The sequence below is a fragment of the Panicum virgatum genome, chromosome 5N (assembly GCF_016808335.1).
Source record: "Panicum virgatum strain AP13 chromosome 5N, P.virgatum_v5, whole genome shotgun sequence".
NCBI lineage: Eukaryota > Viridiplantae > Streptophyta > Magnoliopsida > Poales > Poaceae > Panicum > Panicum virgatum.
Window position 1 is genome coordinate 63,278,029 of NC_053149.1, and position 138,088 is coordinate 63,416,116.

Genomic DNA, 138,088 nt, shown 5'->3' on the forward strand with positions numbered 1-138,088 from the left:
GTCGATGATAGCAGCTTGGGATGGAGGCGCAGGTGGAGGAAGCAGAAGGGGGAAGCGATGGAGTGGCAGCCCGGGGCGGCGAGTCACCTTTGCTGGTGTCTTTGTCCTTGTCCTTGGCCTCCGGCTCGACGCGGTGGTCAGTGGCAGCGGCGTCCCTTCGGGACGGCGGGGGTCAGTAGATCAAGCTGCAAAAAAGGTTAATGGAGACAAGCCGTGGAGTAGAAGTTCACCGGCTATCTTCGTTGGAGCCGGAGAGAAGCGCCATCTTGCGACTTGAGAGCTATTGCAGAGGGAGGGACGGAGGGTCTGCGAGCGGGTGGCGCACAGTGAGATGCGAGTGGCTGGAGCTGCGATCTGATGCCGATGCTAGAGAAGGCGGGGCGCAGCTTCCTGCGGTCCTGAGATGCAAAGCCGGGAGCCTGGGACGTCTTCAGAGTTCAGAGAGGCAGGGTAGCTAGTGCTGCTGCTTGCTACTAGTACGGACTCCTGCCTATAGCAGCAGCGTGCAGATGCACGCGAGCGAGGAGGGAGGCTGGGAGGGGGCAGCCCGCAGCCGGCCAGTGGGGCGCCGCCGCCGCCGCAACTGCCTGGGGGCTGGGGATGGGTGGGGAGCGAATGGATTAGGTTTAGGGTTTGGGATGGCTAGTGTGTGTTATATACTCTCTATATTGGGCCAGGCTGTATTGGGCTGCAAAATGGGTTGATGTACAGGCTCATATAACTATTGGCTCGGGTAAAAAAAGACCCACGGGTTCACGGGTTCGGGTTTTACGATCCCAAACCCGTGCCCGCAAACCCGATGGGTCTAACTTTTCGCCCATTAATAGACCCGCGGGTCGAATAAGTGACCCAAACCCGTACCCTAATAGAGTAAAAACTCATCGGGTTTCGGGTAGCCGTTGCCAACCCTAGCAGCAGCGCCCACAGCCAACTGCCCAGCATTAAACGCAACGAGGGCCCATCGAAAAAAGAGCGCTTCTGGGGACTCAGCCCAGCACACCAGCGAGCACCAATAAAAAAGAGGCACGCCGCTTAAGGAGAATCAAACCGCCCCCCGCTGGCATCGGCCCGCAAAGAACTGGCCCATCGAGCTACGAAAGATTATTGTAAATGTTCACCCGCAGCTCTATTTAATAAGGGCACAGGAGAAAAAATACCCTCTAATTAATCAACCTTTGGTAAGCACAATTATGTCTTAAACGACAACTAATTCAAATATGGAAGGAGTATATGTTAGCAAATTTAATATTCATGACACTCCTATAACATGGCACCATATTCTATGGAAGCCAAAGATCTTGTGCAAATTTTGGAAACTTGAACAGAGGCCACCGAATCCCCATCCGAGGGCACCGATCGGATGAAATTTGCATCTAGCGCCCGCCCCTCACCCCTTCTGGCCTGCGATTTTTTCAAAAAAACCCCGCCATCCGTTCCGTTCCGTCCGTCACGAGCCTTCCGTCTCCCTCCGTCCCGATCGAATCGGTCCTAGGCGCCACCGCTGGAGGTCCAGCAGCGCCGCCGTTCGAGTGCCTGCCCTAGGCGCCGCCGGCCTCGTATGAGCTCCAGCTGCGCCGCCCCTCCGTTCGTCTCCGTCTGGGCCTCGCGCAGGGCGTCGCGCTTCGTCTCCCCCAGACGCCGCCGTCTAGGGCTTCCTCCGCCGCCCTCCACTGCCTCCTCGGGTCGCCGGCGCCCTCCACCGCCTCCCTCGTGTCACCACCACCTCCCTCGGGTCGCCGCCCCCCTCCGTCACCTGGGCGCTGCCTTGGCTGCAACAGGTAAGTTGACTATGATTTGTTTTACAGTAAGGCCCAAGTCTGAATTTGCTCATTACAAATTTGGATTGCTTGCCCAGTTAGAGCTATATTGTGCTTAAAATTGAATAGACTTGGGCAAATTCAGATATGACAATCAAGGCTGTATGTAATATATTTCTAACATGCTAAGAGGACTCTTATCTTGCCAAAAATTCGTGTGTAATTTTCATTAAACTGAATAGGGTTCAGTGCTATCTTGCACTGTCAAAATTTGAAGTACTGTAAATGTGTTGAACTAGTTGTGATGGCTCAAATATGGAAAACTATTTAGGTACACTTATTTATAGCTTCCAGGCCATCAAACTTTTTTTTTATTTGGTAAATCTGATAGTTACTTGCATTGTTGTGCACATGATTAGATCTTTTATAGCCATTATAATACTCGTTCTGTGTACTGAAAGTAATATCATTTTTGTGAAATAATGTAGTAGGTGAAGTTTTTCTGTCATAACATTATTGACAGAATGCTGGACCTAGTTTGAGAGCTTAATTGTGAAGGGAGCTAGTGGACCTAGAAGCATAGGGTTATGATTAGGATTTGAAATTGCATTTGCAGATCACTGGTCTGGGGCTCTTGGCCTTAGAGCACTATTTATGAATGTTTAGCAGTGATGTCGTGTCCATCAAACTATGATCGAAGCATGTTAACTAGATCCATTTTCATGATACATGGTTGTGTATATTTTTTTTACAATTTACATGCTACCATCTATTGAAAATTTGCTCTTTACAAATTTGGATTGCTTGCCCAGTCTGAAGTTGACTATATTGTGCTTAAAATTGATTGTCATATCTGGAGCATGACCATGTGCATAATAGGAACAAGGTCAGCATACATCAATGCTGCAAAGCTAGCTCTTGCAGATGCCGGGATTCCATAGTGCTTGGGTATGTGTGTTATAATCCTTTGCTTGGTAAGATGCCTAACTACTTTTTTCATATCTTTGATAGGCTAAGAACCGTGTGGTACAACAGAACTCAAAGTAATTCTAACGTGCTATATCAGATCTGAATTACTTAGAAGATAGTGCTGGAGGTCCAGATGTCACAGTTGGTATTCTTGTGAAAATGGACCAAGTTGACTCTTCTGGAGGTAAAAATTTCTGCATAATGATTGAAAGTTTGCTAGTTGAAAACATCTGTGTTTGAGCTCTGTCTTGTAGGTCCGACTACAGGTTTATCATTTATGAAATTGTTTCTGATGGCATATTTCATATGACAACCTTCAAATACTGATGTTCTTTTTTGGTGGTAATTGCAGTGGATGCCTCCAAGGATGGAACAAGTCCATGATGAGGCAGTCGAACAATATTTCTCCATGGAAGAATATCAAGTCCAAGCTTTGATTGAAGGCTCCAGCAACTGTTTAGGTTGAACTGTGTTGAGTCCATTTGTACAAAAAAGAATTGATGAGCTTGAATAGTATTATGTAATTTGAAATTATATAGCTTGAATTGTACTCTATCATCTCAAAATATGTAATGGAATTGTGTTCTGTCATTTGATAATGAGATTGACTCAAGTGCAAACCAAATTCTTTTTTGTTGTTTGTTGTGACAGTTTGAGTGAATTTAGATACAGGGACATAATGACTGTTTAAAAACATTATGCATAATTCTCATCATGAGGGGGAGACAATATAACAGGATGCTAATTGGCTAACAGAATTTGAATTTTGTCCTGTCATGTTAAAGGACACAGTACCAACCAAACTATATGAACAATAGAAAAAGAACAGCTGTATATTGGTGTCCAACAGTACCATCCACCTAGCACCAATAAGCTTACAGCAGATTCAAATATCAGCCAACAATATTGTTTGGGCAATTGCGCGCATCATGATCAACTACTTGCTTACATTTCCTACACTTGAGTTTCTTCTTACCCTTACTTCCACTTCTGGATGAATGGACGTTAGCAATGATCAGATTAATTGCACGTTAGCAATGATCAGATTAATTTTGAACAAAAAAAATAATGCCAGCATGAATGGCTGCCACTACCAACGCCGAAGTTCACGTGGCTGACGGCCGCCGGCTCCATGGCGAACGGCCGCTCCATGGCGGCGAGGAGCTCCATGGCGGACGGGTGGCTTTGAATGACGAGAGCGTCGAGGGCAGCGCTGTTAGGTGGATGGCTCCATGTCTGTTGGGCGGCGGCATTGTTGTAGTTGCAAGCCGGCGACTATTCTTTGCGACGAGGCTGTCGGAGTTGGCGCCGATTCCCGAAGACGCAGCTCCAAACTCCATCGCGTCGCCGGCGGCATGACCACGGGCCGTGCGAGAAAGGACATGGGCGACGTGGTCCCGCTGCTAGAGGGCGGCGGCGATCCATTCTAGTGCCATTCAGCCACGGGCGGCGGCGACCCGTGCGTATTTCCCCTAGGGCTCGCACGGACATGCCCAGGAACCGGGCTTCGATCGATTTCGATCGGGACCGATCGCCCAGACGGAGGGCGACGGAACGGCAACGGACGGAACGGAAGCTAACGGATGGAGGGGGTGTGTGCAAAAATCGCAGGTCAGGTAACTCGCAAAAATGGGCTCCTGCTCACAAAACTGGGTAATAGCCATCGCAGCTGCACGATCCCAGACGCTCAAAATCTCAGCACCCTCAGTGTGCACCTCCCAAGGGTCTGACGGAAAGAGACCGAGGCGTGCCGGAACTCGCAGGCGAGCCTCCCAACCAGAGATGGCCCCCTCGGAAGACACGCGACCGTAGTACTGGGGAGGCTCGGTGTGGCCAAACTCCTGGAGCACCTCCCACAGCAACACGGGAAGGCCCTCACGGTGAAGACAAGTGGAACGCACCCACCCGTCCTCGTCAAAGTGGAAGTCCGACAAGGCTGCCATCTGCGAAAAACGCCGACAACGGTAAGGAACATTCCCAAAAGAAAATACGAACTCATAACTTATAAAACGGTAAATACTTACAACACTCTGGAAAAACAAAACTCTTTTAATTTCAAACTTCCAACAAAAGTTCACAACCCAAATCACTCGCTAACCCACTATTATAATGCAATGAATGGTATTATGCATGATCGTCCTACGTCACCCTTCCAACAAAATTTGCCGACAATAATAGGGCAATATACGTGATCTTTCGGTGGCAACATACGCTCTCAATTATATAATCGATTTCTACACGCCTTAACTTACGCGTTCGTTTGTTAGTGTACCTGCAGAAAGCACATGATATACAGATATATGCATATATCCACGACTGGACCCTTCGTGCCAGCACACACGAACTGCCCCCATGTGTCCTACGCTACATGGGTAACGCATATGCAGTTGCCCACATATTCACACATACATCACCATCCACTATAGAGATGGCGCCCATGCGTTCAACGCTGCATGGACAGCGCTGCATACGTTACCGAGGCAACGTATTCACTTCCCGTACAAATCGCCTTACGGGACATCCAAGGGTACACGTGTCCCAAGGTACACGGTCATAACCAATCGCATGACAGATTTACATCTCGTAACATTGCCTTACGAGATGGCCGTGATTGCAATCACACGGCGGGAAGTCCGCACTCCATATCAGGCGGCAGATAGCGACAGGCTCATTTGAATGGAGCCTTATCACCTCCTCGTATGCTCATCATACGGGACTCGCGCACGTATGAAACACGTGGGCTATTCTAAGGACTACCAAGAATGCTCACCTTGCTTACCTCAGCGTAGGTGCGTCGTTACAACATTAAGTAAGGGTTGTGCAAGAAATTAAGGTTTAACAAAAAGAATTGTGCTGGAAGTCAGTGAATATAAATATTGCCACCAATTTATAAATAACCAAGTACTATATAGGGCTTAATACGGATTTAATCTTAAAACGCGACTGAAACAATTTTCTTTATAACCCAGAAATTCGTTTTTACTTCTGAGAGTCTAGAAAATAGTCACATCCATACCACCCCTGGTGTATTTCGGCTCTGATACCAGCTGTGACAGAACCGCCAAATTAAAACTCAAATTAAGCTAAATGGCCATCATTTGAACACATCAGGCACATTTGGCTTAACGGTTTAACTTGACAGTCCTTTCGAAACCGACAGTCCGATCGAAACAAACACCAGTAGTCCCACGCGAAGGTGAGCGCAGGCAGTACAAACATGACGAGCACATAAAAATATGATTACAATACCGAGTATAGTACATTAAGTTCTACAGACCTAGTTTAATTACACATGTATTATACAAGAGCAACTTTATTTTAAAACAAAGTCCAATATAGAAACCTGACGTCTATAATACACGAAGTGCCGTATCGAATCACACACTCAGCCCACGGGTGTGTGATTTGGAAACTAGCCATGACTAAGCATCTGGTCCGGCCACCTCCCAACCATCCGCGCCAAGCTGTATAAACTTAGCACAACAAGGGCAGAAGTCGATCCCATCCTGACCTGAAATAGTTTGAGCCACAACCCTGAGTATACTAATACTCCGCAAGACTTACCCGACTATGGGTATACATAGCCCATTATCTAGACATGCACGGCTTTCTGGCTGTAGGTTGTTTTGCGGAAAAGCAATTAAGAGTGAGTCCTTACTTTCATTATTTTAGCTCAAGATTAATAAGGAGTACCTATTTTCTAAGGTTTGCACTTCTAAAACAATCAGTGTGGAAAAACAATTGATTAGGTACAACTATACCGATCATCTCAATCACTTCCATGTTCTTACTACGATGTGACTCGGGGATCAAGGTGCTCATGTCCGCGAGCGACTGACGGCGAATCGATCCGATTTAACCTTGCAAGGTGGACCTAACCAACACGGCACGTATTTGCCCCGTCGGACTATACATACCAACCATTCCCCTCCCCGCCTCGAACTACAGAACCGCCCCACCTACATATAGTCAGCCGGGCTCAACGAGAGACCACCAAAAGTAAACATATGCATCCCAATTCTCCGCGACTACCCGACTCGCCCTAAGGGGTGGTGATGAAGTTCTGTACTTTCGAAACAAGGCAGTACTCGACTTACCGGTTTCGACTACCTCCTACTCCCGGTATGCGGTTAGTACAAATCAAACCTGATCAGCAGGGCCGACAACGGTACGGTCCTTAACCGACACAGACGGGGCTAGACAGTTCCCGTCCGGTCTCCAAATCTTTTCCTTTCCTCCATATTCCAACAATCCATAATCAAATCTTAAAGACATCCTATACCTCGCGAGTAACAGGACATTACTCGACTTCTACCGAATCCTATTTTAGCATGGCATGGATAACGACATATACATACTAGTATTCCGACCAATGGAACCTAGGAATTATGCAACTAAGGTTTCATCCAACGCCTAGAAACTTAATGCATAAGTAAGTAAATACATAAATAACATTTCATGAGTTAAAATATTAGGTTATGCTCCGGGGCTTGCCTGCGGGCTGCTGCTCAGTGCTGGTGTCAACTGGGCCTTGGGCCGGGTCGTCACGAAACGCCTGCGGGGCTGGCTCCGTCTGCTCCTGCGGCTCCGCTATCACCTCGTATACGACTTCCTCGGTCGCGGATTCTATATGTATGCATATGAAACAATGAGTAACTGTCATGCATATGATACAACGAGTAAATGCTAACATGACTTTGCCACTAGAGGATAAACATTAAACAAATTAACAATTTACATAAAAGGATGCAAATATATTGATAAATAACTTTAACCCTAAGTGCTAGGAACAATTAGAAGCTAAATTATCAATTAGAGCATGACTTCTTATAAAACAAAATATGACTAGCAAAGACATTATTATTTGCCTCTTATAATTTGCATAAAAAAATCTACATGTAAAATAAGTATTATTATACCTATACACATAATTAAGTTTGGTCACATATTATATTAATATACTAAACTATGTCCTATGTGTATGAAAATTTTATGGTGGATCACTCATGTTTAAAGTAAGCTACTGCAAAAATTTCACAATTTTTAGATTAACAGATCTAGAGAAACTAATTAAGCAATACTAAACACAATCTAAATTTTTGCAGGGGTAAAAAGCTCATTTTGCCACTGTGGATATTTTTCCTCTATAGATCTTACTTTAACAAATCCAACAAAATTTATTTCATATTTTTAGCATTTTTCCTTGAATTTATATGGACTATACAAATTACAGCCGAAATAAAACACAAAATAAAGAAATCCCTTTAACCCCTGACCCGTGGGCCCCTTTGGTCATTGAAACAAAACAGAGGGGGGGCGACCCGGCCAGGCGAGCACGCCATGGCGCGCGCTCGCCGGCGCAGGGAGGGGGCGAGGCCCGCGGCGGCAGGGCCGACGGCGGCCTGCGCGGTAGCGCAGCGGCAGCGGCGCGTGGGGCCCGCGCGCGACCCTAGGCAGCGGGGTGGCTAGCGCGCGGCGGTGCCCTAGCGGCGGCACGGGGCAGAGGAGGCGGCGGCGCGGCTCGTGCCGGCGGCGGCGAGGCCAGGCGGCGGCGGAGCGGCGCGGGGTGAGCAGAAGAGGGCTCGGACGGGCCTGGTGCGCGCGCAAACGGGGCGGAAGGCGGCGCAGAGGCGGCTCGCAGCGCATGGCGGCGACGGCGCAGTTCGGCCGGCGGCGACGTGGTCGAAATCGAGCGTGGAAACTTGGTGAACGTGGAAAAGTAAGGGGAGCATGAGCTTCAGTGCATCACCTAGGGTCGATTTGAGCCGTCAAGTGAAGAAATCGATGATCGGACGAGGGAGTTCGACGGCGACCAGAGCTCCGAGCGGCTTCAATGGCGGGCGGCCGGGGATTTACTGATTTCCGACGAGATGGGGCTCGGGGCTAGGTTTGGCGGGGTTGGGAAGGAAGCTAGGAAGGTTATCGAGCTTCGGTTGCGGTGGATTTGGAATCCGTGGAGCGGAGCTCGCGAATCGGCTGGAGACAGTGAGCTTGCTCACTCGCCGTTCATGGCGACCAGGGAAGGAGAAGGAGAGGGGAGCGAGGCGTAAACGGGAGTGAGGGCAGGTGGCGAGCTCGGGAGACGTCGTGGGCGACTTGGCGGCGTCACCGACGGCCGGGAAACCGGGATCGGCGTCCACGACGGCAAGCACAACAGTGGGGAGCTTCGGGAGAGCTCGGGCCATTACTGCGACGTGCAGAACAGGAAGAAGTATGGGAGAGGGGAGGGAGAGACTGACATGTGGGGGCCACGTGTAAGAAAATTTGTTTATTTGAATTCAAATTTTAGGATTGTTACAAAGACCCGACGATTACGCGCCTTCCAAATATTCCACGCCGTAGAACCCAGCCGATTTATACCGGGGCAGAACCAAGGCGACGCCCATGGGCTAGGCTTTTAACCCCCGCAGCCGTAGGGGCAGAGCTAGCTCGGCAGGCGGCCATAGGCAGGGATCGAAATGGCGAGGCACATTGGGAAATGGAGACGCGCCACAGATTGGGAGTGCATGCGGCTGGCTGCCTGTGTTTTGCTGGGGACATGCATGCACGGCGAGGCAGACCAGACGGAGACGGGGATATTGAGAATCTCGCTTCCCGTTTCCCCGTGTAATCTGAGCGAGGGGAGCCGGGATCCGGGAGCCCTTGACGACGCCGCGCCAGGCCATGCCATGCCATTTACTCCTCAGCAAGACTAATGATTTAATCTATTTATGTAAAAACTTTTGCAGCTCATTTTTTAGTCCAATTGTATAATAATTTAGTTTTTCATCATAAATATATGGCTTACTTGTCTATCCCACAAAATTTCTTAATTCTTATGTCAAAATTGGCTGTAAACTAACAACACACTTTCCCTATCTCCTTTTCTCTTTTCTCCACCTCAACATTCAGTCTGCTTTTAGCCCACTATAAGAGCAAGTATCATAGTTGGCTGTAAACCGGCTAAATGATGAGGTAGAGGAGAGAAAATGATAGAGAGGAGAAGCGGAATGTAAGCTTACAGCCGGCTTGAGCACAAGAACCAAGAAAATATGTGAAAAAGACAAGTGAGCCATGTATTAATTGTGAAGAGCTAACTATTATATAGTGGATGAGAAAAGACTGTAAAGATCCATATTGTTAACTTATTAGCTATATTATTAGCTTTGCTCTAATACTTATACTTGCTCTCACAGCTCGCAAGCCATGGCGGTGGCCGGGCACAGAGCTAGGCGCTGCAAAATGTCGCTTGCCGCGTTGGGAATTGCCATGGCGTGGGCGTGGGCGTGGGCGTGGGCGTGCCGTAGAGCGGGGGTAGAGTAGGGGCTTCCCGCGCCTGCGCCAATCGCCACCGGACGGCCAAAATTTCTGTGCGCAATGCATCGCATCGATCTGACCGGGGAGTGCATGGATTGGATTGACTTTTGCTCGGGGGTCACGGCAAGATCCGAGCAAAAGATTTGCTCGCTCGCGGCGAGGAACGGAGGGAAGGACCGGATCGCCCTCGCTCATCCGAATTGAAAACGCCGCCTGCGCTGCGTGCCTGCCCCGGTTGGGAAACGAGACGGCGAGACGCCGTGTGATTTGGCGGGCGTGAACAGCACGGGCCAGGTAAAACAGGCCAGGCATTCGCCTGCAGCTCAGGAGTAGTATGCGACAGGAACCGTAAGATCCAAAGCCCGTGTGCAGTGCTAGACGACGATGAGAGGCGACAGGACATGAGAGAGGCGTCCCGGTCAACACCCTAAAATTCCGGACTTGCGTGCAGCGAGCGCGATGGTGCGTGTGCCGCGGCCGGCCCGTGGCCACGAACGGCTCGGTCAGATACTCAGATCAAATAACACAGTGGAACAGGGGGACCTCTTGGGCCCGACATTCTGAATGGGTGGGAGGAGGGACACGAGAAGCGTACGTACAACCAAGTTTTTAGGGTCCGTATTTTAACTTATGATTATGAATTCATTGGCATCATACAAAACCACGCTACTTCCAGAGTGGCACACCTCACCCAGTCTCGGCTCAAATTTTGGTCCAGATCAAGCCCATGGTCCACCAAAACCCATACAAATTGGGCCTGGGGACATGGGAGTTCGATTTTGCCGCAACAGCTTGGTGTAATGATTTTGCACAAAATGGGCCTCGGAGCATAGCACAGCAGACAATCATGCCACGCTAAGCCACTGAACAGAGCAGTTAGCGTCAGTAATCTGAGCAAGATGTGTCACTTGCTAGTGTGCTCTCTTGACTAGACTCTCTAATTGATAGTGTGATTCTTACTAGGCAAAATGGGCACGTTAGTGTATTTACCCATCTAAGGTCTTATTGTTAGTGTGCTCTAGTTGATTAGTTTCGAATTCATAGATTGGGCAACATTAGTGCTAGGTTAAGAACTTGGTAGAATTTGAAAAGGTCCTAATTCAACCTCCTTCTTGTGCCACAATCTTTTCACAGGATTAGATGTCCACGTGTTTCTCAATAAGTGCTAGCAAATATTTCCTCATCTGACAGATGAGTTCTGAACCCAGATTTTGAATGTGGACTTCTGAGTCGTCATCCTAGCCTCATGTCATTATACAATCTGGTATTCTATATGAGATGGACTGAAGCCTAACCATGTGATCGTGTTGACTAAACTAACCAAAGACAGATCCTATAGAAATTTCCTAACTTATGCCTTTGCTGGTCAACTTGAGTAGGCCTTAATAAAAGGACAAGTTGATATAGAATAATGGCATTGCTCTATTGCCTCAAGCTCGTTTGTTGATACAGAATAAGTGCACCTACCTCCACCCCAAGAGTCTCTCCAAATAGCTTCTTCTCCCCCTTTTGGAAAAGTTGCCACACTCATTTGTTCTTCACTACCCCCTCAGAGCAATATGGCTCCTGCCGGTCCACTGGTGTTCGCAGGGAAATCGGTGGCAAGTTCGGTCATCAAGGAGGTTGTCACCAAGGCCTTCAAGTACCTCGATGGATACTTTAGTGCTGGAAGTATGGAGGAGATGAAGAACAAGATAGAGGAACGGATGCCACAGATCCAAGCCGTGCTTGATGTTGTCAGCCCAGATCACATCAAAGACCAAAGTGAAGCACTGGATCGGTGGTTCTGGAAGCTGAGTGTGGGACCGAAGCCGGCGACCAGAGGGGGGTGAATGGGAGCCGATCAAAATTTCTTCGAAATTCGAATCGTCGGCCTATGTCCCAAAATCGCCCAAGCCCTCAAGCATTCTGACCAAAGTTTGGAGTAGCTATTGAAAAGCTAACCCAACACAAAAGGCCTCGAACGAGCGAGCAAAACCACGAAGCAAAACGGAAGCGAATCGGGAAAACTGCAGAACTGATCTGCCTGGACCGGTCTGACTGGTGCGCTGGACCGGTCTGACCGGTCGTGCCTACCGGTCTGACCGGTAGTACCCAGAAAACCCCCGAGAAATTTGATTCAAACGTTGAATCTCGAGCAAACGACCACGAAAATCGGTGAAATTTGGGGGATTGCTTCGCCCCTACCCCGTGAACATATCCCCAAAAGATCTCGTCCTAAAGATCAACGATTCTTGAGAATTCGAGAGGAGATCAAAAGGGTTGGGGTTTTCTCTAAAACTCAAGAACTCGAATTCGAAAGAGCTCGTGATTCCAGAGGGTGCAGGACAGGGCTAGATGCACGGGAATCACAGCTAAGAACTCGTAGCCTCCTCTCAATCAAGTGTGCCAAAAACAAAATCGAAAATCCATTGCACAAGGCACAAAACCAGGGGATTAAATCGAATCAAAAGCCCAGAGGGCACGAGGAGGATAGGGCCTCCTTTCCCAATCAAATCCCTTACAAGGTTTCAACAATCCATGGACAAAATCAACTCAAACGAGAGGAACAGAGGGAGGGAGACGCAGGGGCGGCGGCCTGGAGAAACAGAGAGTCCGCGAACAGATTACAAAAGCCGCTCTTAACCTAACACAAGTGAAGGGGTATTTATACCCGCGGGACCGGTCAGACCGGTACGCTGGACCGGTCAGACCGGTGGGTTAGACCAGTCAGACCGGTGCCAGGGACCGGTCAGACCGGTTGGCCTGCAGCACCCCCTGTACATGATCTCATCCGACGGCCGAGGTTCTTTCTTCGAAACGAAGTCTTCTCCGCGATGCCGCCGTCTTGATGAAGATCCAGTCCGCGGTTTTGGAGGGTCCGCGAAACCCGGGTAGATGGCCGGTTTTGAGAAAACCGCCAAAACCTCACGCGCGGGAAGATTCCCGCCTCCACGTCGTGGCCCTAGACGCCGTTCCCGCCTCGGCCTTCTGACGGCCCTAGACGCCGCCCGACGCCCGTCAGCTCCTCGCCCGCAGTGAGACCCTAGACGCCGTCGACGCCCGTCGCCTCCGTCAGTCCCGAGACCGACGCCCGTGCCTCCACGACTTGGCGTCTTCAACCGCCGTCCGCCTCCTTGTTTTTGTGGCGCAAACCAAGAAACCCGCTGTAGCAGCACCGTCCAAATTAAACCGGCTTAAATGCACTAACCATCATCTTAATACTTAATCAAGTTACTGTGCACTTAAAACGGTGTAACCTGACAGGCTGTCGGGTAAAATCCCGATTAAACTACTGTATTCCAGGATCACAATTGCACTTAGACCCGTACGAAGACGAGCACAGGTGTTACCAGCAACAGAAATCTTCAAATTAATTTACAACACAGGTTTTACATAAAAGTCTTAAATACAAACAACAGAGTTCAAACGCACAGCGGAAGTTTAAAACTGAGTTCGAAATACAAAACGATATCTACGACGACGATAAAAGGTGAGCTCCACATCCTGCCCACCGATGTGACGCCAACCTGCCCAATCTTCACGGGGAAGACGGGGCCCACTCGACGGTCCAACCTGGAGGAAGCGGCTGTCCAATCCAGGACGCACAGATCTCCTCGAAGTCCGCCGGGACACAACCTGCTCAGAGGGGTTACAACAACAACCCTGAGTATACTAATACTCAGCAAGGCTTACCCGACTCTGGGTATACTTAGCCCATTACTTAGACATGCAAGGCTTTTTGGTTCTGGAGCTCTTTTGCTGAAAGGCTGCTAGAAGTGAATCCTTACTTTCAATACTTTAGCTCCGTTTAGTATCTCAAGTATTAACTAAGTTTGCCTAATCATCTAGAGCACACATGGTAGATTAGAGTAAACCTTCAGAACAACAGGTAAAGCATTCCATCGCTACCTTTCAATACTTATTCCACTTCTTACTACGATGTGACGCAGTGACCAAGGTTCTCTTAACCGAGAGAAACGGCGAATCGATCCGATTTAACCTTGCAAGGTGGACCTAACTCACACGACACATGTAAACCCCGCCGGGCCATGCGCGTCAACTGTTTCCACATTACCACGGCATCTGAACTACGCCTGCTAAAACCCAGGTGATGGGCCCCTCGCGGTGAACTCCCGGAGAACCCGGAGGCGGCATCCTATCCAACACCCGCCAACTCCCACGCCCAGCGTAGCATGGCGGAATTCAAATCACCGCTGTAATGTGGTACACAGCTTACCGGTTTCGACTACCTCCTACTTCCGGTATGTGGTTAGTACTGTTCAAACTCGGTCATCAGGGCCAACAACGGTACGGTCCTCAATCGACACAGGCGGGAGTTCATTTTCTCACATAAACCAACTCATTTCCGCCCGGTCTCCAATTCTTTTTACTCATCAACGTATTTCTAAGCCAAAGCTAAGGGATCAAGATCCTAAACTTGCGAGTGACAGCAATCACTCGACTTCTACCGAAATCCTATTTAGCAAAGCATTTCTATCGACACCTGCATACTAGTATAGGCCCACGGTACCTAGGGAAAACATGCATACTATGGTTCCATTCAACTCCTAGAACATAAATGCACAATACTTAAATAAACATTGAATAATTTTAAATTACGGTTATGCTCCGGGGCTTGCCTTGCAGGTCAGCGGGGTTAACAAAGTCTGCTGGAGCGTGCTCAACGACGACCTCCTGCTGCTCTCCTGCTCGTGGCTCCTGGACCGGCTCAGCAACTAGCTCGTGGACAGCGTCGGTCGTGGCGTCTACACGAATAAAATATGTCATGCAACAGATAGGACACAGAGCAATGCATAAGAGCTTACGATGTGAAAACAAGGTTTAAACATTTAGCCTGAAGTGTTTCCTTCGAAAACAACTACTAAAACGACTTAGGTTAGCATGGATTAATAGGAATTTGCTTTGCATGCACGAAACAAATAACCAGATCAACGCGAAAGCAGTAGGCATGCCTCACAAAAATTTTCCAACATAAGCTACTGCTATCAAAGCAATTAACTAACCCTAGCCAGGAAAAAGAACATAAATAGATCTACCCAAAAGTGCACATCACTAGCACCTGCAATTTTTACAGTGGATTACACGTACCAAGAGTAAGCCACTGCAAATTTTTCATAATTTTTAGAGCTATAGAACAAGTGGTACAAAATAAACTAGGTTAAACACAAATTGAATTTTTCATCAGAGAAAAAATGACAATTCACGTGAACCAGTATTTTTCCTCTGAAGATCATTATTTTAGAAACCTAACAAAATTGGTTTGGCATTTTTCGCATTTTTCTGTGATTTTATACACAATTATGAACTTTCAGCCGAATTTAGAATAAAAACATAAATTGGAAAACATAAAAGAGGGGGGGCTGACAGCCGGGCCCCACTTGCCAGGGAGCCCAGCTCGCCCCCTCCTCTGCTTTGCGCCGCACGCCATAGGGCGCGGCCGGCAGGCCGCGGCGGCACTCCCCTCCGGCGGGGCCGGCCGGCGGCTAGCGGCGGGGCCCTACGGCCGGGACGGGCAGGCGGCCGGGACGGGCAGGCGGCCCCCGGGGCGCACGGCGGGGCCCCCGCGCACGCACAGGACGGCCCCGCGACCGCGCGGCGGCGACCCTGGCTGGGGGCGGCGGCGGCTAGCGGCGGCGCCGAGCCGTTCCGGCTCCGGCGGCGCAAGGCTGCCGCGGCAAGGGGCGGCGCGAGCTACGGGGAGGCCGAGCGGCCCTAGGGCGCGCGGAGGTGGCGCCCAGGGAGGAGCAGAGAGCTCCGGCGGCGTGCACAGTGAGGGTGGCGGCGCGTTCGCGGCGGCGCGGCGGCGCTTCGACGGCGGCGGCCGCGGATTAGGCCGGGGAAAGGGTCAGGAAGAGAGAGGAGAGCGCGGTGGAGCTCACCAGGGGCTCGATTTGGGCGGAGAAGACCTCGGAGAGGGAGCTCGACGGCGCGGGGTGGAGTTCGGGGCGACGGCAATGGCGGACGAAGTTCTGCAGCTCGATTTCGGCCGGGGAAACGACTCGAGCAGGCACGGGATGGAACGGAGTGAGGTCGGGGCGAGGTTGCGCAGCTTGGGGTGCGACGAATCGAGGCGGGACGGCGAGCCGTGGCCGGCGCGACGAACGGCGGCGACTCGAGCTCGTGCTCTGCGCAACAACTCGGGAAAGGGATAGGGATGGACTGAACGGAAGCTTCCAGGCCAGTGCTAGGTGAAGAGCGGCGTCAGGGCGCGATTGCCGACGCGTGGCGTCGCTCGCCGGCGACCAGACGCCGGTATGGCGTCGGGGCGGCACAGTGCCGAGCACAGGAGATGCACTGTTTCTTCGTTTAAATGATTTTTGCTCGAGTTCGAACAGTTGAAACTCCAAATTTCGTATGGGAACATGAAATTTGGCCAAAATAGAAGTTGTAGAGGATTAAAAGATCTACAACTTTCGTTTTGGGCGGAAGTTGATTTGGAGCTCAGATCAAGGACAAAAACGAGATCGAACACGGCTAACTAGATGTTTACTAAGCGAACGCGATTAGCGTTAACGACGAATTTGAGTCCACGATTAGCGAGATAAATCGTGATTAGCAGGACGATTAACACAGGGGTGTTACAGCCTTCCCCCCTTAAAAGAATCTCGTCCCGAGATTCAAGCATGAGAAAATTCAACAGGCGGAAAGGGTTCGGAGATGTAGTACCTGGATGAGCGTTTAAAAACTCCGGATACTTGGATTTCAGAAATTCTTCCTTCTCCCAAGTCGCTTCATCTTCGGAGTGATTACTCCATTGAACTTTGTAGAATCGGTTGGTTGTGCGACGAGTAACTCGATCCTTGCGATCGATAATCTTGATAGGATGCTCAGAATAAGTGAGATCAGACTCTAATTGAATCGAGTCACTTTCAACAGCTTCCGTCGGAATTCTAAGGCACAGTCTGAGTTGTGACACATGGAAGATGTCATGAACTGCAGAAAGATTCGCTGGAAGATCCAACCGATAAGCCACAGGACCGCATCGTTCCACAATTGGATATGGACCGATGTAGCGGGGAGCTAACTTTCCTTTTATTCCAAACCTTTGCACGCCTTTCCAAGGTGATACTTTCAGATAGACGTGATCACCGACCTTAAAGACGAGTGGATCTCTTCTTTTATCTGCATAGCTCTTCTGTCGAGATTGTGCAATCTTTAAGTTGGCTTGGATAAGGCGGACTTGTTCTTCGGCCTCTTGAACCATGTCGGGCCCAAAGATTGTTCTTTCCCCAGTTTCAGACCAATTCAGAGGTGTACGACATCGACGACCGTATAAGGCTTCAAATGGAGCCATTTTGATGCTTTCTTGATAACTATTGTTATAAGAAAATTCAGCTAATGGCAAACATTGATCCCATTTCTGTGGATAGGTCAAGACACATGCACGAAGCATATCTTCCAGAATCTGATTAATTCTCTCTGTTTGGCCATCTGTTTGAGGGTGGTAAGCAGAGCTGCGAATCACCCGAGTTCCTAAGCAAGTATGCAATTGTTCCCAGAAGCGAGCAGTGAATTGGCTACCACGATCAGAGATGATAGTCTTGGGTATACCATGCAGGCATAAGATACGCTCAACATATAACTCCGCATATCTTTTTGTGGAATAACGAGTACTAACTGGCAGAAAATGTGCTGACTTGGTTAACCTGTCGACCACAACCCAAATAGAATCGTATCCCTTTTGAGTTCGAGGCAGGCCAACTATAAAGTCCATACTAATGTCTTCCCATTTCCATTCAGGAATACTCAAGGGTTGAAGAGTCCCAGCGGGTCTGAGATGACTGGCTTTAACCCTCCGACAGATATCACATTCTGACACATACTTGGCTATTTCCCTTTTCATCCGAGTCCACCAAAATCGTTGCTTCAGATCTTGGTACATCTTGTTGCTACCCGGATGAATTGATAGTCGTGAAGTATGGGCTTCATCAAGGATCTGTTTTCTAAGCTCAAAATTCTTAGGCACCACTAATCGGTTCTTGAACCATAATACATTCTCAGTATCATGGTGGAAGCAATTCACTTTAGGGTCTCCTTCTGATAGTCTTCTCTGAATTTCCTTCACCCCTTTATCTAGCTTTTGTGCCGCTATGATGAGATCACGAAGAGTAGGAGTAAGCTCTAGATGAGCCAATGTGCCATGTGGTACAATACTTAAGTTCAGCTTTTCCATTTCAAAGCAAAGAGATTCGCTTAATGGTATAGCTGAGATGCAATGACAGTGAGCTTTGCGACTTAGCGCATCAGCAACTACATTTGCCTTGCCAGGATGATAATGCACTTCGAGCTCATAATCTTTAATCAACTCAAGCCATCTTCTTTGACGCATGTTCAAATCAGCTTGAGTGAACAGATATTTGAGGCTCTTGTGATCGGTATAGATGTTGCACAATGAACCTAAAAGATAGTGTCGCCAGATCTTCAGTGAATGGACCACAGCTGCTAATTCAAGATCATGAGTGGGATAGTTTTCTTCGTGACGCTTGAGCGATCGAGATGCATAAGCAATCACTCGGTTCTCCTGCATCAGAACACAGCCAAGTCCTGTGCCTGAGGCATCACAGTAGACATCGAATGGTTTTGTAGTATCTGGTTGGGCCAAGATTGGAGCAGAAGTGAGAAGTGTCTTCAATTTCTGGAAAGCTTCCTCACATTGATTACTCCAATAGAACTTGACACCCTTTTTCAGAAGTTCAGTCATCGGCTTCGCAATTCGGGAGAATTCTGGAATAAATCGTCGATAATACCCAGCTAAACCCAAGAAACTGCGGATTTCAGGAACTGAAGTGGGAGCTTCCCAATCGAGTACATCCTGTACTTTACTGGGATCCACAGAGATGCCCTCAGCAGATATGACGTGACCGAGGAATGGTACTTCCTTCAGCCAGAAGTCACACTTGCTGAATTTGGCATAAAGTTGGTGCTCTCTCAGACGCTGAAGTACTATATGAAGATGCTGGGTATGTTCTTCCTCATTCTTGGAGTAGATCAAGATGTCATCAATGAAGACCACGACGAACTTGTCTAACTCCGGCATAAATACAGAATTCATGAGGTACATGAAATAAGCGGGAGCATTAGTTAATCCGAAGGACATCACCAAATACTCATATAACCCATAACGAGTAGAAAATGCTGTTTTTGGTATATCCACCGGTCTGATTTTTATCTGATGATAGCCAGATCGAAGATCTATTTTTGAGAATACCTTAGCTCCGGCTAGTTGATCAAAAAGAATATCAATACGAGGAAGTGGATATTTGTTTTTGATGGTCACTGCATTCAGAGGTCGGTAATCCACACATAGCCTCAGCCCGTGATCTTTCTTCTTTACGAACAGAGGCGGGCAACCCCAAGGTGAGGTGCTCGGTCGGATATAGCCTTTATCCAGCAACTCTTGTAACTGGATTTTTAATTCAGCTAACTCATTCGGAGTCATTCGATATGGCCTTCAAGATATAGGCGCTGTGCCAGGTTGTAACTCAATGACAAACTCAATATCCCGATCGGGAGGCATGCCTGGCAAGTCCTCCGGAAACACATCGGGGTATTCACAAACCACTGGAATTACCTCTAGGATTTTTCCCTCAAGATGGTATATGACAGTGGCTGGAATTGCATGCTGGGAAAGATGGATTTCCATAGAACCATACATGGAAGAGTTGAACTGAAGGATACGAGAAGAGGTATTGATGATAACGCCATGCTTCTTCATCCAATTCATTCCAAGTATGATATCTATCCCTTGACTTGGAAGGACAATGGGAGTGAGTGGAAAATTTTTCCCACCCAAGGTAAGGGGAACATTTCGAACTACTTGGCCAGCATTTAACCGGGTGCTAGGTGTCTGAATAACGTAGGGTTTCTCTAGGCATGTTACTTGTAAGTGAAGTCGTGTCACACAGGCTTCACTGATAAAGTTATGAGATGCTCCAGAATCAAATAGCACAGTAACGGGGCAGTGATTAACGGAGAACGTACCCGCCATCACTTGAGTGCCCTCCGGGACTTCCTCCAAAGTGGTGTAGTTCACACGACCAGTCTTGGCAGGTACAACCTTCTTTTTATGATCCTTCTGGCTGGAACTTTGACTCAGTGCTGGAGTCTTGTAGATATTCTGCCGAGGTGGCAGACGGCAGTCTCGTGCAAAGTGCCCCAGGTTACCACAATTGTAACAAGGGTAGTTGTTGGGGCGTGGAGCTTGTAGCATTAGCGGCCTCTGCTGTTGTGTCGGGAAACGAGGTACCCACGGCTGCTGTTGCTGGGGTGGCCTAGCGACCCAACGGCCCTGCTGTGGAGGACGGTTTGAAGCCTGCTGATTCCCTGTCTGAACCAGCTTGTACCTCTGGGGTGCATTGCTGGAGGATCCAGCAGGTGCTTTTCTCTTCTTATCAGCTTTGTGTGCCAGCGTGGCATCTTCCTGCGTGATGGCCTTATTAACCAGATCAGTAAAGTTATTGCACGTGGTGAGAGCTAGCTTGTCCTGAAGTTTTGTGCTGAGTCCCCTTCTGAAGCAATCCTGCTTCTTCTCATCAGTATCCACATGAAAACCGCCGTACTGAGATAGCTGATTGAAGGTTTGAGCATATTACAGCACGGTGTTAGTCCCTTGTTTCAGGGCTAGGAACTCTGCCATCTTTCGCCTCATTAAGCTCATAGGGATGTGGTGAGCTTTAAACGCTGCCACAAACTCATCCCAAGTGAGACGTGTACCAGCGGGAAGTAGAGCCTTATGATTGACCCACCATATTTTCGCAGGTCCTCGCAGCTGTTGCGCTGCAAAGGCGGCTTTGTCCATCTCTGTGCAATTGAGGATGCTGAACTTATCCTCAATGGTGCGAATCCAGGCATCAGCCTCAAGGGGATCATCGGCCTTATGGAACAGAGGTGGCTGGGTGGCCAGAAATCCGACATAGTCAGTTTCTGCTGGTGCTAGCGGGGGAGCATGTCGACCTCTGCCGGCATTGACTTGGGCTTGCACCAGTTGCCTTATTAACTCCGTCTGCTCGTTGCGGTCAGCGATAAGAGCTGCAACGGCTTGAGCCAAAGAGGGAGGTTGCTGGGGCAGTGCCTCGTGATTGTCATTGTCATGATTATCACCCATCTGCAAAAAGAATCATTCCCCTGGTTAGCCATTTCGCTAGCAAGACTAATCCATGCAAGTAAAGAATGTGCATATATAATATGAACACACGGCATGAATCATTTCTCTCGCGAGATGGTTCACCAAGGGAATTAAAATTTACTTGCTTTGGTTGAAAATGCATCAACACAACAAGTTTCGTCCAACGTAGCTCTAACGTATGCAAAACTGAACCTCGCGCAACAATGTTTCAGATTCGAAGACGATCCAAACACAACTCAAATCTGAAAATTCACACACTGACAGAAAAGATCATTACGGAAGTAAAATTTACAATAAGCAGCCACGCTGCTTCAGCTGGAACAAGGTTCAGTACAACCCAAGCCGTGCTACGGCAACAAACTAACATGGGAGAAGGGTTCACAAACGACCCTACAACACACCCCTACGGGGTCTTACACGACCCGGCTACACACCACACTAGCGAGGGGTTATCCTACATGACTCAAACTACTGAGCCACAAAAGAATTCTCAACCCAAGGTTAGCCTAAAGCTCTATGTTGGTCATCCTACCCAACTATCCTACAGTAAGGCTACACTGCAAGGGGAGAATCAACACTATCCATCCACGTCCTCACGGAGTCCCAGGTCCCGACTCGACTCCAAACACTCCCTCGATCTCCTCAGGGTCCTCTTCCTCTTCTTCTTCTTCTGGCTCCTCCTCTGCTGCATCAGCCTCCATCTCTGCTGCTGCCTGCACCTGAGCCTGGGCGTCCTCAATCCACTCCTGGGCCTGCTGAAGCTGCCCCTCAAGGTGCTGCACCATCTGAGTCCTGTTCTCTAACTCCTCCTGCAACTCCTGAATCCTGATCTTCCTTGCTCTAGACTTGGCCTTCAGGGTCTTGATCTTGTCCTGGGTACCAAGCATGTGCTGCTCATGGAGGTGAGCCTCTCGAGCCTTGCTCCTGCATATCGCATTCTCCTCACGAAGCTGCTCATACATGTTGCTCAAAGCTGAGGAGTAGCTGAACGAGAGTGCTGTCCTGACGCTGTAGTCGGGCATCATGATGTTCAGGTTGCGGTTAACCCGATCTGCATAGGCCTGAGTGGTCTCATCCCTCAGAGGAAACACACTGTAAGGAGTATCTATCACCTCTGCATTATGCTTTTCTGAGAACTCCTCAATGGCCCTCCTAGCTGCAATCTCCCAGGAGTCTGCCAGCTTCCTACCATAGACAGTGAGCTGCCACGAGTCCCAGTCCAAGCGAGCGGGGCAAGCAGGAATCTTTACAACCATCTGACAGCGCTCGGTGCCCAGCAAGCTAGACTCGTGTCCGGAGTACTGTGGGGGCTCAGTGTAGTCAAACGCCCTGAGCATCTGCCACAGCAGACGAGGAAAGTGGCCGGTGTGGAGGGCACTGGAATGCGCCCAACCCTCAGCGTCCACGATCACGTGCGTGAAGCTAGCCATCTGTAAGAACACATAGCGCTAACGTAAGTGACAGTTTTCAAAAGAAACAGGTTTAAACTTGGCAACGCAACACAAATAAATTTTTAAGAACACATAGTAAAAACATGGTGATCCAAATAAATTTTTGTGAAGTGCTACCGAAGGTAACAAAAATAAACAACAACTCAGGAATGCAAGATGCAGGATGCATGCCACGTTCTAGCGTTTCTCACCCAAACAAATACCAGAATATGGTATACGAGAACAATCGGTGGCACATTTACGTACTCTCCCTATATATAGACTAGTCGTTCCTACGATCAAGGATTTTATAACGCGCTTACGTGGTTAGTTTCCTGCAGAAGAACACAGAGACAGGTATAAATATCCATTTCTGGACCCTTCGTGCCAGCACACACGAACGGCCCCCATGTGTCCTACGCCACACGGGTAACGCATATGCAGTTTCCCACATATTCACACATACATTACCATCCACTATAGAGATGGCACCCAGACGTTCGACGCTGAATGGGCAGCGCTGCATACGTCATAACAACGTATTCGCTTCCCGTACACTCGCCTTACGGGACATCCAAGGGTAGACGTGTCCCAAGGGTCACGGTCATGGCCAACCGCATGACAGGTTTACATCTCGTAACATTGCCTTACGAAATGGCCGTGATCACAATCACACGACATGAAATCCGCACTCCATATCAGGCGGCAGATAGCGACAGGCTCATTTGAATCGAGCCTTATCACCTCCTCGTATGCTCAACATACGGGACCCGCGCACGTATGAAACACGTGGGCTATTCTAAGGACTACCAGAATGCTTACCTTGCTTACCTCAGCGTAGGTGCGTCGTTACCGAAATAAGGTTTAACAAAAAGTAAAAGCTGGAAGTGCTGGAATAAAATAGATACTTAGTTGCCACCTAACTTATAAAACATAATTAGGGCATACGAACTATCTGTTCTATTCCTTAGCGCATCTAGCGTCAACTTTTCGAAAAACCCAAAATCGTTGCAAGATAAACACCCCAGTGCAATTTAGAGCTCTGATGCCAGCTGTAGCAGCACCGTCCAAATTAAACCGGCTTAAATGCACTAACCATCATCTTAATACTTAATCAAGTTACTGTGCACTTAAAACGGTGTAACCTGACAGGCTGTCGGGTAAAATCCCGATTAAACTACTGTATTCCAGGATCACAATTGCACTTAGACCCGTACGAAGACGAGCACAGGTGTTACCAGCAACAGAAATCTTCAAATTAATTTACAACACAGGTTTTACATAAAAGTCTTAAATACAAACAACAGAGTTCAAACGCACAGCGGAAGTTTAAAACTGAGTTCGAAATACAAAACGATATCTACGACGACGATAAAAGGTGAGCTCCACATCCTGCCCACCGATGTGACGCCAACCTGCCCAATCTTCACGGGGAAGACGGGGCCCACTCGACGGTCCAACCTGGAGGAAGCGGCTGTCCAATCCAGGACGCACAGATCTCCTCGAAGTCCGCCGGGACACAACCTGCTCAGAGGGGTTACAACAACAACCCTGAGTATACTAATACTCAGCAAGGCTTACCCGACTCTGGGTATACTTAGCCCATTACTTAGACATGCAAGGCTTTTTGGTTCTGGAGCTCTTTTGCTGAAAGGCTGCTAGAAGTGAATCCTTACTTTCAATACTTTAGCTCCGTTTAGTATCTCAAGTATTAACTAAGTTTGCCTAATCATCTAGAGCACACATGGTAGATTAGAGTAAACCTTCAGAACAACAGGTAAAGCATTCCATCGCTACCTTTCAATACTTATTCCACTTCTTACTACGATGTGACGCAGTGACCAAGGTTCTCTTAACCGAGAGAAACGGCGAATCGATCCGATTTAACCTTGCAAGGTGGACCTAACTCACACGACACATGTAAACCCCGCCGGGCCATGCGCGTCAACTGTTTCCACATTACCACGGCATCTGAACTACGCCTGCTAAAACCCAGGTGATGGGCCCCTCGCGGTGAACTCCCGGAGAACCCGGAGGCGGCATCCTATCCAACACCCGCCAACTCCCACGCCCAGCGTAGCATGGCGGAATTCAAATCACCGCTGTAATGTGGTACACAGCTTACCGGTTTCGACTACCTCCTACTTCCGGTATGTGGTTAGTACTGTTCAAACTCGGTCATCAGGGCCAACAACGGTACGGTCCTCAATCGACACAGGCGGGAGTTCATTTTCTCACATAAACCAACTCATTTCCGCCCGGTCTCCAATTCTTTTTACTCATCAACGTATTTCTAAGCCAAAGCTAAGGGATCAAGATCCTAAACTTGCGAGTGACAGCAATCACTCGACTTCTACCGAAATCCTATTTAGCAAAGCATTTCTATCGACACCTGCATACTAGTATAGGCCCACGGTACCTAGGGAAAACATGCATACTATGGTTCCATTCAACTCCTAGAACATAAATGCACAATACTTAAATAAACATTGAATAATTTTAAATTACGGTTATGCTCCGGGGCTTGCCTTGCAGGTCAGCGGGGTTAACAAAGTCTGCTGGAGCGTGCTCAACGACGACCTCCTGCTGCTCTCCTGCTCGTGGCTCCTGGACCGGCTCAGCAACTAGCTCGTGGACAGCGTCGGTCGTGGCGTCTACACGAATAAAATATGTCATGCAACAGATAGGACACAGAGCAATGCATAAGAGCTTACGATGTGAAAACAAGGTTTAAACATTTAGCCTGAAGTGTTTCCTTCGAAAACAACTACTAAAACGACTTAGGTTAGCATGGATTAACAGGAATTTGCTTTGCATGCACGAAACAAATAACCAGATCAACGCGAAAGCAGTAGGCATGCCTCACAAAAATTTTCCAACATAAGCTACTGCTATCAAAGCAATTAACTAACCCTAGCCAGGAAAAAGAACATAAATAGATCTACCCAAAAGTGCACATCACTAGCACCTGCAATTTTTACAGTGGATTACACGTACCAAGAGTAAGCCACTGCAAATTTTTCATAATTTTTAGAGCTATAGAACAAGTGGTACAAAATAAACTAGGTTAAACACAAATTGAATTTTTCATCAGAGAAAAAATGACAATTCACGTGAACCAGTATTTTTCCTCTGAAGATCATTATTTTAGAAACCTAACAAAATTGGTTTGGCATTTTTCGCATTTTTCTGTGATTTTATACACAATTATGAACTTTCAGCCGAATTTAGAATAAAAACATAAATTGGAAAACATAAAAGAGGGGGGGGCTGACAGCCGGGCCCCACTTGCCAGGGAGCCCAGCTCGCCCCCTCCTCTGCTTTGCGCCGCACGCCATAGGGCGCGGCCGGCAGGCCGCGGCGGCACTCCCCTCCGGCGGGGCCGGCCGGCGGCTAGCGGCGGGGCCCTACGGCCGGGACGGGCAGGCGGCCGGGACGGGCAGGCGGCCCCCGGGGCGCACGGCGGGGCCCCCGCGCACGCACAGGACGGCCCCGCGACCGCGCGGCGGCGACCCTGGCTGGGGGCGGCGGCGGCTAGCGGCGGCGCCGAGCCGTTCCGGCTCCGGCGGCGCAAGGCTGCCGCGGCAAGGGGCGGCGCGAGCTACGGGGAGGCCGAGCGGCCCTAGGGCGCGCGGAGGTGGCGCCCAGGGAGGAGCAGAGAGCTCCGGCGGCGTGCACAGTGAGGGTGGCGGCGCGTTCGCGGCGGCGCGGCGGCGCTTCGACGGCGGCGGCCGCGGATTAGGCCGGGGAAAGGGTCAGGAAGAGAGAGGAGAGCGCGGTGGAGCTCACCAGGGGCTCGATTTGGGCGGAGAAGACCTCGGAGAGGGAGCTCGACGGCGCGGGGTGGAGTTCGGGGCGACGGCAATGGCGGACGAAGTTCTGCAGCTCGATTTCGGCCGGGGAAACGACTCGAGCAGGCACGGGATGGAACGGAGTGAGGTCGGGGCGAGGTTGCGCAGCTTGGGGTGCGACGAATCGAGGCGGGACGGCGAGCCGTGGCCGGCGCGACGAACGGCGGCGACTCGAGCTCGTGCTCTGCGCAACAACTCGGGAAAGGGATAGGGATGGACTGAACGGAAGCTTCCAGGCCAGTGCTAGGTGAAGAGCGGCGTCAGGGCGCGATTGCCGACGCGTGGCGTCGCTCGCCGGCGACCAGACGCCGGTATGGCGTCGGGGCGGCACAGTGCCGAGCACAGGAGATGCACTGTTTCTTCGTTTAAATGATTTTTGCTCGAGTTCGAACAGTTGAAACTCCAAATTTCGTATGGGAACATGAAATTTGGCCAAAATAGAAGTTGTAGAGGATTAAAAGATCTACAACTTTCGTTTTGGGCGGAAGTTGATTTGGAGCTCAGATCAAGGACAAAAACGAGATCGAACACGGCTAACTAGATGTTTACTAAGCGAACGCGATTAGCGTTAACGACGAATTTGAGTCCACGATTAGCGAGATAAATCGTGATTAGCAGGACGATTAACACAGGGGTGTTACACCCGTCTTCCGTCGCCGCTTGCGCCCTCGATCCAGGAGTGGACGCCACAGCTGCCGCCCGGTCCGAGCTCCGGTCCCGGCTGCCCTTCACCGCCGTCCACCGCACGGTCCATCGGCCACAGCACCTCCACGGCAGCTCCCCGTCGACACTCGACGCCCGTGTACCTACAATCCAAAGACCAAGCGCACGATCACACCGCACGGTTAACAATTCACTCATCACAAACAGGATAGAGTACTCAGCATTCCTCACTGAGGGATGCCGTTGAGGAAGCTGAGGATGCTATTGATGAGCTCGAGTACTATGAGCTTGAAAAGAAGGCCAAGGATCGCAAGGTTAGTGACTGGGGTTCTCCATTTACTAAGGTGAAACATAAAGTTGTCAAATCTGTAAAGTCTGTAAGTGTTGTGGATAAGACCTTGAAACAGTTTACTCACCGTGACTCACTTAAGAGACTGAAAAAAGCTATGGAGAGTTTGGATAAGGCTTCTGCAGGTACAACAAAATTTCTAGAAGTTGTAAAATGCCTCAAGGAAGCTACTTCCAGCAGTCCAAAACAGGAAGAATTAATGAACAATGATCGGCAGACAGGTTCAATATCAACTGTAACAAAACTTTTTGGGAGAGAAAATGAGAAGAAGTTTATAATTGAATGGCTGACCAAGGAGACATCAGTTGAAGAAGATGAAATTATGATTAGCACTAACCATATTCCCATCCTTTCTCTAGTTGGTCATGGTGGTATGGGGAAGACTACTTTGGTACAGAGCATATGTGAAGAAGGTGATGTTGTTAAGGATTTTGAGATAATATGGGTTACTATATCTACTAGCTTTGACGCAACGTCTGTGACAAGGAAAATACTAGAATCTGTAAACAGGAAAACCCCTAAGGTTGGTAGTTTGGAACCACTACAGCAACTTCTAAAGGATAATCTGAAGTCTCGTAAGTTTTTACTTATTTTGGATGATGTGTGGGAAGAAGAGAAAAGAAATGAGTGGGAAAAGCTATTTGCACCTATGAGAACAGGGAAGCGTGGGAGCAAAATTCTATTGACAACCAGAATGGCATCAGTTGCTTATGTTGTTGCAAAAGTGATGGGAGTTGGAATAGAGTGCTTGACACTAGAAGGACTTGAAGAAGATGATAATTTTGAGCTCTTCAATCACCATGTGTTTGCTGGACTGGATTCACATGGTTACGAGCACTTGAAATATACTGGAGAACGAATTGCAAAGAAACTAGGAGGATGTCCCTTGGTAACAAAGGTTGTCGGAGGCCATTTGCAAGGAAATATGTCTTTTGAGTTCTGGGATAGATTCTTACACGAAGGTTTGGAAGGTTTTAAAGGAAATGCTGAAGATATTATGAAAGTGCTAAGATTGAGCTACTACCACTTACCAACGGAACTTCAGATTTGCTTCCGGTACTGTAGCATATTTCCACAGGGCTATTGCATCACAAAGAAAGAACTAGTGCTGATGTGGATAGGTTCAGGGTTAATCTCGACCACTGGGAATGAAACAAAAAGGATCGAGGACATTGGAGAAAATTACTTGTTCCAATTGACTAGAAAATCTTTCTTTGACGTAAAAAGTAGACTATACCATACTACATTTAGTCCAATAAATGTAGAATACTATGTCATGCATGACTTGATGTATGAATTGGCCGAGTATGTGTCTTCTGGTGAATGCAAAAGAATAACTTCTCTTGCCAGGGTTGAAGATGTGAAGGATACAATCCGTCACTTGTGGATAGATAAAGTTAGTGGTTCATATGTTGACAAGGTCAAGAAAGTTGCAAATTTTAAGAATCTGCGCACCCTTATCATCGAAGAGTGTATTTCAAAGTCTGTCTACAAAAAGATGAAATGCTCATTTAACATCACTATAGAAAACTTAAGTGCCTTGCGGCTACTACAGTTGAAGTGTTATGATCGATTCGATATCCCTAGGAGAGCAGGTAAACTAAAACACCTGCGTTACATTTCCCTCAACAAAATATCATTAGAGAGCATACAAAGGGGTTTCAAGTTGTATCACTTGATGGTACTCAGGGGTTACTGTGATCTGTTGTTGACGACAAAGCAAGTGAGAAGTTTGGCGAACCTTGATCGCCTGAGATATTTGGACTATGGTGTAGGTAGCTTTCAAGAGGTCCCTGTGAGCAGACTCACTTCCCTTCAAGAGTTGAATAACTACTGGGTACAAGGAAACGAAGGCAAAAAAATAAGTGCAATTGGGAACTTAACAGATCTCCGTGAGTTAAAACTGCAAGGGCTTGAGAATATAGATAACAGTGAAGAAGCTGCGAAAGCAAGATTAAGGGAAAAAGAATCTCTCTTTTCATTATCTCTGGGGTGGTCAGCATCTACTGGCGTACAAGATAGGAAAGATGACTTGGTACTTGATCAGCTTGAACCACAGGCTAATATTAGTAAATTGGAAATTTTGGGCTACGAGGGTTTCAGACTTCCATTTTGGATGGAAAACCTTTCAATTAGAAAGTTGATATCACTCACATTGATAAGATGTATACATTTGGAACATCTCCCTTCACTTGCAGAGTTAGTACTATTAAAAAATCTTGCACTGATGATACTTCCTAAGCTACAACAGATTGGCCGAGCCTAAGGCCCCTACGACCAGTTGGCCGGCTGGGGCTGGCGGCACCCCCGCGGCGCGGGTTCGAGTCCTGGGGGACGCGAATTTCCGATGCCGCGGGGTAAAAAACCCTCCTCGCTGGTGGGCCAGGGTTCGGGGGGTTTCTCGGTCGGGTTAAGAGCCGAGGCAGTCGCTTCCTCTTAATGAAACACGGGTGGGGACCGTTTCAACCCCCCCGATCGAGTTTTTACAACAGATTGGCCGATCTTCTCATATGTCTAGTACTAGCTACATGGAGTTGTTACTACCCTCGAGTCTTGAAACTCTGGTTGTAAAACATTGCCAAGGACTAAGGGAATTGCCTATTCTTCCTTCTAGCTTGGTGTATCTGAAAATAATTGATGTTGGGCTAACCAAACTCCCAGTGATAGGCACGTTCTGCAACGAGACCATTGAGACCAAATCATCCAAATGTCTTGACATCCAAGTCTGCAGTTGCCCAAGTTTGACGTCACTTGAAGGAAGTCTTATTGATCAAAAGGAGTACTCAAAGATTTTTCGTGACATACACATCAGCAATTGTGGACATTTGCAGTCTTTGTCTTCAACATTTGAACAAATGAATGGGCTTAGACGACTTTACATCCAAAGCTGTCCAATGTTGACGATACTGAGAGACACCGAAGATAAGCTTCTGCCATCATCACTTACTGATCTCACTATTTGGGATTGTGGAGACATGGAACGTCCACTACTTGGGTCACTGCAACAACTCACCAATGTCTCCTCATTGCAGCTTATACACTGCTCAAGACTGGTATCCCTTCCTTCAGCAGACGTGTTTAAAAATCTCAGATCTCTTAAGGACATTTATATAGCCAACTGTGAAAATTTGTCATCTTTGGGTGGGCTTGGATCCATTCCATCCCTCTGCTTGTTGAGCATAGCCAGTTGCAGCTACCTTGAAGAGGCTGTGTCTTCCCCAAGACCAGAAGGATCTGCTTCAGAAGATGACCATCTGGTGTTGCACAAAAACTCCCTGACAATCAACGAACTTAAAATTGATCTCCCATCCCTTCTGCTTGTTGAGCCGCTTAAGAATCTATGTCACACCCGAAAACTAGAAATTGAAGATGGAACGGAGATGAAGAGCTTACCTGAGCAATGGCTGCTACAGAACAAATCGTCCCTCCAATACTTATGTATATGCAAAGCTGAGTCATTGGAATCACTCCAACCGTGCATGCAAGATCTGTCCTCTCTTGAGCAATTGCACCTATTTGGTGCTAGAAAACTTCGATCACTTCCGTATCTCCCCTCCTCCCTGCAGTACCTTGGTATCAAGGAATGTGATTCAGAGCTGGAGGAGAAAAGTAGAGAGAATGGAAGCCCTGAATGGAATAAGATTTCCATCATTCCCCGCGTGCAAATAGGTATCTCTGTCAATCCACTCCCATCATCTAGTGTTTTTACATGTTTTCTGTCCAGTTTGTGAATTCCTTTCATTTACAGCTTACTGATCACTCTCCTTTACTTGAGAATGCTTGTCACGTCACTACTCTTGCTTTATTAACAGTTACTAGTTTCTTGCACTATTTTGTTGTCCAATTTCTATTTTGTCTATGAAAACACTTCATTTGTACTTGTTGCTGATTTTTCTGTTGAAATTCACTGGTTATGGTTTTACTAACTTATGATTAGGAAAGTCATGCTTCATCTTGGGCAAAAAATGCAGAAAGAGGACTTACAAAAGACTAAGGTACGATCAATTACTTGACGGTTGACACAAAATAATTAAATTTCCCCTCCTTTTTACTCTTAGTGCAGGTGCTTTTAAATACCTTCCTTTTCTTGATTCCTTCTCAATTCTTTCCTTTGATAACTATGAAACAGCTGTAGTGAGTATGAGAAATGCCATAGGCACCGCTAGTCAAAATCTATTGATTTATATCATTGCCAAAAAATACATGCATTAATCGTGAAGAAAAGGATTTGTTGACCAAATAATATTATATGAGGACATCACAATACTAAGGTTTCTTCTACTTAGTGATTTGCTAAATATGAAATATCGTTAGTCCTTTCTGTAGCATTAACCTTGTAATGGCTGCCACTACAGTACTCCAAAATAACCTTCTAGGAGGTAATACAGGTAACCTGTAAATTACTGTTGTTTTATAGAAGGATAAATTGACAAGACATCAGTGTAACCAATCATATAGAGCTATGAGACATAGATCATAGTACACTGTTAACTTTTTTGTGTGTGGGTCACAACAAGCACACTGCTGAAGTACAATCCTTCTCATATTTCTGTTTCCATTGTGTATATTTGTTAAGAGAACTTGAACAGTCCCAACTTCTTGCTACCACGAACTTTTTTGGTAAATAAAACAACTCCGTGAAATTTAAAAAAAAACTTTTCTGTTACCAGGTTTGAGGACTACAACCGCCTTGTTCGGCTGGCGGATTCAGCCGGATTCAGCCAGCCACAACAGTATTTTTCTCTCACGCAAAATCAGCCCAGCCACCAGCCAACCAGCCAGCCAACAGTATTTTCCTCTCACGCGAAATCAGCCAGCCATCCAGCCAGCCAGCCAGCCGAACAAGGCATAGTCAGCATTGCACTGGTGGCAGAAGCCGAGCTGTCTGGGAAGAACTACTTCATAGCCTATTTTTGTATTATGGGGGCGAAAGATTAGGAAATGCTTCAGAGTTACCTAAAGGTCTTGCACTCTCTGGATAACGTATTCAACAATTGACTACAACAAAAAAAAATTATCCAGCTTTCTGATGTAATTTCATCTTCTGTCATGGCAGATCCTCTCCCATTGCCAATGAGACAGTATATCCAAGTCCACTTCCATGGTTGTGGAGACGCAGATTCATGTGATTTGGTAACACATGATCTTTTTTTCCCCTTCCGGCACAAGGTCATGTTCTGCCAGGAGATAGTTCCTGCATTTAAGATAGGGGGCATGTAGTATTCTTTAGGTGAATGCAGTTCTGCACTATGAACTGCAACCTAGTAAGTGGCATTGCCTATGTCCCTGTTGAGGACTCCATTCAGTAACTACTGCGATTCGGTTTTCAATTGTTGCACTCTGCCCCCTCCTCTAAATGAGGCATAGTTAGCAGCTGGAGATTGCAGTCTTTCCATGGTGAGCGATAGGATAATAGCATATACGTCGATGTAGTATAAATCCGGCAGCTTTTTTTTTGTCCCAATAAATAAACAAATAATTGGCTAGCTTGTTTCGTTTTGTTTGTACTTGACTGATGGCCTGGTGACTGCTGCATTTGCAATTGAAAGTGCTAGGGCACTCTGGACGAGTGACGGTTAATTATTCGACATCACCACCGGCGCCGCAATATAATTTATCTGTATTTTTCATCGAAATATGAAGTATTGCATATCATTCTTAATACAGTATCTTCGGATGTGAGCCCAACTCGGAGGCAACAGCTTGGGGGAATGATTTTGCACAAAATGGGACTCGTAGCATAGCACAGAACACAATCTTGCCACGCTAAGCTACTGGACAGAGCAGTTAGCGTCAGTAATCTGAGCAAGCAAATTAGATTTATCCCATGCAGGCTTCAATAATACAAGCAATTAAGCAAACGGAACACTGCTGCATTTCTTTACCAGCCATGAGTCAGCCTTGGTTGAGCTCAATCCTGGCCGAACTTAGGCCAAGGAATCAGCCACGAGCCCACAAGCACGTTCGCCCCGTTTAGTTTGCAGCGTGCTAGTGAATAATGACAGTTTAACTGCTAATTACAGTGTCAAATAAAGACAGTTTACAAAACCAACTTCAGAACCCCGCGCTAGTGACTCTGAAAAATCTAATGAGACTTTTGACCGCGCGATTAGAAAATGGTTACTATAACATAACTAAAAAATCAGCAATTAATTAACATCATTAGATTCGTCACAAAAAATTACACCCTTTCCTAAATTTTTTTTGCAAATAGACTTCATTCAGTCCTTCATGCGAGAAAGATTCTCTTCTAGCACTAGGATTGTAGCGCCAAACCAAACAAGGGCAACATACGTGTATGCAGGGGCGGATCTAGCGGTGGGTCAGGGGGGGCTCGAGCCTCCCCTACCGCCAGCGCAGCCATGGAGCCCCTCCATGAATTTTTGGTGCTAAATACAAGCTCTAGGGGAGGCTGGAGGAGTGGAGGTCAGTCCTGCTGGAGGTTGAAGACGACCTCGCGTCAGGCTCCTCACGAGTTGGGCCCAGAAATAGAGTATGGCGGCCCAGCAAAGTGAAGCCCAAGGCCCAACCGGCCAACAGCACATAGCAATTAGCAAACCATATCCTGTTTCGGTGTTTCCTGTCCACGGCATCACCATCCATCTCCATCGTGCGACTCGCAGGGCGGCGGCCGGCGCAGGCGCACACCAGATCGCGGGCTCTGGTGCTCGGCGCCTGGTGCCTGGCGCAGGCAAGGCCGGCGGCCGGCAGGCAAGGCGCACGCGCACCGCGCACGCAGCCAAGCAGAAGCAGGCCCAGGGGCCAGGCCAGGGGCGAGCAGGCGGCGGCAGGATTGGGCGGAGAGGCGGCCTGCGCGGCAAACGGTAGGCGGCCTGCGCGCAGCGCTGCTGAGCGGCTGGGCCGGCGCTCGCCCGCGTAGGCGTCCGCGGTGCGCAGCGCTTCCGCCTGCAGGGGCCAGCGCCCAGCGGCCAACTGAGCCGGCCAGGTATGATTCAATTTTCGATTTCTATTTTTCTTGATCTATGATTCAATTTTTATTTCAACGATTCAATATTTGCTTGGTATGACAGATTTCAGAATGTCGAAAAGAACTATACAATCATACTTTTCAAGTTCAAGTGCTTCAACTCCACACACTAATGAGAGCACATCTGAACCAAAGAAATCTAGAGCGGAGTTTTGTCATTCAGATTTAATTGGGGATCCTGGAAAACGCAAACCTATTGATGATTATCAACCTGAAATTAGAGATCAAGTAAGGAGGGCATATGCTTTGAATGGTCCAACTCAACCTCGTGATCTTGTATTTCCTCGTAAATGGATGAGTGGTGAATTTAGATCTTTTCAGAAGACTTGGTTTGATGAATTTGATTGGCTAGAGTATAGTGAGTACAAAGGTGCAGCTTATTGCTTGTATTGCTATCTCTTCTTTAATTCGTCAAAGCCTGAAAAATTTGGTAGTTCGGTCTTTGCACATCAAGGTTATGTGAATTGGAAGAAAGCTAAGGATATTTTTAATAAGCACAATGTTTGCAAGACTCATGTAGAAGCTAGGCAAAAGTGTGAAGACTTTATGAACCAAAGGACAAATGTGGGTAGAAAATTAGTTCAAGTGGGTAAAGAGGAAGAAAAACGCTATGAGATTCGTTTGACAACTTCTTTAGATGTTGCAAGATTTCTCATAATGCAAGGGGATGCTTTCCGTGGACATGATGAGTCTTCTACTTCGCTTAACAAGGGTACATTTAGAGAAATGGTTGATTGGTACAAAGATAAGGTTGAGATAGTGAAGGCGGCATATGAAAAAGGTTACAAAAATTGCCAAATGTTATCTCCTTATGTGCAGAAAGATCTTACAAAAGCTTGTGCAGAGGAAGTCATGAGTGTCATTATGGATGAGATTCGTGGTAGAAAATTCTCAGTGCTTATTGATGAGTCTCGAGATGTATCAATAAAGGAGCAAATTGCAGTGATTCTAAGGTTAGTAGTTGCATTTTTTTGCTTACGTTATTACCTCTATTTCTATAGTTTTACTAACACACGATGAAATATGGCATGCAGGTTTGTGAATGATGAAGGGAAAGTGATGGAGAGATTTCTTGGACTTCAGCATGTTGAGAGTTGTACAGCTATTGCATTGAAAGAGGCTTTGGTCCGTATGCTTTCAAGTCGTAAGTTATCAATCTCTATGCTTCGTGGGCAAGGGTATGATGGAGCTTCTAATATGAGAGGTGAATTTAATGGGGTGCAGAAATTGATTCGTGATGAGAATACTTATGCTTTCTATGTGCATTGTTTTGCCCATCAATTGCAACTAGTGGTTGTTTCTGTCTCAACTTCTAGTGCAGATATTGCAGATTTCTTTAATTATGTTCCTTTAATAGTCAACACTGTGGGTGCATCTTGTATGAGAAAGGATGTTTTGCTTGCAAAGCATCATGATGTGTTGCTAGAAAAGATTGAGAATGGTGAGATTATGACCGGAAGAGGTTTAAACCAGGAAAGTGGTCTAGCTAGACCTGGAGACACCAGATGGGGTTCACATCTTAAAACTTTGCTTCGCATTTTGGTGATGTGGGAGGCTATCATAGATGTCCTTGAGATAGTCAAGAAAGATTCTGTTAAACCAGCATGTACTGGTGGAGCTTTAGGTTTAATTGGAAAAATGGAGAGCTTTGATTTTGTGTTCATCATGCATTTGATGATAGAATTGTTGGGCATGACAGATATTTTGTCACGCGCTTTGCAAAGGAAAGACCAAGACATAGTTGAAGCTATGCATTTGATAACGGATGTGAAAGATATCTTGCAGGATATAAGAGAAAATGGATGGGAGCCATTACTCAAAAAAGTGAAAACTTTCTGTGAGAAGAATGAGATTGAAGTGCCGGATATGGATGAGGAAATAAATATCAGAGGGACATCTAGACGTAGGAAGCAAAAGGTAACAAACATGCATTACTATCATGTTGAGATTTTTCTTGTCGCCATTGATGCCATCTTGACTGAGTTGAACCATCGATTTAGTGAAATCAGTTCAGAGTTATTAGTATGTATGGCTTGTTTTAACCCAAGGAACTCCTTCTCTAATTTCAATGTGGATAAACTTATGAGACTTGCTGAAATTTATGCTGAGGATTTTGATATTGGTGAGCTTGCTCTTTTGCCAAATCAACTTAAATCCTTCGTCAACCGTGCTAGAAGAACTCAAGAGTTCCTTGGATGTTCTGAACTTGGAAAAATTGCTGAAATTATGGTCAAGACTACGATGAACACATCTTATCAATTAGTTTATCATCTCATTGAGCTAACCTTGATACTACCAGTGGCAACTGCTTCAGTAGAGAGGATATTTTCAGCCATGTCCCTTATAAAGACAGATTTGCATAGTAAAATGGGTGATGAATGGCTCAATGACTTGATGATATGCTATAATGAGAAGGAGATATTTAGAAAGATTGAAAATGAAAAGATCAAAAAAAAGTTTGAAGAGATGAAGAACCGTCGTATGTTAATGCCTAAAAAATTGATGGTACGCTCTGTTCTATTCTAAATTCATAATTTGAAGGTTCATATATGTTTGACTAATCAATTGTATCTATTTCTGTAGATTGCTTCTTCGGATGAATAATGGGTGTCACCGTCACGCCCGTCGTCTATTAGTCTCGTACTTTGGCTTTTCGGTATGGATAAACTGCATTTTTATTTTTTCATGATGTATTTTTAAATTTTCATCCGTCATTGATGTTTCAATATCATATTGCTTCAAACAATTATATTTCTCTTTTGTGGGGTGTCTTAATGGAGCTACAAGTTATTGTAGCGTGTTTTTCAGCCCCTCCTAAAATTTTTTCTGGATCCGCCACTGCGTGTATGAAAAACCTCTTTGTGGACTAGTGAGTCAACAATAAGTCAATAACCTCAGATCCCCAGTGTACAGTGATCGACATCTATGCAATCTGCTGGAAGTAGATCTGCCTTCTTGGTTTATACCGCACAAACATGACCGAGAAGCACCAGAGGATTCAGCACTAACGCTACCAGCAAGTGCCACACTGCAGCAGGCAAATTGGTGGCTGGTACATTCTAACCGATTTGGCATGCACGAGCAATACAATAAACTGAATTCCACCAAATTAATAAGAGCGCTCAACAAATAATCCTTGTGATAATAGTTTCCAAAACTTCACAGGTTCACTCAGAACAAGCACTGGGTTGTTCTAGAGGCCAAAACATGCCAAGCTAGAAAATTTCTATCCGCAGGGACTAATGAAGCACGTAACAAAGGATTACACAGGATCATGATTGTGCAAAATCTATTTCTTCTTGTCCGCAGCACCACCACCAGACCTGCAAACCATTACAAAAGTTCAGCTTATTTATGTCCATTGAGAAAATGGAAAGAATCTTGAGAATCTTCATATTTCCATTTTCCAACCGCAAAATTCAACAGCATTCAATAATTAAGTATAAGAGAGCCAATAACAAGTAAAATTCAACAGCATTCAATCACCGATACATGCAAAGCAAATGTGTTTAGTCACCCCAGTACCAGAAACAAAATAAACTTATCACTTCATTTTGCTTTACATAATAAGATTTACTGAAAATCCATTGGTTGAAGCAGCTGAAATTGAAACATAAATTTGTGGTGAGTCAGCTATTAGCTTGACTGCCATGGCATGATAACAACCATATTGGTATTGCCTAAAAACGTATCTTTCCTTGAATGCTACCTAAAAGAGCTAAAGAATCCATCGCAGACTCATGACACAGCAGAATGAAATTAAGCACAGTATAAAATGGCAAAGAGAATGTGTCTCACCTCATCTTCCTGAGGACATTAGCCATCTCCTCTCTCTTCTTCTTTGCTCTCTTGTGAGTACCAAGCTTTCTCTTGGCCACCTTCAGGGCACGCTTGTCCTTCCCAACCTTCAGAAGCTCAGTGATACGCTTCTCATAGGGGGCAAATCCAGCAACCTCCCTAATCAAGCTTCTGACGAAAGTCACCCTCTTAGTAGCTTTCTGAAATAATCCGACCAAGACAAATGCTGAAGAACAGGATGCAAAACTAATAAAAACAGGAAGAAGTCTTTAACAACACAGATAGGAGAATAAAACAGCAGGGCCTAAAAAATTTCATCAAAATACCATCAACTGAAGCAGTAAGATGCATTTAGCGAGATGTTTTTAGAAAAAAAAAACAAAACGAGATTTAACTTCAACGTTATGTCTCACCAATAGATATCTGCCGCCAGGACTAGCTATTTAAAGTAATAAAATCCCCCAGATTGCCAAAGGTGAGATGAGGCATGACAATCAATATAAATGGTGGATCTGCTTGTTACTGTACAACAATGCTCTTTTCCACGAGCCTAGAAATGTTTCAAACCATTGCTTTATCCAAGGTTATTAGCACGATAAAACGTTGAAACGAATGGAGGGTAGATTTTAATGAAACGATGGACGTTTTAACGTTTAAACGTCCGTTTCACATGAACGTTTTCTCGTGAAAACGTCGTTTTCACGTCGTGAAAACGTCGTTTTAATAACAGGGGCTTTATCACGCCTAAAGCAACATATCTACTAGACCAACAAATTCTGATAATTAAACAGTATACTCGCATTATGCCTCAGTTCTATAACCCATAATGTTACGGCTAAGGTAAAATTTCTGCTTCCGATTCATGTGTCAAATACAATGAACTGAAAAGATGCATTTAGTGAGAAGTTTTAGAAACAAAATCAAATTGTGATTAAGCTTCCACGTTATGTCTCACCAATTAATATCTGCCTCCAGGACTAGCAACTTGGAGTATTGAAACCTCTAGATTGCCAAAGGTGAGATGAAGCATGAGGACCAACAAACACAAACAGCAAAACTGTTTTCAAAATGGAAAAAGTCTATATCACACCCTCACCTATGGGGGTTGGACTACATAACCCCACAACCTATGAAATGGTCTATATCACCCCCTGAACTTTTCAAAACCGGTCAAATTACCCTCTAAAGCAGTTTTAAAAAATCATAGTTAATCACAGAAAAATCATAAAATGAAAAACTCAATTGTGTTGGACTCCAAATGAGTAGATCTACACAGTGAACATATAGATCTAAAGCTATAGAAAAAAAATACTAAAGCATACCATATTATATGTTCACTGTATAGATCTACTCATTCGGAGTCTAACACAATTGAATTTTCCATTTTATGATTTTTTTTGTGATTTACTATGATTTTTCAAAACCGCTTTAGGGGGTAATTTGACCGGTTTTGAAAAATTCAGAGGGTAATATACACCGTTTCATAAGTTAGGGTGTTATATAGTCCACTCCCCATAGGTGAGGGGGTGATATAGACTTTTTCCTTTTCAAAAAGGAGGATTACTTGTAACAGTAAGGAAATCTGGTATCTTCTCATTTATCCACAAAGGCAATACCCCCGTTTGACATAACGATTGATCACACAATGCACACTCACATAACACGAAATATAACCAATGATGTTCGACCTACAGTAATAGTTCGCTCCAAACGAGCAAAACCAAGTAAATCGCTAGGGCACTTACTCAAGCAAATCAAACATAAGACCCCGCAATAATAACGGGTAGTTCAACACAGATCTACACAAGACGCTCAGCGCATCTTCGTTACAGGTAATGTTAGCTTCTTTAGGTTGGATCAAACCCGCACTTGAGATCACAAAGCGAAAGTAGTGAGAGAGATCGGAAGTTTAGGAGCGGAGATTCTTACCCCCTTGCGGTCAGACGGGCGAAGCGGCAACTCGCGCTTGGTGACGACGTGCCCCTTGTTGATGCCGACGAAGAGACCTGACTTGGCCTGCGTCGGCGCCATGGTCGGCTTCGCGCTCGCGCCGCTGACCTGCGACGAACAATGTAACAAACCAAATCAAATTAAACGCAACAGGGTGAGAGATTTGTAGTTTTGGAATGGGACTTGGGATGGGAGGCGGCGCTTGATGAGGAAACCTGGAATTGGTGCGAGTAAGCAAAACGCTACGCCGCCGGCTGAGTCCGTCGAGAAACCCTAGGGCAAGAGGTGTGGGATTATTATATATACGGTAAGATTTCATCTTGGGATACTAATGGGCCAGACCGGGCTTAGTGGGCTCGTTTCGCATATGCCTATGTTGGCATGTTGCTTTTTTGCTTGTCCTGTCCTTTGTGGAGATTTTTCTTTATTTTCTTTCTTTGACTCTACTCTATATATTTTCCTCGTGATTTATGTGCAACGGATTTTAGGGGCAACCATCCGTTAGGTATTCATACACTTTCATTCAACTCAGCGGGGAATTCACGGGAGAAGTTAGTTTGATTCAAAATATATTTAAAAAGTGTAAATGGGAACTACATTTTCCATATAAAATTTAAAATATTCAGTTGGATGATTCTCAACTACAGCTGTAAACTCGCATTGGCGGTAGGCAAGCTCTCATCTGAAAAATAACACATTGGATGTTCTAACTAGGACTAGAGATAGCCTCCAAAATCTAGTTTTTGCCTTATTAGTTGGTGTCGACTTGCAAGTACAAGTGTTTTACAACAGTTTTATAGTGCACCACCCTCATTCCAAAATTTAATAATTTTTACTTGTTTAGAAATCATATTTTTAGATTTGTTCAAATTTATAGGGAAATATATTAAGATCTAGAATATCAAATAAAATGCACAATTAAGGAATATTTTTTTTATCATAGCACTTTTTATGATTGATGTGATTAAAATAATTGATGTTCTAGTGTTGGTGTACTAATTGATGTTCTAGTGTTGGTGTACCAATAAACTCAATCAACGCAAAGACGAGCTGACTTTTTTTTCTGTTTTAATAAAGTCATATCCTAATTAAACTTTTTTGGTAGCTTGAGTGAAACTAAGTTGATGTTGTACTGGTGTTAGTTTATTTTGATAAGCTTTGTCGAAGTCACTGTAGTTTGACTTAGGACACATTATATCTTGTAATAACCGAGGAAGCATTCAGAGATCCTGTGAATTTTCGTTCTGTTTGGTCTCTGCACAAAGAAATACGAGTTCACTAATCACTGATGTCTGATGAAGTACAATCGGGTTTTCAGCTGAAGACGAAGACCAAACCACTCTCATCATAATCCTCGGAAATGAAAACAACATTCTCATTAGAAAAAGGAAAATTATATTCCCGCGCCACTTGCTATGCATTGTGCCAGCGAAGTGAATCAACTCCAGTCAGAGCCCGTGGGCATGGCTAGTGGCGCCACTGGCTCGCCTCTCCATCTCGAGGAACTCGCGGAGTGACGGCGCCCCGCCGCCGTTCTCCAGGTGGCTCCGGAGGCAGAGCGAGAGCAGAAGCGCTCTGAGCCTGCCGCTCCTGCCCGCCCTCGCGCTCGGGCGGCGCCGGCCCTCCATGGCGTCCACGAGGCCGATCAGGCTCGCCAGCGTCATGCCGCCGCCGCCGCCGCGGCGCGACAAGGACCACGCCGACTGCATCGGTCGACAGACAGTCACAGTAAAATCAACGTAAGATCTCGTTACGCGTTGAGATGTTCAAAGCTCTGCAATTGTGCGATACGAAATTTACCTCTGTGTCGAAATCAGTCGACGGCAAGGACGAAGTGGAGTGGGAGGAGGTGAAGGCGGTGGTGCTGAAGGAGGCCGAGCCAGAAATGTCGACGCCTCTGGGCGCTCCAGCTCGTGCATTCAGAGCGCCCAGTCCGAGAGGCCAGCCGTCCTGCCACCGATCTCTCCCAGTTAACCACAGACTTCCGCGACCAATTTGAAGAGAAAATGAGACATGTTACCATGAAACAGATGCAAACTGGGATCGCAAGAAAGCTTAGACAACCGCACCTCATGCGCCATGACCGGGCCCTGTTCCACTCCCAGAAACACAGGATGGATGGAGCAGGTGTGTAAAACCGAACAGGAAGGGACATGCCCGGAGGTTCCATTTTATGAAGAAGACTAAGAAGAGAAAAGGGGCATCACGTGAGAAAGCTACTGATCAATTCTTTTTGCGTCTGTTCGAGGATTAAAAAGTGCAGGGAGATATAGAAATGCCGCTGCTACATGGACTCGGGCTCATCATGGGATGAGACGGTCCTATATGTGCTTGCACCATTGCATACCACCGCTGTGACTGTGAGCCACTGAGCTCCGTGCAAGCCGCATCGCCACAGGATGGCGTGGACGAAGCGAAACTGTAGAGCCCCCCGTGGGTTAAGATAATTCGGGGAAAGCCTAGAAAGGCGGTAGGAATCATTGACGGCGTAATCTGACAAATGGGCACCCGAGGTCGAGACCGGAGACTACGGGAAAGGCCGAAAGATGGCGAGGAGGCCGTTGTGCAGCTGCATCGCATCCTGTGCTGTGCATCTTGAGCTCTTCGCTTTCTTGCCAAACCAAAACGTTCAGACTCCAGCGTATCCGACGACCACCCGCATGGACCACGGCCAGCGTATCCTTTTGCGGGGCCTGGCGGCACAACGTCGTCGGATCGTCGTTGCTCAGCTTCACATCGGCAAACCTCTGGGCCGGAGGTGTTCCCTGGACAACGGGGTCCTGTGCGGGCACTGCATTGAACAGGCCGTCTCTTTCTTGAGAAACTTGATACCACCACGGGGATCGGGGAGTACACAGATTTTTTCTTTTTGATTACCACAGACACAGAGTAGAGTACTTGACCGGAGCAAACCCATTGAATTCCGATTCCGGTGGCAGCACGTCCGTCCGCCGGCCGCCGCGGTGCCAACCCCATCCTGATTGCCAAACCAAGAGTCAAAAGTCAAAACCTTTCCCTAGATTTCTACGCGCCTGCGTGGCAACTGGCATGGGCATGGCCTAGCCCAGATGAGTCCCGAGCTCACCACGTCGCATCATGTTCTTCTTCTAGATGCCGATTCGTCAATTGCAATCACGCACTCTTGCTTTCGGAGGGCAACTGCGTTTTTATCCCTATTTTGAACTCTAATTGTGATTTTACTTCAACTTTCTTTCACTTTACATTTTTACTCCTACTGTTTGGAAATGAAGCTTCATTCTACCACTACTCCGTGAACAGCATTTAACGGTGTCAAAGAAGACAATTTTGCCCTTACAGATATACTTCTACTTTTTTTTAGAACTTTGTGAATATATCTTTGTTTGTCATTATATTTCAGTAGCATTTCAATAAAAATATGAACAAAAACTTGAAAAATTTTGGACAACATTATGACACCCAAAATTAAGTTGAAACCACATCTTTGGAGCATCCAAGATTGATTGGCAGAATGTGCTTTCTCACTCCATGTATGTTCTTGACTTGTAAACTGCAGAGGTTCATCTAGTGGAGATATTTTTTCCCTTTTGTATTGTCCAGCAACCGTGGCGCGTGATAGTTCATTGTGTGGAACTTCTTCTGCCTCGTGTGGAACCACTACATGAACCACGGGGCAATGTGCAGTCAGACACTCAAAATCAAGCTCAGGGAACGATGGATGAGCAGGCAAGGTGCAGGGGGTAGGTGTCTGAACTTGTGGAGGCCGTGCTCCATGGCGACGGAGAGGAGCACCATGACGGCGCACACCAGCAAATTTTGATTTTGAGAATCGAGATTGTCGGGTGGATTCCGCAAGCTCACTAGCAAATCGTGCCGCGTGTTTGCTCGTCAGAACCGGGACGGGGGGGGGGGGGGCGCTCCGCTGCTGCACGCGCGCCGCAGGGAGCTCACGACGGCACCTTGTGCGCGCGGATCTGCTTTCGGCTAGGCCCGCCGAGGACGCGTGGGCACCTCCTGTGCACGCGACCCTCCACGCGCGGCTGCACGGGCCCCGCGCGCCACAGGGAGCTCACGACGGCACCTTGTGCGGGCGGATCTGCTGACGGCGAGGCCTGTCGAGGATGCGTGGGCACCTCCCGTGCACGCGCGGCTGCACGGGCCTCCCCTTGCGTGCGCAGCTGCTGACCGCGTCTGCCACTCCCGCTTCTGCGCGCCGCCCGCAGCTCCTGCACACCTCGGTGCGCACCGCCTAGCGGTTCGAGATGAGCAGGGGCTCAGGAACGGAAGGGTGAAGGGGCGGGGATCGAAGAGAGAAGAGGTAGTTTTGTCTTTTCACCCTTTTAAGAAGTTTTTTTAAAATTTTAAATTCGATAAATTTTGGCCGCAGCTAACGGGGTGAATTTTAGGAATAAACGGAGGCTTCACGATGAAACAATAGGAGTAAAAACGCAAAGTGAAAAAATTGAAGGTAAAATTAAAATTGGGATTTAAAGCAAGAACACAATAATCCCCTTCGGAAATGGTTCTGACACCATCCTGGAACGTAGCGTCGGCACATTCCTCTCGCCCCAAAAAAATCGGGGCAAAAAAAAAAACACGCGCAACGATACGGCCGAGATACGGCGGGACGGGCAAAGCCGGACAGCCACAGAACGACGCAACAAATATATATTGAGCCAGCACCACCACCTGCTCCGTCATCGATCGAAGCCGAAGCCGAAGCCGCCGGCACACGGCGGAGGCGCCACGCGCCGCACCACGTGACCTCAGGCGCGCCCCACCACGGCAGCAGCCCTCCTGCTCCTCCCGTCCTGTCCGTCCGGCGTCACCACGGAATGCGGATTCAAAATTCAAACGCACACGCACTGCCTGCCTCCATTGATCCGTCCTCCGCCCTCCCCTGCTGACGTTTTGTCACGGTCGCCGCCGTCCCTGGCCGGCTGGCCCATCCATCGGCATCGCCCATCCGTCCCGTCCCACTTTTGAACGTTTCAAAGGAGGATCGGAGTCAGAGCGCAGCAGCACGGCCGCACAGCGCGGGTGCTCTCCCCACCAATTAAGCTCGTCCAGTGAGCGCGCGTCCACGGCACCTCGTTGCTCTGGCTGCTCCGCCTCCGCCCCCGGCCGTGCGTGCGTCACCCGGTGGATTTGGTTGCGCACCCAACGGCTCCGCCGGCATCGTACCGCTTGTTCGCTTGCGAGATTGTGCGGAGTGGTTGCTGGCCGGCCGCGGCGGTGGCGGGCGGGCGCACCGATATAGGTGGCGACCACGACGACCTCGTTGTTTCCCGTCGCTCCTCGTCTCATCTCGCCAACCCGGCGGCAGATTCGATCGGGGGGCAAAAGAAGAAGCTCGGCGCGGCGCCATGGACGCGCCTTTCTTCCACGAGCTCAGGCGGCAGGCGTCCTCCTACCTCACCGGCAAGATTCGCTCCGCGCGGCTCGCGCTCACCGACGTCACCCCGACGCAGCTGTGAGTTTCGCTCCCTTGGCCCCTTGTCCGTGTCCCCGCTCTCGCGATCCGTGGCGTCCGCCGCCCCTGTTGTCTGATGGCCGGTTTCGCCTGCAGGATGACGGAGGAGGCGACGAACGGGGACGCGTCGCCGCCCAACGTCAAGACGATGGGGCTCATCGCCCGCCAGGCGTTCGAGATCGACGAGTACGTCCGGATCGCGGACGTCCTGCACAGGCGCTTCGTGGGCTTCGACCGGCGGCAGTGGCGGGAGGCCTACAAGGCGCTCCTCCTCCTGGAGCACCTCCTCACGCACGGGCCCCGGAGCGTCGCGGCCGAGTTCCAGAAGGACAGGGAAGCCATCGCCCGGATGGCCACCTTCCAGTACATCGACGAGAAGGGGTACCCGTCTTCTCAAATCTCACTCACGTTCATAGCAGCTGTTGCTGTGACGCTGACGCGATCCGTGAACTAACTTGCCGCAGCTTCAACTGGGGCTTGACGGTGAAGAGCAAGTCGGAGCGCGTGCTCAAGCTGCTGGAGCGGGGCCCGTTCCTGGAGGAGGAGCGCGAGCGGGCGCGCAAGATCGCGCGCGAGATCAAGGGCTTCGGCAGCTTCAACCTCAGCAGCGCCTCGCGTGCCGTCGCGCAGCCGCCAGCTGACGACGGCGGCCGCGGGTACGGCCGGAGCAACTCGCAGTACGAGGAGCGGTGTCTGCGCGACGACGGCGGCCGCGGCTACGGCAGGAGCAACTCGCGGTTCGAGGAGCGGTGGAAGCGAGAGGACGGCGATGAGGGTGACAAGGAGAACCTGGTGACACTGCCGGAGCCGCCGCGGGTCGCACGGGAAGTGGAGGCGGAGGAGCCGCACCACCGCCACCCCTTCCACGGGTTCGGGCAGCAACCGCCAGAGGCGATGCTGCTCCTGAGCCAGTGAAACGAACCGTGCGCAAGAACTAGCCTTTCTCGCTTCTGTCAGTAGTTTGCTGGCACTGCTGAAACGAACCGTAATGCTTGGGCACTCTCAAGTCTGTCTGAACTACTCCTAGATGTTTATGTTCTCATGGTTCCTGTTCGGCATGGCATGCTTCGCCATGAATCGCTCTCCAGCCTTGTAAATTTCTACCCTTCCAGTCAGCTCTGATGCTGTGATGTACTACTAGAGAACATACGAACGAGTCTCAAGCTTGTGGCAAAGCTCTAATTTGTGTGAGATTACGAAGATCTAATTGGCCAGCAATATTGACCACGTCTATGATTCCAGGAACGAGAAAATGAAGTCTGAACCATATGCTGGCTTGAGTCCGATCAGGCAGATAGCCTGCCCATCAGTTCGCACTGAAGGAAAAGCAATGGAAACCTATCACTGATCCAGCTCCTAGTGACCAATCTATCTATCTATCTATCTATCTATTTTCACGAAAGCAAGTGAAACTATACAGGTACAGTTCACATTTCACCTTCACGGCCCCTGTCGAGCCAATATTCCAAAATTAACACATCGAAACCACAATCCATAAAACTGTAAGATGGACACTGCTTAAGCCACGCGTTGATAGCTACACGCTCTACCAGATCATACCACATGGCCGCCGTCATTGCACCATTTACCGTCACAGTTAAATTTTCTGTGTGCACTATGACCGCATCAATACTTGCTGGGGGACGAGTAAAAACACGATGGGCCCTTGCTGTAGTACAACCTATGACATGCACATGCGTAGGATAGCAGGGCGTATGAATAGATTCCTCAGGCAGCATAAAAACTACTACGATACGATGTGGTAGTGGACCAGTGGGCAGCGGAGCACCCTCTTTTTGACCATGTTATTGTGGCCCTGTTTAGTTCCCATCCCGTAAATTGTAAATGTAAAAATACAAAAACGCAAAATTTTGCGAAGGAATTTTACTAATTTGAAGTATTAAATGAAGTCTATTTATAAAACTTTTTGCATAGATGGGCTGTAAATCGCGAGACGAATCTAATGAGCCTACTTAATCCATGATTTGCAACAGTGATCCTACAGTAACCATCCGTTAATTATTTATTAATCATAGATTAATTAGCATCATTAGATTCGTCTCGCGATTTACAATACATCTGTGCAAAAAAATTTGTAAATAAACTTCATTTAGTACTTCAAATTAACAAGATTCCGTCGCAAAAAAATTTTGCGTTTACATATAAAGGGAACTAAACAAGGCCTATGGTTATAATCATCTGTCTCCTACCAGAACATAGCATAATTGCCTGCGGAACTAATCATGCAACAAATTCTTTCTAGACCAAGCTGTGTATAAAGTACAAACTACCACTGATGGTGCTAGTCTGCTAGATATAGATTAACAGCAGAATTGTCGGCATCCTGACCCGGCGGTCCGGACCCAACCAGTGATGATGTTGTGTGTTCCTCGTCCCAGATATTGATGCAAGAGGCAACACAGTAACGCACGGGTTTATCCTGGTTCCGGCCGTGGGGCCGTACGTCCAGCAAAAGGGTGTGTAAGAGCACTGTACTGTCCTGCACCGGAGTGCCTGTAGTAGGGGGTACAAGCGAGGCGAGAGAGGGAGGGAAGCTCCCAAGTCTCTGCTAGAGGGGGAGTTGATTGAGACGAGTGCCAATATCGGAGTTCGAGGGGCGTATGTGCTTTGCTAGTAGTGCTGAGCGTTGTGTCCTACCGAAAGGTGGGCCGACCCCCCTTTTATAGGCACAAGGAGGGACGGTGTACATGCACAGGGGATCGTGGAAGTCGTCGTCTTCTCCCCGAATCGCGGGGGGTGTAGTGTTCGAGCACTGTAGGAAGTACACTGTGGGGTATGGCGCCGGTCGTGGCAGTTGTCCTGGGCATCGTCCTTGACTCCATCTCACCGAACCAACGGTCCCGGACCCGCTTCCCGCTCGGGAACGAGTCCGGTGTCACCACGTGTCTCAAAGGTGGGAATGCTCAGCACCTGTGTCCGCGGACCCGGACCCCGCAAGATTAACTAAAATCTCTGAAGCTAGCTGGTAGTGCTACCCATGTTATTGCAGCATATGGCTATTTACTTCACTAGTACCTCTTTATTTTTACCTTTTACCTAGCTAATAATATCATAAAACAGAAAGTACAATAATATACATGAAGAGCTAACATGTGATCACAAAGCCACAGGCTAACTACCACAGCTGCATCGAACAAAAAGTCTCCACTGACATCAAACATGTCCTACCAGTTTGGATCGCTTGAAGTCGTTGCTCCAGTCTTTTGCTTTACCCAAGATTTTTTAGCATGTGGCATGTCTCCTTTCACATCTTCCAAGTCCTTTGAAAATACAATTTTACAGAAATGTTAAAGCAAAATTTAGCCTCCTTTAACTGAGATCCTTGTATACTAGCTAATCCGGTAAATACTTTATAAAGGAAAGGTACTGTGTTAGTATCATACTCTCATCTCCAGGAGATTGACCTTGCTCACATTCTAGACTAATGTCATATGCAAAATGGTGCAATGTGCATATCGTAAAGCAGATGATCTGGCATTAATAACAACAGATTGAGAGACTAGGCCTTACAACAGAGACATGGGGAAAATGGTCAGATTCTGAAGCTGTAAATACTGAAAAAAACAAGTGGTAAATTCCAGTTCCTTTTTCAGTATTAACAAAGATCATTTACATTTGAACAGTAGTCTGTACCACAATAGTTGACAAGAGCAGTGCAGAACAGTACAGTGCAGTGCATGCAGTAGATGACAATGGTGGTCTTAACAGCGTGCTGCAGTAAGGCAGCCCTTTCTGATAAGACCTATGAGTGTGAATGACATAGGCCCTGTTTAGTTCGTTTTATATGTAAATGCAAAAAAAATTTGCGTGAAAATCTTGCCAATTTGAAGTACTAAATGAAGTCTATTTACAAAACTTTTTGCACAGATGGGTTGTAAATCGCGAGACGAATCTAATGATGCTAATCAATCCATGATTAATTAATAATTAGCAGATGGTACTTGTGGTGGTGCTGCAAACCACGGCCGGGTGGCGGAAGGCACCCGCCCTAGCCCAGAGGGAGTGTACTCGGGGGTTAGCTAGTCCCAGATGGATCTTACTCAAGAGCATGATGAACACAGCAAGATTTAGAGTGGTTCGGGCCGCCGAAGCGTAATACCCTACGTCCACTGTGTGTTGTATTGTCTTCCCACGAGAGTGAGAGAGGATTCGGGAGCTTGTGTGTCCGGAGAACCTAGAGTCTGTCTGAGATCTCTGTCCCAGATCCCCCTAGAAGGAGGGCGTGCTCCCCCTTTTATATGTCCAAGGGGAGCACGTACACTGAACGGGGCCCCGACATGTGGACCCGGCGATGTATTATAAACTACATTTTGGCCTTCAATGCCTCAGATTCGGGGATCTTGTCGTCGGCTTCTGTGCGTAGCTTCTGACCAGGGATGGTCTTGAGCTGTCCTGTCAGAGTAGAGTCTAGCCTCTGCAGCCGCGCGTCGAGGTCATGATGAAACGCCGAACTACTGACTCAGTCAACTGTAGCAGCGTGCACTGTTGCTCCAGTCAGTAGCTGGTCATCATGACTCGTCGCCCATGCGCACGGCGCTGAGTCTTTAATGCTTGCCTTGGTAACTGACGAGCCGCCTCGGTAACTGGCGATCCACAGTGTGGACTGACAAAAGCTGCCCCGTGCCCAGAGGCAGCAGAGCCTGCCTCGACCACTCGCACTTAATGCGGGTGGGGGAGGGAGCTTCCAGCGGAAGGCTTGCGCCCGCGCCCGCGTTTGCATGACATGTGGCGGCTCCGGACCCCTCCCGATCAGCTAGCCGAGCCGAGAGCTCACGGGGGTCCGGATAGGCACGCGGAGGCCCCGGACCCATCTGCGGGAGTCCGGATGGCACGTGGAGGTCCTGGACCCATCTGCGGGAGTCCGGATGTCACGTGGAGGTCCCGGACCCACCTGCGGGGGTCCGGGTCCGCGGCCACAGGTACTGAGCATTTCCACCTCTAGGACACATGGTGACACCGAACCCGTCCCCGAGCGGGAAGCGGGTCCGGGACCGTTGGTCTGGTGAGATGGAGTCGGACCCCAGGGGTCCGGCTGCTCAGCTCCTTAGGGCGTAGTTACAGATAACTACGCGAGTCTTGGCACAGTAGGAGTGGGTACCCCAATTACAGGGTACCGACAGTACTGTAGCATCACTGTTGCAAATCATGGATTAAATAGCCTTATTAGATTCGTCTCGCGATTTACAGCCCAACCATGCAAAAAGTTTTGTAAATAGACTTCATTTAGTACTTCAAATTAGCAAGATTCATTCGCAAAATTTTGCGTTTTTGCGTTTACAGGGTGGGAACTAAGCAGGGCCATAGATGCAAATGCAACAAACAGTTCTTGCGTAGACCTTTTTCGTTTCTGCAGGCTCTGGGGGCGTTTAGTTCCCAAACGTAAAAAATTTTGAGTGTCACGTCAATATTTGACCAGACGTCAGGACGGTTTTTCGAACACTAATTTAAAAACTAATTTCAGAACTCACTTGAAAACCGCGAGACGAATCTTTTGAGGCCTTTGACCGCATTATTAGCACATGTGGGTTACTGTAGCACTTATGGCTAATCATGCACTAATTAGGCTTAAAAAATTCGCCTTGTCGTGTACATCCAAACTGTGTAATTAGTTTTGTTATTTAATTATATTTAGTGCTTCATACATGTGTTCAAAGGAGAGGTGAAATTTTTTGGGTGAAAATTTTTGGTAACTAAACAGGCTCTCTGAATGAGCAGCCCCGACATAAGCCAGTTATTATCTGTCACTTGTTCATCATATATTCATACCTACCATTGACATGAATAAGCCTTAAAAGCTCCCGAACACACCCTAGATGACCCAAAGACCCCAGTGCTATTTTTTCTGCATGCCTCAAAGAGGTGCCACATTTTATTTCTTCGGTTAAAACCAACCAAAATCTACTGTTCATTGTGAACACTTAAATGGATCACGTGATCCCAATACCTCAGAAAAGGGCTGCTAGCTATTCTGCTCTCCTTTATGAGTGGCAAAGAGGGTGTGCACTCACTGAATAGATTAATTTATCAAATGATCCAAAAGATTTCGTAATATTAGCTTGAGTAAAGAAGCTATATTTTTGGGATTTTGGCTACAGATGTCAGGTTTTAGTCAGTTTTCAACTATTTTAAAGGCATTTATACAACATATCTCATTATGCCGCAATGCTTGATTGATCAGGCCCATGTTTGCAAAGAACGAACCAAATGTGGTCAGCTATCATAGGCATCACCAACATCTGCTTATCTCGGGGTAATAATTCCATGGGTCCCATTGAGGTCATGACTCCTGCAAAGTACGCATGAGCTGCACATGACGGAACAGGCCTGGTAACTAATCAACTAAAACATGGGCCACCTCTCCAGGGAAACTACAAACGAATTATCATGCATAGGTAGTGGTCCTGCAAAGAAAACAACTGCTCATGCTGAACACTGCAGCACCATAGAATTCCAGGAATATCAGCATAAGAACTACATGTAGGGACGACATATCAACAAGTAATTCTCATTCTGGTATGCAATCCCTCTGTGTGTACTAAAGTCATTTGGTTGGTACTACGGCCTAATGGATATTTTATGCTCAGCCACTTAATGTCTATAATCTCCAAAAAAGAAAGAAAAAATGTTTTTTCAACATGAGGAACGTGCTGCTAAATATATGACATTCTACTATACAACTCAAACCAGTAATAACAAAGGCAAACAAGGTACTTGATCTTGAGGTGAGATACAGTAAATCCACTTGTCATTCATGAGACCTCAGTTCTACCACTAGAGTCAAACTGATCTAACATGGTAGAGTACCTTCGTTCTATCATGAGTTTTCATACCACAATGACACAGTGAGATCATGAAACCCTCAGCCTGGGCAGAGCAGGAGACACCACAACCACCTATCAACATGATAGTGGTATATCTCCTCAGTCCAGTTTTATTAAATTCACTCGCTCAGATCGAATCTAGATGCTAAATTCCCCACAATGCCGCTCCATTTGAACCTCCAAAGCTGAGTTCAAAGTTTCAAACCCAAGCAAAAAGAGATAACGCTCAATAGAAAATACTATTTCCTTGTGGAACAGAATGACTGCATAGATTTCTACACATGATATTATTTCCCTTTTGCAACACGACAAAAGGAAAAGAAAAGGGAATAATCAAGTGAAGCAACTAATCTGTTTGCTACTTTGCAGCTACGGAATTCTCTCCCCAACCCATCCATTTTCCGGTGTAGACGTTCTAGACAGTAAGAAGAACAAAAACTGAGGACAATGAAACAAGCAACAAGCACACCTGGATCTCATACCAGAGAGAGTAACAGATGCAGCTGTAGATACATCAATCCTATACACCACCAAGAAGCCCCCTTTGCTGTCGTCAAAGCAGCTGACGACTCACTATCCTCGCCGTGCAGGTCAGGCGGGGATGAAAACCTTGTCGGTGGTGTCTGTTCATTCCCGGCGTCACCGGGTGCCATTGCGGCTGAAGGTGGTGCCATGGTAGTGCTGTCAGAATCCCCCCGGCTGAACATTTCCTTGGGCAGTAAAACCTTGGAGACGGCGAAGACTGAGACAGGGTTTTGGTCGAACACTGTTCGGGTGATGGATGCCTGCACGACGCCGGTGTCAATGGCAATGGAGCCATTGACACGGGTTATGTTTAGGGTGAAGCGGCCAGCCTCGGTGTACTCAGTCGCGAGCGTGGGCTGGACGGGGTTCACGATGGACTCGAGGGAGCCGAGCGGGTAGTAGGAGTGCAGGACGTGGAAGCGGAGCACAACGACCTTGCGCTCCGCGGGGAGGGACTGGAGGCGGTCGGTGGCGGGGAGGCCGGCAAAGGCGTCGTCGGTGGGGACGAAGACTGTGATGCCAGCGCCGTGCTCGTCGGCCTCAAACTCGCTCGCCACACCGGAAGCCTGCAGCATGGAGGCCGCCACGTTGAATCCCCGCGCGTCGGTGAGGACCCGGGTGATGTTCACCGGCGGGGCCGGACGGCTCTCGGAGGCTGCGAGGTCGAATCCGGAGGGGACGATGAGGCCACCCACCGCGAGCACGCTGAGGTTGTACGGCACCGCGGTCACGGCGCCGAGGACGGTGGCGTTCGACCCCGGGGACGGCGCCGGCGAGCGGACCACGACGGTGGAGTTTGCCCCCGCGGTGAGGTTGACGGCGCCGAGGTCGGAGGGAGCGCGGCCCGTGGTCTGGAACAGCGTCGTCACGAGCTTCCCGGACGCGGGGAGGCGAGCGAGGTCGGACGGGGAGAGGTACTCGAGCAGGACGTGGTACCGCAGCACGTCGGCGATGTCGGCGCCGGCGCCGGCCGCGAACGCCGAGGGCGACTGCGGCAGGTTGGCATTCGGCACGGCCAGCAGCGTCAGCGACGACCTCCCGGCCAGTTCCCCGGCCACAGGGGTGGACGCCAGCAGGCGCGCGAAGTCGGCGAAGTTGGGGAACGCCAAGAGCACGGCCGTCACGTTGACCCCGGCCGCCGGGGAAGGCAGCGCCGCCGCCGCCGCGAGCAGCGCCAGCACCGCGACCTCGAGCGCGAAGCCCGGCGAGACGGGAGCGGCGCCCGAGCCTCGCCCCATCTCGCCAGTGGAGGAGCAGTGGTAAGAGTGGGGAGTGAGTGTGAGATAGATGACGACGGGAGGAGAGGGACGGGGGACGGCTGCGGTTGCCTGCCCTGATGAGAGGGGAATATTTTGGTGTTTTCTTTCCTCCCCACCTTTCCTGTTCGGTGGGTTTCTGTTTTAGCTTGCTTGCGGTTTTCTTTGCTGTATGAATGGGGTGACCTTTGTGTGGAGACTGGAGCGGCGAGAATTAATGGCGTGGCGAACGAGCTGATAGCTCGGTGGTGAGCGCTGGCGGTGGCCAGCCCGCGCCCACCGGGGTTCGATTCCCGTCGGGAGCAACCCCGGTGTCGCACGGGGGTATTTCCCCAGAGGGGACCGGGCTGGTGTGTATGTGTGGGTGTGTGTTGTCCGGTAGGCGTGTTTTAAGACTTTTCTACAGTTTCATCTGTGTCTGAATGTGCTCTTTCAAAAAAACAAAAAAAAGAATTAATGGCGTGGGTGAGTAGGTGCCTTGGACTATAGCAGCGACGCCAGCTCGCGTCCCGCCAGGCGCTTTTGCAAAGTTCGTACCATGATATGTTGGTCGCGTCACGTGTGCCTTGGTTGGTTCTCTTGGACAAATTGGCGCTCACCGAGTCGTCATTCTAGGCTCTAAAGCCGGGGGTACCAGTACTATGCAATGCAACGCTATTATATCATCCTTAGATTCGCTGATACTCCCTCCGTTCTTATATATATATATATATATACCAGCACAAGGGGAACCGGGCGGGACTAGCAAAAAAATTCGAAAATTTAAATTTCAAATTCAAAATCACGAGTTACTATTCACGACACTATTCAAATTCAGCAGTTACTATTCAAATTCGTGGCACTATTCAAAATATCAGGTACTATTCAAATTCGGAATATGAATAGCGCACGAGCACTTCAACTGAGTGGCTCAGGCACCCAAATTCACTTACTATTCTTTGCACTATGCAGAGCACTTCTTGCGATTATGCAAAATATGTGGCACCTGATTACAATGAGTGGATGCAGTATGGGTGTGTGATGCTATTCAACGATAGCGACCTTCGTGGATGGTGGACGAGTGCGTAATTATTATGCGGGTGATTAGCAGGGTAATATTTCACAGCTAAAATTCAAGTAGCAACTATTGGATGATAGCGACCTCTTGTGAGTGCGTGATTATTTGAGCGTGATTAATGAATATGCAGGGTATGGGTAATGCGTGATTCTCAGGATCTTGGCAGGTTGGCGAAACCAAAATTTCAGCCGGTGGAGTGTCTTATGCTTGTGTAAATCCTACTCGGTACTCACCGCATGCATCGCTAGCTTGCTTCAGAACCAGGCCTACCCGGTCTTCTCCCGAACTAACCCCGGCCACGCGTACACAAGACTCAGGCTCTACCGTCTCCCCAGGCAGTTCCACCCGAAGGGAACACTTCTCTGCGGACACAGGCTCTCTCAGACGCCTCTCCATGGGCTAAACGAGAGCAACTCAACGCAGAGGTTTCTCCTCTAGGGTCCCTAGCGTAAAGACATCAACCCGTGTGCACGAGCTCAAAGGAAAGCAGGGAAATTCACAGTAAGCTTAATCCATTTCCACAAAGCAAACTTACATACGGCTTTCCCTTTCGGGGTACCCCAAGCACTTACACAACCTTGGATTACCTTACAGGCGGAGGGCGATTACAGCTTCTCCCTTATTTCTATATTACAATGGGAATGAGATGGCTACTAATTAGGTGGAGTGGAGTGGCGGATGCGCTCTGGGTATTAGGCTCGGTGTCTTCTCTCCTCTTCTTATATATATATATATATATATATATATATACATATATATATATACATATATATATATACATATATATATACATATATATATATACATATATATATGACATTATTGATTTTTTTCTTCATTTGACTATTCGTCTTTTCTATAAATATTTATGCAAATAGCCAAATCTGTTTTTTCTACAAATATTTATGCAAATAACCAAATCTTCAAATTAGATTCAAGAGACTCTTGATAATAGATATAAATGTACTCATTTCACTTTATTTAACTAACTAACTGATTAATTAAATAATGTTGATCAAAATTGGAAAAAAAATCAACAGTATCATATAAAAAAGAACGGAGGGAGTACAACCTAAAAGGCAAAATGTCACTACTACATAGAATGAACCCAGCTTAAAGCCTGGGGACCCCATATCCCATTTACCTAGAAAATAATGCTTTGATCCCATCTATCTAGGAATTTCTGACGTTCTCCTTGATATCTCCCTCCGTCCCTAAATAATTGTCACTTTCGTTTCCCGAGAAAAAAATTTGATTAATTTTATATAAAAATATATTAACATTTATGATACATAATTAATATGATTAGATAAATCTTTTAATCTAGTTTTTAACAAATTTATTTGGAGATACAAATGTTGCATATTTTTTCTACAAATCGAGTCAAACTTGTGACACATACACCGACGACGACAGTTAAAAGGAACAGAGGGAGTATGTTTGTTCTGGCGTGCATGTCCAGGAGACGGAACCCTTGCCATGCCCTAGGGTTCAAATGGGGCACGTGAACAGTAACATGGCAGTGAGTAAGCTAGAGCAGGGTTACTTTTAGAGGGTGAAACTTGAGTCCAAAAAAGCAGGAACCCCCAGCCTTTCCTCCTGCGAGCTGGTTTTCCAGGGTCTGCAGCTCTGGGATGACCGTAACATCGAGCTCGGTTTGAGAGATATTATCAGTAGCAAAATCACCTGCCAAAAAATGGATCAGCGCAAGAAAAAAACAAGCAAAAAACATGGGCAATTGTCATTGATATCAGTAGCAAAAGCACCTGCCAAAGAATGGACCAACTTCCTTTCCAAGTACTGGATGACGCAAATGTGAAGAGTCGAAGACCCGCCACGATCGTAAAACCTGCTTGAGATCATTACAGTGAAAAGGTTTGTCTCTCCACACAATTAACTCAACCACCGTCCACCAAGCACAAAGAAGTGAAGAGGAACGCAATACCTTTGCCATGATATGCTTAATCATTCAGACAATCCCTTATCCTCAGAAGCAATGCAGCCACTATACAGATCCTGCTTGCTGCTCTAGGGGCAACATGGGCACAATGCAATCACTAAGGACATCCTGCTTGCTTCTCGAGTGGGAACACCAAGAATTAGAATCTAGTACAGTTTACCTTTAGTCTGTTTCCATCTTTAAACTGGTAGCAATTACTTAGTGTCCAACCAAGTTACCGCAAAAAATACACTAGAAAGATACAGCAAAGAGACGAGCTGAATTCTGAGAAATGGTCAATAAATTTAACCAAAAGGAACAATATCGTATTTGCTACAAAATTGTGTATGACAATTGCTTCCCACCTAAGCATTGTACAAGGGAACTACTACTGCACTGAGTGGTTTAGCACTAAGTTGTTAACATAGCCCTAGACATTGTTACATACATCTATTGTAGAAATGAATCAGTGTGTATTGTTAGCACCAGGGATTAGATAAAAAGAATTTGATATATCTCAGTCGCTCAAGGCTATACAAGCAAGAAGCCACCAGGGAGGACGGAATGGATGATCAAGGGTTCAGTAGGGATGCTTGGAGGATATGGAACATCACACCACCAGATGGCATGCAAAAAATAAGGAATCAAGGATGCCATGACACCAAGAACAGCTTGGTTCAGTCAATCATGTCAAGATACAACTATTAGATGCTATCTGGCCTGGATGGATTTGGAGTGTTCTGATTTGTTTGAACGGCACATGCAATCAGGGCATGGAAAGGTGTACACAGATTCATTTGCTCTTTTTATCTCAATGCCCTTGGCATCGCTATGTGCTCTCATATTGAACAATTGTCGTTTCAGTGACTTCCACCTGCACAAACCAAATCAGAACTTGAACAAGATGAAAAATATATGTTTAAAAGTGAAGAATATAAGGGCATCAATATATGTTTAAAAGTGAAGAATATAAGGGCATAAAAAAGACAATCAAACGTATATAATAAATGACAGAAACGACATACCCAATACGTGGACTGTCAAAGAGTATGGCCAATCTTCTTTTATCAGGCTTGATCGTTTTGGCATGGCCGCCATATAAGTATCTCCTATGGCCAATAAGAAAATGAGGAAAATTGCCGCCTTGGGTAGTCACAAAAACCTCACTATGAACACAGACACTGTAATCAATAGCTGCCGTCCTTGACGAGAAGTTCTGCAGACAAGAGCTATCTTAAAGAGCACATACCTAAAAAGACAGGAAATAAGAAAAATTACAACCATCCTACATACCTTGAATGGAGCAAGTTCTTCATCCGATGCTAATGTCTCTTTTGTCTGTAAGAGAGGGAACATTTCAAGGAGAGGAGCCATGTTCTTTTCTGCTTTATATATCCTTCCAGAAGCCAAATATATCGCAGTATTATTGCTGAAACCCATTCCACGCAGCATTAATCCAACCTAAGCATCATATAGCATAAGCATATAATGGTTCAGGACATATTTACAGCAATGACTGTTGTATTTGATCGATGGTAGAATTCCTGAGGCTTCTTTCTAAGCAGAAACACCATCTTTTAAATACAGACATACCTCCAAAGGTGTCAGTGGACATTTCCCATTCATCCTGATTGCTCCAGGCCTTATTACGCGTCCTGGCCTTGTAAACTTCCCTCTCCAACCTTTTTCTCTGGCTGCATCCAATTCCTTCTTCTCATTGTCACCTCCATCAAATACACAACAAGAGAAAGCAACCATATCCTGAAAAGGCACTATCAATTGCTGAGAATTCTCCTGTCTAATACTCTAATCACCATGTGCATATCAACAGAAGAGGAAAACAAACAGAAAAGTGAACTTGTTTGTTTGCTATAATTCTGAAAACCAGAGATCTGGGACCTAGCAGCTCTGAAAAATCCTGGTGGTTATTCAACAACCTTGGGATGTTTTGTTGTTCAGGAACAAACTGAGAATAAATATTGGATAGAAAACTAACCTCTTCAAAGCGGAGATGCACTGCTACATATTTCCCATTGTTTTCAGCACTTTTTTTTCTCATTCGAGAAACTAAGGTGTTAGATATAGCTGTGATTGGTTTAGAAAATTTTAAGGCTTCAAAATTTGCTAGACATCTGAGACGTTGAACAGCCGGAGGGGCATCAAACGACAGCCGATTTGCAAAAGGTGATATCCTTATGAGCCTGAAATTCAGAAACAAATTCAAAGCTCATAAGTAAATATTACTCAGTAATATCACAAAATACCAGATGTTCTTCAGAACTGCAATCATCATTTGTTTCAACTCACCTTTCTTCAACCAACTTGGGGAGAACAACATCTTCGTAGAACTGGATAGGAGACCAAGCCTTTATCTTGAAATTAAATGCATTGCTCAAATTGTGACCAAACCTCTCCATTATGAACTCAGGCACCTTATCAACCACCCGGACATCATTTTTTAAACGTTGGATAAAGTGATCCTCATCATAAATCTCACTAAACTTGCTGTACAAAAAAATGTAAATAACTTTACTTGTGTGTAGTACACGCAAAAAAAATGTGACATTAGTTAGAGATTTTAGTCATTGAGTTGCTACGATTGGTGTTAGTGCAGTTGAATTCTGACTTTTTAGGAAAATACCTAAGATGCAGGATGTAACAATAGTACATAGACTTGTTTGATGATAAATTCAAGACTAACCAAAGGTCTTGATGCAATGAAGAATATATAGAGATAATAAAAGCACACATAAAAATTGGAACGAGAGAGACCTAGGATCCCTCCAAATGCTGTGATAGTGGAAGTTTGGGATTACAAGAGTTGCATTTAGAAAGCCAGCAACAGCAACCGCATTGCAGATCTGAAAAATAAATTGAAAGTTCAAAAAAATGAAGGAATTCAGCAAACATTACAGCGTGAACCACAGAGTGGTAATAGTGTTGAAGAACCACTGATGGAAGGTAAATACCGATGTTCGCTGTTGATTCAAACCGCCATTTGCCTCAATGTAAATGTAGCCATTTGATTCAGGCAAACCTAGCATAATTAATAAAAAATCATTGCATACTTCCCTCAAGATAAAAATGCAATTACACAAAAGTGGCAACCTAAAGTACACAAAATAGAGTGGTGCGTAAAGGCAAAGTAAACATGTCAAATTTACAAACTGCAACATATTGCAAACCAAAGTTCAAACGCACCTATCACCAGCTCACTGGCATTATGTGTACTTACTCCTAAAATGATTTATTATAAGCAAAATGCTCAAGAACCTGGGCTACACAACATCAGGTCACGCAACAACCCAGTCTGGAATCGGAAATAGGCTACCCAAATCCCAAAAGAGCCCGGCATATTGATGAAGGTATATACTTTAGATAATATTCGATCCTTCTACTTTTTAATAAGAAATATGATTCGACGTGTAAAAGATTACATATCATTAACTACGCAAAGGCCAATCCAAGCTCAAGATTACAGGATAGGAAATTGAAACCTGGGCATCAGGCTGTTCCTAGACCGGAATGCCCATGTCTACTAGTAATACAGAAGTTAGAGCTGACAATGGTCACTTATTTGTCAAAAGAAATTTTAGGAACCATAAAGCCTGCAACTAAGCCAGTAAAAGGTGTCATATGCATATGCCCTTCGGCGCTTCGCAATACACAGAACATCTGTCAAATTGGGTCATCATGAAATAAAATAAGGGTACCACAAATCAGAAAACTTTGAAATGGAATGGAACATGTTAGCTTCTTTCAGAATCGAAGCCATAGATAGTAGTACTAAACTACCATTTGAAATAAGAAATATCGACAAGCATTCACAACTTTGTAAAAAATACAGATAGCATACCATTGGTGTTATTGCTTATGCAAGGTCTCCAAATACCACCTTTGTAAGCATGCCGCCATACAGTTGCTAGCTACAAAAAGTTAGGGACATCACTATGAACGAACCACGCAGACAAATATGAATAACTGAACTTAACAGTTAAGACGACGACGACGACGACGACGACGACAACAACAACAACAACAACAACAACAACAACAACAACAACAACAACAACATAGCCTTTTGTCCCAAGCGAGTTGGGGTAGGCTAAAGATGAAACCCAAAAGACACAAAGGTCACGGTTCAGGCACGTTGATAGCTAGTCTCCAAGCGCTCCTATCCAAAGCTACCTCCTCAGAGATATCCCAATCTTTACTGGTGTTTTAACAGTTAAGACAAACCCATGCAAATAGGGACATGATAACTTAAATGGTATGTTTCAACCAATAGAGCAAACAAAAATTTTCTACCATGTAGAATATGATTGTGTAATTCTAGTATACTACATTGTAACACCAGAAATGTAATGAAAACAAATCAAACAGATAGTAAAACACCAGTACCACAACACTAAACTATTCAACAAGGGCAGACACAATGATATATATTGTACACTCTGCATGTAGATTGCACGTATACCATCTTACCGAGAGAGTTAGGCGCAAAAGTATTTTGATATAACAGGCCAGGAAGATGCATATGCTATTACCTGCTATAGACATAGGGAATTCCCCTTGAGCACTGGGAAATTAGTCTATGTCTATCACAGAGTTATGAGTTATCCTAAGATACCATGTTCTGTTTTCAAGTGAATGAAGATGTCATCTCAGAAAACTTGTTCTGTTTTCAAGTGAATGAAGTTGTCAATTCATTGAGAACAAAGTCATGCATTGAGGGTGTTATAACTTGAAAAAAAGGACGGGCTAATAAAATGCAAATAAGATGCACTGCACAAACTCCACTCAAGTAACATGTAAACAGAAAAAAAAATACATATCCTACGATTTGAAGAACAGATACTCACTAGGCAATATGTGAACACCCCTCCTACATTAACAGTGACACAAGTTGATCTGACGAAATTCCCCCAAATCCACCTATCTGATTCTGACCAGACCAACCATTGTCTGCTGACTGAATAATATTCCATGACCCCCACAAGCTGAAGCAGGTATTAACTGGTGAAACGCCATCAGTTGGCCCTGCCATTCGCTACACACATGCACGAACTAGCTCACTAAATATAAAATCGGTACACCACACATATTTCTATGAGTATACTGCCATTCTCTAACAACTAGAAGATAACCCAAAACTTCGACCAAATCAGACGTCACTAAAATAATCTGAACATGTACCGATCACCATCCACGACCGCACAGTTCACTGTCCCTGCTCGATCAGCTGACAAAGTGAATCTTAAACGTCACCAAATGTTCCAAGTACGGAACACCAGAAGTAAGGAAACCAGAGCACGCGTTAAACCCGCCAATCACCCAGAACGACCAAATACTTCCATCAGACACATAATTCCCAGTCCAATAGACTGGGCCGCGGATGTGCAGGGGGAGCCACTTACCGCGTCGGTGGCGTTATCGGCGTCCATGTCGGCGCGGAGGCGGGCGTAGAGCTGCGGGCTGCGGTACATCGACCCGGGCGCGGGGCGCGAGATGATGCGGGGCACGCTATCGAGCGAGATGGAGCCCATGTAGAGCAGCATCGCCGCGACGTACAGCAGCGGCGCGAAGAGGAACACCGCCTGCCGCCGCAGCAGCGCCGCGAGCACCGCCCGCGCCGCCCTCCGCGCGGCACCCGCGCCGCCCCGCGCGGACCATCCTCCCTTCGCCGAGGCCCTCCTCCCCAACGCCGGCCACGGCGACGTCGGCGGCGACGGCACGGCCGCCCCGCCCCCGGAGCTGCCCAGCTGGCTGTACGCGTGGTTCTGCATCGAAGCCTCCGGGCCCGGGACCTCCTGATACGAGTGAGCGCGCGCCGCCCCGGCTCGGAGCTGCAGCCCAGAGCTCGAGGCGGGGCTTCCCCCGCGTGATCGCGCTTCCGCGGCGGCGTGGAGCGCGAGAAACTAAGGGAACCGGCGGCGGCGGCGGCGGGATGGTGGCGCTGCGCTTAAGCGGGGCTCCGCGTGCGCCGTGCGGGCTCGGCCGCTCGGGGCTCGACTCGACCGCTCTCGGATGGACCGTGGGGTTGGCTCAGTGCTGGCTATGGCTGGTGCGGGTGGGGGGGTGGTTTCGGGGCGTTGGACTTGGGAAATCTTGTGCTTTTGAGGCGTGGGTTCGGTCGCGCACTCGCGCGCCGCCACGGCGCTGACCGGGATTTGGCGTTTTGGTCTGCTGGTTCGGGTGGCGTGGGGCGCCGGGCGCCGCCCGCACGGGATAGATGATAGCACTTGGGTTTGGGGAGCCGGCTGCTCTCGCGTGGGTGGCGGACAGTTGGGTCTGGAGTAGATGCGCTGGGATCTCGCTCACTGATGAGGGGCCGATGGGCGTGCGTGATGCTGAACGCGATGGGTGGCAGGTGAAAGGCGGGCATGGAAGAAGGAAGTCGGAATGGTCGTTCGTCTTTGACTCTCCGTCCACGTTGATGGCTCGCCATGGGCGATCATTCCTCTTTCCTTGATGGCTCGATGGTGACTGGTAACTGGTTCATCACGTCACGCTGCCACATGTGCTCACGGATGCTCCGTACTAATATTGCATCTCGCGAATCTGTGTGGCGTGTTGACGACTTGACGTCGTGTAAAGATACTTGCCGCAGCATACGGACTGTACTTAACACGGATATACAAAAGATGGGATTTGGACCTGCCACGTCGGTTTGGAAGTCAAATGACACGCGGGGCGCGTAACGTGTTGTGCCCGAGACAGCCAAAAGGCACGCTTTTCCTTTCGTTCTGGATGCCGTGGAGAAAACTTCAGCAGGCGGGTAAGGCCGTGTTTAGTCGGTGAAAATTTTTTGGTTTTGCTACTGTAGCACTTTCGTTTTTATTTAGTAATTAGTATTTAATCATGGACTAATTAGGCTCAAAAGATTCATCTCATCATTTACAGCTAAACTGTGTAATTGGTTATTTTTTTAAACTACATTTAATGCTTCATATATGTGTCCAAAAATTCGATGTGACGGAAAATCTTAAAAAAATTTAGGAACTAAACAGGGCCTAAGATTCTTGGAGTGATCTCTTTCCTCGTATCAAAGTTTCGTGGCTGCGCTAGTTTGTCCTGACCAGAATCACATTCTTTCCGGAATGTGCTTTCGTGCGCAAGGGTGAAGCAAGTACTAGTAGATCTTTTGTAGCTCTTTCTATTTTCCATTTTGCCAGTTCATCGCTTTCAATTTCTTGCTTCCTCAGTCATTTTTGTTTTTTAGATGAGCTGATGATGATCAAGAAATCATTTAATTCGGCAAATATGGTTTTATTTCTGTTATACGCGTTTTTTTGGGACATGGGACAACTCAGTCAGCAGGGTTTTACAAGTTATAACATATCTAGAGAAGATAAATCGTAAGCCCGTCTATCTCAGTCGGTAGAGCGCAAGGCTCTTAACCTTGTGGTCGTGGGTTCGAGCCCCACGGTGGGCGATCATATTTTTTTTTAACTTTTTTTTTTGTCTCTCTCCACTAGCTTATCTTTTTCTTTTTCTTTCTTTTTTCCTATCTATAGTATGTACCAGGAGGGCACATACTAGTATTAGTATACTCCAGTTATTAGTATTAGTATGGCATGGGAGCTGCTTTGTTTTTTCTTGATGGGGACATGCTTTGCTTTGGTCACCGTAATTGGCTTGATTGGAGTTTTCGAGATGCCGGCAGGTGTCCTCTCCATTTTAGCACAGCCTGCATCCGCACAAGCGTGTTGAGTAGTAGGCGGAGGCACTGCCGGATGTCACTGCAGTCTTCTGTAAGTTACAGACTGTAACCACGTGGTCCACGCACTAACTGGTTAACTGAAGGGATCAATTGTTTTTTCCAATCTTTCAAAAAAAATGTTTTTTTTTCAAAGATCTGAAGGGATCAATTGTTGAACTGAAGCTGATCGCTCATGACTGACGAGAAACATTCTAAAACTAATGCAGGTTCTTTGGTGTCAGGGGACGGGGGAATGCGCGGCACCGACACACTGAAATTGAGAAAACAAACTGGAAGAAAGCAGGATCTTGGCAAGGACAAGCAACATGCATCAGAGTTATCAGATTTCAACTGGGCACAGCTGCTGCAGGCCGGGTGCCGGGGTGCGGGAAAGAGATCAACTATGCTGCAAGGTAGTATTTGGTGTACTGAGCGAGTGACGTAGAAAGCTATGCTGCAAGTCGAAAGATATTTTCATGTTTCTGTCCTATATGACTTGAAAAGATTCAAGTTTTGCGCAAAACTACAGTTAATTTGCACCATAAGGCCACCATTCTTACTCAGAGCAAACAATGTAATCCAATTGATTAATCTTTGTTTTATCTTGATTTACCAAATAATGACATAAGGCCACCATTCTTTTACTGAGAGCAAACAGTCTAATACAAGATGCTTCCCAATCGCACCATGTGTCATCAAATATCTTACTCAGAAGTAACTCTATTGTACCATACCAGTGAAATGTTCATCGACTGGAGCTCTAAAGCATGGCTAGCAGCTTAAATTGAATTGCTTTCTTTTCTTGCGAGGAATCTTCAGGACTTAATTCTACTTAACTTTTTTTGTTTGTCTGAGTCTAGAATTGGGCCCACTATCATAATTCACATGGCTTCTGTATTTGCTTTTGCTTCTAGGCTACCTTGATCTTCTTAAGATGCTAGTTTTTTTGTTTCAATATTAATGATTTGGTTTTGCTACTGCTGCAGGTGGTTGCTGGTGTAACAGGCAAGAAATGAGAGTGATTTTGTTTTATTGCTTTCCTTTTGTGTGTGTTGGACTTGCTACTACTGCAGGTGATTGCTGGTGTGACAGGCATTGTTGTTTCTTAATTTTACACCTTGATGATAAGGCTCTTAGACTATTGTTCCCCTCTGAATATTGTGATGTTTTGTCTGTCTAAGACAATTTGAGGTAACTGTCGGCAGGATTGTGGCCAGGTGAACGAGATGCTTTTGCCTGCTTTGAACTTTGAATTGTTGAAAATTGTATGTTGGTGTTGGTCCTGTTCGTCCTTGAGACCTGATTATTTGAAAGCCTAGTCTGTAACATTGCCTCTTATTCCAAGTTTAGATTATGCAATTCTTGAAAACTTTGAGCATTGACTGCTTACATCTGCTGTATAAAAGGTAGGCAGCAATGCTGAACGATATCTATGGATCCCTGTAGTCACTTGCAGAGACACGGTAGTAGTATTTCCGCATCTCTTAATTTGTCCTTCACTGAGGCAGTCGTATGCGGGATTTGGCGGGTTCCACAATTAAAGCTGCAAGGCCCACGAAATGCATAAGCGTGACGTTGTTGGGTTTGCGGCCACCGCGAACCCGCAAAATTAATTTTGCGGCAAGCTTTGTGGGTTGGTGGCTGGCCACAACCCGCCCCACCTGCAGTACTACGGGTGCGTGAAAGAGATCAACTATGCTGCAAGGTAGTACTCGACGGAGTATTTGGTGTACTGAGCGAGTGACGTAGAAAGCTATGCTGAACTCGACGGACCATACACCAAGCGCGAAACTATGCTGAACTGTCCGTCACAAGATCTACCTTTCTTGTTTCTTCGGCCAACGCGATTGGCGTTGGCGAGTCTGCCGGGGACGGGTTCGCGGAATTCGTGACCCTCGCCGCGGCCCGCTGCCCCCTCCTTCCGCCGTCCGCGAGCAATAGGCCAGATCCCCGGAAAACGGCAGGGAAGGGCTGAAAGCTTTGATTTGAAGGCTTCACGCGGACTCTGATGGCGGCGACCACGGCCGCAGCCGTGCGCCGGCTCTGCGCCGCCGGCGAGGTGTGGTCGGCCCTGGCGGTGCTCGCCCGCGGGGTGAAGTCAGGCGACGCGGCGTTGGATGTGGCCGCGTGTACCGCGCTCGTCCACGACTGCTGCCGGAGCGGTGACGTGGTGGAGGCCCGGAGGGTGTTCGACGTAATGCAGCGCCTGGGCGTTGCCCCTAACGAGGTCACGTACACCGCGCTGATCCACGGCTACTTTGTTCACGGGCACAGAGAATTGGGTTTCGCCTTGTTTGAGGAGATGAGGAGAGGCGGAGTCGAACCCAACCTCTACACCTACAACTGCTTGATCGGGGAGTGGTGCAGGACTGGGGAGTTCGAGCGCGCCCGTCTCCTGTTCGACGAAATGCCCGTGAAGGGCGTCGTGCGCTGTGTTGTCAGTTACAACACCCTCATTGCGGGGTTGTGCAGGCACGGCAAGCTGAAGGATGCCGTCCAGCTACTGGAAGCGATGAGAAGGGAGGGTATCCGTCCAAGCATGGTGACGTTCAACATTCTTGTCGATGGCTATGGAAAAGCTGGGAAGATCTCCAATGCTTTGCATTTCTTCAACCAGATGAAGGCAGCAGGGTTCCCACCTAGTGCAGTGACATACAGTGCGCTCATTGCTGGGTTCTGTCGTGTTAGAGATATGGCCCGGGCGATCAGAGCTTTCTCGGACATGAAGGAGCGTGGTTTAGCGCCTACAAAAGTGACGTACACCATACTCATTGATGCATTTGCTAAGCAAAATGAAATGACGAGGGCATTCGAGATGCTTTCAGAGATGGAGAAGACTGGTTTGGAGGTGGATGTGCAGAGTTATGGTGTAATCTTGCATGCACTGTGCATGGAAGGGAAGATGATGGAAGCCAGGAAGCTGTTTCAGTCAATGGAATTGAAAGGTGCCAAGCCAAATAATGTGATATATAACATGATGATCTATGGCTATGGGCGTCAAGGAAGCTCATATAAGGCTCTGAGGCTGATCATGGAAATGAGGAGGATTGGCTTGGTTCCAAACGTTGCTAGCTATTGCCTGACAATCCGTCTTCTCTGCAATGAAGGGAAGTGCCAGGAGGTCGAGGCTTTGATTAATGACATGGCGAGTGCTGGTCTGCAAACAAGTGAATTCATCCACAGAGCATTATTGGAGGCTAAGGCAAGATTGGACGATTCTACAGATGTCCCTTTTACTTAAAGTAGTCAGGCACGTTGTTTCTGTTATATGCCAGGTCATATGTTACTATTAAGTTATCATGGCATGGGAAATATGATACCCAAAAGAGCACCCCCTACATAGGGAAGGTGTACTGAAATCTTTCTTGTAGCAACATTTTGGTCCTTTACTGAGCAGCTCCTTCACGACGGGCGAGAGTGGTTGGCTCCATTTGCACAGCCGTGAAAGATGAAGATCCATTTGCTGAGACATTTTCCTGCAAGACAAAGGTCAGTACTTTTTTCTCCCTTTCAAAAGTCAAATATTGTTCATGTACAGTCAGTTGATTCGTTCTGGAAGTACGAAGTACCAAGTTTGTCAACTTTGATTGTCCCCGTGTTCATCAGAGGTGAAGCATGGTCCACAGATTTGCTGGATGAGTTCATGCTATAGTCAATGACTGCCAACCATCTTTCAGTTTTGTTAACTGCATGCCATTCCCTCGGGACAACAGAAAAGCAACTATTTCCTGTACATACAGTATTTTCACCTTACAATGGTACTCCTACTATCCATGTGATTAACTAGAATATATAGCCTTTCAGATTGTTATGTTTGTGATATGAGTTTGTTCAAACAGGTCTATCAAAACAACAACAAAAAAGAGCAGCGGCATGTCTAGCACAAGATTATTCATTTGCGTACCGTTCTTAAAACCATTCGTGTTACTTCAAGCAAATGTTTTTTTGACACGTGCTTCAAGCAAATGTAGTGCTAGGTTTGTCTTTAGTCTGTGACAAAGGTAAACGCATATCCGGTCATCATTTGTTCTTCAGGTTTGCAGTTGCCACTTGCCAGTTGCTGAATCTGAATGCTCTGGTGCTTCATTTGGCTTCAGAAATGAGAGACGACTCCGCCACGTGTCCACATCTGAACGATGGCAACAGTATTATCATGTAACAGTTCATTCGTGTAAAATTTGTTAGTAGTACGATTCTTTATCACAGTTTATTATCATGTCATGTTGATCGTTATGTAAAGATCTTGACGAGACCGGTTGTATACTTGTATTCCGTAGAAAAGCTACCGACAATGACCGTGGAACCGCCGCGCACCCTAGATCGAGATCGGACGGCGCAGGAGAACCGAAAAGGGATCGTGACGGCCGGATGCGGCGGGCCCCGTTCGTTCCGCCGCACCAGCGCACGCAGCGCACATGAGATGGGGAGCCGTTACGGGTTCAAACTCCAGGGTCCAGCCCCGCAACGGTAACCGGGCGACGTTAGCGAGCGCAACAAAACCGCGGCATTCCATGATACAGGCTGGCTCGGCGCCCGACGCCGCCGTCAGCCCCTCCGTCACACGGCCGTGGCGTCCGTCATACGTTTCGTTCCGTCCCCGAGCCGCCTTTCTCCCGTTTACATATTCCGCCCCCTTGCTCCGACAAATACATAAAATGGACAGCGCAAGCGGGGCGCCGCAGGCGAAATATACCTGGCGACTTCTTGCGTGATTTTGGCCACGCGAATTAAATATGATCGTACGTTTTAAACCCTGTTGATCTAGTGAAACCGTGAAAGCGACTGATGATTTTTAACCACAGTTACGACGTTTATTAAGTTGGACATGCCTCTCCCCTTTCATCGCCGAAATGGATTAGTAATAAGTAATAACCTCACACTCCAGGGGCCGATTCGGAAAAGAAGGCGGGTATAGTAATTTATTTCCCCTGTTCCTCCTCTCTTCCCCTGACCTTCAACGGGCGAGGTTTTTTGAAAGCATCCCCTGGCGTCTACCCTTCAACTCCCCCGACACCCAACCGAAGCCGTAGAGGGAGCCAGCGAAAAGCTTACTCTTTTATACCCTCCTAGGGTTTCGGGCCTTGCCTCCCTCGCTTCGCGCCATCTCCTGCCTCCCCTCGCCGCCGATCGATTGGCCGCCCGGGGCCCCAATTCGATCCCCCGGTCGCTCGATCTGGGATCCGCTAGATTCGTGAGTCGGCGTTTCGTTCGATCTGTTTTGGGGGGTGCTTGCCCTGGGGGATTTGATCTGAAGTCTAGTTATTTTGGTGGTGATTTTCCGGTTTTAGGTTGTCCCGGTGATGAGGAGGTGATGGGGGCGATGGCGGAGGTGGTGCAGGAGGGGTGCGTGGAGAATCGGCAGCCCCTGGCGGCGTCGAGCTCCTCTGTGTCTGATGGCAGCAGCAGTGGCGGCGGAGTCCAGGCCGGGGCGTCGCCGCCGGTATCAAGCTCGGGGAATTCCATCTCCGGTCTGAGGTGAGGCCTTGCCCTTAGTTGGTCATATCCGGGGAGGGATCTGGGCTCTTAGCCGTTGGGTAGTACCGTTTACCTTACCTTGTTTGGATGCTTGCTCTGGTTGTGCCCTATAGTGACCTTTTATTTATGGAAGGACCGGTAGTTTTGTGGTTGTCTCTGGTCATTTGCCGGGTCCGTGATGTGATGAGCGTTTCACTTGTAATTCGGAAAAGAATTCTGTCTTATTGGAGCATGGGGCTTGTGTTGTTGAGGTTGTTGAGATGAGAAAAGTGAGCCTTTGTCTTATTGGAGCCATTACAGTTTGCTTACCTTGTGACATTTGTGATGGGTGGCATGCTAAATTCCTACGAGTTTATGGTGTATGTTGAATTCACACTAATTCAAGGAACAGCAGCACTGGTATGCTGATGATGTTTCAGTTTAATGTGATGGTTAGTTCAATGTCATAGGCTGCTGTTGATTGCAGTGCTTAGTTGTGTATGATATTTCAACTGCTGTGATTGCTGTGCTCAGTTGTTTGTGTGCGTGCAGTAGAAGTTGTATTGATGTCAAAGGTGGAGGGTTTAGCAGCTTAGTATGGTCATTTACAGTGTTGGAGATAGATGTATGGTCAAGTCATTGTTTTCATAACTTCTGCATTGTATAAATTTGGTCCTTTTTAAGGTACTATCAGTAGAGCACCTACTGTAGTTCTAATGGGGTCTTAGTGGTGTACTGAGCAGCATAGTGGTTAAAAATGGGGTATTATGTAGTGATAGTACTGTATGATGTAACATTTGCAATGGCTGAGTTTGTGGCAGCAGCAGTATTTCAACTTTTTCTCCTAAATAATTTTATATAGTTGTTATGTTAAATGTTGACATTTTGAATGCATACTGTACTGATTCTTTGGGTCATGCTGAACACTGTCCCTCACTGAAGCTAATCCACTATGGTCCACTATCTGCTATGTGAAATTTTGTTCCTTTTTTGCTCAGTCAGTTGTTCCTCGATATTATTACTTTTTTCCTTTATTGCTTGTTTGGATGTCTCAAATCCAACCTAAAGGAATTGGGAATGGCTATGGCTGCTCCACTCAAACATTCCCTTAATGAAGGATGTTGCCAGCAAGAGTGAATGAGCATTTTTTAGTGATGAACAGTGGCAGGAAGTGACGGCGTTTGTGTGATAAGTGAGCCGTTTCATTGCTGTACTTAACAAATTTGCAGGGGTTTACTTGTTTTTGTTAGCAGTACCTTGTTGCCGATCTTTTCCCAAGTGAAATGCGTTGAATGCTGCAGTACTTTTCAGTAATTGCAGCATATACGTACTATGTTGGGTTTTCTCCGCTCTTTGGTGTTTAACTAGTGGGGGACACATATTATGGCATGTTAAGGTTGACCATTTAGGTGTGAATTTTAATGTATTTGAGTACATCTTTTGTGAGAATTAACTTCCTCAAAGACTAGTTAGTGTTTCTAATTATTCTGATATATGCCCCTGTTTCCGACAAAGAAAGAGAAAAGCTGTATTTATCCTAGGCAGCTAGTTTATATCTGCGCTTTATCAGTAACTTCCGGTTGATAAATATACTCCTCTTTTTAGCTAATATAATTTCTTCATTATATTAGGCGAACAAGTGGGCCGATAAGAAGAGCTAAGGGTGGCTGGACACCAGAAGAGGTCTATATCTTACATTCTTTGTTATAAAGATTAAAGAGTCTATGACATATTGACCTGCATATATGCTGAAGTTCATACGAATGTCTAGTTTGGTTTACTGACCTATATAATATGAACATAGACATTTGTATCATAATGCACCATGCAAGAATTCCTTTTGCTGTTCTATTTGTCATTTGTGATTTCCTCATTTTCTGTGGCCTGATCTGTTGATATTTCTTTTGCTAGACGTTTATCTTTTCTTGATTTTGAACATATAGTTGAACTGTTACTAATTGGCTTCAACATATGCCAACAGGATGAAACACTGCGGAAGGCAGTCGAAACTTTCAACGGTAGAAACTGGAAAAAAATAGGTTGCCTCTTCTTTTCACTGTACAACCAATATTTTTCAAATATCCTTGGAATAAGGTTTCATTCTTATTTGTCTTGGCATTGTCTGTTGTATAATTCTATGCTATCTTTAAGCCAAGTGCGCCCATCGAATAGGGAGGCATGCCTCATTCACTAGTTAACTGTCTATTTGCTATTGAAGAAACATTTGTATCGAACACTGCAGCCTATGCTATTGTACCTTTCTACTAGTAGAGGTGAAATAACTGTTAGCTGTTTACATGGCTTTAGACTTCAAAGCTTGAATCTAGAAATGATCGTGCATCAGGAAATGCTGCAGTAACTTTTGACATGAAAAAACTGTGATTGTGAATAGTTCTTGTGGAGACTTGAGAATATTTGTTTAGAATATGTGTGGTAAGGCAAAGGTGCTCTCCTGCCATGTTGAAGCTCCACAGGCACTTGCACTAAGGAGCTAAATTTGATTGAGCATATTGTTGATTAAAATTAGCCCAATTGTTGCATATATATATGTGTCTACAAATACCAACCGAGGAAAAAGGGTTAATAAGAAATAAGAGCATTTGTTGGTGCTCCTGTATTCGGCCTAGCAATGCTGAACTATGGCGTTATCTCTATTTTCCATTTTCCATGGGTGGTAGCTGGTATGCGTGTGTATGTCTTGTTTGCCTAGACAAACAAATGTCAAACTTTTCTAGAATTTTTCTGTTATATGTTATTTTTGGTGGATTGTGAACTCAGAAAAAGTTATCTGTTTCTATTTGTGCAGCTGAATTCTTCCATGATAGGACAGAGGTACAATGTTTGCATCGCTGGCAAAAGGTTCTTAATCCTGAGCTTATCAAAGGCCCTTGGACTCAAGAGGTTTGTAACTGCAGTTTTGATTTCACTTTCAGAGAAAAAAAACTGCTGCATTTTTCATCCACGCCAAATTTCTAGGGGAAAATGTTATATCTGTGTCCTTTTCTACAGGAAGATGATAAAATCATCGACCTTGTGCGCAAGTATGGACCAACAAAATGGTCTATCATAGCCAAGTCATTGCCTGGCCGCATAGGCAAGCAATGCCGAGAGAGGTATTCATCCGATTATGTACATATTGTTCGCAAGGTTATATGTATCATTCTTAATACACCTTCCAATTGATATATAGAGGTGCTTATCAAAATAGATGTGCGTTCTTCATTATCACATGGCCAATAAATATGTTCATATAAATACCAATGCTTGAAGTTTTAAAAATTAACTGCATACATCTGAAATGCCAGATGTTTGATTGGAAGGAGTAAATTGAAATAGTCAGTGTTGTAGCCTAGTTACTTCTATGCAAGGTGCTGGATGATTTAACGAGTTTTGTCATAATGTTGCGTAAAATTGGTCCAGTGTGAAAAATGGTAGCGAAATCGGTCCTCGTAATCTGTCTGTCTTTCTGTTTTGTTGTGCTCCCTTTTCTTTTAGCTTTAGTTGTTCTATGATCGTTCTCTGGAACAGGTTGCTGTTAGCACCCTCTCCCTTTATCTGTGATCATTGGCTTACAAACATAGGTCAGACAGTCCCCTTTTGTCAAAAAATCTCATTGCCTGTTTCATACATTGCATGTTTGTACCCAAGCTTGATACGGTACGATGCATAACATGCTTACAAGCCTAGTTCTAAACAATTGAAATTGCAGGTGGCATAATCATCTGAATCCAGAAATAAGGAAAGATGCATGGACTCCTGAGGAGGAAAGGGCACTCATTAATGCTCATCGAGTGTATGGAAATAAGTGGGCAGAAATAGCAAAAGCTCTTCCTGGAAGGTACTTAACAGCTTACTTCCCTCTGGAAAATTCCCTTTTTCATTCATTTAGTTTATACGAAATCACTTTGCTCCTGTCAGTAGACCTTGTGAATGATGTTGAATTACTTATAATTGTTATTTTGCAATTTTTTAGTACCTAACTTGTTAAAACGTGGAATAATATCATCAGTCATCAGTTTTTTTACTTTAAAGAAGACATAACGGTGCCATGATAGCTTTTTTTGGAGTATACTCTATATTATTAGCTGTATAAATTGTAAACCACTGGATCATTTTAGTGGAGTTGCACAGTGTAAATGAACCCAAAGAGGTCGCTCTTTTTTTGAGTTCTATGTTCACAAGCATTGCTTGTTGGTTGGTTCCTGCTCTCTTTTTCCCCTCTGCACTTTGTCCAAATCTGGGTCTATGGATTCTGGAACCGTACTGATAATATTATTTCTTTCCAGGACTGACAATTCTATAAAGAATCATTGGAACAGTTCTTTGAGAAAGAAGCTAGATGTCTATGGTACCAACAGTGTTCTCGCAGCTCCAAACCTGCTTGCCCATGATGATTTCAAGGATCAAATGAGGCCTGTAGCTATTGGCAGCCATCTTGATCTGAACAAAATGCCCAACATTGGTTCAAAAGATGCCCCTGGAAGATCTCATCACTCCATTATGGGACCACTTTTACAGGCATACAATTTGAAATCTGTTGAGGACTCCTCTGGTGGTCTCCTTTCTCTTTCTATACCAACTGTGCAGGCTTCATACTCATCACTAGTTGATGGTTCTGCTGTTACTTTAGCGGTACAAGGTCTGGAAAGTGGCTCTGTCCGGGACAAGGGCCTAGAAATTAATTCCATTCATGAGAAGCATGAGAAGGGTACTGAGGTCTGTGCCATTCAATCAGAATCTGCTCCAGCCCAAAGTGGTACCAAAGCATCTTTGAAGAATGAGTTGTATTCTACCCTTGGTCCTCTTTGCTACCAGATTCCTAATATGGAAGAAGCTGCCCCAATCAATTCCTCACTCCATTCTGAACATCATTTTGCACATCAAACAACACGGCATAGCAGGGATGGGCTTATGTCACCTGATGGTTATACTTCCCCATCTCCAACGATTGGCGAAGTATCAAGTCCACTAACTGTCGATTCAATCTTGAAAACTGCTGCTGACAGCTTTCCATGCACTCCTTCAATATTAAGGAAAAGAAAACGTGATAAATCAACACCTACTTCAGACAACTTTGTCACTCCTAATGGGATGGGAGCTTCTACAAATTCTCCGCAGTCATTTAAAACTGCATCATTTTTGTCATTGGGCCCTATTGATGATGGGTTATTGACATCTGTAAGGAGCTCTGATGCTTCACCTCCGTATCAGATCAGGTCAAAAAGAATGGTTGCCATAAAATCAGTTGAGAAACAGCTAGATTTTTCAGCAGATGGATTGGATACTTCTGGTTCTGAAATCCTGAACTCTCCTTGCCGTAATTCTGAAGGCGCAAATTCTAATAGGACGTAGCACATACAGCGATTTGGATGTAACCTAATTCCTTAATTTGCAGGTATGCTATCTTGAACATCTTTTTGTCTGTTTGGTTTGGTGTGTTTTCTATTCAGTGTGTAGAATTCATTTTCCTGATCAAGTGTCTAGGCAATCAGTTTTAGTTCTCCCCAACTCGAAAATGGGTGTTTTTTGCTTCTTTGCAATCAAGATACCTTGTTCCGCTTAGAACTACCACATTTTTCCACGATTGATTCATCTTTGCATTTCAGGAACCAATCTCGATCTTATGAAGCACAATGGGACACATGGAAGGTGCTTTCCGAACTAACATGCTTCACAAAAATGTCCCAGTTCAAGCCAAACTGCAAATCAAACACCACCAGTGGAGAAAAGAGCCTCCAACAATCGGAATGACGTACTGAGTACAAAAGGGCCATCAGTTACCCTGTCATCTCTTGTAATCAGGGTGTACAAAATACTGTCTAGATTGAAACGACACACTCCATAGAGGATTACATTATTTGCAGCATTTTGTGAACTTAACAGCTAGGAGTTCAGATTGTAGAAGCCCACAGCTGTGTACAAACAAGAAAACATAGCTTTAGAAAAAAAAACATATAGCTGAATAAGAGCTTCCCCATTGGAATGTCAAATCTTTTTTGTTTGTTTCTTTCAAACTGTGCGATCCGCTTGTTGCTAAAGAGCAAGGGTCTGCTCTTTGTAATAATAAAGCCTGATTTGTGGGCTAAATTCTGGAATTCTGGCAAGGGTTTGTCAAGAAACAATCAATGACAGGCAATAGGCTTGGTTTCATGGTTGGCAGCATTTTACGTGTTTCTATACTTAAAGGCATTCCCTAGCATATTGAATCGAACTTGTATGCATGTTGAATTTTGATCTGCAAGCGATTATTTTTTTTCTTGGTGCGACGTCAATTGACAATTTGACATAACTATACTCGTATTTCTTTGTAATGCCCCGTGGCTGCGGCGATTGCCGTCGATGTGAGATACACTAGCAGCAGATCGGAGTTGGGGAAGAACCAGGCCGAGGACCCTGCCTCACAAGTTCTATTTGATTTCAGATAAAAACATTCTTACTTCTGTTACAAGCTTAGGGGAATATATCCCTCCCTCACGTACTCACTGACCAACCGGACCCACACACCCACTAGACTACGCTTTGCCTTCACGAAGACGTCTTCAGCCGGTCGGTGTGACCCTGAGTCACAACATCAGCCGCCCCTGGAGAAGTCGCTTGACCCCAAGCGAGCGCCGTCGGGAAGCGCTGCTGCAAAACATAGAAGTCTTCCCAAGTTGCAGACGTGGCTGGAAGCTTCGTCCACTTGATCAGCACCTGAGGCACTGCTCGATTTCCTTTCTTCACCAAGCGGCGGTCCAGGATGGCTTCTGGCTGCACATCGGATCCATCAAGATGGACCAGCGGGGGCAAGTCGGAGAACACCGGAGTGTGATCAGGTGTAAAAGCCTTCAACTGTGAGACATGAAAAGTAGGATGAATTAAGCTATGAGTAGGTAAATCAAGAGTATAAGCTGCCTGACCAATCTTTTGAGTGATGGTAAAAGGACCATAGTACTTCATGGCCAATTTAGGAAAAGGACCATAGTCCGATCCTAGAGGGGGAGGGGGTGAATAGGGTCGCTAATCGCTTTTTAACCTAGGGCTCAAACTACTTGCATAAGATAAACCTAACACTTCCTATACATGCTAGTTATGACTAAGGTTTAACTATGCTACTCTCTACTTACCCCTAAAAGGCTTGCAACCTAGCCGATCCTAATCAAACTAACTAGGAAAGTAAGAAAGTAAGGGTACGCAAGAAAGAGTAAATGCGGAAACGTAATGCGGTAAGTAAAGAGGTAAGTGCAAGAGGGATGCAAACTCCCGAGTAGACACGGTCATGTAACGTGGTTCGGCACAAACGCCTACGTCCACGGGACACCGAGGCTCTTCCGATCACCGTCTTGCACTACGCCGCCAAGGGGATGCCGGCAAGCAAAGGCAAGTGCCCCTAAGACACCAAGTCTCGTGCACCGCCACCGTCTCTCTCGTTCACCCGGCCGTAATCCACTACGGAGCTTCTCCACCAAGGAGGGGGCCTCCTCTTCCCCCGCACAAAGTGTCGTTGCCACTCCACACCAAGACGGAGGGTCACACGACGGATCACAAGTTGCTTGCCGCAGCAAGACTTCTCTCAAGGGAGCTCTCGCAAGAACTAATCCCTATTACAAGTACTAAGCACTCTCATAAGTGTGCTTAAGCCTATATGATGTACAATGAAGCTCTATGGTGGTTGGAGATGTTCTTGGATGTGTGTGGGATGTCCAGCAACTCCAGCACTCTTCAAATGGCCGGGGTGAGGCGTATATATAGGCCACCAAGTCTTGTAGTCGTTGCTCCAACGGTCAGCTGAAAATCTGCGTATCACCGGAAGAACCGATGCCTCTTGGTGGGGTAGCGTCGGTTCATCCGGTCACTCATAACCCGAAGTAGCCGTTGAAGTCCTGACAGCTGACGCAGAGACCACCGGTTGAACCGATGCTTTGTACCGATGCATCACCGGTTCATCCGGTGCTTAAGAATCTTCTCCTGGGCGCTGACGTCATTGCACCGATGCAATACTCCGATGCACCGTCGGTTCAACCGGTGCTGAAGAAACTTCTCCTAGGAACTTGACATCGTCTCTGGAACATAGGACACCCAATGCACCGATGCCCCTTTTTGACCCGTCGGTTCAACCGGTGCCTATAGGCTGACTTGGCTTCGACTTCCTTCTGCACCAAAGTACCATGGCGTCGGTTCTTCCGACTACCAACAGATGCTACGATGCCCATGGCGTCGGTTCTTCCGGTGCTACTGACCGAAGAGCCTTCAGGGCGCTGCCCTGAGACCCGCGAGGGGTGGCTCCCCCTCGACCCCCGTCTGCTAACCGGGTAGCGGAACCCCGTAGGGGCGGCCCTTCGGGCCTTGTTACGCCTATCTTCTCTTTCTCTTTGTCATCACTTGAACCTAAAAGCCTGAGAATGATTATCTTAACAATCATATTAGTCCAAGTGTTGTGTTGTCATTCGATCACCAAAATCACTCGAAATGGCATAAATGGTGCCATGTTCGTTACACCTGTTCACAACTGACGACTGTACATATGGTTGTAGCTTCAGTAGGACCTTGTCACCAATTGTAAACTCTGTATCCGTTCTCAAACGGTCAGCTGTGAATTTCATGCGCTTTTGTGCACGCTCCAAGTGTTGCTTCAGAAGAACTGAATGCAACTGATGATCAGCGATGAAGTCAGCAACCAATGGCGGTGTATCCGAAGAAGCAGCCACAGGAACACCCACAAAAGGATCATGGCCATATAATGCTTTGAATGGAGAACATCCCAGAGAAGAGTGATGAGAGGAATTGTACCAAAATTCGGCTTGTGGGAGCCAAGATTTCCATTGAGCAGGGGAGTCCCCAACTGAACATCGTAAATACATTTCTAAGCACTGGTTTACTCGCTCAGTTTGACCGTCCGTCTGGGGATGATATGCTGTACTGAGATGGAGTTGGGCGCCAAACAACCTGAATAACTCCTTCCATACAGCGCTGGTGAAGACCTTGTCCCTATCTGACACCACAGACTGAGGAAGGCCATGAAGCTTCACCACTGTGTCAAACAACAACCGAGCCACAGACAGTGCAGTATAAGGGTGTTTGTGGGGTAAGAAATGGGCATACTTGGTGAAACGATCAACCACCACCAATATAACATTGTAACCTTCAGACTTGGGCAGCCCCTCTATGAAATCCAGCGAGATATTTTGCCAGGCCCCTTCAGGAATGGGCAGAGGTTGGAGCAGGCCTTGAGGATGAGTATGCAAATGCTTGGCTTGCTGACAAGTAGGGCATTGCAAAATGAACGTGGCCACATCTTGTTTAAGAACTTTCCAAGAAAACAGCCTTTTTACTCGATGATAAGTGGCATGTTGTCCAGAGTGCCCACCAATGGCACTGGAATGAAAAGCAGTGATAATTTTGGTCTGCACTGCAGAGTTTGCACCCACCCAAATTCTGCCCTTATGCCTGATTAGACCATTGTCCAGAGTATATCCTTGGTCATTTGGGCTGTGCACAGCCAACTGAGCTAACAGATCTTGAGCTCGAACATCAGTGACATATGAATTGACAACAGCCTGCACCCATTGGGGTTGAACATGAGACACTGCCTGCAAGGCTAACATGTGACCCACCCTAGATAGAGCATCAGCAGCCAAGTTGTCTTTTCCTTTTTTTATAGACCACACGAAATTGGAGACCCATCAGCCTGGTCATTGCCTTTCGTTGCATCTCTGAATGCAAGTTCTGTTCAGTGAGGTAAGCTAGGCTCTTATGATCGGTCTTGATGACAAATTCCCCACGGCTTAAGTATTGCCTCCATTTCTCCACTGCTATGATAAGGGCTAAAAACTCTTTTTCATAGATGGACAAATGCTTGTGAGCTTCCCCCAAAGCCTTGCTCAAGTATGCCACTGGTTGCCCATGCTGCATGAGCACAGCGCCAATGCCCACATCAGATGCATCTGTCTCAACCTCGAAAGATTCTTGGAAGTTAGGGAGTGCCAACACAGGAGTGGTGACCATAGCCTGCTTCAAATTGTCAAAGGCTTGCTGAGCCTCATTAGACCAACAGAATTATTTTTTTCGTAGCAACTGTGTCAAAGGTTTAGCAATGAGTCCATAGTGTTTGACAAAGCGTCTGTAGTATCCAGTCAGGCCTAAAAACCCTCTCAAGTCAGTAACTGTCTGAGGCACAGGCCAACTGAGCATAGCAGCTGTCTTAGAAGGGTCAGTGGAGACACCTGCACCTGAGATAATATGTCCCAAGTATTCCAACTGCAACTGAGCAAAAGAACATTTACTCAACTTCAAGAACAATTGATGAGCTCTCAGCCTGTCTAAAACTTGCCTCAGGTGAATAATGTGAGTGTCTAGAGAAGGACTATGGATTAGAATATCATCCAAAAACACCATCACAAATTTGCGGAGAAAAGGTGACAAAACCTCATTCATGAGACACTGGAAAGTGGCCGGTGCATTGGTTAAACCAAATGGCATGACCCTAAAATGATAATGGCCGTGATGGGTTTTAAAAGCTGTCTTATGTTCATCCTCTGGCCTCATTCGGACTTGATGATAACCAGAACACATGTCCAATTTAGTGAAATATGTACTACCAGCCAACTCTTCCAAAATCTCTTCCATGATTGGCATTGGAAATCTGTTTTTGATTGTCAACTCATTCAAAGCCTGTAATCAACACAAAAACACCAATTGCCATCCTTCTTTTGAATCAGAAGCACTGGCGAAGCAAATGGGCTAGAGCTAGGGACTACTATGTCGGCCTGGAGCATCTCCTTGACCTGTCTCTCTATTTCATCCTTGTGTTGTGGGGAATATCTATAAGGTTTGGAATTGACAGGCACTGCAGAGGGCAATAATGGAATGGTATGATCATAGACTCTACTGGGAGGCAGGTGCTTGGGTGGTTGAAATACATCAGCATACTGTTGTAGGAGCTCCTGAAGTGCAGGTGACTGGTCAGACTGTTGGTGGTCAGAATCTTGCATAACCAATGCCAAAGCCCAAATATCATTTCCCTTCCACAACTTAACCAGCTGATCAGCAGATAGTTCCTGGACAGGACATGTTGTTGGCTTGACTCCTTGAAGACAAACAGAATGCCCTTGATATGAAAATTCCATGGTCTTCTGTGCCCAGTGGCAAGACATGGGACTCAAAGGTTTCAACCAATCATAACCCAAAATAGCATCAAATGTAGTAATATCAAGCACTCTCATATCAGCATGTAAAGTGTAACCATTGCAGAGCCAAGGCACATTAGGAACCCACAAATCAGACAGGAGAATCTGACCATTAGCCAACTTAACCTGTTTAGGTGTAGTAGGAATAGGCTTGATACCCACTGTATCCAGAAAAGCTGCACTCACAAAGCTATGTGAACTGCCTGTATCAACCAAGGTTAACATGGTCTTGTTTTGAACCAAAGCTTGGAGCTGCATTGCATCCCCATGGGCAGTGCCAGCCAGAGCATTGAGAGACAATTGGCAAAATTCTGAGGCCAAAGAATCTTCTAACTCCAGTTGAGCTACTACCTCCTCGGTCAAGGGCATATCCAAAGAATTTGTGACCAAGGCATTAACCTGTGCCTTGGGTCTCTGAGCACAAATGGCTGCATGGTTGGGATCATACTTTTCTCCACAATAATAACACAAGTTGTTAGCCTTTCTGTAATTCAGAGTCTGCCTCTCCTTCCACATAGTAGAGTGCTGAGTACCAGGTTTGCTATCCCCTTTTGGAGGAGCTGACTGAAATTTAGTATTGGCAGCAGTTTTGGTCCACTTGGGTTTTCCTCTTTCCAGCACCTTTTGTTGAACCTTAGCCAGTAAAATAGCTTGATCCACATCCCTGGGCACTTGGGCTCTCACACCAGCACTAATATCCAGCTGAAGTCCCTTAACAAACTGAGACACAAAGAAAGTATCATCAAACCCATCATTATGCATGGTAATCTCAAACTGCAGATTCTCAAACGCAGCAGCATATTCCTCTACTGTATCAATTTGCTTGAGTTCCAGGAGTTCACTCATGGCATCACGATAATCATTGGCGCCAAATTTCTTTTCCACTGCTGAAATGAACGTATGCCAATCGCCCAATCCATGCTGTTTCTTGTACACTTGTAACCACTTGGCAGCATTGCCATCCATGTTCAGAGCTGCCGCTGTAGGCCAATAAGCTTCATCGATGTTGCACAACTCAAAATAGTCTAGACACTTAGATTTCCAGATGCGGGGATTAGAACCATCAAAGGTGGGACAGGACATCTTGGGAGTCACATGCCGCAAACCAGTAAATCCGACAGGGTCGCGACGAAAACGATTACCGGTAGGTGGAGGACGAGCAGAAATTCCATGAGCAGAAGGACGGAATTGATGAGAGCTACGAGAAGGGGATCCGTGCAGATGAATTGGACTAGGTGGAGGTTCCTCTGTCTCCGGAGCAGGGGCGCGCTGCAGGGTGAGTCGCGCAACAACGTCCCCGGTGATCTCCATCTGTTTAGCAAGTGCTTGCTGGTCCTTCAGGATTTGCTCCATCACCTGATTTCCCAAGGTCATCTGCGACTCCAGACGCGCCTGATTGACTCCAAGCGACTCTACCCGAGCGAAAAGTAGATCGAAATTCTCGTTTACCTGAGTCCAGTGCTCGTCGTCCTGCTGGAAACGGGCGTCCATCTTGGAGAGAACGAACTGGGTCTGCACGGAAGGCTTAGGGGGAGCCGTGGCGACTGCTCCTCAAACCCGGAGACACTGCTCGATTTGGCAAAACCCCACACACCGGGGCCCGAACAGAATCGATCCAAGCCGAAGGAATGCCGCAGCCGCAACCGGAACCCACAAACGACGACGAGATGTTCGCCGCCGCGCCGAAGAATATAGACTGTTGACTCGATCCCGGACTAAACCTAAGCGGCGCGAGAAGGTGGATGGTCGACGGCGCTGGACAGCTAACCGTCGATATGCGGTGGCCGCCGCCGACTGGGAGTCGGTGGGCGGGGCGAGGACGCCGGAATTGGAGTAATTCACGGCGGAGCGGATCCGCAGCGCCGGGAAGGCGATGCAGACCAAACCGGGACCGACCAGTAGGGCGGGAGCGCGCCGAGGACCGTGAATCTGATACCACTTGTAATGCCCCGTGGCCGCGGCGATCGCCGTCGACGTGAGATACACTAGCAGCAGATCGGAGTTGGGGAAAAACCAGGCCGAGGACCCTGCCTCGCAAGTTCTATTTGATTTCAGATAAAAACATTCTTACTTCTGTTACAAGCTTAGGGGAATATATCCCTCCCTCACGCACTCACTGACCAACCGGACCCACACACCCACTAGACTACGCTTTGCCTTCACGAAGACGTCTTCAGCCCGTCGGTGTGACCCTGAGTCACAACATTCTTGTGTTAGATTTTGTGTGCTACTCTGAAAAACGGAGGCGCCTGCCTCTTCTTGTACTCGAGTCACAGGGCCCGCGGTTTGAGCCGAAACCCGGCTGCGTATGCTCCAAACCAGCTGCGATTGGCTCCGCGGCGGCTTCTGCTCTACCATAGGCGCCCGCAGCATCAGCCAGGAAGAAAACGCTGCACAAGGCACACATTTCCAAAGCCCAAAGCTTCTTTCTTCCGCCGCAAAAAGCCAGCCACCGCCACCTGGACGCCGCCCCACCTCGATATAACCGCCCCATCTCGAATCGATTCGCCTCACGCACGCACACCAACTCCAAACCCAACTCCACTATCCCCATCGCCGCTGCTCCGCCTCGCGCGCGACGAGCCATGGCTGCCAGGAAGTTCTTCGTCGGCGGCAACTGGAAATGCGTAAGTAGCCGCCTCTCGATTTGAATCCGACGTCTCGTTACGCCGGAGCTTGGCTTGGCTTTTTTTTTTTTTTTTGGTTTGATCCCTGATGGCATCCGCTCCCCCCGCGCGTAGAACGGCACCGGCGAGGACGTGAAGAAGATCGTGACCGTGCTCAACGAGGCTGAGGTGCCCTCCGAGGACGTCGTCGGTGAGTCGTCACAGTTCTCATGATCCCAGCTCCCCGCGCCTGCAACCGCGGGGCCGTTTTGACTGGGGGTTTGGTTTTGGCTGGATCGATCTGTATGCTGATCTCCGGGTTTGGTTTGGTTGGTTTCTGGTGACGCGAGCAGAGGTGGTGGTGAGCCCGCCGTTCGTCTTCCTGCCCCAGGTCAAGGGGCTGCTGCGCCTGGACTTTGCCGTCGCCGCGCAGAACTGCTGGGTGCGCAAGGGCGGTGCCTTCACCGGCGAGATCAGGTTGCTTCTCCCTCTTGTTTTGAATTTTGATGTGTCATGGTTAGCGTTGTGGTAGATGCGGTAGAATGAAACGCTTGTCTGCTCTGACAGATTGGGTCAAGACTCAAGAGCATCTAGATTAGTGCGGGGGTATATGTTACGGAGTATAGAGTTACAGATCTCACTCTCACCTTTCAGTCCTTGTAGCTCGTTTGGTTTCAGTTTCTGTAAATGTGGCTTGATTATGGCAGAAAGGGCTCTATATTTTGTCACTGGGGATAAGGATGGTATGCCTAGTCAAACATATGAATTCCTTTGAGTGATGGATCTTCAGTGGTATCGAATTTGATGATAGTAATTGCACCAAGTCTCTGTACTTTTGGTCATCGATTGGATCCTGGAATATTTAGCAATGTTGAGTACTAAGAAAGGTCGCTGTTAAGGCAAATAGAGCTCTTTGTGGTTATCATGATAGTGTGTTGGAGTCACCCATTTCATTAATCCAACTAACCAAATGAATTGTCAGTGAAGTGTTGCTTCCAATTCGCTAATATATGTCACTTTTCTTGATGCAGTGCTGAGATGCTGGTGAACCTGCAGGTGCCGTGGGTCATCTTGGGGCACTCGGAGCGCAGAGCTCTGATGGGCGAATCCAGTGATGTGAGTGCATTTTTATTTCTAAGTCTTCTGTTGAATTTGTTTAGTTGACCTGATCTGATTTATCTCTTGTACTGGCAACCCACATTCCTTTGTTATTCTGCTGGCTGCTTGGAAAGGACTGTGGTCTGATTTATTTGTTGCAACATTCCTGTGTTATTTTACTATATGCTAGGAAAAACCTATATTGGAAATTAGTGGCATTGTTTCACAGAACAAAAAAAATACTGGACTTATGTTAAAAAGATATTAACATTTCATGCCAGATTTGATTGTTCTCACTTAACAGTTGAAGTTAGTTTGCATACATAGCAACATTTAGGTCCCAAAACTTGTTGGTAAGTCTACCAGATTTGTATTTGGTGAGGCAGTGGCTGTTATTAGGGCCATGCACTGTTAAATTCCCAACTTGTTATATTTTGACATCACTAGTCCGTATAACAGAATTTGAGTTGGCTTATTAATTGTGTTCATCAAGCTGTCTAAACTGATATTTTATCTTTAGTAATATCAACTTTCTTCAAATCATGACAGTTCGTTGCCGAAAAAGTTGCATATGCACTCTCCCAAGGTCTCAAGGTAATTGCTTGCATAGGCGAGACCCTTGAGCAGAGGGAAGCAGGAACAACAATGGATGTTGTTGCTGCGCAAACAAAGGCTATTTCTGGTAACTTTTACCTTCTACTATTATATTATTTAAGCAGATTATATGAAACAAGCATTTGCCTCCCTGCTTTCAGAACATTTTATGTTTTCCATCAACTCCTGTTGCTGTTCAATTTAGGTTCCAGTATGCAATGCTTTTTTACTGCTTTTACATTGTGTAGCCAGAAACTCTTGTGAAAAAAAATGAAATAGGGTAAGTCTGAAAGCTATTGTCATTTTTAAATGGAACTGTCTTGTCAAGACACATGTTAAATTACTTATATGCTTGTTTTTGTGACATCCCGGCCTAGGGCTTAATAGGATTAATAGGATACTCATACAAATTGCAACTTCTTTTTCCGGAAGCCGATCTCCAAAGAACTCTGAGGTTAAGCGCACTTGGCCTAGAGCAATTTTGGGATAGGTGATCGACCGGGAAATTATTCTCGGGTGCACACCGAGTGAGGATAAAAATGTGCAGAAAAGACTTGTCTTGGTCTGTGAGGGCAGTCTATGTCTTAGATAAGTTGTCAGATGTAAGCAGGCCTGGCCTCGGGGAGGCGGGACGTTACAGTTTTTTACCTAAGTAAACACAGATTACTATTATTAATTGAATCCTCTTTTAGCATCATGTGTTCTTTTAGGTTGTTGCTTTGAATTTTATGTCATCATACAAAAACAAAGGCTTTTTTGTTTTCTCCTATCTCGCTTTTACTGTGCTTCTCTGTTTTTCAGAGAAGGTATCAGATTGGACAAACATTGTATTGGCCTATGAGCCAGTTTGGGCTATTGGGACCGGCAAGGTTGCAACCCCTGCCCAGGCTCAGGAGGTATAACTTCTTAAACAAGATCGTTGGCATGCTGTTGCCTGACAATAGTGTCTCCCATTTATACTTGATAATTATTGTTGCTTGACAAATCAATTTCAATGATGCTTTATTCTGCCTTGACTAAACTTTAAAATTTGCATGATATATTGTAGGTTCACGATGGTCTGAGAAAGTGGCTCCACTCTAATGTTAGTCCTGCAGTTGCTGAATCGACCAGGATAATTTATGGAGGTAGCACCACAGAAACCACTTGCTATCTTCCATACCTACTGCTACAATATGTTGGAAGTTCTATAAAGACTTTTGATTATGGAACTGGGAAATGAAGATTGTTGATTTGTGGTTTATACAAATCAAATTAGCCTCTTGTTGCTCCGAAATAGGGCTAACCCCTTTCTGTATCCTGTATGTGTCCAGGGTCTGTGAATGGAGCTAACTGCAAAGAGCTTGCGGCTCAACCAGATGTTGATGGATTCCTTGTTGGTGGAGCGTCACTGAAGGTACTATCCGTGTGCCTTCTTAATGAAAAATATATATGCCGAAATCCAAATAGTTATACAAAACAAACCCATAGCACTGGAAATATTTTTGTCGTAGAGCTCACTGGAGGCATCATGCTACACATCTTGATATAGTTTCACAATTCTGACCCCCCGATTTTCCACTTTTGCAGCCCGAGTTTGTGGACATCATCAAGGCTGCGACTGTCAAGTCTTCATCTGCTTAGTGTTTGTGAACGTTGCCAGATTCTGTATGAGTGAATGCTGCTGATGCCATTTTACCAGCTTGTTCTGTTATTCTAGCTCCAGTTTGCGTCGTTTGTACTCTTGCATTTCCTCTATCCGATGATAATTGGATTTATGATGGAAGACGTCAGTTACGAAACTTCATGTTTGTCTATTACAGAAGCATTTTTCAGGCTGTCACCTTCAACTCTACATCATTGCTGCAACTATGCGACTAAATATATCCTGTACCAAGTTGTAAATATATATCCAGTATCGAGTTGTGATGAGTAAACAATTTCATTACCTAGTTACGAATAAAGGCCTTGTTTGGTTTTGTAGCATGGTAATGAATAGTAAATTTTGACTGCTAATTACGGTGTCAAACAAAGACAGTTTACAAAACCAACTTCAGAACCCCCGCGCTAGTGACCCTGAAGAATCTAATGAGGCCTTTGACCGCGCGATTAGAGGATGGTTACTATAGCATCACTATAGCTAATTATCGATTAATTACCGTCATTAGATTCGTCACGAAAAGTTACACCCATCCCAAAAAAATTTTTACAAATAGACTTCATTTAGTACTTCATTCATGCGAGATTTTTTTTTGAAATATGTGCGTGCTAGATTCCTTGCCAATCCAAACAATGCCAAAGTCAGCAACTAGCTACTACTCGCTACCTGCTAACGACTGAAACAAAGATTTTGATATTTGGCACTGGGATATTATGTGCTAGTCTCTCGACATGTCCTCGTCAGTTGCTGAGGTCAGAAGCAAACGCAACACCTGACACTCTAAAACGCTGAAATCCATGACCTGAGAGACTTGAGAGCGACTGGTCCGGTCGGTCACATGTGTTTAGCCTTGCAAAGTCCAAAATTCTAAATCTATAAAGAGAATTTTACATGCATGAAGTATTAAATCTAGATAAAATAAAAACAAATTACATAGTTTGCTTGTAAATTGCGAGACGAATCTAATGAGTCTAATTAGACTATGATTAGACACTAAATTGCTACAATAATTGCTACAGTACATATGCTCTAGTGATGGATTAGTTAGACTCATTAGATTCGTCTCGTAGTTTACAGACAAGCTCTGTAATTAGTTTTGTAATTAGTCTATGTTTAATACTTCAAATGTGCAAAGATTTCATTTCAAAAAGTTTACGTGCGCAACTAAACAAGGCCTTAGTTACTTTAGCGTAAATTTTTTAAAAGAGAATCTAGCTATTTCGAAGTACTAAATAAAATTAATTTATAAAACTTTTTGCAAGGATGGGTTGTAAATCCGAGATAAATTTAATGAGCCTAATTAATTCATGATTATAATTCATAATTAGCAAATGGTTACTGCAGCATCACTGTTGTACATCACGAATTCGAATTAAGTAGGTTCATTAGATTTATCTCGTGATTTACAATCTATCCGTGCAAAAAAATTTGTATATAGATTTTATTTAATATTCTATGCATGTGTCCAAACATTCGATATTACGTTTTTTTTAAAAAAATTGGGATCTAAACACATATACCCGAAAATGCATTCACGATCATTCTTCGATGTAAGTTTACGTTGGGGATCTCGAAAAAAATTTCTAGACGCTAGTAGCCAAAAGCTAGAGAGAAGCGCCTAGGAAGGAGCACACAAACTGCCCGCGTAGCCCGCGTAGAAACGATCAAACCGCTCCAGAGTCCAGAGTCCCAAACCTGAAGTACAAACCAAAGCAAGGGGTCTTCGACTCTTCGTCAAGGGTCTCTGCGTGCACGCGTACTTCGCACGGGCCGCGTTCTGCAAATTAGGGAAGGCGTCGTCTGGTCTGACAAGTCAGCAGTGATCACGAGCACACGGGAGAGCGACGCGAGAGAATCATCTGAAAAGTCAGCAGCTAGCGATCAGAAAATCCCACAGGACACGCGCACTTCCTATCCATCTTCCGATAAATTATAGATTTTAACTTATTATATTTGAGATTCGTGCAAACCAATTAGAATCTTTGGATCCCACACAAATTCTAACCCCCACCTTTTTCCTTCTCCTTTTTCCCTCCTCCCTCGCATTGCCCGCCATCCTCCCATGCTCTGCCCGCCGTCACCCGCCGCCGATCGCCACGCTGCCGTCCCGCGGCTGCGCGCTGCCGTCCCGCGGCTGCGCGCTGCCGCTGCGGTCCTGCGCGTCGGTGCTGCGCCGCACCAGGCCGCCGTCCCCGCTCCACGGCGCGCTGTGTGTCGCCGCTTGCGGCCCCGCTGCCGTGTTGCGCGGTGCTGCATCGGAGAAGAATCCCACCAGGGAAGATACTCGCGGAGAAGGAGCTGCGGAGAAAGACATTTTGATTTTACCATTTGAAAATTTTGTTATTCTAGTTTCAATATTTTGTCTTCATAATTTCAAACATTTTGATGTTCAAATGTTGAACATGTTTAAATTTTTTTTGAATCGATTCTATCAAATTGTTTAAATTAATTGGGCCAAAGTGAGATTTAAAGATGGATGTCTTATCTATCTTCCACAAGATAGATAGGAAGGCCCCGGGGATCAATGCAAGAGGAATCATCATCTGAAAAACAAAGAAAAAAAAGTGTAACACATGTAGAGCCGTAGAGGGACCAAATGGCGCGGGCCCATGCTGGCTCGCTGTACTTATTACCTGCGGCAACAGGTCAAAGCACGACGAGCCCGGGTAGTTGGAGGCTGTCGCGCCGCTTCCACGAAGACGACAACGCGCGGCGATTTTGCTCGCGCAGAAGAGGCCGCCGAGCTGGCATAGGAAACGGGCGAGGAAGCGTCTTTGCGAGGAGACTGGGACAGAGGAAGGAGACCGGGAGAAAAAAAGAAAGAAAGGCGTGCGTTCCTCTTGGCCCCGGCGACCGCTTCAGAGCTCTGACCTGGACTCAGCCAGCCAACGCAGCGGGAGCGAAGCGCGCCGATAGATAAATACGCGCGCACGCCACCGGTCAGGTATCTGTAGCCTTCGCCAGCGCCGGAAGTTAAAGAACAAAGAAGAGGACGCCCCGGCCGCAACTCCCCTAGACGAAGAAGAGACCCTTGGGCTGACGTCGAGCGGAGAAGGCGAGAGAAGATGGGGAAGGGCGTCCTGGAGGTGCACCTCGTCGACGCCAGGGGCCTCTCCGGCAGCGATTTCCTAGGTGCGTGCACGGGTCGCCTCTCGCGGCCGAATTGCTGACCCCCCCGGTCGCGTGTGGTGTTGCGATTCGTTGGGTTGTTGCTTCGCTCTCGTGTTTTTGGGCGGATTATACGGCGATCGATCTGGTCTGACGGTGTGTTGCGTTGGCGTTGCCGCCTCCTGCCTGCAGGGAAGATCGACCCCTACGTGATCGTGCAGTACCGGAGTCAGGAGCGCAAGAGCAGCGTCGCCCGAGGTCAGCCCCGCTATAGATTCTTTTTCTTCCTGCTAAATCCCCCCTTTTCAGGTCATGCATGATCACGAATATCCTGCCGACCTTGGCACGGGCTGATGACTGAGCTGCCGGCTTGTGTGTGTGTTGCAGACCAGGGGAGGAACCCGTGCTGGAACGAGGTGTTCAAGTTCCAGATCAACTCTTCGGCGTCCAGCGCGCAGCACAAGCTCATCCTCCGGATCATGGACCACGACCACTTCTCCAGCGACGACTTCCTCGGCGAGGCTACGTGAGTGCCTGCTCTGCTGCCCTGTACAGCCAACCACGCCCAACTGCTAGTCCCAAACAACCGAAATGCTGCTCCACCCTCCGGACACAGAGCAGTTGACCGCAACCGGACTAACCGATGATGATCCTCCGCGTTGCAGGATCGACGTGACGGACATCATCAGCTTGGGCGCGGAGCGCGGCTCGTACCACCTCAACGCGGGGAAGCACAACGTGGTCCTCGCCGACAGCACGTACCACGGCGAGATCAAGGTCGGCATCACCTTCACCGCCGCCCAGGTACGACGATAGAGAGCCTCGAGAAGCATTGTGGACAGGACAGCGGACGCCCGTAGTCTGTTGTCCGCCCCTATTGGCACCATTGAATTTGGCTTAGCCCCGTAGACTTACCTGCGTGCCGATGACTGGTTTCAGGTTGAGGAAGATGATGAGGATTTTGGAGGCTGGAGGCGCAGAAGCTCCAATGCGTAGGTGCGGTGAAATCTGAAGAAGTTCTTTGGTTGGTTTGTAGTGTAGTAATTCAGGTCGGGTGTAGTTTTTGTCGTTTGTACTGGCAGAAGTTTGTGCCCAAGATTGTTGATTGGCTGGTTAGACTATGTGTAATCAAGTATGCTTAAAGCCGTTGTTGATTGACAAATTCTTTCTTTTTGTGTACTGTGTTTGATTGGTTCGATGGGAAGTGAAGGGTGATGGACCCAACTGTTAGTTTTGGGTGATCAGTTAACCACCACCCATCCTCTGAATTTTCCCGTGATTTTCGATTTGTCCGCGCTGCTCACGCCGCAGGTGTGCCCCGTGCCGCGCGCGCGGCCGTTCCATCTCGGACAAATAGATCCACCAGCGCCGTTCGGACCGAGCATCACGCTTCGCGCGCCTCGGCCAGCTGTAGCTGCTGCCCGGAACTTCTCCAAAGTCCAAACCAACCACTGAACCAGACCTCATCGCCGGCGATATAGCACCGGCTGACGGCGGGAACCGAAGGACTATGGTCAGACTAGTGACAGCTTGTCATGACCCAGCTACCTTGTGGTAATGTAGTGGGCCAATGTATGGGCTCATCAGGGGAATGTGTCAGCTTATGGATTAGAGGGAGCCAGCAATACATAAAGACATGTCAAGATAGAGAAGGGCATCGACCAGATAGCGACATCGTCTTCCTCCCCAAGACTGCCTCTCTATTATCCCTTTGCTGTTCTTGATTCCTAGCCTTAGTTCTTGCTATTCCTTGCCTAATCTCTCCGATTCTCCTTCAAAATTGTACCCAGATTACCTATGTACTCTTGCTATTGTGATTTAGGGGGGGGGGGGGTAGAACCATAAGAGCAACTCCAGCAAACCCTCTATCAAACCCACTACCCTAAATTTGAAAGGTGAAATTAAGAAAAACAACTCCGGCAGACCCTCTACTTAAGTCCATAAACTATGGAGGCCTCCAAATCTTCCCCTCCACCCCTAGGTCTAAGGGGTCTTTAGGGAGCCCTCCATTCGTGGGCCCCACTCACCAGCCCCACTAGACTTGGATGAGGACTCAAATATGAGGGCTTCTGTTTGAGTTGGATGTATTATTTAGATGGTATGAGATGGAGACCAGACCCAGAAGCTATACGAGGGCTGTGATTTGGGGGCTATTGTTGGAGATGCTCTAACACAGCTAACCATGGCACCACTTAAATAAGTAGCTTGTAGTCCATGCGCATGAAACACGGAAGAAAATGCAAGAGTTTAGAGGAGTTGTGCGGTAAGTAGATTTTGGATGCAGTGTTACGTGTATTCGTAGCATGCTTCGTGTTTGATAGGGAGGTGTACGGCGAAAGTTGCTCCCTTAATCATTAAATTCAATTTATCGCTAATGTGATGATGGTTATTGTTAACACACTGCAGCGAAGTAATGACACCACATCATATGCGATCCACCCATAATTTTGTTCGGCTGGCTGTGTCTGGTGCTGATTTGCTATGAGAGAGATGCTGATTTGCTATGAGAAAAAAGTACTGCTGGATGGTGCTAATTTAGTGTGAGAGAAAAACACTGCTAGCTGGTTAGCTTGCCAGCCAAACAGACACTCAAGTCTCTAAATTTTCCACAACCACCATAAAAGTGTAACTTAATTGGAGGTGCCGTACATCACTCGTCTTGAAGATGTAATTAATCAGGTGTGCCCAAAAGGATTATGAATAAGTCAACTACACGCTCTTTATGAGTCAAATCTCTCCATAGATGTTTGTGTGCTGAGAGTTGCATTCTTTCTGGGATGGAGGGAGTATGTCAAATCAGCTCGATAGATGATTGTGTGTTGAGCATCAATGCAGAAGGGATTCACAGTTCTTACACTGGAACATAACTCCGTGGAGGAAGAATCCTTGAGAGAGGGAAAAAAATCTGACCGTTTCATTACAGCAATACTCCTAAAAATGAATCATCAGTTCGATCATCTTAACACAATGGCGTACAGTGGTTGAGTACATTGCAATGATCTACGGAAATCTTATTACTATCCTATACATCAAGTATACATCACAGTGGTTTAGGGATATCAACAGAAATCCCGCAAGAAATGAAGTTGCCGACATTGCAGCTATACAAAATTTCCTATGTATCAGAATGTGGGACCCTGGTTGTCACAGAACCTAGCTCGAGAGAAACGAACTGTTAACCTCTTTATCAATGCTGTCCATCCATCTATGCTTGAAATGAATTACTACTGGTACTTATACCATACCCTTGCAATTTACCATTTGTATCCATGCTACACTGACTGGACCGACGAGCTCAAGGGCATGGTCTTTCGGAGGATTACCGGCACCAAAATGTAACTGCAGTCACAGCAGAGGAACAGACGACTGTAACATTGCACCTCAGTACCTGCAGGTTGCTGCAAATCCGAAGTGTGAGGATTGAGATTTGCCTGCATTTACTCCTCATTATCATCGGTATCCTCAATAACCTCTCTGATTGATAAGATATCGTCACGCGGATGAGCCGTGTCCACAGCAACACTAACTTCATCTCCCACTTTCCCACGCGAGACTATTGTTGTAACCTGCATCCCGACCTGTTGGTGGCATTAGCCATCAGCATTGGAAGAATGATACTCATGAGAAAGATACTTGAGAGGGAGATGGGAAGCAAATAGAAGCAGATGTTACCAAATGATTCACAATACAAGTCTAAGGAACACAATTGATGGCTTATTAGGCTAGCAAAGGGATTCAGTTGACCTACTGCCACTGCAAGTAAAACCTTGTTCTCTCAATAGCTGCCCAGAACATCTAGGACTCCCAAAAGGAGAAGGATGTCATTTCCTCCCCTTAGCCGGTTTGGGTAAGTTTCACTAGCTTGCTTAAGTAGTTGTAACAAACAGTGATGACAAAAAATCCATACCGTCAAAATCAGAATGGACAAAATAACAGTAGTACTGGTTCAATTCTGTACTTAATACACTGACTGAATACTACTAACGCATCCGCCATGACCTCTTCCTATTCCACAGCATGTGTTTTTGTCCCAGACCAGTCAGGAACCAGGTTTTTGTGATTAAAGTAAATGTCATGAATTGGGTAGAAGCAGCAAACATCATCTGGGATCGGCTAGACCGGTAAATAATTTGGGCAATTAGGACTTATAGGAGTTATTTGGAACATATATGCACGCATACCTAAGCTACTACAATGTATATTATCACGGTGAAAGTTAATTATATGAAAATCTAAACCACCAAATAAAATTTATCATAGGGAGAATGTTGATCTACCTCCACCAAAAGCAGAACTGCCATACGATCCTTAACAAACTTAAGAATCAGTGCTTTGTACTTCCTCCCTTTTGGCTGTCTCCTCAAGTATTCCAACAACCAGTAACGTAAGCTGTTGCTATGAAGCCTCCTAGCTACTTTAACATGCATGCTCGCAATAAATGTCATTCCTTCTAGGTCACCAGCTGAATATGGCGGAGAATCACCTCTAAGAAAAGCTTTTACCTACAGTGTAACTCCTTGTTAATATTTGAAATCAAGTTGACATAGATATATTCTTCTGATGAAGGTAAAATGATTAAACAATGAGAAATTGAGAACACACTAAAAATCTGGCAACATCAAAATATAATTAAACAATGAGAAATAACAACACACTAAGAAATCTGGCGACATGCTGGAAATATAAATGCACAATTTCCAAATTTCTTGCCTACTATGCAAACTTTTCTTTGACCCATAGGAGTAGTAGTGTATTTACCTGGTAGTGAGCTAGCAAATCAACATATCTTCGAATAGGAGAGGTGAACTGCACGTATCCAGGAATACCAAGTATGCCATGTGGTACAGGTTTTTGAAAATCCATTTCTGCAGCGCGGAGCACACTGATATTGGCAAAGCTCCTTGCAGGCCCATCTGGTAGATGAGAAAATGCTGACACTGCCGTGTTACACTGGGGGTGACCTCTGTATGGCAAAGGGAGATTGTTATCAGCGCCAAAAGCAGCCACTGCCTCGCCACAAAGTACCATCATTTCAGATACAAGCTGCATTGCCGGATTGGCTTGGTCTTCAACATATAGATTAATATTTGGTTCAGGATCGTCAGGATTTGACACCTTGATGCGTGGCTCTATCATTGCAGTGTCTATTGAACCCTGCAGACTTAAGACTGTCAAATTTTGGAGCGGAAATGCAGGAGGTGGTCTCCCAGAAACAATTTGTTGGTAAGAGTGGCATGCAAGCTAACTAAGAAACAAAATAAGAACATAAATACCATCAATAGACAATGGAAGATGTCGGCCCAATTCTTAGGGATTTACTTTCCAATATACCTTATTGTCAGCTGATGAAATGCATAAGGCTAAACTTTTGTCCCCCACAACCAAAAAAAAATTGTATACATCGAGGTTGTGTAAACATTATTGATGTCATGTTAAATGGGTTTTCATTTCATATCACAAGTGACTTGCGCAATGGTGAATTATAGAGCAGCAAATAGCAAAACTGATTTGGTATGTACCTGGCTACGACGCCACTGTGCACAGATGGAAGAAGCTTCTTGAAGAATCCTTAGTTCTTCCTCTTCTTCCAGGCTCATGTAAAGCAATTCAGTTGCACTCTCGTATGTCAACATGTAGGTAGGTTTGATGACTGAATTCTCTAGAGTATATTCTGCAATACTATGCACAAAACAAATGGGAATGTGAATGAACGTGCTATGCTCTAATGAAATTATTTACAAAACAAAGAAAATCCAATCTAAAAAAAAGAAAGAATTGGCTCAGAAATCAGCAAGGGAAAATAGTGGAATATTACCTCCCATCTGGGTGCAAAGTCACAGATACGCTTACAGATTTGCATTGTTTACCCTGCTGCAAGCTCATAACATTCATGGCAAGCCTCTCCGGGAACATCGGAAATGTAGCAGTTGGTAGAAAGATTGAGGTTCCTCTGTGCATTGCCTCCCTGTAGACAATAAACAGGATTTCTAATAAATAACAGATGCAATGATACAAAGGATAGAACAGGAGACTTGACATGGCGAAAATGACCTATCAATGATGCCCCGAGGTTTGATCATGCACGTTGGATCAGCAACATGTATCCAGACCTTTATCCTACCATCAGGGAGCCTAATTGCGCTCAATGCATCATCAAGCTGAATCACCAAGAATTTTGATTGTTAAATGCATTTATTTGTGGGAACTAACAATAAATATAGGTATCATTCATTCTTTGTGAAAGATTCAGTGGCAAAAGAAATAGAAACATACTTCATCAGCCTCATCTACATCAATTGCGTACACCTTCAAAGTTGAAAGATCCTTTCTGATATGCTGAAAGATAAACCATCAGAGATTTAGGCATGTATATATGCAGAGAGAGGGCACAGCATCCGGCAGTAAACTAAATATACCATGTCTGAATCAGGTCTGCCCACCAGAAGCTCCTCCGCAGCAGACAAAACTTCCTCAGTGTACATGGTACGAACATCGTACTTAAAAAGATCAAGGTTGACATGCGCAGGGAAGTAACCGACATTTATAAGGAGCTTTAAAGCAGCTGATGACGTCCTTGTGAACCCCATAGCTTTGAGAATCTGCCATTACATTAGAAACCACGCTTACAAAATTCAGCAAGAAGGGAAACTTAACAATTTACTTCAATGAAGAATGGTGCTAAATTAAAAAATATTTTTTTGAAATAAATTTTTTTAAAAAAATGGGGGACAAATTTTCATGAAGGAACAAATACTTATAAAGCTAATATTATAGTATATAAGGCTTAGAGACACCCAAGAGCTCAACGGGTAGTGAAAATGAATTGCAGACATAAATACGATACTTGCGTATGGAAAAATTGGAAAGTGGAATATGAGATATTACATTTCCTGCTAGTCTTCTTTGTTCATCGTCACATGCATCAACTGCATATGCTTGAAGAGCCTCGATTTTTTGCCTTACTTTCTCATCCAACAACCATGAACTTTTAGGAGGCTTGGACTCCATAGGCAATGCTTTGGCAGACTTGACTAAGTGGACAAACTCTTCCAGTTCCTTCTCGGCTTCCTCTTTAGCACGTTTTCGCCGTAGAAGTTCCTCTACCTACTACCAGATAAAAGAAAATAAGTCTACCAAACCAACCAATATAAAAATGGAGAAATTAATCAATAAGAGTAATATAATGAAACCTGAAGCCGCTAAATACACATAAACAGAATACATATCTGATAAAACATGCCAGATTGCAACGCCAAACGTCACAGGACTTTTACTTGTGAATCCAGATGAAAAAGATGAGAACAAACACAGTGGCCCCAAAATATGTTCTTCCAAGGAGTATTACTGGAAACTGATGGGCAAAACCAATATAAACAATATCAAGAGACCAAAATGCTAGTCATAAAGCCATAGTGTACTCATACAAACCATGGCACTCAACATATGAACACATATAGTAAGTTCAAAAGTGGAAGGGAGCTGGCACGGTTAAAAGGACTTGACCACTTTATTCAGCCAGACTAGAGCATTCTGGCGTCAAATGACCCCACAATAGGTGGCCCAACAGACTTAAAAATCCGGAGGTGCAACTGATCACAAAAGATCAATTGGTCATAGTGCTACTAAAGAATATGCATCATCTTGCCAAATCATCTAAATGTTCACATTATGTAAGTCGCACATATATTTAGAAAATATACCTGAGGTGGTGAGCGAGGTTGGTACATGGAACAATCTCTGCTCTCTACCTTGACAAAATAGACTATATCCCTTGATAACAAAAAATGTGCACAGTAGCTTTCCAGAGACTCCTTGTTACCATACACTATCTGAGTAAATCACAAAGAATCAAATATGAATATCAACAAGAAAAATAGGAAGTCGAAAAAATTAGAAACCTCACCTCAGCAAACTCCTCAACCATTATTGATTTATCCTTCTCAGAAAGCTCCATCCAAGCACACTCCAAAACCGTTGGGTCCTGTTAACAAATAGTATGATCATCCTGATGAACACTACAGATAGTACACAGCAATATATTCAGCTCATATAGCAGCACTTACCAAAAGGTCTTGCGCTTTCTCAAGAAATTCATCAATTCTTGAAGCGTCAAAATTCATGACACCAGGGACAACATATGTAACCTGCTGGGGCTTTATCGAAGACAAGATACCGTTCTGTACAAAAGTAAACCAGTCATGTCACTGGAGAATCCATAATATCTCTCTGTTTAAAGAAAAATAATGAAGGATGTATATCCAGGTATAAATAAACTAGACTGGTAATCAACTGGATAAATTATAGTTCTCCGTTCATAAAGGACCTGATCAGTCACCATCCAGTTTTTCTTTCCATCGGGCCGTTCAACAACTGCTAGCAAAGATCTCTGTGAATCTTTCTGAAATTCAAGCAGCAACCCTTTCTGTAATGCTCTCTTATCTATCTTATTGTCAGACAGTTCTTTTGTGCCCTGCAATCCTATCCTGAAGAGAAATAAGAAATTCCAACATTAAGTTTCCATGCACTTTTTATCATTAAACGAAATGATTAATAGCAGTGACAAATTTAATAGACATGCACCATTCCAGAAATTATCATAAACATCTTGCAGAATAAAAACAACATGTAATAAGAAGCATATTGGATTTGCTAGCTGAACGTTTGAACCTCGACAACTATACATATTCCGAAAATACAGTATGAATTGGGCAAAATACATCGATCTAGAGCATCTGCTGCAATCGCAGTACAATAGAGCAGCAGCAGTCCATGGTTATTTCTAGTTCTTTACACAAACTGTTGTAGTATTAATTCCCAAGAAGTGTAGAAATGGCAACATTTAAGCTCAATGAAACACATCTTTATATGGTGTTTGGTCATCCATTATCTAAAACAATGTTTCTGATCATGGATAAATTATAAAAATGGCATGCCTGTTGCATAACTTTTTTGAATTACACCCAAGAGTAATCACATTAAGATGCAACAGTTGACCACGAGTTCATCATGCCCCTACGGTATGGTGCAAATCAGAAGTCTATTTTGTGCAGTTGCTCAGGATTGTTTGCTCCAGAAATTCAAGGGTTCAAACTCCAACAGTCGTTTTATTTACCTTCAAAAAGTTACTGTCATACCCATTTTCAAGTAATAAGAGTGAATAAATAAGTCGTTCCTAAGTCACAAATAATAATTCAAGCCCCCGCTCCTAAGTTCAGAGGAATTCAGTAGCTACTGGCACAAACAACTCAAGCAACGCACCGGCTCAAACTATAACACTAGCGACTTATGACTTATGGGAGCGTCAAGTCAAGTGTGAAGGGCGCATTACTTTGCCGAGACCCGGACGCGCCGCCGGGAGCGGAGTTCATCCAGGACGGAATCCACGAGGCTGTGCGCCAGGCGGCTCCTGCAGCCGCCGTAGGGGGAGGACTGGCCCCAGGCGAAAGCGGCGGCCGGGCGGCGGCCGGCGCGGCGGAGGGGGCGGGAGCCGAAGAACGCGAGCGCCGCCGATGAGCATCCGCACGCCGCCCGCGCCGCCATGGGCGACAGCCCCATAGACCCGCGACGAATGGCCGCCGCGGGGAGGTTTAGTTCGCGGGGCGCGCAAACTCCGGGTGAGGTTTTGGCTGGCAATAAGGGACGACGAGCCCCCGCGGCCTCGAGTGGGAGGCGAGGGATGAACCAGGGGGAGAGGTGTGAGTGGTGCTGCGGTTGCTGATGAGGTGGCGTCATCGGCAGCATGGAAGAGAGGTGATTTGTCCGTGGGCCTTGAGTTCTTAACATGGGCCTCTGAAGCCTTTGAAGGAAGAAGGGAAGGGAGGAGGAGGAGTTTCGGCATGATCGCTTTGCGTTTGGGCTGAAAAGTAAGAGAGGTAATTGGACCGTATATGGGCTGTAACTCGTTAGCATCCCTCCTAAAAAAATACGAACGGAGAGAGGCGCTGGTACAAAATGTCACAAAGTTTTGCTCAAAAATAAGAACGTAATGTCAAAATGTCCTTTGCTCCTTAGGCTCTCTTTAGTTCGCGAAATTTTTTGGATTTTGGAACTGTAGCACTTTCATTTTTATTTACCAATTAATGTCCAATCATGGACTAAATAGGTTTAGAAGATTCATCTTGTCATTTACAGTTAAATTATATAATTAGTTATTTTTTCAACTGTATTTAATGCTTCATGCATGCATCCGAAGATTCGATGTGATGGATATTATAGGAAAATTTTTGAGAACCAAACAAGATCTTTATCATTTGTCTATCTTTACAGACAATCTTTTAAAGGGGAGGCCTGCCAGAGCCCAGGAGGAAAGAATGAAAGAAAAATACAATAATGTTTGCGTCTAGTATGTGCCGTGCCACTGCCACCACACTGTTTAGTCACATAGTCAAATGAATGGACCGGTGATGCTCTTATCCATTAACCCATGTGGCCCAGTTTCATGTGATCATGTCGTACTCTGGGCTCTGGCGTTGCAGACGTGTCAAATTTCACGAATACAACTATACAAGTGCCTGTTGGTTGGCTTTCAGGCAGCGGTTCCTTTCAGCCGCATGCTGCTTCTAGATCGAAGCACGCAGCGGCACATGTCCCTCTCGTGTAGGGGCAGCACGTACCGAATCAATCTGCCTCAGATGCACTGCATCAATGCATGGCCTGCGCTGCACAATTAGGCCGTGTTTAGACGAAACGTAAAAAATTTTTGCGATGAAATTTTACTAATTTAAAATATTAAATGAAATCTATTTATAAAACTTTTTGCACAGATGGGTACTGTAGCACCGCGGTCCAGGCCAGCTTCCGTTCTGCTGTAGTAATGCCAAGGGGCCGGGAAAGGGACAGTAGGGAGTGCAGAAACTAACAGTGAAACGCCGCGTCGTCTTCTTCTAAATGATGCATTGTTTCCAGCTCTAACTCTATGCACTCTTATGGGCTCTAACTCTATGCAGTCTAACGCTATAATGCGTCTTCTAGGATTCGTATGAAGGGATAAATGAAGTCTATTTGCAAAACTTTTTCAGGGATGTGTATAATATTTCACGACGAATCTAATGATGGTAATTAATCTATAATTAGCTATAGTGGTGCTACAGTAACAATTCTCTAATCACGCGGTCAAAGGTCTCATTAAATTTGTCAGGGTTCCTAGCGCAGGATTCTGAAGTTAGTTTTGTAAACTATTTTTATTTAATATATTGATTAGCGGTCAAAGTGTTACTATTCTAGAATTCTGGAAAACCAAACAAAGCCTATATTAATGCGCGCGCGTGCAATTTCGGTCATGAAAAAAATCGGCATCCTTTCATCTATATCATTTGCAAGGAGTTAATGCGCGTGTTTTTTAAATGAATCGACGGAAGAGCTGCATGTTATATTAAAAAAATAAAGAGCTAGAAAGACCATAAAACGGTAAAAAGGTCACCAGGCCAACGCCAACAGATACCACCTTCTTCTTCAATAGCCGAGCTCAAGGTCATGGCGTAAAGTGAGGCTGCAAAATGCCATATATGTTGCGATGAATGTATGCTACACTCCCTCTCTTTCAAATTATAAGTCATTCCAAGAATCTTGGAGAGTCAAAATATTTTAAAGTTTGACCAAAATTATAGAGAAAAACACAAAAAAATTATGACATCAAATAGATATACTATGAAAATATAGCTAACAAGAAATCTAATAATACTTAATTAGTATTACAAATGTTATTATCTTGTTATATAAATTTGGTCAAACTTGAAAAATTTTGACTCTTCAAAATTTTTAAAATGACTTATAATTTGGAACGGAGGGAGTATATGCGTGGCATGGTCAAGGCCAACAATTTGAAACTGAAACAGCAGAGAATATTTTGGAGACGGGTTATCCGCTGGGATCGGATCGGACTACGTGCTGCGGTGCTGGGCAACTAATCCTCCGGGGAGACTCGAAGCCGCATGCGAAGCCAAGTCAAACGAGAACTCTGCACGCAGCTATCGGGTCAAGGCGCTACTCTGCACTCCTACCAAAAAAGATCCACGCACTGCTCAAATGCTTGCGCAGTACGAATACAATGAACCTGGACGATGTTCGGTGCGTCCAATTATCTAACGCTTGTATGCTTGATGGCAGTGGCGGATTGACATATTCCATCATATTTTTGAAATGATCATGTGATATTTGATTTTATTAGTTAGGCATACTTTTCATAATTGCAAGGATGCATGCAGCAATCTTAATTGTTCAATCGTACGTTGTCTTTTAAGTTCATTCATTATTGATACAGTAAAAATAAGTGCTAATAATGACAAAGCAAGCTCCCAAATATTGCAGCATTACGGCAATCCCAACCCAGAAACCTTGCGCCGGTTTCCATAGCTTCCAAATCAGCTAGAAACTCTATCTAAACAACACATCACCCAACGTAGTGTTTCTGATGTGGCTCCAAACAAATTTTGGCCACTCCTCTCCTCTTCCACTCTCTCCGTTGGTGTTCTTCGACAGACTGCAAAAATGCTAAATGCTGAAGTGAAGGAGAAAGATGAGAAGCGGGTTGCAAGTTTGCAGCTAGCTTCGACACAAGAACCAAGAAATGTTGTGAGAAAGACAAGTGGGGCCTTACATTAATAGTGAAGGACTAACTACTATATGAGTGGACTAAGAGGCAGGCTCTAAGGATCCTTACATCCAACAATTGGCTGAATTATTAACTATGCTCTCCCCCCCCATTGCGCATACGCTCATGTCTTCCGCCCTCGAAGAATGCGAAGACACCAATTCTCATATAAGGAACAGTTTCCCTCTCTTTCCTCTTTAATTCCTCCGCCACCTCATCAAACTGCTGATGTGGCGCTCCATTAAATTCTAAGGAAACCAGATGATTTGGCGCGTTGGTACTGCCCTTACTCCACTGTGCATTAGGCTGTCTGCACTCGTCGTACTCTAAATCCATCCTCTAAAAAGAATATTTCGTCCTAATAAGCGTGATCTCTCCTCTATATCCAGTTTCTCCGTACCCATCTATCTTCTATATTCACCCTCTATATCAACTACCACTCTATGGGACCCACGCATCATATGTTTTTTTCTTTTTTAATCCCCCGCGGTCTCCCTTCTCCGTACCCCTCTCTCTCCGCTCCCCCTCTCTCTCTTCCTTGCTCCTTTCTCCCTCCGCGCCCCTCCTCCATAGCGCTCCTCCTCTTCGCGCCCCTCTGCCGCTGGGAGAGCTGCCGCTCGGCGGCGGCGCAAGGCCATGCCGGCACTCCTCCCTGGCGCCGCCACTGCCGTGGCTCCCCGTGGGCGCTCCTCCATCCGTGGACGGGCGAGCTCGGCGCCGCCACTGCCGCGGCTCCCAGACAGATTCCGCCAATCCATCCATTGTCAGCCATCTGGAACAGGGCAAGAACCAGTGGTGAGTGTTTGTGTGAATGCAGAATTAAGGAAAGAAAAGTCCTAACGAACAAGGGCCAGAAAAAGGGGTTTCGCTCCTAGGGTCTCGTCCTACGGCCAACCTATGGCTCTGATACCACCTGAAGCGTCCCCTCATAAGAGAAGACTTAAATGTGTACCAAACATCAGTCCCAGGAGGATGATGACACATTTATTACATCAGATGGTTCATTACAGTACTACTTTATGCGGTAGTGAGCAGAGAAGCGCCACTATTGCGAGGATTACAATCCACACACACGCAACGATATTAAAAACAAAAAGAAAATCATCAGAGTCTTGCGCCATGCGGTATCTCCTGCGGGTGACCCTAATCCACAGGCAAGGCTGGGTGCAGGACGGTACCCCTACTCAACGTCGTCAGGTACAAAGTCTGGGTCTTCTTCTGTAAAAATAAGGAATGGGGTGAGTACAAACGTACTCAGCAAGTCCAACCACACCCACGGAGGGGTATAAACAGAATATAATGTACAAGATAAATCAAGGATAAGGCTAAGGTTTGATTTGCGGAAAGCAATATTTTATGCAGGGGTTCATTTGAAAGAAAACATTTCTAAAACCAGTTTTTCTTGTACCGAGTAACACAGAGGGTTGATCCACACGGGATCCAAATTTTAGACTGCTACCGGACTCCTCATCCGTTGTAGCACACGGCACAACTGCCGGACACATTTCCAAAGCAACTCACGCCAACCCATCCCGAAGTAAACACTAGTTGTGAGACCACACCGTAACTCGCCCAGTACCGTGGGCACGGACTATTCGAATAGGTTTCAACTCTGCAGAGGTGTGCAACTTTACCCACAAGTGGGGTACCACAACACGATCACCTTAGTGTCGGTGCAGATCCCAACAAAACCATTACCCACCTTAGCTAGATCTGACTAGCCATCACGGGATGCACCAAGGGGTCATCGACCTTTCACCTAGGTTTAACCGGGCATAAGTCACTCGGGGCTTATCCCTTTTTCCTTAGTCACCCGTTGCTCTCAGCTCTCCTGATGGCTATCAGACTAACTAGTGGGATTTATGCTAAGACATTGTCCATACAATGGTCGAGTGGTTTGCACGAAAGTGGAGTTAGGTGAGATGTAACACCAACTCGGTCCTTAGTTGTGACAAGATGGATATCTCCCTTCCTTGCCCTGCCACACCGGCACGAGCACACCAAACGGCAAATCACACTGAAATGCCATCCATCCCGTCTAGACTCATCTTTCGAAAAAAACCACTTTTATCCCTTCCCCCACACACACACCTTTTCTTTGTAAAACAAGTTGTATTGAATTTAAGGACTTAAGCGTAGCGTTCTAGCAGCGATTAACGTCAACATATTCAGACATTAATCTAGGTGGTCATGGAATGATCATAACAAATCAAGGGGTGGCTATCCAACCGTGTTTTCAGCAAGCAAAACATATGCAATTTTGTAAAACAGGCCAATGGGTTGTGTTTATAAAAACTAGGACAAAAGCATGCATCAAAGGATGAGATTGAACTTGCCGTCTTCGAATCCTTCGGGGAGGTCCTGATCGAAGCACTGTCCTTGGGGCTCGGGGTCGCGGAACTAGTCCTCGTTTGCGGGCTCACAGTACTGTTCGTCAACGGGATCTCCTTCGTTCACACCATGATCTATGACGCATACAAACAAACACACAATCAAAAAAAAGAAATAAAAGTTTTATCATTGAGCTCGAATCGGAAGTAATTAAGATATGGTGATAGAAGTGATGTTTTCGGGTGGTTTCTAAATGGCATGGCCAAAACTATATTATAAATGGCGTGGTAAAGTTTCGGGTCGATCGGAGATTGTTTGGCGCATGAAATGACGAGTTAAAGAGGCAGTTAGGGGCTAAACCGGGATTCAGGGATGTGTTTGTAATTATTTGTGGGAGGGAAAGGACTTGATTATGATTTATGAAAATATCTGAACTGTACAAAAAAAATAGGTACAATGGTTAGTATATGATTTTATAGGAATATAGGAAAAATAATCAACGTAATTGCAGTTTGGATGGAGGAGATATGGTTTGTAATTGGTGGCTTCTAATTAAATTCCGAAAATTGGAATTTATAGAAATGGAGTGCGTGAGTATTTGGGTGTGTGGGCGTATTTGGGTGTGTGGGCGTGAGCATTTGGGCTAGGAGGCCCAGCATCCGGGGCTTTAACCCACAATTGACCAAGCCCTCACGAGGCAACAGAGGAACATAACAGATCGCGTTCCTCTCCCTGGCCACGACGCCATGGCAGCATGCCCGAGCTCCCTGAGATCCACGGGAACGGCGCTACCGGCCTCCATTCTCGAAGCCAAGGGTATGGTGAGAGAGAGGAGGGCAAGGGGGTTCAATCTTGGGGCTTCCCGACGGGGGTTGCTGCTGAAAAAGGAGGGGACCACGGGCGGCCATGGTTGGCGGCCGGCGAGCTGGCGGGGAGCTCTGCTCGGGCAACGAAAGGGATAGGCGCAGCTTGGGGCAGGTTGAGGAGGGTTTGGGGGTGCTCACCTCGAGCGGAATCGGACCAAGATGGCCCAGGCCAGGAGATCGACGAGGGTGCTCTGTTTTTGGGGAAGAAACAGAGGAGAAGAAATTGGAGCGAGGAGGAAGTCGGGCGGTGCAGCTGGGCGGCTCGGAGGGCTTGCGATGGTGGCAGAGAGCAGACTGGGGCGCCTTTTATAGACGAGACGAGGCTGTGGAGGAGGGGCGCGAAGCGGTGGCGGGTCGGTGCCGGCCGGCGAGCATCGCGGGGCGCCATTAATGGCGCTCCGGCCGCTTGCTCGTGTCGTGGCGCGGGCGGCAAGGCGGCGCTGGGTGATGGGACTTCTCGGGCAGGCGGTGGCATGGTCGAGCGGCGTGGCGCGCGGCGCACGTGGGTGCAGTGCGAGGTCGCTGTGCGACCGGCGGTGATGGCGGGCGCTGTGCGCGCTCTGCGCTCGCGAGCAGCGCTGGCAGTGGCGAGCGGCGCGGAGGTGATGGCGGCCGTGTGGAGCGCGTGGGCGGGCGCGCGCGGGGCAGGCTCGGGGCGTGCGTGGGGTGAGCGGGTGCGGCGTGCGCGTGGGCAGGCGACGAGCCGAGGCGTGTGCGCGAGCGCGTACACGCGGCTGCCGCACGAGCAGGGAAGGCGATGGCCGGGCTGGGCGGAGCAGGGGCAGGCCGGGAGCGTGGCACGGGTGCGCGCGGGCGAGCCGGTGCGGCGTGCGCATGCGCACGCGGGGGCGCTGGCGGTGTGCAGGCGCGTACCGCGCGCGGGGGTCGAGCGGTGGCGAGCTGTTGCGGCCACGCGCAGGAGTGCGAGGTCGGGGCCGAGGCATGCGCGTGTGGAGGAGGAAGGCGGCCGGTGGCGGGCGGAGCGGCGCTCGGGGAGGAGAGGCGGCACACCGAGCGGAGCGGCGGGACGGCCACGTGCGGCAGGACGCGAGGGGGGGCCGGGCCGAGCCGTTCTCGGGGAGGAGAAAGGGAAGGGAGGAAGGAGAGGGAGAGAAAAGAAAACGAGAAAAAGAAAAGGAGGAAAAGAAAAAGGAAGAGGGGAAAAGAAATGGAGAAAAGAGGAGAGAAAATGGAAAAAGAAGAAAAGGGAAAGAAAAGGAGGGGGCGAGTGCGCGCCGGCGGCGACCGCGGCCGAGGTCGGCCACGCGCGGCGTCGGTCGCGCGTGCGCGGGCCAGGGGGAGGTGGGGCACGCACGGCGCTAGCGGCCAAGCAGCGCCCGGGTGCACGCGACAGGGAGGGGGAGAGAGAAAGAGAAGAGAGATTCGCGGCGACGATCGCGACGGGCGGTGAGGAAATAGAGAGGGCTCGGTCGGCATTTTAAATTGGATGATAGGTCGGCGGAAAAACTGGGAGGGGATTAGGGTTTAGGGATAACTGAGCTCAACGATCGCGGGGCCGGGGCAGGCAAGCTCGCAGCACCCCCTGTCGTGCGTCCTCGCCGGTGGCGCCTCCCTCCTCCTACAGCGCCTCCTTGCCTCCCCGGCCTCTGCCGGCGACCTGCGGGGTCACGCTCCCCGCGCTGCGCCTCCCAGCCTCGCCGGCGCTTCCTCCCTCCTCCGCCTAGCCTTGCGGCTGCCGGAACGCGACGGGGCAGCAGCGGCGGGGCCCGGGCGGTAGCGGAAGCGGGCGCGGGAGGAGGCGGGGGAGCAACGGCCAGAGGCAGGCCCCACGCGTAGCGAACGCGCGCTACCGCCCCTAGATTAGGCGTGCCGAGGTCCGTCCACAACGATAGCGCTCGGGGTAGCGTGTCCCGCCGCAGAAAAAAAAACTCTATGTGCCTGCAGTAGCTTTTACAGTTTGTTTTACCAGCACCCGTGCGCACAGCCTTATTCCTGAGCAAAGCAAGTAGCCTAGCAGCGTAGCACGGGCGCAGAAGCAATGAAGCATGCAGCCTGTAGACCAGAAGCACCGCACCAACTAGCGACGAGGACGATGTAATAGGTGGCTCGATGCTCCGTAAATTTTTTGAAAAGACATCTTTCAACATTTAAAATACTAAATATAGACTAATCACAAAAATAATTACAGAACTCGTCTGTAAATCGCGAGACGAATCTAATGAGCCTAATTAATCCGTCATTAGAGGTTGTTTACTATAGCATTACTGTAGCAATTTAGCGTCTGATTATAGTCTAATTAGGTTCATTAGATTCGTCTCGCCATTTACAGACAGCAGTCGCAATGCGTTTTTTATTTCGTCTAGATTTAAGTCTCCATGCAGGTGCTGTAATTTTTTTTTTGAATTTTGTAATTAAACACGGGCTGTTCCAAAACTTTTTTCTACAGTATCTGTTATATCGAATTTACGGACTCATGCATGGAGCATTAAATACTATTGAAAAAAAACTAATTACTCCCTTCGTATTGGTAAAGGAAGTTGTTTAGGACAGCGACACAGTCTTCAAAACACAACTTTAACATCTTATTTTAAAAAAAATATTTATAGAAAACTGATATACGTAAACTTTTATGAAAATATTTTTCAAGACAAATCTATTCATATAATTTTCACATTTGTAAACTCAAAAACTTAAAAGTTATTCATGATTTATATTCCCAATGATTGACTCAAACCTTGTCCAAAACAACTTCTTTTACCAATACGAAGGGAGTACATAGTTTAACTGATTCATACGAGATCAATCTTTTAAGTCTAATTAGTTTATAATTAAATATTATTTATCAAATAACAACGAAATATGCTACATGTCGGGTACCATGATTAGGGGCACCCTAACCACGGGACTAAAATCGCCCTAAAAAACGCAAACGTATGTTAGACAACCGGGCCCACGAAGGCCTACAGCCTTTTTCCAATCCCAAAGAAAGGAAAAGACTCAAAGAAGCATAATACGCGGCCCACGTACATAGTGCGGCCCATCCGCACTCCCCCCTCGGACCCGCGGGGCGATCTCCGCCTCGCTCGAGGGCTCCCCGCCGAGACCCTCGACCGCGCCCCGCGTCTCCGCCTCGCTCGAGAGTAGCGAGCCTACCCTCGGGGAGCGGATCATCTCCGCCTCGCTCGAGGGTAGCGAGCCTACCCTCGGGAGAGCGGACCATCTCCGCCTCGCTCGAGGCCACCCCTCGACGGAAAGGACGAACGGCCCTTCTGCTCACCCGCCCGCCGTACGGAGGCATTAAACGCCAACCACTCCTCCAACAGCGCCTGGGTCAGACGGCGTCAGGACGCCATTCCTCACAGTGGCTGTGACTGGAGTCCCGTCCGCCAACTCCGGTCACTGCTCCGCCATCCCGGACGCTGTGGCGATACTGTGGGAACTTGCGACGCAGTGCGAGACGTGCTCGGCACAGCTCCAGTCACTGTGCTGCCAACTCCCCATACCTTCTTCAAACTTTCCCCTCCCCGGAGCCCTATGATGGCATGGGCAGGACCCTCGGAGCGTCACCACGCCATGCCTGGAGGACGGTACCCTCTACAATAGCGATCACGCTGCTCGCTGGAACTACAAGGACGCCGGCGCGATCTCCGTAAGGCCAAGGACGACGCCCAGGGCGACGGCCACGCCAGACACCATACCCCACAGTGTACTTTCCACAGTGCCCGACCTCTGCACCCCCGCGATTCAGGGAGAAGATGACGACTTCTACGATTTCCTGTGCATGTACTCCGCCCCTCCTTGTGTCTATAAAAGGAGGAGGCGGGCTCTATCTTTATGATATCATCTCATTATTCACAACACCTAGCACCACTCACAGAGCACACACGCTCTTCCGAGTCCCGATATTGGCACTCGCCTCAATCAACTCCTCCTCTACCAGAGACCTGGGAGCTTCCCTCCATCTCTCGCCTCGCTTGTACCCCCTACTACAGGCACCCCCGGTGCAAGACAGTACAGTGCTCCCGCACACCCCTTTGCTGGACGTACGGCCCCGCGGCCGGAACCAGGATAAACCCGTGCATGACTGTGTTGCCTCTTGCATCAATCATCTGGGACGAGGAACATGCAGCGTCATCACTAGTTGGGTCCGGACCGCCGGGTCAGGACACCGACAGTTGGCGCGCCAAGTAGGGGTCTGCGCTGCGTGACATTTTCTCTTTTATTCCCATTTGATCTCCAGGGATGCGAGCAGATCCAACCCATTTCCCATGGGCGCCTCGGATCCGCTCCCACCGGGATACGTGATTTGGTTCGGGAGTCTTGAGTTCAGGGCAACCGGCAACGGTTACCTCATGGAGCTCCTCTCACCCAGACGCAACGGGCGCTCGGGCCAGTGCTCGCGACAAGCGCGCATGGAGCGGCGCAGGGCGGCACGCCTCAGCTCCCCTACGTGGGTTGAGGTTGGCATGTCACAGCTCAGCGTTGCGGCCGACGGGGCCACCGCTTCGTCATCGTGTGCTCCAGCGCCATCTGCGCCGGCACCATCATCGACTGCAGCCCCAGTGCCTCCCAGGGGGGCACGACTGCGCCGTCGCCCTTTCCCTTTGGGATGCGCAACGCTACCACCTATGCCTCTTCGTCCAGCACCAACTTCACCGAGTACGAGGATCTACCGGGTCATCACCTCCTGTTGATCCGCAACCTCATCACATCATCTCCTGACGACTCCTACCCCGAGACGGCGAGCTCGATCGCCGACGACATCAACTTCTTCATGAACAACTTCACGGCCGAGAAGGCCGAGGACTACTCCGGGGTCCGTGACCCCGACGCTTTCCTCTCGTTCCAGCTCGTGGCGGCTTACTGCCTCACCTGCTTCGAGGACTCCAGCGAGGGGGATTATGATCCCACTCGGGAGTGCTTCATGGCCGAGCTCGCAGACGGGCAGAATGACAATGCCCCGGGCAATAACGGGAATGGCGGGGGTAGCCGCGCAGGCAAATCAAACGGTGGTGCCTGTCGCGACCCCTTCTTCTTTGTCAAGCTCGGCGGCGCGGCAGGCACAGCTAGCGCAACTCAAGGAGCTTCAAGCCAAGCTCGACGAACAGCGTCGGCAGACATAGGAGCTGCGCACCACACTCGAGCAGCAGCACACCGCGCGGGGCGCGCGTGCCCAGGCGGCGAGACGCGCTGCCCGGGAGCGGATCCTAGCCGACGACAACGTCGACAAACCTCCGAAAGTGAAAATGGCCGGCGAAAAACTCGTCGCCGCAGCCTACCTACTCCAAGCGATGCCCGAGCCATCGACGACTTCGGGTCGCAACCTGCGCCGCGAGGCATAGGTGCTCATCGAGCAGGCTGCTGTGCAGCAGGCCGAGAGCTCTGCGTCTCGCATGCGCTCGACAGCCCCGAAGCCCGAAGGTACAGCACATCAGGGCCACGAGTCCTCGATACACACTCCACCAGGAGGGAGGGGAAAGGCAGCCGCGGCAGACGGTGCGAAAGCACCCTCGGTGCATGACCGCATCGGAAAGACTCCCGCAAGGGAGTGACTCCATGACACGCGCGGACACGCCGGCGACGGCGACGCCCGCAACATCATCAATGGCAGGCAGTACACCCCCCAATGGGGTGGCCGCTTCGACCCCGAGCAGGATAGGAGCGAATCACCAGAGCCTCTGGGCACCCGTGTGTTCAGCCGGGAGATTCGTACCGCTCCCTTTCAACCGCGATTCCGACAGCCCACCACCCTCGTCAAGTACTCGGGAGAGACCGATCCCGCGGTCTGGTTCAACGACTATCACCTAGCATGTCAGCTGGGCGGTGCGACGGATGACGCGGTTATTATCCGCAATCTCCCCCTTCACCTCGCTGACGCCACACGAACGTGGCTCGAGCACTTGCCCGCGGACCAGATCCACGACTGGGCCGACCTAGTCAAGATCTTCGTGGGCAACTTTCAGGGCGCTTATGTGCGCCCTGGGACCTCAAAGGGTGTCGACAGAAGCCCAATGAGTCCCTACGCGACTACGTGCGGCGCTTCTCCAAGCAATGCACCGAGCTTCCCAGCGTCACCCACGTCGAGGTCATCAACGCCTTTCTCGAGGGCACGACGTGCAGGAACCTGGTGCACGAGCTTACGCGAAGCCGTCCCGCCAATACTAACAAACTGTTCGATGCCGCCACCAACTACGCCGCCGGTGAGGAGGCAGTTGGTGCCATCTTTGACGGCAAAACGAACAAGCGCAAGGAAGATGCGCCCGCAGAGGGCAGCAACGCCAAGACCAACGCCCCCACCAAGAAACAAAAGCAGGAGAAGAAAGGAAAGAAGCCAGCCCCACCAAACAAGCAGGGATTGGGACAGGCGGGGGACTCCGACGAGGCCTTCGTTGCCGCCTCGGACCGCAAAGGACCTCGAGAAGATATGCTCAAGAAGCCGTGCCATTACCACAAGGGCTCGGTCAACCACACCCTCGAGCAGTGCGAGATGCTCCGGAAGTACTACAACCGTGTCGCGCATCGTGACGAGGACAAGAAGAAGGATGCTAGTGACAAAGGTGGAGACGACGAGTTCCCCTCAGTGGAGAACGCCTTCTTCATCTTCGGAGGGCCGACGACGAACATGACCTCTCGGCAGCGCAAGCGTGAGTGCCGGGAAGTCTTCTCCGTCACCAAGGCCACGCCATCCTACCTCGACTGGTCGGAGGACACCATTTCCTTCGGCCGCGAGGACTACCCCGACTACATCCCGCACCCGGGACGGTATCCACTTGTTGTCGACCCCATCATCGGCAACACCCGCTTCTCCATGGTGCTCATGGACGGAGGCAACAGCCTCAACATCATGTACGCCCATACCTTAGAGCTCATGGGGATCGAATTGGACAAGCTCCGCCCCAGCAAGTCGCCATTCCATGGCGTCGCGCCGGGGAAGCGAGTCCAACCCCTCGGCCAGATCGACCTACTCGTCTGCTTCGGCATGGCAGCCAACTTCCGCAAGAAAGTGCTCACCTTTGAGGTGGTGGGGTTTCGGGGAGCCTACCACGCCATCCTTGGCCATCCCTGCTACGCCAAGTTCATGGCCATCCCCAACTACACCTATCTCAAGCTGAAGATCCCGGGTCCAAAGGGTGTCATCGCCGTCGGCTCCTCGTTCGAGCACGCCTACGTGTGCGACGTCGAGTGCGTCGAGCACGCGGAGGCTCAAGCAGAGGACGAGGCCCTCACAGCCACCCTCGACAAGATGGCAAGCGAGGCCTTGGACTCCACGCACCGGCACGCGGGCAGCTTCGAACCCGCCGAGGGTATCAAGAAGGTGCCCCTCGACCCGAATCACCCTGACGACAAGGCGTTGCAGGTCAGCACCACCCTCGACAGCAAATAGGAAGTGGTGCTCGTCGACTTTCTCCGCGCCAACGCAGACATCTTTGCGTGGAGCCCCTCGGACATGCCTGGCATACCGAGGGAGATCGCCAAGCACTCCCTTGACATCTGACCCAACTCCAAGTCGGTGAAGCAGCGCCTGCGACGCTTCGACGAGCTCAAGTGCCGGGCGATCGGCGAGGAGCTGCAGAAACTTCTGGCAGCTGGATTCATCAAGGAGGTATTCCATCCCGAGTGGCTAGCTAATCCTGTATTAGTAAAGAAAAAGAATGGAAATTGGAGGATGTGCGTAGACTACACTAGTTTAAATAAAGCATGTCCGAAGGTTCCCTTTCCTTTACCGCGTATTGATCAAATCATTGATTCAACTGCGGGGTGTGAACTTTTATACTTTCTTGATGCTTATTCTGGTTACCACCAAATCAAGATGAAAGAGTCCGACCAGCTCGCGACCTCTTTTATCACACCTTTCGGCATGTACTGCTACGTCACGATGCCTTTTGGCATCAGAAACGCTGGAGCTACATATCAGCGGTGTATGCTCCATGTATTCGGGGATCATCTTGGGAGGAATGTAGAGGCATATGTCGACAACATCGTCGTAAAATCCAGGAAGGCGGACGTCCTGGTCGCCGATCTCAGGATCGCGTTCGATTGCCTAAGGGCTAAGGGGGTGAAACTCAACCCCAAGAAGTGCATGTTCGGAGTCCCTCGAGGCATGCTTCTGGGCTTCATTGTCTCTCAGTGGGGCATTGAACCCAACCCTGAGAAAGCCTCGGCCATTACTCGGATGGGACCGATCCGGGACCTAAAGGGGGTACAAAGGGTCATGGGATGCCTAGCGTCCCTCAGCCGATTCATCTCGCGCCTCGGCGAGAACGGCTTGCCTCTGTATGGGCTCCTAAGGGAGTCCGAACGCTTCTCGTGGACCCCCGAGGCTCAAGAAGCCCTCGACAAGCTGAAGGCATCACTCACTCATGCCCCCATTCTCACACCACCCATAGATAGCGAGCCCTCTATCTGTACGTAGCTGCGACAACCCAAGTGGTCAGCGCGGTGATCGTTGTCGAAAGACCAGAGGAGGGCAATGCTCTACCTGTCCAACGGCCAGTGTACTACATCAGCGAAGTGTTGTCTAAAACCAAGACACGCTATCCGCAGATCCAGAAGCTGCTATACGTGGTGGTCTTGGCTCGGCGCAAGCTGCGCCACTACTTCGAGGCCCATCCCGTCACCGTGGTCTCGTCTTTCCCTCTGGGAGAGATAGTCCGCAACAGGGAAGCCGAGGGTAAAATTGCCAAGTGGTCCATGGAGCTAATGGGAGAAACTCTCACCTACGCCCCTCGCAAGGCGATCAAGTCCCAAATCTTAGTCGACTTCGTCGCTGAGTGGACGGACACTCAGCTGCCTCCGCCGCAAATCCAAGCTGAATGCTGGACCATGTACTTCGACGGGTCGGTTATGAAAACCGGTGCCGGTGCCGGCGCCGGCCTCCTCTTCATCTCACCCCTCGGAGAACACATGCTCTACGTAATATGCCTACACTTCCCTGCGTCCAACAACATGGCGGAGTACGAGGCCCTCCTCAGTGGCCTCCGCATCGCCATCGAGCTCGGCGTCAAGCGCCTCGACGTACACGGTGACTCTCAGCTCGTCATCGACCAAGTGATGAAGGAGTCTAGCTGTCATGACCCGAAAATGGAGGCATACTGCAACACAGTACGCCGCCTCGAAGACAAGGTCGACGGCCTAGAACTCAACCACGTCCCGCGCAAGTACAACGAGGATGCCGACGAATTAGCCAAGATCGCATCGGGGCAGACCACCGTCCCCCCGAACATCTTTGCTCGCGACATCACCAAGCCCTCCGTCGATTTCAAGGATCCAGCATAACCGGGCCCCTCGAACACCGAGCCCCCTGGGGGGAACCCCTCGGCGGATGAGGCCGAGCCCATGGACACTGACTTTGAGACCTCCTCCATGGACGAGGCTGAAGCAATGGAGATCGACGAGGCTCCACTTTCGCAAGACTGGCGCGACCAGTACCTCGACTGGATTAACCGAGGGGTACTACCCTCGGATCGCGCACAGGCGCGACGCGTCGCCAGGCGAGCCAAGTCTTTCGTCGTGATTGACAGAGAGCTGTACAAACGCAGTCCCTCAGGCGTCTTGCAACGCTGTATCCCGATTCCCAAGGGCAAGGAGCTGATCTGTGACATCCATGCTGGCATCTGCGATCACCACGCCGCGCCGCGCACCCTCGTGGGTAACGCGTTTCGACAAAGCTTTTACTAGCCCACCGCGATCGCCGATGCCACTGACGTCGTGCGGACCTGCGAGGGTTGCCAGTTCTACGCTCGAAAGACGCACCTCCCGGCCCACGCTCTGCAGACTATCCCCATCACGTGACCGTTTGCAGTATGGGGATTGGACCTTGTTGGCCCTCTGTAGAAGGCTCCTGGGGGCTTCACCCACTTGTTGGTGGTAATCGACAAATTCTCCAAGTGGATCGAGGCTCGACCCATCGGCAAGATCAAGTCTGAGCAAGCTGTTCTGTTCTTTACTGACATTGTCTTCAGGTTCGGGGTCCCGAATTCGATCATCATCGACAACGGCACCCAGCTCACGGGCAAGAAATTCTTGGCGTTCTGCGACAGCTACCACATACACGTGGACTGGTCGGCTGTGGCGCACCCACAGACGAATGGGCAAGTGGAGCGTGCCAATGGCATGATCCTTCAAGGCCTCAAGCCAACGATTCAACAAGCTGAACAAGTTTGGCCGCAGGTGGCTCACGGAGCTACCCTCGGTTATCTGGAGCCTGAGGACGACCCCAAGCAGAGCCACGGGCTTCACCCCGTTCTTCCTCATCTATGGCACCGAGGCCATGCTCCCCATGGACTTCGAGTATGGGTCACCGAGGCTCCAGGCATATCAAGAGCAGCAGAACTGGCAAGCCCGAGAAGACTCGCTGGATCAAGTGGATGAAGCTAGAGACGTGGCGCTCCTACACTCTGCGCGCTATCAGCAGTCCCTACGAAGATACCAAGCGCAGAGGGTTCGACGCCGAGACCTCAACAAGGGCGACCTGGTGCTAAGGCTTCGACAGGACAACAGGGGTCGCCACAAGCTTTCACCACCATGGGAAGGCCCATATATCATCGCCGAGGTGCTCAAGCCCGTCACGTACAAGCTGGCGAACGAAAATGGCGAAGTCTTCACTAATGCTTGGAACATACAGCAGCTACGTCGTTTCTATCCTTAGAGTTCCAAGCTATTTGTACATCGTTTGTACTCGTATTTACGATTTCCCGAAATAATAAAGGAGTATGCCTTACTTGTTATTTTTTGGGAACCTTCCTGACCCTCAAGGGCTCGGATGCACATGAACACTGAGGTACGCCTGGCTTTACCCTCGGCAAAGCCAAGCCTCCCTTGGGGGCTACTATGGATGGAACCCCCGAATGTCCCCAATAAATCGCCAACATTTTTTCAAAAAATTTCCGTTTCTAAGTTTTCTCGTACACTTGGAAAAATAGACGCGAGGTATAAGCAACTACGGTACGGGGCCGGCCGAGTCGCGGGACCGCCTACGCCTCCGGGATATGGCATCCCCCTCACCACCCTACTCCTAAGTCGCTTATGAACACGAAATTCCTCGCAGAAGTTTATCTAGGTCCCATACGAGAATACAGAAATAGAGTAAAGAAAACGAGGGCTTGAACGCACAAGGCCTCGAAGGGCCACACTATCGATTTACGATAACAGATTTCTTAATCTAAAAGTACTATTACGATAAAGTACTAACTTATTATATGGGCTCCGAGGCCCAGACTTCCTACAGGTTATCATTCCCCCCTTGTGGGTCTTCAACAGCATCAAATTCGGCTATGGGGGGATGTCGGCTTCAAGCTTCCCGGCCAGAACGGTGGCGAACCCCTCGACGGTGGCATCGGCGTCGTCCATGATGGCCGATGCGGTGTCCGGGCTGGCATCGTTTGGGACCTCGTACCTCGACGACACTCTCTGGAGGTCCATGATGTAGTGCGTCGAGGCCACGGCGAGGGCTCGCAGGACACCGAGGCGGAAGGTGCTCTTGGCGTGCTAGGCGATCCGGCCACCTAGCGCTCGCAGGCAGTTGATCACCGAGCTACCAGACACGGCGCCGTCCCCATCGAGCTCCTGGCACATGCTCACAGCGGTCCGCTCCAGGTCAGCGTATTCAGCCTGCGCCGACATGAGCGCGGTGTTGACAGCCTCCTTCGCCTCAGCTTCATCCGCCACTTTCTGCCTCAGCTCTGGTCAGAGGAACCCAGATAAGTTGTGATAAAATCAAATTAAATGACAGTGACATTTCGAATACTCACCCGTGATATTCTTTTGCGCCTCTTCCTACTGGACCCGGGCGACCCCCTCGAGCGAGGACAAGGAGTCCTCCTTCTCCTTGAGGGCGGCCTCCGCGTTCCGGACGACCGCCTCCTTTTCCTCAAGGGCTCTGCCCTTCTCCTCGAGGGTCCCGGTGAGCGTGGCGACGATCGTCTTCTCTTACTGGAGCTCGGCCTCCTTGCCTTGGAGCTCGACCTCCTTGCGCTGGAGCTCGGCCTCTTTCTGCTCGAGCGTCGTCCTAATGCGCTGCAGCTCGGCAGTCTGCGCCTCGGCCTCCTGGGCCTTTTTCTCCGACGTCGCCCTCTGGGCGTCGCACTCGCTTACAGTCCGCGCCAGCTCCTCCTCTAGCATGCGCTGGCGCGCTCCCAGACTGGTCAACTCGGTGTTGGCGTCGATATTCCGGAGCACCAAATCGGCGTTGTACTGCCCAAGCCAGCTCATTTGGGAGTACAACTGGGTCAGCTCGGTACTCTTTTTGCGCGAAATGTCCCTCAGCCGCTGCAAGCGGAAGAGCGTGAGTAAGGCACACGAAAACAAAACCAAACACAAGCGATTCTCAGGGAAAGGCGCTTATGTTGCTGATCTGGAAATCCGTCGTTCTATGGAGCTCCAAGGCGCGATCGAGGTGGTCCATAATTCGAGAGCCGACCTCAATCTGCGCCTTCCAGACCGCTTCCTCCTCCTGCTCGTTGCGGAGAAACTCCAAGGGGACCCCAGACTGGATGATCGCCCCGTGACGGGGCCCATCGGATGTCCCCGTGCTAAGCACCTCTTCGGAGGCCGACACAAACTCGGCGAACCGGTCGGCAGCGCTGGCGGCAGCAGCAGGGTCGATGTCCCTCAAGTCCCCAAACTCGTCGCTGCTCTCCGGCAGCTGCACCACCAGCACCATGTTCTCAGGCGCCGTTTGCGCCGTCATTGCTGCAACAGTACCCTCGTCCCCAGCCCTTGCAGGCTCCGGGGTGCCAGTTTCCTCCACTGCCGGCGCCCTTGGCACCGACCCCTCCTCCGTGACACTCTTGACCCCAGCCCTCGGGGGCTCGAGGACGAGGGTCTCCACCTCTCTTTGGCTGGCGGGGCGCTCTTGCATGCCCCCACCAGTTTCTCCTCCTGCGACCGGCTGGGCGGCGCTATCCGCGTCGCCCCGGCAGGCCTCGATTTCGACGTCCGGCCGGGTGGCGTCATTTGCGCCGCCCCGGCCGACCTCTCCCTCGGCATCAGCCTGAGCGGCTGTTACAACACCGCTCTAGCCGGCATCGCCACCACTCTCCGGCGCTCGCGCCTGTTGGGCCTTCTGAGCCCCTCGGGCCATCGCCTCTTGGAGCTTCGCGGCCTCCGCCACTATGTAAACCACGGGCAGGGGCTGCGGCGTCGAGTGCGGCATTGCGCGCGCCCCGGTCTTGAGGGCCTTGGTTGACGCAAGCTGGGCCGCATCCCTGGCAATAGCCCCGGAGCTGGGTAGTCGGAGAAGAAACGCTGGAGTCAGCAGGATTGAGGGGGTCGAGTAAACGAATGCAAATATAAAATTAAGATCACTTACTCCGACCGGACGCTCATGCTGTGTTCGCCCGATCCGCTCCTCAGGGCCCACGGCACGCTGACGCCTCCCGATGACTGGCTCGAGGGCGCCACCCTCGGGTCGGCCTGGTGCCTCGAGGCCATCTGCGCGGGCGTCTCCGCACTCGCCGCGGACCCATCGCCACCACCCGTCGACACTGCGGGTGTAGGTGTCCTCCTACCCGTCGCCGGCGGGGGAGACCTCTGCCCCGTCACGGGTGTGGACGATCTCCTGCCCGCTGCCGGCGGGGGCGACCTTCGTCCCGCCACCGGCACGGGCTACCTCCGCTCTGTCCCCGCGGGGGGCGGATCCACCAATGACCCCTGATGTGAGCCTCGCCTCACCCAGCGTCACTGGCATATCCTCATCGCCAGCCCCTCGATAGACCAGCGGGGAACCCGCGCCTGTCGCCCCTTGTCATCGTTCGAGAAGTTGAGCTCGGCGTCCGAGGATTCCTCCTCCTCCTCGGTGGACTCGGGCGTGGCGGGCCGTGGCTTTCCCTCCGCGTGTGCAATCTTGCACGCCTTCTCATGCTTTTCCTTCCTCTTCCTCTTCCTGTTGGCGGCCGCCTCCGCCGCGTCCTTCTGCTTCTTCACCGCCTCTGCGTGCAGACGATTGACTTTGCGTTCCTCCGGGACCGGGGGGCTTCGAGGTGTAACCCTTGCGGCTCACCCCTGCAAACGCAACCAAGTCAAGATTGAGGAGTGTGGAAAGGAGTAGCACAAGTCGACAATGAATTGAAACCTAGACTCACCACAGAAAAGGTACCCCGCCTCGGGGCGCATCTTGATCTTCCAAAGATCCTCGGGGTTGTCAGAGAATTCCGCCACCGCGTTCCTCGCCCTCCGGGCAGCGACGTCACGGGGGAGCAGCACGTACGACATCCTCGAGCCCGCGCTCGGGGCCTCGGTGGTGAGCTCGAAAATTGGCAGGCTCCTCTCCGTGAGAGGAATCACCCTCTGCCGATGAAAGTATGCGATGACGGCCGCCGCCGTCAACCCCTTCCTCGCTAGATGCCGTAACGCGTCGGTGAGCACCTCGAGCCTGGCTTGATGCGGTGGGGGCGATACCCCCCCAGTCCCACTTCTCTGGCCTCTCCCGGAGCACCTTGTTGGTGAACACCGGGAGCCGGTTGCCGAAGTTGCGCAGGTAAAACCACCCTCGGGTCCACCCGGCGTTGTTCGTCATCATCCTGTTGGGGATGTACAAACTCTTCCGGGATAGGCGCAAGTGGAGCATCAGACCACTGGCGCGGGCGAACCTCTTCAGCTGGCCCCTCACGTTCTCGATGTAGAGCTCGCCGCGGAACAGTTGGATCCATAAATCCCAGTGCGCTTCGATCCCCAGGTAACCTTCGCAGAGGGCGATGAAGACCGCCGCCTGCGAGATGGAGTTGGGGCCGAAGTTGTGCAACTCCACTCCGTAGTAGTGGCACAGCGCTTGCATGAATCTTCCGACGGGGACGCCGAATCCCCGCTCGTGGAGCCGCACGAGGCTCACGACGTAGCCGTCGGGGGTATTCGATTCGGTCTCCTCCGGCCGCGGGGGAATCCACACCGGCCGCTCCGAGTCGTGGTTAATCGGAAGCAGCCTCTCTGCGGCAAGCTGTTCCAAAACCACCGCGGTGTCGGTGGACCTCCCCCACAGCAACGGCTCCTGGGCTTCCGACATCGCTTCGAATCGCCGGAGAACGCGGAAAAGTAAGCTCGACGGTGGCTAAGGTGCGCCCTCACTCTCTCCTTCTTCCTCCTCTCGCTCTTGGCTCTGGGGTCCGGATGCAGGGGAGGTGGAGAAGGCAGGGGAGACGAAGGCAAATGGCCAGGTGAGCCCAAACAATCCCCCTTCCCCGCTTTTATCCATCAAGACGGGCGGATTCGCCGCCGCAGCCCGAATCCACCGCATTAATTGTGGTAGATTTTGTTGTCACCAACAGATGGGCCCCACGGCCGTGGAGTCTCCCACGCGCGCACTCGGCAATAATTACGGCGCGGTAACTGACGGGCGTGGCGCGACTGTAGCACTGTTCCATCCGTCAGTCGCCGCCCATGCCTCTTCGCCTACCTGAGGCAGACGCCTGAAAAGGCGCGCCCGCATTGCACCGCAAGTACCGGGCCACGTCGTCCACGACCGATGGAAGACCCGCGCGCACGACCCGTGACTCCACGCCGTTTGCACACCGTGACGGAATATTCCCTTCGGGGGCTCTTCACCCTCGAAGGAACCTTATTCTGAGGCCTTACTGATCAGGGGTTCGAAGCCTGGCCCGTCGAGGGTTTGACAGGCGCCCTAGATCACCAGAGTCAGGGACTGCATGGATGTGCCATACTAATCAGGGGTTCGAAGTCTGGCCCGTCAAGGGTTTGACAGGTGCCCTAGATCACCAGAGTCAGGGACTGCATAGATCCTATGTAGTGTTTAAGGCCAGACGAGGGTGCCTAGTAGGGGGATCCCATCGAGGGAGAGCATCGAGCCCTCGGACCCTATCGAATGGGTCCGAGCCCTGCCTAGTGAACCCTTGAGAGTGCTTTATGTGACGTGTCCACGGACCACGAGCCGACCCTTATCGAACGGGGCACGGACGTCCACTTGAACCACCCGATAACAGCTCACCGAAGCAGCCATAGCTCGCAGCCCGGGCATGGGTAGCATGGTGCGCTTCACCCCTCCTCCCTGCGGAAGGGCGACGAGGGTCGTAATAAAAGTTGAGGGTCCCCTGAACGCCTTCACGCAGGCCAGGGCTCGGGGGCTCCTCGCACACCGCGGCTCAGGTCGCACCCTCGAGTGGATCGACAAACATCGACTGTGAAGTTCCGCGTGTCCAGCCAAAACCTCCACTCTTAACGCGCACCCGCCAGATGGTTCGACAGGACCCCGAGACGCTGCACCAGCACGAAAAATGCCGAGACCGGCTAAAAGGAACGCTGATGCCGGCTGAAAAGGAAGCTGGGCGGCCTCCCCAGTAAAGCAACCAAGCGGGGTGATGTTTATAGCCCTTGGACGAGTGCAAACACTCCTCCAAGGCATCGGGGGCTACACCCGTGGGTGCGCTGACGCGCCCTCACGGAGGAAACTTCACACATTCGAGGATCAGAACCCTCTGCAGGCCAGCTTGAACGCCCTCAGCAGCACGACGACGACAGGCCCAGCGGCGGCACCATGGTGCACAAGGCGACTATGATCTGCATAGGCAACTCGGAGTGGCCACCTCACTACTTACCCAGCGATAAACCCCGATCCTGGATCGGACTCCTCCATCAATGCTCCCCGGAGCACCGCAGCGCCCCCGCCGGACAAACCAAGACCACCGCGGTTAATACCCGAGTCACACCCTCGAGGGGCTAAGCCTCTGCAGGGCTGACGCTCACCTTTACACCCTCGGTCATCCTCTCCGCGAAGAAGAGGGAGACTTTATTGATCTTTGCAAATAAAGATTACAAAGGGTTACCGGCTCGAAGCCGTCGAAAAGTACAAACGCATTGCCACCTGCGTTGCAATTTTCCCTGTCTTGGGGAGGAGCGAGCGCTGATGAAGAGCACCGAGTCCTTGGCCGACATTACGGCCAGGCTGCTCGGGATTGCGAGGAGCAGCCCCCAGATCACACGGGTCCGGCGGGATGCCCTTCTCGCAAGCTTTCTTAGCACCCTCTGCACCATCTCCCCGAGAGCGACATTGTCGCCAAGAGGGACGATGTGAAGAACGGCCACCAAACCTGGCGCCGATGCCATGGTCAGGCGTCTCAACGCCCCTTCAGGCTGAGGGACATCGCAGAAGCAGGACTCCACAGGCAAAATGTTCTTCTGCTAATCCCACTAAAGCCGAGGGACGGTGAGCACGCCCTCTCCAGGTTTCCCCCGCCGCTCGCAAGCATTCTTCTAGCATCAAAGCCTAAAGAGGCCAGGCCACCCCGTCCGGGGACGGCCGTGACAGGCAAAGGGACACATTATGAGACTTAGGCGAAGCTAGAAGTAAGAGCAGGGAAGTTGGAAAGGAAAGGGAGTCCCACGGCCCCTATTTATAGTTGCGTCGGACGGCAAGCTTCAAGCCTGTCGCAGGGGGAAGGCTTGGACAGCCCGTGACGACACGGCACCCCATGAGCAAAAGATGCCCTCGGCTACCGTGCCATGACGTGACAAGACAGGGCAAAGCCGAGCCCCCAGACGCTAAGCAGCGCAGCATCGGCGCTGGCTGACTTCCCTCGAACGGCGCGCCGCAAGGCAACTAGAGAAAGCAGGGCTGAGACCCCGCACGCGGGACAGCACGGCATTAGCACCGGCTGCAGAGCAGCAGGTGTCATCATGACCCTGGCCCGCTCAGCACACTGACGCGTCTCATCACCAAAACAAAACAGGAAGGGGTGCGCGCCTCGGAGTACTTTCTCTGTAGGCGCAATACCCCGACCGGCGAGTTGTCACGTCCACCAGGCAAGCGCCCAGATGCGCCTGGAGGGAAGGCAACGCCGATCGATCACATCAAGAAGTAAAATTGCCAAAATACCCTTTGGCCGAATCCCCTGACTCGACCAAAGGCTCGGGGGCTACTATCGGGTACCATGATTAAGGGCACCCTAACCATGGGACTAAAATCACCCTAAAAAACGCAAACACATGTTAGGCAACCGGGCCCACGAAGGCCCACAGCCTCCTTCCAATCCGGAAGAAAGGAAAGGACTCAAAGAAGCCCAATACGCGGCCCACGTACACAGTGCGGCCCATCCGCACTCCCCCCCGGACCCGCGGGGCAATCTCCGCCTCGCTCGAGGGCTCCCCGCCGAGACCCTCGATCGCGCCCCGCGTCTCCGCCTCGCTCGAGGGTAGCGAGCCTACCCTCGGGGGAGCGGATCATCTCCGCCTCGCTCGAGGCCACCCCTCGACGGAAAGGACGAACGGCCCTTCCGCTCACCCGCCCGCCGTACGGAGGCATTAAACGCCAACCACTCCTCCAACAGCGCCCGGGTCAGACGGCGTCAGGCCGCCATTCCTCACAGTGGCTGTGACCGGAGTCCAGTCCGCCAACTCCGGTCACTGCTCCGCCATCCCGGACGCTGTGGCGATACTGTGGGAACCTGCGACGCAGTGCGAGACGTGCTCGGCACAGTTCCAGCCACTGTGCTGCCAACGCCCCATACCTCCTTCAAACTTTTCCCTCTCCGGAGCCCTCTGATGGCATGGGCAGGACCCTCGGAGCGTCACCACACCACGCCTGGAGGACGGTACCCTCTACAGCAGCGATCACGCTGCTCGCTGGAACTACAAGGATGCCAGCGCGATCTCCGCAAGGCCAAGGACGACGCCCAGGGCGACGGCCACGCCAGGCACCATACCCCACAGTGTACTTTCCACAGTGCCCGACCACTGCACCCCCACGATTCAGGGAGAAGACGACAACTTCTACGATTTCCTGTGCATGTACTCCGCCCCTCCTTGTGTCTATAAAAGGAGGATGCGGGCTCTATCTTTAGGATATCATCTCATCATTCACAACACCTAGCACCACTCACAGAGCACACACGCTCTTCTGAGTCCCGATATTGGCACTCGCCTCAATCAACTCCTCTTCTAGCAGAGACCTGGGAGCTTCCCTCCCTCTCTCGCCTCACTTGTACCCCCTACTACAGGCACCCCCGGTGTAAAATAGTACAGTGCTCCCGCACACCCCTTTGCTGGACGTACGGCCCCGCGGCTGGAACCAGGATAAACCCGTGCGTGACTATGTTGCCTCTTGCAGCAATCATCTGGGACGAGGAATACGCAGCATCATCACTAGTTCGGTCCGGACCGCCGGGTCAGGACACCGACACTACAGTATCAAAATCCAAACTTTTTCACAAACTAAATCCCCCCTCAATGGGACAAGCACTCAAGGCAGCCGTGCGCCAGGTAAAGAGTTGCATCTTTGTTTCGCGGCTGCTCCTAGCGCAGATTGGAGGAAATAGTAAGCAGACCATGGTGCTATCAGCTGTCTTAGCTTGACCTGAGCTCATCCATCCCATGGTACAAGAGTTTTGAGCTAGTATGAATGCAAGTGGGATAGCCCGTGAATCCATATATAGGCTAAATTTTCGCAAGTTATTGCGGCAATCCATTTAATTAAACCTATATGTGAGTTTCGCAGGTTGCCGCTTTGCATTTCTATGAATTTTAGTATGAATTTTTGAAATAAATAAGAGTGGTGGATACCCGGTCAACTATTCGCATTGCATCCTATATACATATATTAAAAATACTAGTAAAACGCTTACGCACGCGTGCACACACAGTGCTGGTGACGGTTGGTTAGGTGCATAATGGTGCGTGGAAATGTTTGTTTACTCGCCCGGGAGGTTTCCTGGGACGTGCTTGCATGCTAGTCGAGGTTTTGCTAAGAGTAAATTAATTTCTCTATCTTTATTGGGAAAGTAGAAGCCATGCATTCGCACTGCACTACTGACCATGACAGCAACTTTTATCAACAAAAACAAGCTGAATGAACTTAGCCACGTGCTGCGCAATATTCAATTCCTTCCGTGCCGTGTATGCATTTGTTGTTGTAGTGGACTAGTGGCTTCAGGATGACCACAAGATACTTCAGGGAGAACTCGCCCAAAAAAAAATACTGCAGGGAGCAGATTGAAATTAGATAACTGAGTCTCATCAATTTCATTTTTCTCTATATACAGCCGTGCTCTGCCTCCAGGTGATCAAACCTCGCTATCATGGCTGATGCTGCAATAATTACGATCATCAAATAGTAAAAAGTAAAAAATAAACAACTCAGAGATCGAAAAGATTGGCAGAAATATAATTAAAAAGGCGAGAGGGGACATGCGTGATATATATAGATACAATCTGATGCGACGAGGACTTTAAGAGACGACGACAAACACGGAAAGCCGGACAGGATCATTGGGGGGATGTGCTCCATTATATATCCGATATATTAGTCTCGTCAATTCACCTCGATCTGTCATTTGCGGTGGCTCGATGCCTGGATGAGAAGAGAACTAGAGGGCGCGCATGTAAATCGACGTTTTGCTCCCTGCGCTGCGACGGCGATGGCTGGCATGGCAGTGGGCAACATGGTTTCTAACTTTCTCGGTTCCACGATATTCGACTGCCAATCGGCATTTGCAGTCGCTGTCGAAAGGAAAAGGGCATAATTATTCCACGCAATTATTTTTTTTGGCGGCGAGATGCAATGACCCGACAGAACCTCGACATACTTTTTCTGAAAAACAATATACTATGTACCTCTCCATGTCTATTTATCCTACTGTAATTGTATCTTGCGAAGTGCAGCCATCCAAGTGTCCAGGTAGCAAAAGAGCCCCCCCCCCTCCTTTTTTTTTGCCGACTCGACTAGATCATGTATGTCTTCGTCGATAATCGTAATCAAGTAGTGAGATTAACCTCGCATTTTAATTTTGGGAAAGTCCGAATTACACCTTCGAACTATCACATAAATTCGATTTTCAACCTTCAACTACAAAACCGGATAACATAGAACATCCAACTATTGAAACCGTGCAAATTTAAACCTTGGGGTGGTTTTCAAGGTGGTTTTGTATTTTTAAAAAGATTAAAATTCTAATTAGATCTAAAAAAATCTAATTCATTTTAAATCAGAAAAATATGAAACTAGCACCAAAATTTTTCTAAAAGTGTAACATATCTGTAGTTATTCAAAAATAATAGGCTTAACTAAAAGCAACAAATATTATGAAAATAAAAATTTTTGATCTGAGTTACTGATGAGATGTATCATGGCAATAGATAGGTTACATTTTTAGAAAACTTTTGATACCTTTTTCATATTTTTTGATCTAAACTGAATTACTTATGAATATTTAGTTTAAATTTGAATATTTTTAATTCTCACAAAATATAAAACCACCTTGGAAACCACCCCAAGGTCCAAATTTGCACGGTCTTGACAGTTGAATAGACTATGTTATCCGGTTTTGTAGTTAAAGGTGGAAAATCGGACTTCTGCAATAGTTCGAGGGTGTAAATTAGACTTCTCTCTTTAATTTTTAAGATTTTGTATGGAAACGCTAAATGTTCATGCCAGATCCTATTGGAGGCAGCGTGTAAATTAAAATAACCACACCGCATATCGCGGAGCTCAGCTCACCAGAAAAGGATTCCACCAGCCAGCCGGTGAGCCATATGTGGTATGTCTACTGTAGCAGTGTCCAATTTTACTGAAACCATCAGAGAAGGAATCCTTGGGGGCCCACCGCAATTGCACCAGCATGTGATGCAGCTCGGATCGTACACAAAATCAAGTGACCACAATCTCCAGCAAGATTACGCGACGAAAGGGTCAAAGTCTCAGCGCAGATCTATTTTATGGAACAAGTGATGCACGGATACACGATCAGGTCTTGCTAGTTGCTAAGAGCAATCTCAACCGATAGGCGATAGCATCTATAAGTATTATCTACGTTGTCTTATGATCAAAACATCAACTTTAAAAACTACACTCGCTCTACAACTCATAATATTTTGATGTGGATTCCAATTAAATTCGCTCTTTTTTCTCCATTTATCACATTTGTTCTTCATTTATTATGATGACACAGCTTCACTCGCAAGTGTGTAGCATATTAGTGTACGAGTACGTATTGACACTGGATCTTGCATGAGATCCAGTTACTTTGTTCCTCCACTCTCTTACCATATAAGCTAAGAAATACTATATCACGGTATAATTAATGCTATGAAAACCAATCTACATGAAGTTTGGATGGTCTAAGGCCCTGTTTGGGACCGCTCGCACCAGACGCGCGACGCTTAAACGCCAACACGGCTCGGACGTCGCTTACCGCGATTTTCTCCTGCGTAGTTGAAACCTCCGCTTTTTGCGCCACGGGCGTTCCGCAAACGCGCGTTTGTCGCGCGGCGTTTGGCGGGTTTAATTCGCTTTTTACGCGGATAAGCTGCGCCAACGCTGTTCCAAACACGCCCTAAGATCAGTCTCAATGGGGTTTTATGGAGAATTTTATAATATTTAATATCATCAATTTGCTGACATGGTAAGAAGAGAGAAGGATGAAGTTTCATAAAATGTGTGGAGAGTTTCATCACAAAATTCATCTAGCATAGTTATCTAGTTTCCAATCTTGGTAATTATATGATGAAACTGTGCACTAAGATTAATCACTGTAATCATGGTTTATCCTTGCCTAGCGTCGTTACTGGGGTGGGCCTGCCACCACCGTGCTGCCTGCCGGTGCTGCGCAAGGGATGCGGAGGACGCCGTGGCGAGGGCCCTGCGGCGCACGCCCACCCGCCGACGTGTCGGTCGGCCGCCACCCGCCACACACTCGACCCGCTCTCGCTTGCGGAGGCGGCGTGGATAGCCCGGGACCACCACGTGGCTCGCTTGGCCGCCGAGAACTTGGCGGCCAAGGTAGCCGGGACCGTCGTTCGTGCCCGGCGGACCCGGTTCGGCGGCTCCCCACCACCTGCACCCCGCGCCAATCAGGCGATCCCACAGGTGACAGAATCGGGCCAGATTTTTCTCGGCAGGCACGCTGCGGGAACGGTGAAACTTCCTAGCGGAGAGCCATCGCCTCGTCCGTCTGAGAGAGAGTGTCCTGGAACGGAGATGCAGGGGCCGTAATGCATGTGCGAATCTGAGCGATCCCACACGCTGACGCGCGGGGCCCATCCCTTATCCAATCCTAAACCGATGCCAACAGAAATCATTTTAAGGTCGACGGGCTGTCAAGCTAGTCAAAGGGCCAAACGGAAGCCAACCGGGTCACACACAAGACTCGCACGGATCACAACACTGCCTCTGGGACCGGCCTCCGACGCCAGTCCGCAGACACAGTCCACCGGCCCCCACATCGTCCCTGCGGCCCATGTACAACCAGCAGGCTTCCAGGAAACTTCCCTCGCGCGGCGCGGCGGAACACCGAACCCGCCTCGCGCGCGGTGGACTGGACGGGGTGCACGGGTCGGGAGGGTGTCGACATTCTTCTCGCACCCGTGCTGGTACAAAAAGCCCGCGGCTCGGGCCAACCTGCGCCTCTCGAAAAACACTGGTCCGCGTCCAGCGTCCAGCGCCACCTCCGCCTTTCCTCTTAATCTCTTATCGTTCCACCCCTCCCTCGCGTCTCGAGTATCTTCCTCTCTCGCTCGCTCGCCTCGCCTCCCTCCACCGTCCCGGGTCGCTCGCAGGTACGCGCCTCCACGACTGCGCTGCGCCGTACGCCCGCTGATCCGTGGGATCAGTCAGCGCGTTTCGGGGATCGTGGACACGGATATCGCCTCCCAGCTCGGATTCTGATTTCGTCTCGTTGCGTTGCGGTGCATTTCCAGGTCCGCGGGCGGCTGCGGTGTTTGTGCTCCGTGTATGCTCTGCGGTGGCGGCGGTGGTTTTGGGGCGCGGAGTCCGCACCGATGGTCATGGACGCCGGCCTGCACGAGCTGTGCGCGCTGCTGCCGGGATCCAACAAGCGCGATGGCCACCTGCCAATCTACCCCCAAATCGCCCCCGCCGCCAATCGGTTCACGGCGGAGGACCTCGAGTCGCTGCTGTTCGTGCCGCACGACGGGATCGCCGCCGCTGCGGGGGTCGGCGGCGGCTACCTGAACGTCGCGCCTACTACCGTGGTCCCGCCCGCATCCACCTACCAAGCGTCGCCGCCGAGGGATGCCGCCGCTGCGGGCGGCGGCGGCTACCTGAATGTCGCGTCTGCGACCGTGGTCCCGCCTGCACCCACCAACACCGTGTCGCCGCCGAGGGATGCCGAGGCCGCGGCCGCTCCGGCGGCGGCCGGGCAGCCTGACGACTCGGAGGCGTTCTCTGACATCGTGCTGGGATACATCAACCGCATGCTCATGGCCGAGGACATCGACGATAAGTTCGATCACTACCCGGAGCACTCCGCGCTGCTCGCCGCCGAGAAGCCGTTCCTCGAGATCCTCACCGACCAGCCCGCGAGCTCCGGCGGGAGCGCGGTCGAGAGCCCCGACGGTAGCAGCGTCACCAACTCCTGCAACAGCCTCGGCTCCTGCAGCTGCGGCGCGGCGGTGTCCGGTGGCTTCGGCACCTTGCCGACGCCGGCGCTCGACCTCCGCTCGGCGGCGTTCCTGCAGCCGCCGCAGCTGTATCAGGATCTGAGCCCTGAGAGCGGCGTGGTGGATGCTGGCGGCCCGTGGCCGTACGACCCGACGGAGTTCTATCAGCTGCAGCCCAACCCGGTGGCGGAGGCCCTGCTTTCGCAGTCGCCGTCGTTCGCGTCATCGAACTGCAGCGGTGTTGCATCATCAGACGGCTTTGAGTCGTTGTTGAGCTCGTCTGGTGTCATGCCGGATGTTGGCTTCACCGATTTTGTTGTGCAGAGCCAGCAGGCCATGCAGTTCTGCCGGGGACTGGAAGAGGCAAGTAAGTTTCTGCCTGACGAGAGTAAGCTTGTCATCGATCTTGAGAAGTCAACATCTGTTGCAAGCTTGGTGGCTAATGTCAAAGAGGAAAAGAGGTTTGCAGAGGTCAAGACAGAGAAGAATGATATTGAGGCAGCAGTTCACAGAGGGAAGAAGCATTTGTACGGTGATGACTTGGATGCAGAAGAAGGGAGGTGTAGTAAACATTCAGCAGCAGCAGCTATTGATCCTGATCACCTTGTGCGAGAGATGATGGACAAGGTCTTGCTGTGCAATGGAGAGATGTGCTCCAAAGGCGTCAAGGAGTTGCGTGAAGCCCTGCAACATGACGTTGCGAAGCATTCCCATGGGGGTCATGGAAAAGATTCCGGACATGGCAAGGGCCGTGGCAAGAAGCAGCCAAAGAAAGAGGTGATTGACTTGGAAACTCTCCTCATCCACTGTGCTCAGTCTGTGGCCACCAATGATCGGCGTGGCGCAACTGAGCTCCTAAAGCAGATCAGGCAGCATGCATCTCCCAATGGTGATGGTGACCAGCGTCTGGCATACTGCTTTGCCAATGGTCTTGAGGCGAGGCTTGCTGGTAATGGGAGTCAGATTTACAAGTCTGTCGTAATGACACGGTTTCCCTGCACTGATGTGCTGAAAGCCTACCAGCTTTACTTAGCAGCTTGCCCATTCAAGAAGATATCTCATTTCTTTGCCAATCAAACAATTGTGAATGCTGTGGAGAAGGCTAAGAAAGTTCACATTGTCGACTATGGCATATACTACGGATTTCAGTGGCCATGCCTCATTCAGCGGCTATCTACTATGCCTGGTGGCCCTCCAAGACTCCGGATCACAGGAATTGACACGCCTCAACCTGGTTTTCGCCCAGCAGAGCGTATAGAGGAGACAGGAAGATACTTAAAAGATTATGCTCAGACCTTCAATGTCCCATTTGAGTTCCAAGCCATCCCATCTCGATTTGAGGCTGTTAAGATAGAGGATCTCCACATTGAGAAGGATGAGCTGCTAATTGTCAACTGCATGTTCAAGCTCAAGACATTGATGGAAGAGAGTGTGGTGGCTGAGAGTCCAAGGAACATGGTCCTGAACACAATCAGGAAGATGAACCCACATGTCTTCATCCATGGGATCGTCAATGGATCTTACAATGCTCCATTCTTCGTGTCACGCTTCAGGGAAGCCTTGTTCCACTACTCTGCTATCTTTGACATGCTGGAGACAAACATTCCAAGGGACAACGAGCAGAGGCTGCTCATCGAGGCAGCCCTGTTTGGGCGAGAGGCAATGAACGTGATCTCCTGCGAGGGGCTGGAGAGGATGGAGAGGCCAGAGACATACAAGCAGTGGCAGGTTCGGAATCGGAGGGCGGGGTTCAAGCAGCTGCCGATCAACCAGGACATCATGAAGCGCGCGCGGGAGAAGGTCAGGTGCTACCACAAGGACTTCATCATCGACGAGGACAACAAGTGGTTACTGCAAGGGTGGAAAGGGCGCATCCTGCTGGCGCTCTCCACATGGAAACCAGATCACAAATCTTCTATGATCACAGAGCACTGTAAATGACGATCTGTTCATATCTTTGGATGCCTGGCCTGATTGTTCCTGGACCTCTGTTCAAGCAGCTGCTAAAACATGTTTTCACCATCTCAACTGGTTGACATGATCTAGGGTCCCTGCATGTTAGGTAGTTCTGGGTGGGAACAGTTAGTGCATTCTTTGATGGAGCAGACTAGGTATGTTAATTATGCGGTAGACCTAGGATTGTTTAATCCATGGATCAGTCTTATCCAATGTTGTATTATATTTGTTCCCGATTAAGCAGTTCTGTCAGAAGTTTTGCGCTTGTTTGGCTCTGCAATGTTTCATGCACCTTGTGAGGTACTGGCCTTTGTCCAGTTAGGCCAGTGATGCCATCATGGGCAGTTGGCTGATCGCCAATTCGGTCCATCTCTGAGCAGGTGAGCTAACCGCGTCTGCAACTTTCCCGTATCGCTGAAACACGACCGATCAGATGAGCTGAAAAAAACTTGACCTGCGGGGTAAGACCGCCCCCACGGCATTTTTTGAGAGGTAGAATGATCTTCTCGCAGCAGGTCAAAAAAATCCCCGAACCCCTGCCCCACCCGTACACGGGGCCCGTCTCTGAGCAGGTGAGCTAACCGCGTCTGCAACTTTCCCGTATCGCTGAAACACGACCGATCAGATGAGCTGAAAAAAACTTGACCTGCGGGGGTAAGACCGCCCCCACGGCATTTTTTGAGAGGTAGAATGATCTTCTCACAGCAGGCCAAGAAAATCCCCGAACCCCTGCCCCACCCGTACACGGGGCCCGTCGCCTTGTGAGTTAGGCCGGGCTCCACAGTACTTTGGACATGAGGCAGGCGAGGGGATTTTTTTAACCTCAACCTGAAATTCGCTCCCATGAGGAGTCGAACTCAGGACCTGAGGAGTGCCGCTGGGTTCCCCTAACCAAGTCAGCTAGAGGTCCTTTGGCAGATGAGCTGAAATTTGAGTACTTGACCTTTGGTCTTTGGATGAGCAGAACTACTTGAGGAAATTGACCATTGGACGTGCTCAGCCTGCAGTCATCTGCTTCGCTTGAAGCAGAAAACACAGTCACAAGGCAGCTAGCATGATTGTATCTAGATTTTCTTTTTCTTTTGAGAAAATTGTATCTAGAATCTTACAAACCACACGCAACGCAAACTGCTAAAGGCGACAGCACCTCAGCGAGAAGGCTCCATAACGCTGCTCGCATCACACTGAAACATCTATGAGTGCATCGGCGGTACACGGCCGCCAGCGTTGGAGCGTCTAGAACGTTGCCCGGCAGACGGCAGTCGGCGATCTGACCAGGTCGGCCATGGATCGCCCGCAATGGACATCACTTTCATTTCATGTGAAAAAGCCGTGCGCATCTGCCGAACTAGAGCGGTCACCTCCGCCGTATGCATCGCCGCCGTGGCCTCTCTCTCTCGTCACGAACAGTGAAGAACAGATCGGTCCAACGAACCCACGCCTGCCTGCATTACAACGGAAAAAAAAAGAACACCAAAAATTCTGACAGCGGCAGTTGCTGCCGTCAGAATTTCTTTCTTTCTTTTTTCCCTATCGAAGAAAACACGAGACATATTGGGTGGCATCAGACGTGGCTTGCTGCAAGAACACACCAAGAAAAATCCAGCACAAAAAACCTTATCAGCAATCAATCGCGGTCGCGGCGGAAAGTTACGGCAGCTCGGCGACGACGGTTGGGGACGCAGGGCAGGTCGCCGTCGCGCGCCGATCGCCGCCGGGTCGCGACGCCGGCTGGATCCCGCACTCGGGGCCTCCAGGTATAGCGGCTAGAGCCGTAGCCCCGTAGCTCATTTCCGCCACGGCGGAGGATAATACGCGTTCACACTAGAGGTCAGCAGAGGCGTTCAGGTTCAGGGAACCTGTAGATTGCTTGTGGATCACATCCACGAGCCGGCGAATCAGACAGGAGATTCTTGCGCGACAGGCCTAGTTTTCTACGGTTCCGCTAGATTTTGCGGGGGGATATCCAGGGGCGATGTGGGGGCATGTGGCGCTGCTCTCATTCGGGCGTTTGGATTGTGTATGCAGCCACAGATGTGCTCGCAACTTGGGTGCAGGGGACACAAGGCAATATATTATACATGCAAGAGTGCGGAGGGGCAAGTTGAACATTGGATACAGAACGGTGTCGCGTCGAGTCGTCTCCGCGCAGCGACCATGCCGTCCGGGTCGATGGAGAGAAGAACCTGGCCTCTCGTTCCATCCGTCCTCGAGAGCGAAAGGTGCGGAGCGGCTGGTGTGCTCCGTGCATCGCTGAGCAAAAAAGAAGTGACACTTGGGGACTTGGTTGCCAACTTGGCATGACAAGTAAGCGTACCGCGCAGGCACGGCCGACAGGGTTCGCAAGTTGCAAGATGCTCGCAGAGTCGCAGTCGGTTTGACGGAGGGAGGTCTGGAGCAAACGAGCTGGACTCTATGGATGGCCTAGGCCGTGCCCTGGAGTTTTTTTATTTTTATATTATTTTTTTCGATTTATCAAAAATATATGTCGTGATTTTTTTTTCAAAAATATCACCCAGCCGCCGGTTTATCCGGCGGAAGGTTGTTACCGCCGGATGAACCGGCGGTAGGCTCGTACCGCCGTGGGCCGTGGTGGGCCGGATCTTACCGCCGGTTGAAACGGTGGTAGGTGGAACCTACCGCCGGATCATCCGGCGGTAAGGTCCTGCGTATTAAAGCCGCGCGCGCCCGCTCCTCCCACGCCGCCGCCCGCTCACTGCCCCGCGCCGCCGCCCGCCCGCTCCGCCGGCCTTGCGCACGCCCGGCCCCCGCGCGCCGGGCTTTGGCCGGCGGCGCGGCTCGCCGGCGCTCCTCCGGCCGCCGCACCGAGGCGGCGCTCGCCACTCGGATCGCAAGTAAATTTTACAATTTAATTTTAGTAATAATAGTTGGTAGATTAGAATTAGAAATGTTAGTGATTTGAATATAGTTTTATGTGTAAAAATAGTTTTACTAAATATTAGTGATTTGAAAATAAGTTATTTTGATACAAAATCGTAGAACATGTAATTGAAAATATTAGTTTACATACGAATATAATTGAAAATATTAATGAGTTCAAACAGACATATTAGTCTCATAAAATTATTATTAATTAATATTATATTAAAAAAACGGAAATTGTTGTCAGTAATAGAAATTGTAGAGAAATAATTAAGATAGATGTAAAAATAGCAGAAATATTTTTAGCGTTGATTAAATTCTAATGACGAGTAATTATTGTCGTAAATATTGGCAGGCATGTCAGATGATTTGTATTTTCAAGTGTTTTATGGGTCAGGAGAAGTTAGATATGGTCCTGAAGGGATAGATTTGTCAGAGTTTAGCTCGATCACAAAAAAATACCCCGAGCTAGAGAGAAGACTTGGATTTCAATATCCAATTGGCTATTTAAAACTTTCGGCCTTAGTCGAGATGAACATGAGATCTCTGTCATGGCAGTGGTCAGTCGAAGGGAACCAATTTTTTGGGAGTTATTGCCGCTTGAAGGGACGCAAAATTGGAGGAACTATGTCAATATAAGTAGTAGCCGAGGCTTACCGCTTGTGTTGTTTGTGCAAGCATTCGAGAAGATTAGTTCGGGAACTGAAGCGGGTGGAGATCATGAAGGGCAGGGAGATATAGTATCGGAAGAAACCGAAACGATGCATGAACCTCATGAAGAAGGTGGTTAACTCGAGATTTTAGAAGATGATAGACATGCTGCATACGAACCTCGTCAAGCAACTGGTCAGGCTGATGAAGGGGAAAACATTCCTGAGATAGTTGAAGAGTTTCAGAGGGAGGGTGAACAACAGCACAATGCAATGAATGATGACTCCTCGGATGATGATGATGATGACGATGATTATCATGTCCCACACAACTGGTCCGGGTATGATTTTTCAAAATTAAGTGTAAATGAAGGTGAAGCGGTCCCTTGGGAGTACAGGCAAAATGAGGTATGCATCGGTTCGGTGTATGCCAACAGTGACAATATGAAGGAAGCTATAAAACGTTGGTCGACTCTCTCTTTGCAAAGACAGTTCAAAGTTGTCAATAACAGTCCGAGAACATATGACGTTCCTTGTGTGAGAAGCGAATGTCCTTTCAGGGTGTATGCTTCTATGGGCAAGTGGCAGGATTTCTGGGAGGTCAAAAAAATTGTGGAGCACACATGCCTGCTTGAGCAATTAGAACCACAGCACCGCAACCTCAGTGCAGGTTTCATAGCTAACTACATGTACCCTTTGATCGTGGACAATCCTAGTTATGAACCTAAGTCAATCATTTGTGCTGTTGAGGAGGAGTTTAAATATAAAATTAGCTACAACAAAGTTTACAGAGCGAAACAGAAAGCGCTGCAGATGAGGTGGGAGACGTATGAAGCTTCGTATCATAATATGCCGGCATTGCTACACACTATATGTCTTAGAAATCCTGGTAGCTACTACGACTTGAAAACGTATCCATGTGCCCAGAAGCCTGGAAAGCAGGTACTCCAACGGTCGTTCTTGGCCTTGGGCGCTTGCATTGAGGCGTTTCCGCACTGCCGACCAGTTATTTGTATAGATGGGACATTTTTGACAGGAAGGTATAAAGGCACAATCCTCACAGTTGTTGCAGCTGATGGTAACAGACAATTGTTGCCTTTGGCAATTGCCTTTGTGGAGAAAGAATCAGGGGATACTTGGTATTGGTTTTTGCAGAGGGTGAAGCAGATGATTGTCAAAGATGTAGAGAACGTGTGTTTGATTCATGATCGGCACAAGGGTATATTACAAGCAATCGATGACATACAGAATGGTTCTACTGAGCGTAGTAGGACTGCACTTTGGCCGGACCTAAAGAGTAGGTGGTGCATGAGGCATATGGGTGCAAACTTTCATAGCCAGTTCAAGAACAAAACCCTTATGAAGCTGTTCAAGCAGTTATGCAGCCAGAATCAGGAAAGGAAATTCAACTTCCTATGGAAAAAATTGGATGAGCTAACAAAAAACCAAACGGCGGAGCTAGCGAAGAGATCTGTCAATACAGAGGAGGACGACCAGGTCTCACTTGAAGACGTGGGCTTGGACGGTCCGAATGTCAGGCGCAAAAGGAGAAGGGCAATTAAGACATTCTCGGAGTGAATTGAGCACGAACCAAAAGAGAAATGTGCTTTACTGTTTGATGAAGGAGGTGCTAGGTACGGTTTAAAGACAACGAACCTAGCCAAGGTATACAATTGGGTGCTGCGTGGTGTAAGATCATTGCCACTTGTTGGGATCGTGGAGTTCTTCTTGTATCGCACTTGCGAGTACTTTAGGGACTGTTACGCTGTGGCACAGAAAGATATGGTCGATAATCGCAAAGTTTACGGATACAAGGTTACGGAGTATATGGAGGCAGCTTTCAAAAAGGCCCGTTTACATTGGGGACTCCAGTTGGCTCTATGGAACGTCGGTACGAGGT

At 48.4% G+C, this 138,088-nt stretch overlaps 13 protein-coding genes, 1 long non-coding RNA gene and 1 other non-coding gene across 28 annotated transcripts; 10 read left to right on the forward strand and 5 right to left on the reverse strand.

The window, feature by feature from the left end:
- The first annotated feature begins 1,419 nt into the window (after positions 1–1,419).
- On the forward strand, positions 1,420–3,351 carry LOC120676980. Of its 3 annotated transcripts, none has more exons than XR_005676064.1 (3): positions 1,420–1,778; positions 2,637–2,910; positions 3,079–3,351. It is a non-coding gene; the product is annotated as an uncharacterized LOC120676980 (long non-coding RNA). The 3 variants fall into 3 exon arrangements; XR_005676063.1 differs by having other exon boundaries at positions 1,425–1,778; positions 2,769–2,910; XR_005676062.1 differs by lacking the exon at positions 1,420–1,778 and having other exon boundaries at positions 1,787–2,910.
- Positions 3,352–11,581: 8,230 nt separating this feature from the next.
- Positions 11,582–29,242, forward strand: LOC120675052 (putative disease resistance protein RGA4). Its single transcript, XM_039956144.1, has 3 exons — positions 11,582–11,821; positions 27,307–28,332; positions 29,219–29,242. Exons 1-3 carry the CDS (start codon positions 11,582–11,584, stop codon positions 29,240–29,242), a joined length of 1,290 nt encoding a protein of 429 aa, XP_039812078.1.
- Positions 29,243–29,933: 691 nt separating this feature from the next.
- Positions 29,934–31,609, forward strand: LOC120675053 (probable disease resistance protein At4g19520). Its single transcript, XM_039956145.1, has 3 exons — positions 29,934–31,112; positions 31,381–31,438; positions 31,573–31,609. The coding sequence occupies exons 1-3, from the start codon at positions 29,954–29,956 to the stop codon at positions 31,607–31,609; spliced, it is 1,254 nt and encodes a 417-aa protein (XP_039812079.1). The 5' UTR covers positions 29,934–29,953.
- Positions 31,610–34,240: 2,631 nt separating this feature from the next.
- Positions 34,241–37,175, forward strand: LOC120673859 (zinc finger MYM-type protein 1-like). Of its 2 annotated transcripts, XR_005674893.1 has the most exons (5): positions 34,241–34,389; positions 34,475–35,384; positions 35,466–36,348; positions 36,731–36,936; positions 37,015–37,175. XR_005674893.1 is itself a non-coding variant. In XM_039954900.1 (4 exons), the coding sequence occupies exons 2-4, from the start codon at positions 34,483–34,485 to the stop codon at positions 37,033–37,035; spliced, it is 1,806 nt and encodes a 601-aa protein (XP_039810834.1). In that variant the 5' UTR covers positions 34,241–34,389; positions 34,475–34,482; the 3' UTR covers positions 37,036–37,175. The 2 variants fall into 2 exon arrangements, 1 of the variants encoding a protein (XP_039810834.1); XM_039954900.1 differs by lacking the exon at positions 36,731–36,936.
- A 341-nt stretch (positions 37,176–37,516) lies between these two features.
- Positions 37,517–40,510, reverse strand: LOC120673860 (60S ribosomal protein L36-3-like). The gene is made up of 4 exons (XM_039954901.1): positions 40,395–40,510; positions 40,159–40,287; positions 38,230–38,429; positions 37,517–37,754 (listed from the first exon to the last, which is right to left on the reverse strand). The coding sequence occupies exons 2-4, from the start codon at positions 40,258–40,260 to the stop codon at positions 37,721–37,723; spliced, it is 336 nt and encodes a 111-aa protein (XP_039810835.1). The 5' UTR covers positions 40,261–40,287; positions 40,395–40,510; the 3' UTR covers positions 37,517–37,720.
- A 943-nt stretch (positions 40,511–41,453) lies between these two features.
- On the reverse strand, positions 41,454–42,177 carry LOC120676236 (the record flags this gene model as incomplete). Its single annotated transcript, XM_039957467.1, has 2 exons — positions 41,454–41,882; positions 41,980–42,177. Coding segments are annotated over 2 exons (453 nt in total), but the record flags the coding sequence as incomplete, so codon positions are not given.
- A 2,798-nt stretch (positions 42,178–44,975) lies between these two features.
- Positions 44,976–46,849, forward strand: LOC120676234 (ENTH domain-containing protein C794.11c-like). Its single transcript, XM_039957466.1, has 3 exons — positions 44,976–45,631; positions 45,728–46,012; positions 46,096–46,849. The coding sequence occupies exons 1-3, from the start codon at positions 45,525–45,527 to the stop codon at positions 46,544–46,546; spliced, it is 843 nt and encodes a 280-aa protein (XP_039813400.1). The 5' UTR covers positions 44,976–45,524; the 3' UTR covers positions 46,547–46,849.
- Positions 46,850–48,593: 1,744 nt separating this feature from the next.
- On the reverse strand, positions 48,594–54,486 carry LOC120675629 (fasciclin-like arabinogalactan protein 4). Of its 3 annotated transcripts, none has more exons than XM_039956832.1 (2): positions 52,956–54,486; positions 48,594–48,912 (listed from the first exon to the last, which is right to left on the reverse strand). In XM_039956832.1, the coding sequence occupies exons 1-2, from the start codon at positions 54,234–54,236 to the stop codon at positions 48,817–48,819; spliced, it is 1,377 nt and encodes a 458-aa protein (XP_039812766.1). In that variant the 5' UTR covers positions 54,237–54,486; the 3' UTR covers positions 48,594–48,816. The 3 variants fall into 3 exon arrangements, with proteins under 3 accessions (XP_039812766.1, XP_039812768.1, XP_039812767.1); XM_039956834.1 differs by having other exon boundaries at positions 48,842–48,912; positions 52,943–54,480; XM_039956833.1 differs by lacking the exon at positions 48,594–48,912 and adding an exon at positions 51,682–52,053.
- Positions 54,487–56,616: 2,130 nt separating this feature from the next.
- LOC120673535 (protein ESMERALDA 1-like) lies at positions 56,617–63,322 on the reverse strand. 4 transcript variants are annotated; one of them, XM_039954409.1, is made up of 13 exons: positions 62,668–63,322; positions 61,107–61,176; positions 60,220–60,287; positions 60,023–60,111; positions 59,558–59,755; positions 59,247–59,451; positions 58,844–59,011; positions 58,544–58,711; positions 58,276–58,466; positions 57,432–58,124; positions 57,257–57,334; positions 57,078–57,160; positions 56,617–56,997 (listed from the first exon to the last, which is right to left on the reverse strand). In XM_039954409.1, the coding sequence occupies exons 1-10, from the start codon at positions 63,034–63,036 to the stop codon at positions 57,962–57,964; spliced, it is 1,689 nt and encodes a 562-aa protein (XP_039810343.1). In that variant the 5' UTR covers positions 63,037–63,322; the 3' UTR covers positions 56,617–56,997; positions 57,078–57,160; positions 57,257–57,334; positions 57,432–57,961. The 4 variants fall into 4 exon arrangements, with proteins under 4 accessions (XP_039810343.1, XP_039810342.1, XP_039810341.1 ...); XM_039954408.1 differs by having other exon boundaries at positions 57,257–57,339; XM_039954407.1 differs by having other exon boundaries at positions 57,257–58,124.
- A 1,290-nt stretch (positions 63,323–64,612) lies between these two features.
- Positions 64,613–64,685, forward strand: TRNAK-CUU. Its single transcript has one exon. It is a non-coding gene; the product is annotated as a tRNA-Lys (tRNA).
- Positions 64,686–66,566: 1,881 nt separating this feature from the next.
- LOC120672955 (pentatricopeptide repeat-containing protein At4g11690-like) lies at positions 66,567–69,215 on the forward strand. Of its 4 annotated transcripts, XM_039953594.1 has the most exons (3): positions 66,567–68,441; positions 68,559–68,710; positions 68,792–69,215. In XM_039953594.1, exon 1 carries the CDS (start codon positions 66,961–66,963, stop codon positions 68,191–68,193), a length of 1,233 nt encoding a protein of 410 aa, XP_039809528.1. In that variant the 5' UTR covers positions 66,567–66,960; the 3' UTR covers positions 68,194–68,441; positions 68,559–68,710; positions 68,792–69,215. The 4 variants fall into 4 exon arrangements, with proteins under 4 accessions (XP_039809528.1, XP_039809527.1, XP_039809529.1 ...); XM_039953593.1 differs by having other exon boundaries at positions 66,567–68,710; XM_039953595.1 differs by lacking the exon at positions 68,559–68,710.
- Positions 69,216–69,891: 676 nt separating this feature from the next.
- On the forward strand, positions 69,892–76,568 carry LOC120672954 (transcription factor MYB3R-2-like). Its single transcript, XM_039953592.1, has 9 exons — positions 69,892–70,143; positions 70,241–70,427; positions 72,038–72,089; positions 72,388–72,445; positions 73,213–73,307; positions 73,416–73,519; positions 74,116–74,244; positions 74,693–75,801; positions 76,013–76,568. Exons 2-8 carry the CDS (start codon positions 70,264–70,266, stop codon positions 75,756–75,758), a joined length of 1,668 nt encoding a protein of 555 aa, XP_039809526.1. The 5' UTR covers positions 69,892–70,143; positions 70,241–70,263; the 3' UTR covers positions 75,759–75,801; positions 76,013–76,568.
- A 7,389-nt stretch (positions 76,569–83,957) lies between these two features.
- On the forward strand, positions 83,958–91,789 carry LOC120675054 (triosephosphate isomerase, cytosolic-like). The gene is made up of 15 exons (XM_039956146.1): positions 83,958–84,198; positions 84,313–84,388; positions 84,531–84,654; positions 85,209–85,293; positions 85,825–85,957; positions 86,671–86,765; positions 86,918–86,996; positions 87,183–87,265; positions 87,439–87,491; positions 87,833–87,836; positions 90,463–90,640; positions 90,809–90,874; positions 91,004–91,142; positions 91,282–91,420; positions 91,556–91,789. Exons 1-15 carry the CDS (start codon positions 84,157–84,159, stop codon positions 91,610–91,612), a joined length of 1,353 nt encoding a protein of 450 aa, XP_039812080.1. The 5' UTR covers positions 83,958–84,156; the 3' UTR covers positions 91,613–91,789.
- Positions 91,790–93,502: 1,713 nt separating this feature from the next.
- On the reverse strand, positions 93,503–100,327 carry LOC120672645 (ribonuclease II, chloroplastic/mitochondrial-like). 3 transcript variants are annotated; one of them, XR_005674231.1, is made up of 14 exons: positions 99,945–100,323; positions 98,940–99,099; positions 98,680–98,793; positions 98,520–98,597; positions 98,317–98,445; positions 97,502–97,723; positions 97,033–97,215; positions 96,890–96,952; positions 96,668–96,774; positions 96,432–96,581; positions 96,136–96,287; positions 95,375–95,770; positions 94,894–95,118; positions 93,503–94,194 (listed from the first exon to the last, which is right to left on the reverse strand). XR_005674231.1 is itself a non-coding variant. In XM_039953168.1 (14 exons), the coding sequence occupies exons 1-14, from the start codon at positions 100,169–100,171 to the stop codon at positions 94,054–94,056; spliced, it is 2,352 nt and encodes a 783-aa protein (XP_039809102.1). In that variant the 5' UTR covers positions 100,172–100,327; the 3' UTR covers positions 93,503–94,053. The 3 variants fall into 3 exon arrangements, 2 of the variants coding, with proteins under 2 accessions (XP_039809102.1, XP_039809103.1); XM_039953168.1 differs by having other exon boundaries at positions 96,136–96,295; positions 97,502–97,720; positions 99,945–100,327; XM_039953169.1 differs by lacking the exon at positions 93,503–94,194 and having other exon boundaries at positions 94,903–95,128; positions 96,136–96,295; positions 97,502–97,720; positions 99,945–100,325.
- A 29,375-nt stretch (positions 100,328–129,702) lies between these two features.
- LOC120672491 (scarecrow-like protein 9) lies at positions 129,703–132,920 on the forward strand. Its single transcript, XM_039952914.1, has 2 exons — positions 129,703–129,856; positions 129,998–132,920. Exon 2 carries the CDS (start codon positions 130,079–130,081, stop codon positions 132,638–132,640), a length of 2,562 nt encoding a protein of 853 aa, XP_039808848.1. The 5' UTR covers positions 129,703–129,856; positions 129,998–130,078; the 3' UTR covers positions 132,641–132,920.
- Positions 132,921–138,088: the final 5,168 nt, after the last annotated feature.

What these genes read in the sequence shown, in the direction of transcription:
- LOC120673535 (XM_039954409.1), bottom strand. Translation starts at nt 63,036, where the DNA reads ATGCAGAACCACGCGTACAGCCAGCTGGGCAGCTCCGGGGGCGGGGCG. An exon ending in TGAATCAACAGCGAACATCG is followed by an intron (nt 60,112 to 60,219) that starts GTATTTACCTTC and finishes TTTATTTTTCAG; the next exon opens with ATCTGCAATGCGGTTGCTGT. An exon ending in GTCCACTGACACCTTTGGAG is followed by an intron (nt 58,712 to 58,843) that starts GTATGTCTGTAT and finishes TATGATGCTTAG; the next exon opens with GTTGGATTAATGCTGCGTGG.
- LOC120673859 (XM_039954900.1), top strand. Translation starts at nt 34,483, where the DNA reads ATGTCGAAAAGAACTATACAATCATACTTTTCAAGTTCAAGTGCTTCA. An exon ending in CAAATTGCAGTGATTCTAAG is followed by an intron (nt 35,385 to 35,465) that starts GTTAGTAGTTGC and finishes TATGGCATGCAG; the next exon opens with GTTTGTGAATGATGAAGGGA. An exon ending in CTAGACGTAGGAAGCAAAAG is followed by an intron (nt 36,349 to 37,014) that starts GTAACAAACATG and finishes CTATTTCTGTAG; the next exon opens with ATTGCTTCTTCGGATGAATA.
- LOC120675052 (XM_039956144.1), top strand. Translation starts at nt 11,582, where the DNA reads ATGGCTCCTGCCGGTCCACTGGTGTTCGCAGGGAAATCGGTGGCAAGT. An exon ending in GGTGGTTCTGGAAGCTGAGT is followed by an intron (nt 11,822 to 27,306) that starts GTGGGACCGAAG and finishes CAAACAGGATAG; the next exon opens with AGTACTCAGCATTCCTCACT. An exon ending in AACTAGGAGGATGTCCCTTG is followed by an intron (nt 28,333 to 29,218) that starts GTAACAAAGGTT and finishes ACTATGGTGTAG; the next exon opens with GTAGCTTTCAAGAGGTCCCT.
- LOC120675054 (XM_039956146.1), top strand. Translation starts at nt 84,157, where the DNA reads ATGGCTGCCAGGAAGTTCTTCGTCGGCGGCAACTGGAAATGC. An exon ending in TCGGCGGCAACTGGAAATGC is followed by an intron (nt 84,199 to 84,312) that starts GTAAGTAGCCGC and finishes CCCCGCGCGTAG; the next exon opens with AACGGCACCGGCGAGGACGT. An exon ending in GCAAACAAAGGCTATTTCTG is followed by an intron (nt 85,958 to 86,670) that starts GTAACTTTTACC and finishes TCTGTTTTTCAG; the next exon opens with AGAAGGTATCAGATTGGACA.
- LOC120672645 (XM_039953168.1), bottom strand. Translation starts at nt 100,171, where the DNA reads ATGGGGCTGTCGCCCATGGCGGCGCGGGCGGCGTGCGGATGCTCATCG. An exon ending in AGAAAGCGCAAGACCTTTTG is followed by an intron (nt 98,598 to 98,679) that starts GTAAGTGCTGCT and finishes ATTTGTTAACAG; the next exon opens with GACCCAACGGTTTTGGAGTG. An exon ending in ATGTAGATGAGGCTGATGAA is followed by an intron (nt 96,775 to 96,889) that starts GTATGTTTCTAT and finishes TTGGTGATTCAG; the next exon opens with CTTGATGATGCATTGAGCGC.
- LOC120672954 (XM_039953592.1), top strand. Translation starts at nt 70,264, where the DNA reads ATGGGGGCGATGGCGGAGGTGGTGCAGGAGGGGTGCGTGGAGAATCGG. An exon ending in TAGAAACTGGAAAAAAATAG is followed by an intron (nt 72,446 to 73,212) that starts GTTGCCTCTTCT and finishes CTATTTGTGCAG; the next exon opens with CTGAATTCTTCCATGATAGG. An exon ending in AAGGCCCTTGGACTCAAGAG is followed by an intron (nt 73,308 to 73,415) that starts GTTTGTAACTGC and finishes CCTTTTCTACAG; the next exon opens with GAAGATGATAAAATCATCGA.
- LOC120672955 (XM_039953593.1), top strand. Translation starts at nt 66,961, where the DNA reads ATGGCGGCGACCACGGCCGCAGCCGTGCGCCGGCTCTGCGCCGCCGGC.
- LOC120675053 (XM_039956145.1), top strand. Translation starts at nt 29,954, where the DNA reads ATGTCTAGTACTAGCTACATGGAGTTGTTACTACCCTCGAGTCTTGAA. An exon ending in CATTCCCCGCGTGCAAATAG is followed by an intron (nt 31,113 to 31,380) that starts GTATCTCTGTCA and finishes ACTTATGATTAG; the next exon opens with GAAAGTCATGCTTCATCTTG. An exon ending in AGGACTTACAAAAGACTAAG is followed by an intron (nt 31,439 to 31,572) that starts GTACGATCAATT and finishes ACTATGAAACAG; the next exon opens with CTGTAGTGAGTATGAGAAAT.
- LOC120673860 (XM_039954901.1), bottom strand. Translation starts at nt 40,260, where the DNA reads ATGGCGCCGACGCAGGCCAAGTCAGGTCTCTTCGTCGGCATCAACAAG. An exon ending in GCCCGTCTGACCGCAAGGGG is followed by an intron (nt 38,430 to 40,158) that starts GTAAGAATCTCC and finishes GGATTATTTCAG; the next exon opens with AAAGCTACTAAGAGGGTGAC. An exon ending in AATGTCCTCAGGAAGATGAG is followed by an intron (nt 37,755 to 38,229) that starts GTGAGACACATT and finishes AATGGTTTGCAG; the next exon opens with GTCTGGTGGTGGTGCTGCGG.
- LOC120676234 (XM_039957466.1), top strand. Translation starts at nt 45,525, where the DNA reads ATGGACGCGCCTTTCTTCCACGAGCTCAGGCGGCAGGCGTCCTCCTAC. An exon ending in GACGTCACCCCGACGCAGCT is followed by an intron (nt 45,632 to 45,727) that starts GTGAGTTTCGCT and finishes TTTCGCCTGCAG; the next exon opens with GATGACGGAGGAGGCGACGA. An exon ending in CAGTACATCGACGAGAAGGG is followed by an intron (nt 46,013 to 46,095) that starts GTACCCGTCTTC and finishes AACTTGCCGCAG; the next exon opens with CTTCAACTGGGGCTTGACGG.
- LOC120672491 (XM_039952914.1), top strand. Translation starts at nt 130,079, where the DNA reads ATGGTCATGGACGCCGGCCTGCACGAGCTGTGCGCGCTGCTGCCGGGA.
- LOC120675629 (XM_039956832.1), bottom strand. Translation starts at nt 54,236, where the DNA reads ATGGGGCGAGGCTCGGGCGCCGCTCCCGTCTCGCCGGGCTTCGCGCTC. An exon ending in TGCATCTGTTACTCTCTCTG is followed by an intron (nt 48,913 to 52,955) that starts GTATGAGATCCA and finishes GTATTTTCAAAG; the next exon opens with GACTTGGAAGATGTGAAAGG.